At 38.6% G+C, this 120,572-nt stretch overlaps 9 protein-coding genes, 1 non-coding gene and 1 pseudogene across 17 annotated transcripts; 3 read left to right on the forward strand and 8 right to left on the reverse strand.

Moving 5' to 3' along the window:
• Positions 1–18,134: 18,134 nt before the first annotated feature.
• Positions 18,135–27,770, reverse strand: c11h8orf76 (chromosome 11 C8orf76 homolog). 2 transcript variants are annotated; one of them, XR_015777868.1, is made up of 9 exons: positions 27,532–27,770; positions 26,469–26,570; positions 25,968–26,111; positions 25,330–25,380; positions 25,063–25,207; positions 24,769–24,907; positions 22,658–22,790; positions 22,293–22,521; positions 18,135–19,392 (listed from the first exon to the last, which is right to left on the reverse strand). XR_015777868.1 is itself a non-coding variant. In XM_042490447.2 (8 exons), exons 1-8 carry the CDS (start codon positions 27,634–27,636, stop codon positions 22,345–22,347), a joined length of 996 nt encoding a protein of 331 aa, XP_042346381.2. In that variant the 5' UTR covers positions 27,637–27,770; the 3' UTR covers positions 21,797–22,344. The 2 variants fall into 2 exon arrangements, 1 of the variants encoding a protein (XP_042346381.2); XM_042490447.2 differs by lacking the exon at positions 18,135–19,392 and having other exon boundaries at positions 21,797–22,521.
• Positions 27,771–28,547: 777 nt separating this feature from the next.
• Positions 28,548–30,603, reverse strand: LOC148188206 (pentraxin fusion protein-like; annotated as a pseudogene). Its single transcript, XR_015778047.1, has 3 exons — positions 30,306–30,603; positions 30,035–30,180; positions 28,548–29,113 (listed from the first exon to the last, which is right to left on the reverse strand). The product of XR_015778047.1 is annotated as a pentraxin fusion protein-like (transcript).
• A 546-nt stretch (positions 30,604–31,149) lies between these two features.
• zhx1 (zinc fingers and homeoboxes 1) lies at positions 31,150–46,935 on the reverse strand. 3 transcript variants are annotated; one of them, XM_088083998.1, is made up of 8 exons: positions 45,437–46,935; positions 43,384–43,718; positions 42,815–43,278; positions 42,244–42,429; positions 41,835–42,050; positions 40,685–40,849; positions 39,260–40,474; positions 31,150–38,049 (listed from the first exon to the last, which is right to left on the reverse strand). In XM_088083998.1, the coding sequence occupies exons 2-8, from the start codon at positions 43,589–43,591 to the stop codon at positions 37,771–37,773; spliced, it is 2,733 nt and encodes a 910-aa protein (XP_087940124.1). In that variant the 5' UTR covers positions 43,592–43,718; positions 45,437–46,935; the 3' UTR covers positions 31,150–37,770. The 3 variants fall into 3 exon arrangements, with proteins under 3 accessions (XP_087940124.1, XP_042346506.1, XP_042346505.1); XM_042490572.2 differs by having other exon boundaries at positions 39,260–40,471; positions 42,244–42,447; XM_042490571.2 differs by having other exon boundaries at positions 42,244–42,447.
• Positions 46,936–46,970: 35 nt separating this feature from the next.
• Positions 46,971–63,200, reverse strand: atad2 (ATPase family AAA domain containing 2). The gene is made up of 30 exons (XM_042490569.2): positions 62,818–63,200; positions 61,487–61,641; positions 60,996–61,051; positions 60,684–60,849; positions 60,403–60,490; positions 60,203–60,284; positions 59,803–59,982; positions 58,975–59,095; positions 58,656–58,670; positions 57,856–57,957; positions 57,311–57,419; positions 56,844–56,959; positions 56,262–56,436; positions 55,872–55,960; positions 55,395–55,554; positions 54,994–55,084; positions 54,476–54,653; positions 54,232–54,368; positions 53,982–54,114; positions 53,462–53,648; positions 52,597–52,782; positions 52,342–52,477; positions 51,525–51,721; positions 51,161–51,320; positions 50,326–50,448; positions 49,840–50,010; positions 49,013–49,756; positions 48,684–48,820; positions 47,893–48,021; positions 46,971–47,180 (listed from the first exon to the last, which is right to left on the reverse strand). Exons 1-30 carry the CDS (start codon positions 63,013–63,015, stop codon positions 47,148–47,150), a joined length of 4,554 nt encoding a protein of 1,517 aa, XP_042346503.2. The 5' UTR covers positions 63,016–63,200; the 3' UTR covers positions 46,971–47,147.
• On the reverse strand, positions 53,176–53,310 carry LOC121946388 (small nucleolar RNA SNORA5). Its single transcript, XR_006106012.2, has one exon. It is a non-coding gene; the product is annotated as a small nucleolar RNA SNORA5 (small nucleolar RNA).
• Positions 63,201–63,584: 384 nt separating the features above from the next.
• Positions 63,585–68,611, reverse strand: psma2a (proteasome 20S subunit alpha 2a). The gene is made up of 8 exons (XM_042489835.2): positions 68,463–68,611; positions 67,823–67,899; positions 67,090–67,222; positions 66,011–66,133; positions 65,805–65,886; positions 65,352–65,425; positions 64,566–64,623; positions 63,585–64,477 (listed from the first exon to the last, which is right to left on the reverse strand). Exons 1-8 carry the CDS (start codon positions 68,501–68,503, stop codon positions 64,361–64,363), a joined length of 705 nt encoding a protein of 234 aa, XP_042345769.1. The 5' UTR covers positions 68,504–68,611; the 3' UTR covers positions 63,585–64,360.
• Positions 68,612–69,561: 950 nt separating this feature from the next.
• On the forward strand, positions 69,562–72,062 carry mrpl32 (mitochondrial ribosomal protein L32). Its single transcript, XM_042490476.2, has 3 exons — positions 69,562–69,775; positions 70,461–70,651; positions 71,394–72,062. The coding sequence occupies exons 1-3, from the start codon at positions 69,673–69,675 to the stop codon at positions 71,643–71,645; spliced, it is 546 nt and encodes a 181-aa protein (XP_042346410.1). The 5' UTR covers positions 69,562–69,672; the 3' UTR covers positions 71,646–72,062.
• A 1,955-nt stretch (positions 72,063–74,017) lies between these two features.
• LOC121945459 (uncharacterized) lies at positions 74,018–76,474 on the forward strand. Its single transcript, XM_042489640.2, has 2 exons — positions 74,018–74,312; positions 74,842–76,474. Exons 1-2 carry the CDS (start codon positions 74,179–74,181, stop codon positions 75,188–75,190), a joined length of 483 nt encoding a protein of 160 aa, XP_042345574.1. The 5' UTR covers positions 74,018–74,178; the 3' UTR covers positions 75,191–76,474.
• On the reverse strand, positions 75,842–81,248 carry ccdc127a (coiled-coil domain containing 127a). Of its 4 annotated transcripts, none has more exons than XM_042489639.2 (4): positions 81,093–81,248; positions 79,289–79,423; positions 77,606–77,850; positions 75,842–77,520 (listed from the first exon to the last, which is right to left on the reverse strand). In XM_042489639.2, the coding sequence occupies exons 2-4, from the start codon at positions 79,416–79,418 to the stop codon at positions 77,080–77,082; spliced, it is 816 nt and encodes a 271-aa protein (XP_042345573.2). In that variant the 5' UTR covers positions 79,419–79,423; positions 81,093–81,248; the 3' UTR covers positions 75,842–77,079. The 4 variants fall into 4 exon arrangements, with proteins under 4 accessions (XP_042345573.2, XP_087940126.1, XP_042345571.2 ...); XM_088084000.1 differs by having other exon boundaries at positions 79,289–79,392; positions 81,093–81,111; XM_042489637.2 differs by lacking the exon at positions 81,093–81,248 and adding an exon at positions 80,084–80,223.
• On the forward strand, positions 80,362–88,084 carry sdha (succinate dehydrogenase complex, subunit A, flavoprotein (Fp)). Its single transcript, XM_042489635.2, has 15 exons — positions 80,362–80,495; positions 81,182–81,265; positions 81,510–81,671; positions 81,892–82,035; positions 82,349–82,513; positions 82,629–82,777; positions 82,917–83,041; positions 84,501–84,669; positions 84,776–84,971; positions 85,078–85,249; positions 85,562–85,680; positions 85,894–86,005; positions 86,109–86,239; positions 86,565–86,678; positions 86,808–88,084. The coding sequence occupies exons 1-15, from the start codon at positions 80,433–80,435 to the stop codon at positions 86,892–86,894; spliced, it is 1,992 nt and encodes a 663-aa protein (XP_042345569.1). The 5' UTR covers positions 80,362–80,432; the 3' UTR covers positions 86,895–88,084.
• An 8,700-nt stretch (positions 88,085–96,784) lies between these two features.
• On the reverse strand, positions 96,785–118,079 carry LOC121945384 (proline rich transmembrane protein 1B-like). The gene is made up of 3 exons (XM_088084001.1): positions 117,782–118,079; positions 116,813–117,025; positions 96,785–97,950 (listed from the first exon to the last, which is right to left on the reverse strand). The coding sequence occupies exons 1-3, from the start codon at positions 117,917–117,919 to the stop codon at positions 97,798–97,800; spliced, it is 504 nt and encodes a 167-aa protein (XP_087940127.1). The 5' UTR covers positions 117,920–118,079; the 3' UTR covers positions 96,785–97,797.
• Positions 118,080–120,572: the final 2,493 nt, after the last annotated feature.

The following is a 120,572-nucleotide window of genomic DNA, read 5'->3' on the forward strand; positions in this document are numbered from 1 at the left end:
GTTTTTGGGACATGTCATTTTCAACATTTTTTGCCATACTATAGCCTTGCCTTTTCGGTCATTTTTTCAACATGCATAATTGTATTGTTTTATGCCGTTTTTATAACACTCTATGCTATGGCATGTCTTGGCACACTATTTTGTGATATTTTGAGGTGTTTTCAGCTGTTTTTGGGACATGTCATATTTTGATACTTTTTGCCATACTATAGCCTTGCCTTTTTTGGTCATTTTTTCAGCATGCATTATTATGATGTTTTGTGGCGTTTTTGCAACATCCTATGCTATGGCATGTCTTTGCACACTATTTTGTGCTATTTTGAGGTGTTTTCAGCAGTTTTTGGGACATGTCATATTTTGATATTTTTGGTCATTTTTTCAACATGCATAATTGTAGTGTTTTATGCCGTTTTTGCAACAGTCTATGCTATAGCATGTTTTGGCACGCTATTTTGTGCCGTTTTGAAGTGTTTTCAGCTGTTTTTGGGACATTGTCATTTTTGACAACTTTTGCCATACTATAGCCTTGTCTTTTTGGTCATTTTTTTCAACATGCATTATTATGGTGTTTTTGGCTGTTTTTGCAACATCCTATGCTATGGCGTATCTCTGCAAGTCATTTTATGCTGATTTGCGGTGTTTTAAGCTGTTTTTGGGACATGTCATTTTCAACATTTTTTGCCATACTATAGCCTTGCCTTTTCGGTCATTTTTTCAACATGCATAATTATAGTGTTTTATACCGTTTTTGCAACAGTCTATGCTATAGCATGTTTTGGCACGCTATTTTGTGCTGTTTTGAAGTGTTTTCAGTTGTTTTTGGGACATGTCATTTTTGACATTTTTAGCTATACTATAGCCTTGCCTTTTCGGTCATTTTTTCAACATGCATAATTGTAGTGTTTTATGCCGTTTTTGCAACATTCTATGCTATGGCGTGTTTTGGCTCGGTACTTTATGCTGTTTTAAGGTGTTTTCAGCTGTCTTTGGGACATGTCATTTTTGACAATTTTTGCCATACTATAGCCTTGCCTTTTCGGTCATTTTTTCAACATGCATTATTATGGTGTTTTTGGCTGTTTTTGCAACATCCTATGCTATGGCGTGTTTTGGCACGCTATTTTGTGCCGTTTTGAAGTGTTTTCAGCAGTTTTTGGGACATGTCATTTTCAACATTTTTAGCGATACTATAGCCTTGCCTTTTCAGTCATTTTTTCAATATGCATTATTATGGTGTTTTTGGATGTTTTTGCAACAGTCTATGCTATGGCATGTCTTTGCACACTATTTTGGGCTATTTTGAGGTGATTTATGCTTTTTTTGGGACATGTCATTTTTGACAATTTTTGCCATACTATAGCCTTGCCTTTTCGGTCATTTTTTCAACATGCATAATTGTAGTGTTTCATGCCGTTTTTGAAACATTCTATGCTATGGCGTGTTTTGGCGCGCTAGTTTATGCTGTTTTAAGGTGTTTTCAGCTGTTTTTGGGACATGTCATTTTTGACAATTTTTGCCATACTATAGCCTTGCCTTTTTTGGTCATTTTTTCAACATGCATTATTATGGTGTTATTGGCCGTTTTTTGCAACAGTCTGTGCTATGGCATGTCTTGGCACACTATTTTGTGCTATTTTGAGGTGTTTTCAGCTGTTTTTGGGACATGTCATTTTTGACAATTTTAGTTATACTATAGCCTTGCCTTTTCGGTCATTTTTTCAACATGCATTATTATGGTGTTATTGGCCGTTTTTTGCAACAGTCTGTGCTATGGCATGTCTTGGCACACTATTTTGTGCTATTTTGAGGTGTTTTAAGCTGTTTTGGGGACATGTCATTTTTGACATTTTTAGCAATACTATAGCCTTGCCTTTTCGGTCATTTTTTCAACATGCATAATTGTAGTGTTTTATGCCGTTTTTGCAACAGTCTGTGCTATGGCATGTCTTTGCACACTATTTTGTGCTATTTTGAGGTGTTTTGAGCTGTTTTTGGGACATGTCATTTTTGACAATTTTAGCTATACTATAGCCTTGCCTTTTCGGTCATTTTTTCAACATGCATAATTGTAGTGTTTTATGCCGTTTTTGCAACATTCTATGCTATGGCGTGTCTTGGCACACTATTTTGTGCTATTTTGAGGTGTTTTAAGCTGTTTTGGGGACATGTCATTTTTGACAATTTTAGTTATACTATAGCCTTGCCTTTTCGGTCATTTTTTCAACATGCATTATTATGGTGTTATTGGCCATTTTTGCAACAGTCTATGTTATGGCATGTCTTTGCACACTATTTTGTGCTATTTTGAAGTGTTTTAAGCTGTTTTTGGGACATGTCATTTTTGACAATTTTAGCTATACTATAGTCTTGCCTTTTCGGTCATTTTTTCAACATGCGTTATTATGGCTTTTTTGGCTGTTTTTGCAACATCCTATGCTATGACGTGTCTCTGCAAGTCATTTGATGCTGCTTTGTGATGTTTTCAGCAGTTTTTGTGACATGTCATTTTCAACATTTTTTTGCCATACTATAGCCTTGTCTTTTCGGTCATTTTTTCAACATGCATAATTATAGTGTTTTATGCCGTTTTTGCAACAGTCTATGCTATAGCATGTATTGGCTTGTCATTTTATGCTGTTTTGAGGTGTTTTGAGCTGTTTTTGGGACATGTCATTTTTGACAATTTTTGCCATACTATAGCCTTGCCTTTTCGGTCATTTTTTCAACATGCATAATTGTAGTGTTTTATGCCGTTTTTTCAACATTCTATGCTATGGCGTGTTTTGGCGTGCTAGTTTATGCTGTTTTAAGGTGTTTTCAGCTGTTTTTGGGACATATCATTTTCAACATTGTTTGCCATACTATAGCCTTGCCTTTTCGGTCATTTTTTCAACATGCATTATTATGTTTTTTTTGGCTGTTTTTGCAACATCCTATGCTATGGCGTGTCTCTGCAAGTCATTTTATGCTGCTTTGTGATGTTTTCAGCAGTTTTTGGGACATGTCATTTTCAACATTTTTTGCCATACTATAGCCTTGCCTTTTCGGTCATTTTTTCAACATGCATACTTATAGTGTTTTATGCCGTTTTTGCAACAGTCTATGCTATGGCATGTCTTTGCACACTATTTTGTGCTATTTTGAAGTGTTTTTAAGCTGTTTTGGGGACATGTCATTTTTGACAATTTAAGTTATACTATAGCCTTGCCTTTTCGGTCATTTTTTCAACATGCATAATTGTAGTGTTTTATGCCGTTTTTGCAACATTCTATGCTATGGCGTGTTTTGGTGTGCTAGTTTATGCTGTTTTAAGGTGTTTTCAGCTGTTTTTGGGACATATCATTTTCAACATTGTTTGCCATACTATAGCCTTGCCTTTTCGGTCATTTTTTCAACATGCATTATTATGGTGTTTTTGGCTGTTTTTGAAACATTCTATGCTATGGCGTGTTTTGGTGTGCTAGTTTATGCTGTTTTAAGGTGTTTTCAGCTGTTTTTGGGACATATCATTTTCAACATTGTTTGCCATACTATAGCCTTGCCTTTTCGGTCATTTTTTCAACATGCATTATTATGGTGTTTTTGGCTGTTTTTGAAACATCCAATGCTATGGCGTGTATTGGCTTGCTATTTTATGCTGTTTTGAGGTGTTTTCAGCAGTTTTTGGGACATGTCATTTTTGACATTTTTAGCTATACTATAGCCTTGCCTTTTCGGTCATTTTTTCAACATGCATAATTGTAGTGTTTTATGCCGTTTTTGCAACATTCTATGCTATGGCGTGTATTGGCTTGCTATTTTGTACTATTTTGAGGTGTTTTAAGCTGTTTTTGGGACATGTCATTCTTTACAATTTTTGCCATACTATAGCCTTGCCTTTTCGGTCATTTTTTCAACATGCATAATTATAGTGTTTTATGCCTTTTTTGCAACAGTCTATGCTATAGCATGTATTGGCTTGCTATTTTATGCTGTTTTGAGGTGTTTTCAGCTGTTTTTGGGACATGTCATTTTTGGCAATTTTAGCTATAGCATGCCTTCTTTTCGGTCATTTTTTCAACATGCATTATTATGGTGTTATTGGCCGTTTTTGCAACAGTTTATGCTATGGCATGTCTGGGCACACTATTTTGTGCTATTTTGAGGTGTTTTAAGCTGTTTTCGGGACATGTCATTTTTGACAATTTTAGCTATACTATTGAAGGAGTTTTTCTCTTGGTTGCTGCAAATAGAAAAAAAACTCTCACCCTCCCAGGGTGAGTGCTATGTTCAGAATTCTTAAAAGCAACTCAATAAACAGCAAATGAGTGAATGTCCACACAGAATTTAGAATTTTAAGTTCAAACCTTCAGTGAATCTTTTCAAGCAAGCAGTGAGCAGTTACAGAGCTCTGGATCAGAAATGCCTCCCCCTAGCCGATAACATCAGCGAGTCAGCCTGCATTCTGACAACCTGTCTTTCCCTGATCCAGTCTTTTATACTATTTAAAATGAGGAAATGTGAATGAAGGTAGAATCATCTTCTGGTTGGTTCCCCTCATTATCTGGCTCCCCTTTCAGCATGGCATCATCTTTGGATTGGTCAACTTCAAGGACAATCCCTTATTAGGAATTGTTTTTCTCTTCTGGGTGTCCTCTTGAACAAAATCATAGATACCACACATCCACGCCCTTTTGACCCACATCCATTCCGCACATCTCCTCCTCTTATCTCCACATATCAAGTTCTCTTCACGTCATGCTTTCACTCACACTACTGACCCCAAAGGTTAAATTGTCATACAGAACGTTAAACTGTCATCCAGAACATTGAGTTATTGCGACAATATATCCTGTCTTCTTGTAAGGAATAAACATGACCATATAAGGAATAAACAGGAAATAAGAAATGAACATGCATATGAACATTGCATCATAGACTTACATACTCCAACACTATAGCCTTGCCTTTTCTGTCATTTTTTCAACATGCAATTTTATGGTGTTTTTGGCCCCTCTTGCAACATTCTATGCTATAGCATGTATTGGCTTGCTATTTTATGCTGTTTTGAGGTGTTTTCAGCTGTTTTTGGGACATGTCATTTTTGACAATTTTTGCCATACTATAGCCTTGCCTTTTTGGTCATTTTTTCAACATGCATTATTATGGTGTTATTGGCCATTTTTGCAAAAGTCTATGCTATGGCATGTCTTTGCACACTATTTTGTGCTATTTTGAAATGTTTTAAGCTGTTTTTGGGACATGTCATTTTTGACAATTTTAGCTATACTATAGCCTTGCCTTTTCGGTCATTTTTTCAACATGCGTTATTATGGCTTTTTTGGCTGTTTTTCCAACATCCAATGCTATGGCGTGTTTTGGCTCGCTATTTTGTGCCGTTTTGAAGTGTTTTCAGCAGTTTTTGGGACATGTCATTTTTGACAATTTTTGCCATACTATAGCCTTGCCTTTTCGGTCATTTTTTCAACATGCATAATTATAGTGTTTTATGCCGTTTTTGCAAAAGTCTATGCTATGGCATGTCTTTGCACACTATTTTGTGCTATTTTGAAATGTTTTAAGCTGTTTTTGGGACATGTCATTTTTGACAATTTTAGCTATACTATAGCCTTGCCTTTTCGGTCATTTTTTCAACATGCATAATTGTAGTGTTTTATGCCGTTTTTGCAACATTCTATGCTATGGCGTGTTTTGGCGCGCTAGTTTATGCTGTTTGAAGGTGTTTTCAGCTGTTTTTGGGACATGTCACTTTTAAGATTTTTTGTCATACTATAGCCTTGCCTTTTCGGTCATTTTTTCAACATGCATTATTGTAGTGTTTTATGCCGTTTTTGCAACATTCTATGCTATGGCGTGTTTTGGCGCGCTAGTTTATGCTGGTTTAAGATGTTTTCAGCTGTTTTTGGGACATGTCATTTTTGACAATTTTTGCCATACTATAGCCTTGCCTTTTCGGTCATTTTTTCAACATGCATTATTATGGCCTTTTTTGCTGTTTTTGCAACATCCTATGCTATGGCATGTCTCTGCAAGTCATTTTATGCTGCTTTGTGATGTTTTCAGCAGTTTTTGGGACATGTCATTTTCAACATTTTTTGCCATACTATAGTCTTGCCTTTTCGGTCATTTTTTCAACATGCGTTATTATGGCTTTTTTGGCTGTTTTTCCAACATCCAATGCTATGGCGTGTTTTGGCTCGCTATTTTGTGCCGTTTTGAAGTGTTTTCAGCAGTTTTTGGGACATGTCACTTTTAAGATTTTTTGCCATACTATAGCCTTGCCTTTTCGGTCATTTTTTCAACATGCATTATTATGGTGTTTTTGGCTGTTTTTCCAACATCCAATGCTATGGCGTGTTTTGGCTCGCTATTTTGTGCCATTTTGAACTGTTTTCAGCAGTTTTTGGGACATGTCATTTTTGACATTTTTAGCGATACTATAGCCTTGCCTTTTCGGTCATTTTTTTCAACATGCATAATTGTAGTGTTTTATGCCGTTTTTGCAACATTCTATGCTATGGCGTGTTTTGGCGCGCTAGTTTATGCTGGTTTAAGATGTTTTCAGCTGTTTTTGGGACATGTCATTTTTGACAATTTATGCCATACTATAGCCTTGCCTTTTCGGTTATTTTTTCAACATGCATTATTATGGCTTTTTTGGCTGTTTTTGCAACATCCTATGCTATGGTATGTCTCTGCAAGTCATTTTATGCTGCTTTGCAATGTTTTCAGCACTTTTTGGGACATGTCATTTTCAACATTTTTTGCCATACTATAGCCTTGTCTTTTCGGTCATTTTTTCAACATGCATAATTATAGTGTTTTATGCCGTTTTTGCAACAGTCTATGCTATAGCATGTATTGGCACGCTATTTAATGCTGTTTTGAGGTGTTTTCAGCAGTTTTTGGGACATGTCATTTTTGACAATTTTTGCCATACTATAGCCTTGCCTTTTCGGTCATTTTTTCAACATGCATTATTATGGTGTTATTGGCCTTTTTTGCAACAGTCTATGCTATGGCATGTCTTTGCACACTATTTTGTGCTATTTTGAGGTGTTTTGAGCTGTTTTTGGGACATGTCATTTTTGACAATTTTTGCCATACTATAGCCTTGCCTTTTCGGTCATTTTGTCAACATGCATAATGACAGTGTTTTATGCTGTTTTTGCAACAGTCTATGCTATAGCATGTATTGGCTTGCTATTTTATGCTGTTTTGAGGTGTTTTCAGTAGTTTTTGGGACATGTCATTTTTGACAATTTTAGCTATACTATAGCCTTGCCTTTTCGGTCATTTGTTCAACATGCATAATTATAGTGTTTTTGGCCCCTCTTGCAACATTCTATGTTATGGCGTGTTTTGGCACACTAGTTTATGCTGTTTTAAGGTGTTTTCAGCTGTTTTTGGGACATGTCATTTTTGACAATTTTTGCCATACTATAGCCTTGCCTTTTCGGTCATTTTTTCAACATGCATAATTGTAGTGTTTTATGCTGTTTTTGCAACATTCTATGCTATGGCATGTATTGGCTCGCTATTTTATGCTGTTTTGAGGTGTTTTCAGCAGTTTTTGGGACATGTCATTTTTGAAAATTTTTGCCATACTATAGCCTTGCCTTTTCGGTCATTTTTTCAACATGCATTATTATGGTTTTTTTGGCTGTTTTTGCAACATCCTATACTATGGCGTGTCTCTGCAAGTCATTTTATGCTGCTTTGTGATGTTTTCAGCAGTTTTTGGGACATGTCATTTTCAACATTTTTTGCCATACTATAGCCTTGCCTTTTCTGTCATTTTTTCAACATGCATTATTATAGTGTTATTGGCCTTTTTTGCAACAGTCTATGCTATGGCATGTCTTTGCACACTATTTTGTGCTATTTTGAGGTGTTTTAAGCTGTTTTTGGGACATGTAATTTTTGACAATTTTTGCCATACTATAGCCTTGCATTTTCTGTCATTTTTTCAAACCTGCATTATTATAGTGTTATTGGCCTTTTTTGCAACAGTCTATGCTATGGCATGTCCTTGCACACTATTTTGTGCTATTTTGAAGTGTTTTAAGCTTTTTTTGGGACATGCCATTTTTGACAATTTTAGTTATACTATAGCCTTGCCTTTTTGGTCATTTTTTCAACATGCATAATTATAGTGTTTAATGCCGTTTTTGCAACAGTCTATGCTATAGCATGTATTGGCACGCTATTTTATGCTGTTTTGAGGTGTTTTCAGCAGTTTTTGGGACATGTCATTTTTGACAATTTTTGCCATACTATAGCCTTGCCTTTTCGGTCATTTTTTCAACATGCATTATTATGGTGTTATTGGCCTTTTTTGCAACAGTCTATGCTATGGCATGTCTTTGCACACTATTTTGTGCTATTTTGAGGTGTTTTGAGCTGTTTTTGGGACATGTCATTTTTGACAATTTTAGCTATACTATAGCCTTGCCTTTTCGGTCATTTGTTCAACATGCATAATTATAGTGTTTTATGCCGTTTTTGCAACAGTCTATGCTATAGCATGTTTTGGCTTGTTATTTTATGCTGTTTTGAGGTGTTTTGAGCTTTTTTTGGGACATGTCATTTTTGACAATTTTAGCTATACTATAGCCTTGCCTTTTCGGTCATTTTTTCAACATGCATTATTATAGTGTTATTGGCCATTTTTGCAACAGTCTATGCTATGGCACGTCTTTGCACACTATTTTGTGCTATTTTGAGGTGTTTTAAGCTGTTTTTGGGACATGTCATTTTTGTCAATTTTAGTTATACTATAGCCTTGCATTTTTGGTAATTTTTTCAACATGCATAATTGTAGTGTTTTATGCCGTTTTTGCAACATTCTATGCTATGGCGTGTTTTGGCACGCTATTTTGTGCCATTTTGAAGTGTTTTCAGCAGTTTTTGGGACATGTCATTTTCAACATTGTTTGCCATACTATAGCCTTGCCTTTTCGGTCATTTTTTCAACATGCATTATTATGGTGTTGTTGGCCATTTTTGCAACAGTCTATGCAATAGCATGTATTGGCTTGTTATTTTATGCTGTTTTGAGGTGTTTTCAGCAGTTTTTGGGACATGTCACTTTTAAGATTTTTTGTCATACTATAGCCTTGCCTTTTCGGTCATTTTTTCAACATGCATTATTATGATGTTTTTGGCTGTTTTTGCAACATCCTATGCTATGGCGTGTCTCTGCAAGTCATTTTATGCTGCTTTGTGATGTTTTCAGCAGTTTTTGGGACATGTCATTTTCACCATTTTTTGCCATACTATAGCCTTGCCTTTTCGGTCATTTTTTCAACATGCATAATTATAGTGTTTTATGCCGTTTTTGCAACAGTCTATGCTATAGCATGTATTGGCTCGCTATTTTATGCTGTTTTGAGGTGTTTTCAGCCGTTTTTGGGACATGTCATTTTTGACAATTTTTGCCATACTATAGCCTTGCCTTTTCGGTCATTTTTTCAACATGCATTATTATGGTGTTGTTGGCCATTTTTGCAACAGTCTATGCTATGGCATGTCTTAGCACACTATTTTGTGCTATTTTGAGGAATTTTAAGCTTTTTTTGGGACATGTCATTTTTGACAATTTTAGTTATACTATAGCCTTGCCTTTTCGGTCATTTTTTCAACATGCATTATTATGGTTTTTTTGGCTGTTTTTGCAACATCCTATACTTGGCGTGTCTCTGCAAGTCATTTTATGCTGCTTTGTGATGTTTTCAGCAGTTTTTGGGACATGTCATTTTCAACATTTTTTGCCATACTATAGCCTTGCCTTTTCGGTCATTTTTTCAACATGCATAATTATGGTGTTTTATGCTGTTTTTGCAACAGTCTATGCTATAGCATGTGTTGGCTTGCTATTTTACGCTGTTTTGAGGTGTTTTCAGCTGTTTTTGGGACATGTCATTTTTGACAATTTTAGCTATACTATAGCCTTGCATTTTCTGTCATTTTTTCAACATGCATAATTATAGTGTTTTTTGCCCCTCTTGTAACATTCTACGTTATGGCGTGTTTTGGCGCGCTAGTTTATGCTTTTTTTAGGTGTTTTCAGCTGTTTTTGGGACATGTCACTTTTAAGATTTTTTGTCATACTATAGCCTTGCCTTTTCGGTCATTTTTTCAACATGCATTATTATGGTGTTATTGGCCATTTTTGCAACAGTCTATGTTATGGCGTGTTTTGGCGCGCTAGTTTATGCTGCTTTGTGATGTTTTCAGCAGTTTTTGGGACATGTCATTTTCAACATTTTTTGCCATACTATAGCCTTGCCTTTTCGGTCATTTTTTCAACATGCATTATTATGGTGTTATTGGCCATTTTTGCAACAGTCTATGCTATGGCATGTCTTTGCACACTATTTTGTGCTATTTTGAGGTGTTTTAAGCTGTTTTTGGGACATGTCATTTTTGACAATTTTAGCTATACTATAGCCTTCCCTTTTCGGTCATTTTTTCAACATGCATAATTATAGTGTTTTTTGCCCCTCTTGTAACATTCTATGTTATGGCGTGTTTTAGTAGCTAGTTTATGCTTTTTTAAGGTGTTTTCAGCAGTTTTTGGGACATGTCACTTTTAAGATTTTTTGTCATACTATAGCCTTGCCTTTTCGGTCATTTTTTCAACATGCATTATTATGATGTTTTTGGCTGTTTTTTGCAACATCCGATGCTATGGCGTGTCTTTGTAAGTCATTTTATGCTGCTTTGTGATGTTTTCAGCAGTTTTTGGGACATGTCATTTTCAACATTTTTTGCCATACTATAGCCTTGCCTTTTCGGTCATTTTTTCAACATGCATAATTATAGTGTTTTATGCCGTTTTTGCAACAGTCTATGCTATAGCATGTATTGGCTTGCTATTTTATGCTGTTTTGAGGTGTTTTCAGCTGTTTTTGGGACATGCCATTTTTGACAATTTTTGCCATCCTATAGCCTTGCCTTTTCGGTCATTTTTTCAACATGCATTATTATGGTGTTGTTGGCCATTTTTGCAGCAGTCTATGCTATGGCATGTCTTAGCACACTATTTTGTGCTATTTTGAGGAATTTTAAGCTTTTTTTGGGACATGTCATTTTTGACAATTTTAGTTATACTATAGCCTTGCCTTTTCGGTCATTTTTTCAACATGCATTATTATAGTGTTATTGGCCATTTTTGCAACAGTCTATGTTATGGCGTGTTTTGGTGCGCTAGTTTATGCTGTTTCAAGGTGTTTTCAGCTGTTTTTGGGACATGTCATTTTTGACGATTTTTGCCATACTATAGCCTTGCCTTTTCGGTCATTTTTTCAACATGCATTATTATGGGTTTTTTTGGCTGTTTTTGCAACATCCTATACTATGGCGTGTCTCTGCAAGTCATTTTATGTTGCTTTGTGATGTTTTCAGCAGTTTTTGGGACATGTCATTTTCAACAATTTTTGCCATACTATAGCCTTGCCTTTTCGGTCATTTTTTCAACATGCATAATTATAGTGTTTTATGCCGTTTTTGCAACAGTCTATGCTATAGCATGTATTGGCTTGCTATTTCATGCTTTTTTGAGGTGTTCTGAGCTTTTTTTTGGGACATGTCATTTTTGACAATTTTAGCGATACTATAGCCTTGCCTTTTCGGTCATTTTTTCAACATGCATTATTATAGTGTTCTTGGCCATTTTTGCAACAGTCTATGTTATGGCGTGTTTCGGTGCGCTAGTTTATGCTGTTTTAAGGTGTTTTCAGCTGTTTTTGGGACATGTCACTTTCAAGATTTTTTGTCATACTATAGCCTTGCCTTTTCGGTCATTTTTTCAACATGCATTATTATGGCTTTTTTGACTGTTTTTGCAACATCCTATGCTATGGCGTGTCTTTGTAAGTCATTTTATGCTGCTTTGTGATGTTTTCAGCAGTTTTTGGGACATGTCATTTTCAACATTTTTTGCCATACTATAGCCTTGCCTTTTCGGTCATTTTTTCAACATGCATTATTATGGTGTTATTGGCCATTTTTGCAACAGTCTATGTTATGGCGTGTTTTGGCGCGCTAGTTTATGCTGTTTTAAGGTGTTTTCAGCTGTTTTTGGGACATATCATTTTGACAATTTTTGCCATACTATAGCCTTGCCTTTTCGGTCATTTTTTCAGCATGCATTATTATGGTTTTTTTGGCTGTTTTTGCAACATCCTATGCTATGGCGTGTCTCTGCAAGTCATTTTATGCTGCTTTGTGATGTTTTCAGCACTTTTTGGGACATGTCATTTTCAACATTTTTTGCCATACTATAGCCTTGCCTTTTCGGTCATTTTTTACAACATGCATAATTGTAGTGTTTTATGCCATTTTTGCAACAGTCTATGCTATAGCATGTATTGGCTCGCTATTTTATGCTGTTTTGAGGTGTTTCCAGATGTTTTTGGGACATGTCATTTTTTGACAATTTTAGCTATACTATAGCCTTGCCTTTTCGGTCATTTTTTCAACATGCATAATTGTAGTGTTTTATGCCGTTTTTGCAACATCCTATGCTATGGCGTGTTTTGGCGCGCTAGTTTATGCTGTTTTAAGGTGTTTTCAGCTGTTTTTGGGACATATCATTTTTGACAATTTTTGCCATACTATAGCCTTGCCTTTTCGGTCATTTTTTCAACATGCATTATTATGGTTTTTTTGGCTGTTTTTGCAACATCCTATGCTATGGCATGTCTTTGCACACTATTTTGTGCTATTTTGAAGTGTTTTAAGCTTTTTTTGGGACGTCATTTTTGTCAATTTTAGTTATACTATAGCCTTGCCTTTTCGGTCATTTTTTCAACATGCATAATTGTAGTGTTTTATGCCGTTTTTGCAACATTCTATGCTATGGCGTGTTTTGGCACGCTATTTTGTGCCATTTTGAAGTGTTTTCAGCAGTTTTTGGGACATGTCATTTTCAACATTTTTTGCCATACTATAGCCTTGCCTTTTCGGTCATTTTTTCAACATGCATAATTATGGTGTTTTATGCCGTTTTTGCAACAGTCTATGCTATAGCATGTATTGGCTCGCTATTTTATGCTGTTTTGAGATGTTTTCAGCAGTTTTTGGGACATGTCATTTTTGACAATTTTAGCTATACTATAGCCTTGCCTTTTCGGTCATTTTTTCAACATGCATTATTATAATGTTATTGGCCTTTTTCTCAACAGTCTATGCTATGGCATGTCTTTGCACACTATTTTGTGCTATTTCGAGGTGTTTTCAGCTGTTTTTGGGACATGTCATTTTTGACAATTTTAGCTATACTATAGCCTTGCCTTTTCGGTCATTTTTTCAACATGCATTATTATGGTTTTTTTGGCTGTTTTTGCAACATCCTATGCTATGGCGTGTCTCTGCAAGTCATTTTATGCTGCTTTGTGATGTTTTCAGCAGTTTTTGGGACATGTCATTTTCAACATTTTTTGCCATACTATAGCCTTGCCTTTTCGGTCATTTTTTCAACATGCATAATTATAGTGTTTTTTGCCCCTCTTGTAACATTCTATGTTATGGCGTGTTTTGGCGCGCTAGTTTATGCTTTTTTAAGGTGTTTTCAGCAGTTTTTGGGACATGTCACTTTTAAGATTTTTTGTCATACTATAGCCTTGCCTTTTCGGTCATTTTTTAAAATGCATTATTATGGTGTTATTGGCCATTTTTGCAACAGTCTATGTTATGGCGTGTTTTGGCGCGCTAGTTTATGCTGTTTTGAGGTGTTTTCAGCTGTTTTTGGGACATGCCATTTTTGACAATTTTTGCCATCCTATAGCCTTGCCTTTTCGGTCATTTTTTCAACATGCATTATTATGGTGTTGTTGGCCATTTTTGCAGCAGTCTATGCTATGGCATGTCTTAGCACACTATTTTGTGCTATTTTGAGGAATTTTAAGCTTTTTTTGGGACATGTCATTTTTGACAATTTTAGTTATACTATAGCCTTGCCTTTTCGGTCATTTTTTCAACATGCATTATTATAGTGTTATTGGCCATTTTTGCAACAGTCTATGTTATGGCGTGTTTTGGTGCGCTAGTTTATGCTGTTTCAAGGTGTTTTCAGCTGTTTTTGGGACATGTCATTTTTGACGATTTTTGCCATACTATAGCCTTGCCTTTTCGGTCATTTTTTCAACATGCATTATTATGGGTTTTTTTGGCTGTTTTTGCAACATCCTATACTATGGCGTGTCTCTGCAAGTCATTTTATGTTGCTTTGTGATGTTTTCAGCAGTTTTTGGGACATGTCATTTTCAACAATTTTTGCCATACTATAGCCTTGCCTTTTCGGTCATTTTTTCAACATGCATAATTATAGTGTTTTATGCCGTTTTTGCAACAGTCTATGCTATAGCATGTATTGGCTTGCTATTTCATGCTTTTTTGAGGTGTTCTGAGCTTTTTTTTGGGACATGTCATTTTTGACAATTTTAGCGATACTATAGCCTTGCCTTTTCGGTCATTTTTTCAACATGCATTATTATAGTGTTCTTGGCCATTTTTGCAACAGTCTATGTTATGGCGTGTTTCGGTGCGCTAGTTTATGCTGTTTTAAGGTGTTTTCAGCTGTTTTTGGGACATGTCACTTTCAAGATTTTTTGTCATACTATAGCCTTGCCTTTTCGGTCATTTTTTCAACATGCATTATTATGGCTTTTTTGACTGTTTTTGCAACATCCTATGCTATGGCGTGTCTTTGTAAGTCATTTTATGCTGCTTTGTGATGTTTTCAGCAGTTTTTGGGACATGTCATTTTCAACATTTTTTGCCATACTATAGCCTTGCCTTTTCGGTCATTTTTTCAACATGCATTATTATGGTGTTATTGGCCATTTTTGCAACAGTCTATGTTATGGCGTGTTTTGGCGCGCTAGTTTATGCTGTTTTAAGGTGTTTTCAGCTGTTTTTGGGACATATCATTTTTGACAATTTTTGCCATACTATAGCCTTGCCTTTTCGGTCATTTTTTCAGCATGCATTATTATGGTTTTTTTGGCTGTTTTTGCAACATCCTATGCTATGGCGTGTCTCTGCAAGTCATTTTATGCTGCTTTGTGATGTTTTCAGCACTTTTTGGGACATGTCATTTTCAACATTTTTTGCCATACTATAGCCTTGCCTTTTCGGTCATTTTTTACAACATGCATAATTGTAGTGTTTTATGCCATTTTTGCAACAGTCTATGCTATAGCATGTATTGGCTCGCTATTTTATGCTGTTTTGAGGTGTTTCCAGATGTTTTTGGGACATGTCATTTTTTGACAATTTTAGCTATACTATAGCCTTGCCTTTTCGGTCATTTTTTCAACATGCATAATTGTAGTGTTTTATGCCGTTTTTGCAACAGTCTATGCTATAGCATGTATTGGCTTGTTATTTTATGCTGTTTTGAGGTGTTTTCAGCAGTTTTTGGGACATGTCATTTTTGACAATTTTTGCCATACTATAGCCTTGCTTTTTCGGTCATTTTTTCAACATGCATTATTATGGTGTTATTGGCCATTTTTGCAACAGTCTATGCTATGGCATGTCTTTGCACACTATTTTGTGCTATTTTGAAGTGTTTTAAGCTTTTTTTGGGACGTCATTTTTGTCAATTTTAGTTATACTATAGCCTTGCCTTTTCGGTCATTTTTTCAACATGCATAATTGTAGTGTTTTATGCCGTTTTTGCAACATTCTATGCTATGGCGTGTTTTGGCACGCTATTTTGTGCCATTTTGAAGTGTTTTCAGCAGTTTTTGGGACATGTCATTTTCAACATTGTTTGCCATACTATAGCCTTGCCTTTTCGGTCATTTTTTCAACATGCATAATTGTAGTGTTTTATGCCGTTTTTATCAACATTCTATGCTATGGCGTATTTTGGCGCGCTAGTTTATGCTGTTTTAAGGTGTTTTCAGCTGTTTTTGGGACATGTCATTTTTGACAATTTTAGCTATACTATAGCCTTGCCTTTTCGGTCATTTTTTCAACATGCATTATTATAATGTTATTGGCCTTTTTCTCAACAGTCTATGCTATGGCATGTCTTTGCACACTATTTTGTGCTATTTTGAGGAATTTTAAGCAGTTTTTGGGACATGTCATTTTTGACAATTTTAGCTATACTATAGCCTTGCCTTTTCGGTCATTTTTTCAACATGCATTATTATAGTGTTATTGGCCATTTTTGCAACAGTCTATGTTATGGCATGTTTTGGTGCGCTAGTTTATGCTGTTTTAAAGTGTTTTCAGCTGTTTTTGGGACATGTCATTTTTGACGATTTTTGCCATACTATAGCCTTGCCTTTTCGGTCATTTTTTTCAACATGCATTATTATGGTTTTTTTTGGCTGTTTTTGCAACATCCTATACTATGGCGTGTCTCTGCAAGTCATTTTATGCTGCTTTGTGATGTTTTCAGCAGTTTTTGGGACATGTCATTTTCAACATTTTTTGCCATACTATAGCCTTGCCTTTTCGGTCATTTTTTCAACATGCATTATTGTGGTGTTATTGGCCATTTTTGCAACAGTCTATGCTATGGTGTTCTTGGCACACTATTTTGTGCTATTTTGAGGTGTTTTCAGCAGTTTTTGGGACACGTCATTTTTGACAATTTTAGCTATACTATAGCCTTGCCTTTTCAGTCATTTTTTCGACATGCATTATCATGGAGTTTTTGGCTGGTTTTGCAACATCCTATGCTATGGCGTGTCTCTGCAAGTCATTTTATGCTGCTTTGTGATGTTTTCAGCAGTTTTTGGGACATGTCATTTTCAACGTTTTTTGACATACTATAGCCTTGCCTTTTCGGTAATTTCTCAACATGCATTATCATGGTTTTTGGGCCGTTTTTGCAACATTCTATGCTATGGCAATGAACGAAGGGCAAGGCTATAGAATGGCAACAAATGTCAAAAATGACATGTCCCAAAAACAGCTGAAAACACCTCAAATCAGCATAAAATAGTGTGCCAAGACATGCCATAACATAGGATGTTGCAAAAACAGCCAAAAACACCATAATAATGCATGTCCCAAAAACAGCTGAAAACACCTCAAAAAAGCACAAAAAGGCTTGCAGATTTACGCCATGCCATAGAAAGTTGCCAAAATGCCGAAAAACACCATAATAATACATGTTGTAAAAATGACTGAAACGGCAAGGCAATGGCAAAAAGTGTCAAAATATGACATGTCCCAAAAACAGCTGAAAACACCTCAAAACAGCACAAAAAGGCTTGCAGAGACACGCCATGCCATAAAAAGTTGCAAAAACGACGAAAAACACCATAATAATACATGTTGAAAAAATGACCGAAAGGCAAGGCAAAAAATGTCATAAACGACATGTCCCAAAAACAGCTGAAAACACCTCAAACAAGCATACAATAACCGAAAAGGCAAGGCTATAGTATGGCAAAAATTGTCAAAAATGACATGTCCCAAAAACGGCTTAAAACACCTTAAAACAGCATAAACTAGCGCGCCAAAACACGCCATAGCATAGGATGTTGCAAAAACAGCCAAAAACACCATAATTATGCATGTTGAAAAAATGACCGAAAAGGCAAGGCTATAGTATGGCAAAAAATTTTAAAAGTGACATGTACCAAAAACAGCTTACAACACCTCAAAACAGCACAAAATAGCACGCCAAGACATGCCATAGCATAGACTGTTGCAAGAGCGTGCAAAAACACCATGAAATGGCATGCCGAAAAAAATGAACGAAGGGCAAGGCCATAGCATGGCAAAAATTTTCAAAAATGACATGTCCCAAAAACAGCTTAAAACACCTCAAAACAGCATAAAATGACTTGCAGAGACACGCCATAGCATAGAATGTTGCTAAAACAGCCAAAAACACCATAATAGTGCATGTTGAAAAAATGACCGAAAAGGCAAGGCTATAGTATGGCAAAAAATGTTGAAAATGACATGTCCCAAAAACAGTTTTTAACACCACGAAACAGCATAAAATAGTGTGTCCAGACACGCCATAGCATAGAATGTTGCAAGAATGGCCAGCAAAAACATAATAATGCATGTTGAAAAAATGATCAAAAGGTCAAGGCTATACCATGGCAAAAAATGTCAAAATATGACCATGTCCAAAAAACAGCTAATAACTGCATAAAATAGCATGTCAGTACATGCCATAGCATGAAAGTTGCAAAAACAGCCAAAAACACCATAATATATATATTAATATAGCATGTCAAAAAAACAGCACAAAATGCCATAATAAAGTACAGTATAGTGAAAATGGTCAAAATATGACATGTCCCAAAAACAGCTGAAACCCCCATAAAACCACATAAAATAGCGTGCTGAGACATGCCATAGCACAGGATGTTGCACACACGGCCAAGAACCCCATAAAATAACATGACAGTCTAAAAAATTACTGAAAATACTTAACTATAAGATGGCGAAAAACTTCAAATTTTGACAAGTTAAAAAAATAGCTTAAATCTTGTAGAGACAAGTCAAAGTATACAACTTCAACAAAAAAACAAAACAAAATGTTATAATTTAGCATGTTGAAAAAATGGTCAGTTGGACAGCTTTGGGGCGTAAAGTAATTTCAGGACAATAATAGGAACTTCAGGAGGTGGTGGTAATAAGTACATCCTATATAAAAAAAAATGGAAGAGGGAAACTCAGATGTTTTGTATGGAGAACATTTGGTGGAAGAATCTCTGTAGATTTCCATTAGCCATGCTCAAAAGCTGCACCACAAAACCAGCTAAATGTGGCTCCCACAAAGCCAACCTCTATCACATGTTTTGGGCCTATCCAAAAGTAGATGATATTGGCAAAAGATTTATACAGACTCAGGGAGTATATTTGGGACAACAATTATATTGAAGTTATATTTACTTTTAATATCTCCAAATATTGAAACAAAAAACCTATTTGGAATGTTGAGTTTGAACAGCTGAAGTGTCAGGAGGTTTAGCTCAGTGGGTTACATGGCTGGTTGGTGTCTCATACGTGATGGTGATGAGTCAGCTTACAGGGATGACATCCAGCAGCTGTCTGTGTGGTGCTTCGCCAACAACCCGACTCATAACACCACCAAATCCAAAGAACTTATCGTAGACTTTAGGAGACACAGAGCTGATATTGCCCCCCCTTTTCATAAACGGGGACAAGGTGGAGAGAGTCTCCATCTTCAAGTTCTTGGTGGTATTAATCTCCGAGGAGCCTCTCCTGGTCAGCTAACACCTCTGCAACAGTGAAGAAGGCCCAGCATTGACTACACTTCCTGAGAGTGCTCCAGAAGAAGCAGCTGCTGGTGTTCCTCTACCGCTCCACCGTCGAGAGTGTGCCACCATACTGCATCTCTGCGTGGTACGCTGTTCGTCCGCTGACAAAAAAGCTCTGCAGAGGGTGATAAAAACAGCAGAAAAGATCACTGGCTGTTCTCTGCCTCCTCAAGAGGTCAACCTCCCATTGCCTCTGCAGAGCTAACAAAATCACCAGACTCCACCCACCCTGGTCACAACTGTTCACTCTCCTGCCCTCTGGTAGGAGATACAGGAGTCTGAAATCGCACACTAACAGACTCAAACACAGTTTCTATCCGTGGGCCATCAGGCTGGTGAATCTGAACTCCACTAGCCCACCCTTAAGTGCAATTCAGTATCGATGTGCAATGTGTGATACAGTCTATTTTTTTAACAAATATGACAAATCTGTCTAAGTGTGTCTGCTGTTCAAATATTTGATAAGTGCTTTTATTCTAAATTTGCATGTCCTCTTACTGCACCTGATCAGACGTAGCACTCATGATTTCGTTGTACATTCTATGTACAATAACAATAAAGGCATTCTGTTCTATACTATTCTATTCTTTTATTTGAGGTTGTGGGATTGAACCTTATTCGGGACAGGTGACTTTTAAAGGTTGTTGTCCAAATGTGAAAGGTAAATGGAACGTCCAAAATAGTATAAGTAACTGATGCGTGGCTCAGGGGATAAGACGGCCGGTTGGAGTCTCCAAGGTTGGCAGTTTGAACCTCACAAGGGAAGAGGTTATGCTGCAGCAAGACCCATGGCTGAAATTTAACAGATAATGCCAGAATCTGTGAGAACGATACATATACAAGACAAGGAGACAACAAACAAACTAAATAGCATACACTTCAATTAATACATGTCAGTACTCTCTAATGAACAAAGTACATTATTACATCACAGTTTCTAAATTACCTCAGATTTTACTTTGATATTTTTTTCCGATATTCCTTGATTTCACCAGACGCATCTGCCAATACTGGTTTTAACTGTTTCGGGACTGCTTCACCTGATTTATCGGCCAAAACGATATATCACTCAACTTTACATGTCTTAATTTGTTCTGCAATATCACAATCAGTGTCTAAACTGTATGTATCTACAGCCAAATTATATTTTATGGCATTACTACAATATCGGCTGATATGGTCATATGGTGTTGAAACGGAAAATTCAGTATCTGCAGTGACGGCTGTCTAAACTCGACTGATATATGAGTCAGGCCGATAATCGTCCAAGCTCTTGGCGTGGAAAATTCAGTATGAGAAGAGACGTCTGTCAAAAAGCACGACCCAAAAGGTCAGGCCAATAAATGAGCCTATATTTTCTGGGAACAAATAAATCAATATTAGTAAAGACAACTGGCATTTTTCTGTTGAAGTTTCTTGCTTCTTATTGACAAAGTTCTATATATTTTATGTTTTTTCTCACTTTATTTTACAGTGAGAGCTACAAATTTCAACCTAATGGTGGCATCATTACGATTCATCCTGTGGGGCTCATGTACTGTATGTATATTAAAAAATGCCCCCACAGTCTGTATAGAGGATACTCATGTTTCAGTTGTGATCAAAGTGATGTACTGCATGTTCCACCAGAGACAGCTCTATATACACACACACACACACACACACACACACACATCTCCATCCCCACCCCCACCCCCTGTATGCAGCTCTATATCCAAGGGTGTGGACGAGGATGAGGATAAGGGGTGTATCAACAATGTCATAGTGTAGTATGTCATCAAAAACATGATAGAATGCTATGTCGTTCAAAAACAATAAAAAATGTCATAATATAGTATGGCGTATGAAAATGATCAAAAATGTCATAGTGTTGTATTTTGTTCAAAAATCATGTCATTAAAAATCCTGAAAAACGTTGTAGTAAAGAATGTCATCAAAAAAACATTAACAAACAACGCATTGTAGCATGTCAACAAAAACTATAAAAAAAACTCATAGAATAAACTATGTTGTCTAAATCAAGATAAGACATAATCATGAAAAAATGTCATGCTGTCGAAAGTCATGAAAATCATGAAAAAAACATCATAGTATGAGTCCCCAAAAATCAAAGTATAGTTTCGTAATCAAAAACCATGAAAAAATGTTATAGCGTAGTATGTGACCAAAAATAATGAACAAAACATCACAGTAGACTAAAAAAATCATTTAAAAAAACAGCACAGAATAGTATGTCAGCAAATACCATGAAATACATCATAGTATATGTAGTATGTCATTAAAAATCACACAAAAAAACACGTTGAAAGTCATGAAAATCATGAAATAAATGTCATAGTGTGTGTCCTAAAAAATCATGAAAAACATCATATAGTTTGTCATCCAAAACAATGATAAAAAGTCATAGTATGGTATGTCAACAAACCGCCCCAAAAAATGTCAAAGCATCCTATGTCATCAAAATATTAAAAAACGTCACAGTATGGTATGTCATCCTAAACAAAGGATGGCAAAAATGATATTGTACGTCATTTTATCAAAAATAATTTTAAACATAAAACCATGTTAAGGCATACAAGAAATTTTAGGTAGAACATTCAAAGAGTTTAAAATGTCTTAATATGTTTCCTGTGTCAATGCAGAGCAGCCTTACTGTCATGAATTACATTACACACAGTATGAAGGTTAAGACACATTAATAGGTTTGTCTGATGCCTGACGATTAACAACTACATTCACTGTGCACTCCCCCCTGTGCTTGAATTAAGTGAAGAGGCAAGCATAAGCCATTCTGTTACATTAAGAGAGTTATTTATACTTTTAAATGTTGTGCTTTTTGGTATTTTTGATATTGTCAGAATTCAGATTCAGCCTTTGACCTGTATTGTGTATTTCTACATGTATGGGGATTTGTAATATTATCAATAATGCCCAACTTTTAGGAGTTGGATCTGGCTTTCAGCTCTCTCAGTCTGTTTCAGTTGCTATTTGATGGATCTATACAGTGACAGAAACCTTAGTATGTTCTTCAGTCCCTCCTTTGCTTTAAACAGGCATCACTGGAGCATCAGGATTTTGTGTCCGTCTGCGTCAGATGTTGACGGCCATCAGTCTCCAGCACCCCAGTCAGTAAGATCTTGTTCCACCAGCGCTCCCTGAAGCTCTGCACACACACACTAGCCAGACTCTCTCCGTCTTGGTAGTCCTCCCTCATCTTCTCTGGGATCAGGTCCTCTGACATCACCTAAACGATCAAACAGAAAGTGTAAGTGTGTCACTGTGGTATGACTGTCCGCTGACTTAAACTCAGCTCCAAACTAAACTTAAACTGTCAGGCCTTGACATCACATGTGTACACAAAACCATGCACGTGTCTTGACCTCAGCGAGAGCCTGCAGGGTTGTTTCTTTGGGATTCAGACTTTGCAACAGCTCATCTGTTGTCTGCAGGGCGCGTTCAGTGCGCTGCAACACAAAGGAGGACTGCTGCTGGCGGAGGATTCTCAACAGGAGTCTGAGGAAGACAGAAAAGACAAAGACACAGTCATAGTCAGAAAAATATCTGGTTTGAGCACACATTTACCTGTAGCATCTCAGATTACACTGAGATGATATTTTGCAAATTATCTGCCTGAATTTCTGATGTGTGGAACAGCTGATTAAAGTTAGCCATTTTAATTAATTAAATAAGAAAAAATAATAATTTTAATAAATTTCAATAAATTAATGTAAATTCATTTAAAATTAATTTAATTTATTTTTTCTTTGATGAGTTTACACAACATCAGGGTCAGCTGTTCTTTTAAATGACATTAAAAAAATAACAGAATTAGAAAAAATCAAACACAGATGGTGGAGCAAAATTGTGGTTTATCACAATCACTCTAGAGTAAAGCAAACAGAATTACAAAATGGTAAAAAAAAAAAAATGTAGAAAATAGCTATAGGATAGTAGGCTATGAAAATCATTAAAATATAATCAGTGAAGTATTTTATCAAAAATAATGAAAAGAGGTCATGAAAGAGCATGTCACAAAAATACTGAAAAAAGGGTCACTGCAGAGTATATCATCAACGCTACTTGAAAGAATGCCATAGTATAGTATGAAAAAAAATCATTACAAAAATCAAAGTATGTATTCAAAAACCATGAAAAAATATCATAGTATAGCATATCTTCAAAAACCCTAATTAAAATGTCAGACAGTATGTCATGAAAAGACGTCATAGTATAGGATGTCATCAAAAATCATGAATAAAGGTCATATTATCGATTGCCATCAAAATGATGAAAAAAATGTATAGTATATCACGTTATCAAAAACCATGAAAAACATCAATGTATAGTCATAGTGACGTATTTCATCACAAATCCTTAAAAAACGCCATAGTATGGCATATCATCAAAAATCATGAAAAAACCCCATAGAACAGTATATCATTAAAAATCACAAAAAAAAAAACATCATAGTACAGGATGTCATCAAAAACCATGAAAACAACCATTAAAATATAATGTCATTGAAAATCATGAAAAGATGTCATAATATTGTATGTCATTAAAAATCCTGAAAAAATGTTGTAGTATAGAATACCATCAAAAAACATTAAAAACATAGTCTAGTGTGCCATGAAAAATCATGAATTAACGTCATATTACAGTATGTCAACTAAAACTATGAAAAGAACTCATAGTATAAACTATGACGTCTAAATCAAGATAAAACATCATAATACAGCATGCCATCAAAAATCATGAAAAAATGTCATGCTGTCGAAAGTCGTGAAAACCATGAAAAAATGTGATAGATGTATAGTATGTCATTAAAAAAATCACACACAAAAAAACATCAAAGTATAGTTTGCATCAAAAACAATTTAAAACATTCATATAGAATGTCATTATAAAACCATGAATAAACATCATAGTATAGTATGCTATCAAAAATCATGACAAAATTTCAAAGTATCGTCAATGTCATGAAAAATGTCATTGTATAGTATGCCATTAAAGATCATGAAAAAAACACTTCCTGTTCCCTGGTCTAAGATTTTTGTGTTCAATTTTAAATGTTATATTGAATAGGTGATTTCAGTCCTGGTAATTAGGAAGTCAATATCAGATTAAGTAAAAGTCGAGACATATTTGAATGATTAGTTCTCAATAGTAAAGAAGCATGAAAATAAGATATAAAAAATACAAATAAAATTGTGCGTCATGCGACATAACAATGTATGATTCTAGCATGTTAAGTTTCATAAATATAAAAATATGCAACATACTACAATGTTCAACACAATATATACACCAATAGAAATAGGAAACATTAACAGTATGCGTTATATGTTTCACATACATTTGAGAGTGGTGTTGGGGAGTATAAATACTGAACATTGCAGTTGAATTACTGCACAGAGGATTGCTGATGTTTTACGTGCTGTGTGTATGTGACAGTATATGAAGCACAGAGATCAGAATCACTAAGCAGTACCTTGTCCTGATGAAACAGGTGCACGCTTTTAGCCAGACTCTGTCCTCATCCAGGTCGGTGGCCTCCTCCTCCTGTTGTTCTTCTGTGTCTCCATCATTCTGCTCTTCTGCTGATTCACACCTCTGCGGGGAACACGGTCCTAATAAAGGCAAATACAGCAGATCATACCGTGAGAACGAGTCATTTAATTTTCATCAAACAGCACCTTAAAAAAAAACAGAGCAAGACTGTTTATTCATCAAAGCCATTTTCCTGGATAACTGACTGATAAGAAAGGGATCGACTCCATCCTACCCGTAGTTGTGTTGCTCTTCAGCAGCTGCACACACGTCTGTCCCAGGCTGTACCAGTGCCAGGGGTTGAAGGGCAGGAGGCTACACAGCTGCTGCAGACACGACATCTTTGATCCCATGTCTCCAAAATGCTGGTAGATGCTGACCTTCAGTAAACAATTTACATTTTAATTAAATAAAAATGTTATTATGTTTTCAAAAAAAAGTTTTGGAACCAACAAATAAAAAAAAATGTGTGTGTGTGTGCATGTGTGTCGCTAATGCGGACCTTGAGCAGCAGGAGGCAGGTCAGATGACAGGTGTTAGAAGCTTCTTTGCCCTGGAAAAAGATCATTTACACATTACAACTGAGTTCTGGCCATTTACTCAGCCAGTGCTTTGATACTGATGTCTTACTGACATTTTAGTAACTACAAAATTTAACTTGCTTCTTCCAAAATGTTATCCATCACAGAAAAACATTTTATCAACTAAAGCTTTATTTATCTTACTATTTGATAGTAGGAAAAAGTCTTCAGGGGTGGTGCATTTATGGGAAACTAACTCCACAGTTCCAGAGAAAACAACCCACACAGACTGCAAAAACCGACCTTACTCGGTGGACTACATAGTGTGTTGTAACAAACAATGCACATCCTATAAATATTTAGTTTAAAAAAATTACTCACCTACCATACACCTCCTACACCAGAAAAAATATCTGGAACTGTGAATTATTGTTTTTGTCTTTGATATTGGCATACATGTCAAGTTCATGGCAGTAAGAGCAAACAATAAACATTCATCAAATGAACAGAATAGCAATGTGATTATTTTGGATTTTTTTTCTTTAACATCCACAGTTTTCACATTAACAGCTGACTGTTCCAGTTACTTCTGCATGAAAAAAGCTCACAGAAGAATTACCAGTAAGTGGGCAAGTTCAAGTGCCCTGTCTCTCTGTCCCAGTTTGGTGCAGCATCGGGCCATTCCCTCCAGTACATCTCTTCTGATGGTCAGGTTGTTGTCAGCGATCCACTGCAGGCAGCTGCTGTATGCATCCAAGGCTTTCTGTAAAAGTTGAAATCCTATCAGATTACAGCTGTATTTGATATTTCAACAATTTAATCTAGATTTCTTTTCTTTTTTTTTGGTGTAATGGAGCTAAATGTGTTTTCAGAAGTCTTTTCCACGTTGTCAGGAAATGTTAAAAGAATGTATTTTGGTTATGCTCTGTTGCACTGAATATGTTAATGTTCACATTTCAGGTAATGTAACCAGTCCTGTGTGTTGTTTTTGCCGCTGCAGCTCTACAGAAACGTTTAGATACTGGCCCATGACAACAGTGCTGCATAATAGCTGACTGATAAAATGTGAAAGTACGTACTTGAAATCATAGATGACTGAATAAACTGATTGCTTAATTACCTGATGGTTCCCCTGTCTCACAGCCAAGTCACCTCGAAACTTGTAGACTTTCTGCTTCTCCAAAGGATCATCTGTGTCAAGAGCTGAACTCTCACAAAACCACTGCAGAGAGGAAAAAATGAAGAAAGATGACAAGTAAAAACACTTTATGCATGACACATTTACATACACACGACCATAAAAATAATGTGAAGCAATATTAATAAAGTTTACTGAAACATATCCACCAAATGTCCCGAACGATGTCATTTAATGTAAAAAGCATGACAGTTTTTCTCCATATGTAAAGGTCATAAACTTAGGGACTGTACTTTATTTATCAGAGTAGAGGGGTAGCTGTGATATGACGTCTTTTCATATCATGACACTCTCCAGAGGTTTTTTTCCTGCATGACACTCCCTCCACCTTAAATAACCATATTGTCCAGTGTCAGTAAGTGATTAATAGTGTGACTTTGGAGAATTTTTACGAAAAAACATACTTTTCAAACCCATGTGTGTGTTTTGGAGGTTCAGAGGGTAGTTCAAATAAATAAAAAAACATGACTATTTAAAGCTGAAAGTCCCTCCCGAGCCATATCACAAAACTTAACTCCCTCGCCTGTACTAAAAACAGATTTAACCTTCATCTCCATCTCCCTTTTAATAAATGACGAACAGTCTATTAAGAAAATATATCATTTTGGAGTTTTCATCCAGTCTTAAGTTGTATGCAGAAGCCTTCTTTTAGTGTTACATGTAATTTATATTTTGGTTAATATTTAATTCATCTTATTTATAGTATTTGTCTTGGCCTGTGGTTTTTGTTTGGGTTTTCTTCTTTACTTTTGTCATGTTATATGAACTTGTAGGCATGCGCGTTAATATTAAGTGTAACGTTATGTCGTTTCCGCGCGAGTCAAATCAATCTTAGCTTGCTAGCTAGCAGCTTTCCTTATCGATAGCTTTTCCCGTCATACAGCCTCTCAGACAGCGTCACTTCATCCATGTGCAGCATGTTCTCCACACATCAGTGCGGTGTGTGAAGACACCAGTGGAGCCGGTGTGAACCGGTGCCGCTCACCTCTGGTTCACACAGTTTGGCGTTATAATGCGACAGTGCCACGGACACTCGGTCTCGCGCCTCCGCAAACATCGAGTCATCGAACGTGCTTCCAAATATCTCCATCTGGACCCGAAAAATATGATTATTTCCCCGAAATTAATCCAGATCCGAAACCACAGCTAGCTGGAGCTCGTGTACTGTTTGTTTACAGCGCAGTCCTTCACTATAAAGTCCACGACTAAAACAAGGTCCAAGATTAATGGTTCCGGCAGAAAGGTTCCGATATATGATGAGACATCAACGTCACGGGAATCAATCACCCAAATACATCTGGGCTTTTATTGAATCTGATAATGACACCCTAAAAATCAGGTCCGCAATCACCTATTGAACATAACATTTAAGATTTAACACAAAATCTTAGATCAGGTGTTAGCAAAGTCTGAGGGACATTTTAGGGAGGTGGGACTGAGAATGGCTAAGGATTTTTCTATGACACACTAATGTACTGTGACTTTTTAGATTGGACTTTTTTGATTTTTGGGACATCTTACAGGTTTTAATGACATTAATATGACTTTTTATAAATACTATACTATGACTTTTCAAATTCATTTTTTATGACATTATACTATTAATTTATTAGAACTACAACCTAGCTAAAAACAAATTTTGTGAAACGCAAGTGCGCAGTCCGCAGCCTAAAAAAGGTTACCATAGGCTTACATTAATGTGAACAAACAGTTTCCATACAAAAATGAATCAACATAATATGGATGATCTATTCAAATGTCATGAAATAATTTTCATTAAAAGAATTTCAAAGAAAAAAAACTTTTCTCAATGTTTTAACATTACTTATTACTTTTTCTCTAAAACAATGGAAAACTCTTAAAACAGCAAAAAAATATTTAGCAACCATTTCATTGTTATACTACAGTACGATAAATAAAAAATGATATATTGACAAAACTTTACACATATTGCAAACATTTACACAATGAGTGCATCTATGACCTAAGATACTAAATAAACTACTGCAGTTACTAAAAAGCATGTAGTATTTGTTTTGTAGTGATCCATGTTTACACAGGTGAAAGGGGACATGCTCTCGGCTTCTTTTGTTCCATTGTAACATCACGTGTATGTGGAAAACTGCTGCACCTGGCCTCAACCGGTCACGTGCAACACATATCAGAGGATCAGATTTTTTTTTTTAAAAAGAGCTGACAAGAACAAAACACTGATTTCCTTCAATTTGCACATATGAAGTTAAACTTGCCGTAGTCATGTTTGCTGGACCAGCGATGGTCCCCCTCTGTCTCCATGGCTCTGCTCATGTCACACTCTTCTATCTTACTCTCTGGAGCCCAGTGATCGAGTTTCACATACTGATCATCGACTCAGAACCAGAAGTCCAGGGTGCAGGTGTAGCGAAGGCCCAGCCACACAAAGGCAGTTTGGGCTTTCTCTGTCTCCAGCTCAGCCCCGGCCTGGGTCTCTTCATCAACAATGGAAGCCAGATTCATGTCTCTGTTTCTGCAGTGATACAGGGCATCTTCCCACGTCTTGCTCTCTGTGATCAGCTCAAAGGGCGACTCTAGAAATAATCAAAAGTATAAAAGTTTTTAAGTGAAAGGAAACTAAATAAGTAAAGATATGTGAGCATTTTTTAGCAGGATTAGGGTGAACATGCAATGAGGATTTTAAAACTTTTAAACAAATAGCTTCTGATAATAATTGCTTCATCCTTGAGATAAAGATGACTCTTTCAACTCCCATTCACTGCGATGGTTACTCTTCTTAAATTTCAGAATATAAACAAGGATAGACAGGATATATAGGATAGAGTATGACATGGGAAGATTTACCAGAAAATCTGACAGAACAAAAGAATGGTGCAACACAAATTTAGCTCTTATGATGTGATTTATGAAGCATGGCCTGTCAGTTTTCAGGCAGAATCCTGTGACCCTAGGACTGAAATAATTAAATATTTCAAATGATTTTGTCATCCTCTTTTATGGTGTGAAATTTGGGAGAATAGATAGTCATCATGGGTGGATTACTGAACAAGCTGACAAGCCTGGCCTTAAGTTGCAAAATGTTGATGTCAAATTAACACATACCGAGCAGACTCAAAATGAGCACAAAGAGACACAACAGTGCCTAAAAGAGAAGCAGAACAACCAAGGAGTCTGTGAGTCTTTCTCCTGGGTAGAAGAGCTGGTGGGGCTCTTTGCATATCTCTGCCCTGAAATCCGTTGTCTCATAATAGCCCATGTGCATCACATACATCAGGATGTAATTACTCACACATCAAACCTTCAGCCATGCAAATCTGTAAGCTATTAACACATTTCACTGTGATGGGTTTTTTGCTGTTTGTCATAATACTATCTGTTCTTGAATTAATTTGCATTTGTCCATATTTGACTGTAATGAATACATTTCAGTTAAGCATTAGCTTATTTCTAAGTTATAGGCTGAAAATATGTTAGAATAAGAGGACATATTGTACCTCTTTTTGTGCCGTAGATCTTCACTTCACACAGAATGAAATTCTTTCTATCTGGTGAGAACACAGTGATGTAGCGCCCCGACATCTCTGCAGTACATTTAACCTGAAACCAAATGTCCAGTGTCAAGTCTGTGATGTTTTTACATCTGGAAGAGAGTAATGAACATACAGTAAGATAACATTATGTGCAGAACCTATCTAAAACATGTGTTTGACATGTCAAAGCCTGAAACTGCAAGATAAAGCAATGCAAAGTAATATAAGGTATTACATGCGGTTGGCGGACCCGTTGTTCTCACGAGAGTTCCCAATGTAGATCTTGAACCGTTTAAAACAGCAACAGTTTAAGTTGTAGATACTGATGCAAGATATTCTGCAGAGCAGTCAATTCTGAACCAGGTGTCGTGTAGTTCCAAGATGTGAGCACATTTCATCAGATTTCCATCAACAGCTCTATCAGAAGTATATTTGACACCATCAACACTGTATTCTGATGACTGGGATGTTTTCCTCTCCAATGCTAAGTTTTGTGTTTTGCAGGGAGCTGCAGTCCAAAACAGGAAAACATAAAGAATTCACATCAAATTATTTCCCCTTATATATTTAGCATAGAAATACTATTATACTTTCTTGCATGACCTGAGAGAAATGAAACTGAGTGTCAAGAAAAATGAGTGTTTAAAAAAACAAAAAAAAAAACATTTAGTCCTACCCATTTTATGGCTGTGTAAGTATGCACAACCTGGAAAATGCCAGAGAATTTTATAAAAAATCCTGTTTCAATTTAAAGGTTTCGATTTTAATGATGTAAAGTCATTGGCAGCTATAATATAAATGCTTGGCAATACAGTAGTAAACACAGACTACATATCCTGCAATAAATAAATACTTGGAGTGCAGTTACATGTACATAATTAACCAGCTTCATGAGGCTGATCCCAGTTATGATAATATTCAGGATATGAAAAAAATACTCTGATCATAAACGTGTTATTCATAGCCCATTCAGCCTGTATGGACATTTAAGACAAGTTTCTTACTAATGCATGTGCATTTAGTCCAGACTGCTTGATTTCACATTTATTCAAAGCAAAAATGTTGCTCAGGAGCGCATATCTTTTGATGAAAATTTATTGGGTTTTGTCCTCAAACAAGTATAAAATATAAATCTTTTCTAAATAAAGCTAGAAATTAAGCCAGAGCCTCAATAACAGCTAGGATTTTAAATTAACATTGCACAAATTGTCTGCCTCACAGCTGGTAAGGTACAAGCGGATGACTGCAGGGACCACAAAAAGGACTTGTTAGCTTTCTAAAGCAAGCCTGCGGAGGCGAACGCACATACAGGTACATACCACGTTTAATCAAAGGTTATGAAACATACTTATTCCAGATGCTCAAGCAATAACTTAGAGTAGATGGAAATGTCAGCACCATAGACACAAAGTAACAGAGTTTTAGGTCATCATCATCAATGACATCATCTTTGTCTTTAACGCCTGCAAAAAGTCAAATCTCAGGTGTGTCAGTTTCATTCCCAGAATCCCCTCTAATCATCAATCAGGGTTACTGTGTAAACCTGATCTTTTTTCTTTTTTTTTAAACATGGGTCTAGGGGACCAAATGGAACAGCCAATATGTGTTGCCTCTAAAGTAACACTTACCTATTTATAAAAATAGAGCAGACAGTTAGATCATTGTATTCTTTGCACAGTATCTGTGTCTATGGAACTGATTAGAACTTAATACCGTAGCTGAAAGGTCGCTGTCATCCTTCAGTAAAACAGATGTAGAAGTGTAAGTTGTATTGAAGCAGGGAACGAAGAAAACTGTTCACTTTACGGTTCAATGAAAAGCACGCTTGTTAGAAGCAATAACTTGGGGTAAAAAACATTGACGGAAAAAGAATAGATCAGAAAAACCAGGAGGTGAAAATTCCACTGTAAATGGATTTAAAAAAACATTTATACATATAGTATATTACAGTTCTGACAAGGTGTATTTTTTGTTGCCAAAAAAAGCTGGCTGCTGTATAGTGAAAACATTTGAATCTCTGATTGCTGTAAGAAACATTCAACCAACTACCTGTCTAAATACAGAAAACGAGTGAAGACTATAGCAGAAGTATAGCGAAGGATACAGACATGACGTGTGCACAATAGGACATCAGGTAAACTACTCAGATCACAAGGTTAGCTCTTAGCTCTACTGCACAAGGTTAACTGGGATACATGATGACTGCTGGATATAAAATCACAACTCAGGGAGAAGACATGGCACCTTAGCAACCTGGGAAATCTATCTAAATACATGATGTTTAAAACTGAGGGTTTTTTGGACAGTTGTAGACAGAAATTCATTAACGGGGTACTCAAGATATTTAGTGCTAATATTCTATGTCGGGGGACAGAATAAAAAAACAATGGTCTAAATACGTGCAACTGAGGCTGAAAAATCCTGACTTTAAGTCTCATTAGGTCAAGCCACAAAAAATGCCCACTTTAGTTAAACCGCACAACACCTGTGTATAGTGCAGGTTGACAGTTATGATTTTTTAAAGCTCTAGTGTGTAGGATTTGGTGCCATCTATTGGTGAGGTTGTGGACTGCAACCAACTGAATACCTCTTCCATCACCCCTTCCTTTCCAAGCATGAGCGAGAACCTACGGTGGCCTTCACTTCAATGTAAGAATGCAAAAAGCTTTCTCTACAGTCTGTGTTTGGTTTGTCCATTCTGGGCTACTGTAGAAACATGGTGGACCTGCTCCCTATGTAGCAGGAGCGTAAGTTTCATTTCAACATTGAGGGGAACCCAAGTAAAATTTGGGTTTTGGGGGTGTTCCGCCAGAAAATTTTGAGTATCAAACACTTTGCTTTCTTGTGAATTTCTTTATCACCAATTTGCACAATTTCTGCATCAATTTATGGTGTACATTTCTTTAACTTTGTCAAAATAAAAGCCCTGTCTAAATACTGAGGACTACATGTCCCCTGCGTTCCTCCCAAAATCTACTTCAATGCTATGTACTGTAGATATAAATGGCTTGTTCTATTTGTGCAAGGTGATTATACACTGATAAAGGCGTAATTATGAATATTATATTAGTTTCTGCCAATAGATCCTCCTCCATCCTACCCACTAGACCTTTAAGACTGAGATAACCCTGATGGCATTACTACAACATAATCAGGGTTATTTTTTAATTTTAGAAAGCTCCCTCCAGAGCCACATAAGAAACTACAAAGCTGTGTTTTCATAGGCTTAGTTGTACTCCTCATAACAAGTAAATTTCATGTTTGCCGTGCCCCTTTAAACAACTGCATTAATTTTTAATATTTTTTTCTGTTGCACTTAATTTACCATTTTTAAATCAACTTCGTTGTAGAGCCTCAATTCTGGAGACATCATTATTAATAAAAAAAAAATCAATTTCCCAGTGCGACCAAGGCATTATTTTTAGTAACACCTTCAACTATGTGCATGTCTTTTCTATTGAGTTCTGACTTTATAATTTTTGCAACAAAGTACCAAAAAGCCACTTGGGCAACACCGGCCGCACTCTAAAAGTGATTCTATTTCAAAAAACACTACTGTATTGTACATATTTTATGAGTCGATCTTGTCAACAAGCAATCCACTGATGTCTGGAAAGAAGTTGTAAAGACAGTTTTCATAGATAGAAACATATAAAACCATTCAAAACAGACTGACTATAGTAAAGACAGAGCACACTGTAAAAGACTGTGGGCTGGATACCCAGGGGGCAGGAATAAGCCTAACCTGTGGACTCAAACAAGCTAACTGCAGACAGCCAGTTTGTAGAACGTGTAGTACCAGGGTTTAACAAACGGCCACAAAATGTTTGCTGTACAATGACTGCAATGGTGATAAAATAGTCCAGAGTAACTGAAGCTGTGTCCATGAATTGAAAAACAGTTTTTAAAAGAAAACAGAAACATGGCTGCAGTCAACTTAGTAATAGAAAGAAACTGGTATTATTAAAGCTACACAAAGAACTTATCCCAGATTAGGCTTCTACTGTACCAAGTATACCAACCCAAAATATTGTATGTACAAAATGAGCAGTTGTTCGTCTTAATTATTGCATGCAGTATTAGACAAAACTTATACCTTAACATTATGAATTTGTTATTTTTCATGACCAAGCACTTGTCACACACGTGTCCTTCAGTTACTATAAACAAGCCATAGCAGCTATCTTTCAGCTAGAAGACAACATTGCTTTCAAGGTTACTCATTAAATTGCTTTTTAGACAGCTTAAGGTGCCAACATGTAGTGTGAAAAGTGCCTGGTGAAAAAGATACATTACAATTCGGAACAGCAAGGTATCCGTTTAAGGACTTAATGTCAACTTCAGAGTTTCTAGGCATCTTTTAGCGTCGGCAGAAAGCAGAGCTCGGTCATGCATCACAACTTAGTTTGAACAAGCCTTCTTTACGAATCACCCAACAGTGGGGAATTTCAAATTCTCTCTCATCTTCTGTCAAGAGTCGGTGAAATTCTGTTCAAACAAGCGTACGAGCCATGTAGGCACATAGGTTTATCTGCAAAGCTTCATCAGAGTCTCTCCTCTATTTGTGAAGAACCGTAGTCAGGACAGTTTTCAGGCTATTGTCCAGTCAATTCATTGTGGTAAAGCATGGGGGAAAACTGTTAGAAAGAGGAGCATTATTTGGTAGACTTTCACCACAGAGGGAATGCTGTGCTGCTTCTTCACAATGAGAGAAAGTAAAATTTTAAAGACGTTTCTGACAGTTTCATTCTTTTGAAGATGTCCCTATAGCCCTGTCTGTCCGTAGTCTGATGTTGTAGACAATTTAAGGAGACGGAACCAACAGGACACTGCTATCATTAATAGAAACATGTCTTGGGAAGTGCACATCATAAGTCTAAGCATTCATTTTACAAAAGTAGATTGGAGGAGAGGGGTGAGAGGTCCAAGACAACTCCCATGGTTTAAAGCAACAATACAAAACATGACAACAAATATCACAGCTGTGCATTTTCAAAAGGAGAAAAGCTTAAAAATGGGGCTCGAATTGTGCAATATAGCAAAAAAAGACATGGGTGATTGTTATACAGGTTTTTTGAGCCTTACAAACATCCAACTAAGAAACAACAAATCATTTTAGAAAAAAAGGATAAACTGATTCCTCCTCTTGAAAACACACAGATGATAAAAAAAGGCAAAATACTGGTTCAGTTTTAAGTCATACAAAACAGATTTGGTCTCTCAGAGCCATTTTATGGTATAATAAGAGATTAAGGTGCCAAATCAGGATTTAGTCCACTATGTATACAAGTGGACAAAGTGCATTTTTTAAAGTTTAGTTTAGGTGCTTCATGTTTGTCTCTTCAGTGCAGACTGGAATCAAATTATTATTTGAAATAGTGTTTAAAGCGGAAATAGACAAGTTTTTTGCTTTAACTTATCACTAAGAAGTAAATGCTGATTGCACAATGTACTGGTTATAGAATAATACACCATCTGCGTTCAGACTGGTTCCCTGTAAGCCCCTCTTTCACTAAGCAATTCTGTCTGCCACCAGGTACAATCTCAGGAAAATGAAAACTTGTAAGTCGCAAAGTAAGTGCATCAACCATTGTGCAACCAAAACAGGAGGAGGATAGCTCTTACATTTTTTCCCAGTGGCTGCAGATATCTCAAGTTATCCAAGATTATCAGTTTAAATTCCTTGCAGTTTTTTTCCCCAGTAGAAGAAATGGGCAGACAGTGGAACCGTTATGACAAAATACAGTGTGTCCTGTGTTTTTGGTAGTTAGGCTCTCAGGAAAATGGAAAGCAATCTGGTTGTCTTTGCAGGTCATGGTGAGAAGGTAACCCTAGATTTTCAAAACGAGCCGCTTCAAAATATTCTTGTCTCGCTGTTTTATGGTGTGACAAAGTTTTGGTTAGGCTTAGGCACAAAAAGCTGTTGGTTAGGGTTTGGAAAGATAATGGTTTGGGTTAAAATGATAGAATCACAAAAGATGAAATCTTGCGGGAGATTTTCGTGAATCTGGGGTTACCATCTGGACACGACAGTCTTTGCAACAGCAGTGCCAACGATAACACCACTTGGAAATGCTAGGAGGGTAAAAGTTGTCTGTTTCCACTTTAACTGTGTTTCTTGAAAGAAAGGCTCAACACCCAAAAAGATTCATAGGCCTTTTGTTTGACATGAGCAAATGAGCCCAAACCTAAAGGCAAGGTGTTGGTGATCTGGTGGTGATTGCAGTATAGGTGAGAACTTGTGGATTGACATACTCTAAATTTACACTGGAGCTGCAGTAGGTGCTTACATTTACATGGCTTGGGGAAAACTTTGCTATGCTGCCTCCCCAAATTCAGACCATCCATTCAACCCATTAGAATCCCACAAACAGTTATTTCTAAATGAAACACTCCAGCATTCATTTTGTTTCTATTATTATTTCTGTGGACCCAGATATCTGCCTCGCGGTGGCTATTATTTTGTTCACATATGGTGCTTTGTAAACTACAGCTCACTGCTCAGGAGACCACACATTCAACTTTGGAACAACAGCCTACTGTCTGAATCACCCTTAGCACAGGATGTGTTCTATCAAAAGGTGAAAAATGACTTTAAAAACATTACTAGCAGTGCATTCTAACCACACACTGTGGCATTTCCCCATCAGATCTGTATGTGTCCAGTTAAAAAATCTATAATACTATTAATAATAATAATGAAACAACAAGCTATAAAGGGAAGACTTGAGTAGACATCCTGCGTTTAAAAGCATCATGGCATTGGCATTCATTCAGCAGTAAGGTGCTTTGTCTCATATCGTTTTAGGAATTTTACCTCTGAGAGATAAAACGCCCGACTTTCAGTGTCATAATCAATCAGCTCAAACAACCTGCTGATTCATATCTGTTCCTTGCAATGATGTGACAGGTGCTAGAAAAAAAAGATACTGTAACATGTAAAATCAAGCAGTTCCACAAATAGATGTATGCTTGTTTCACTGGGACATTGCTCAGCAGTGACATCTAGCTGTGATACGTTTTTAAGCACCTTTGTAAACACACAACAAAGTCTTTTTGTGTGTGTATGTTTGTTTGTGTGCGCGCGCACTTTTGTTTGGGACAAGGGGTAACACATTCATAACATTGGAGTTTGAAGTTTGAATTTAGGCCTGCTGTGTTCAGAACAGGCTCCAAGGAAATGCAGCATAATTGTGTAAGTGAATCTCCCTTACTTGCTTCTTTTGAGAAAGCAAGGAGTGCAAATTCAACAGGGGGGCAAGGTCGACATTAAAACCTCAGTCAGTATTCATCAGGTGCGATCAAATGCCATCTTTTTGGGTAATTATTACATCTCAACAGGTTAGATCTTCAGCTTGAAGACTGCACTTCATGGTGTTCCTTTTTAAGCTTTATCAAAGTTTGGTGCGCCAGGGTTTGCTAAAAAAATTCCTTCTTTAGCATGATTCTTTTTGAAATTGTTACACGTTACTTACAGTGGATAAGTATTGAGAAAGTGAGCTAAAGCTAATAGTCCATGTGTTAGTCTCATGTAGACATGATGTCAGAAATAGTTAATTACGGTGAATTCATGTTGCGAATGAGCACATATGCAAATCAGTGGCAAAAGGACTTGGTTTAACTAGCTGTCTTCCAGCATTAATCATGCCACCGTTTCTCTTTTAACATTCTGTAATGTTTCACTGTGCTCTCCACAATCATTAGTCTTCAGAGACCGACAAGGATTTCCTGACGCTACGTGACGGCTCCCAAACCTCACTGTCGTCCGTATCATCGCCGTCATCCTCCTCCTCTCCTTCATCATCATCCTCGTCCTCGTCTCCCGCCCCTGCACCGCCCTGCTCCTCAGTGGCTGCTGACGCCTCTCCCTGCGTCTCCCCTCCCTCTCCATCTCCGTCTGTCCTTCCTGCAGCCGCCTCCTGGAAGGGATCTAACCCCATGTCCAAGCGTCGCTGGACCTCGGCGAACCACTCCCTCACCTTTTGACAGAGAGAGAAACACGGTGATGACAGTGATGACAGCAGGGCTGTTGCTACCACTGAGGAAAACAGGGTCATCATGTCATTTGTTGTATTTCTAGGAATTCATATAAATTTTAACTGGTGAAGGAATGGGGACAGAAATGTTGAAAAAGCAAGTGCAAGTGATCAACATTATGCAGGATTTTGTTTTTGGTTCTTTTGCTCACAGTTTTGATTTTCATCTCTCAGTGTTAACCTCTGAGTTTTAATGACATGAAAATAAGTTTGCTTTTCACAACTGGACGCATGTTACTTTATAGATCTTTAGGGCCAACTCTGATCTTTTTTTGAGACTTAATATTTGTCTGCTTTAAGCAACAAATAAAATCGAATAAAATAAATCAGTAAAAAGGATTTAATAATACATTTTATTTATAGAGCGCTTTTCAGGGAACTCAGACGCTTATTTAGTACTCTTCACCAGAATTACATAGCTGGCATAGCTTAAAGTTTTTAAAAGTTTTGTTGATCAAACATTTCATGGAGGGTAGGTGGTCAGAGCTCTACTAAGGGAATTTGCATTCATGGCCTCAGTATTCCTAAAATATTAGCAATGGGCTATGTCTCCTGATTACTGCCAATTTTAGATATCAAGTGTTTTCTGAGAGTGTTTTTACTTTTTTCATTCAGTTCTTACATTTACGTTTCCCTATGCCTGACAGTATGCACATGCAAACAGGAGCTCCTTTATGTCTGCAACATTAATTTATATGTTAGAATATATTATACATGTAATAAAACATAAATCCCAGCAGCTTAATTTGCGGTACATCAGTCAATAGTTTACGGTGATGCCTCTAACAAAGTAAGCTTTGTCTGATTCAGAAGCTGTAGCTTAACACTTTAACACACAGTAAACAGAAAATCAAGCTGTAAAGATTTTACGTTTTATGCCCACCGGTATGTATGCCATGTATTAAGACTGTCATTCTGTCATTGTTTCTCTATTAAAACTACTGTATAATATAAAACCCTTTAGGCCAAATATGTGATTTAGGGTTTTATAAATAAAATTGACTTGATGTGATGATGCAGTGTAAACAACTGGAAAACAAAATACACCACAAATGAAAAGTAGAGAGAACACACGGACACACTGGTATGATACAAACCACAATGACACATACCTAAGTCTCCTCAAATCCCATGCTAAAAAACATGTCATTACCTGTTCGTAGCTCATGTTGGTCTTAGTGACAAGCTCATCCAGGTCCTGCTCATTCAGAAAACGGTACTTCAGGTAGTACTCCTTCAGAATCTCCCTCCCGCTCTTTGATTTCCTTGGCAAAGGAGCTCTATCCAAATCTGCACTGGAGGAGGCAGACCTTCTTGGCTGCTTTCTGGTTCTGGACCGCCCCCAGCCACGACTTCGGCCACGTCTTTTTCGACCAGTGCCTCCCATTTTATTGCTTCCTCCACCATTTGGCCCTTCCACATTGCCACTTTGGTACTGGAAGAACCATTTCAGGTTACTGTTCTTCCATGAGTACCGAGAGTCCCCAAACCAGCTGACGATGTAAGACCGAGGGAGGCCGCTCTCTTCTGACAGCTGGTCGTACTCCTCTGGTGTGGGCCACTGGGTTCGCACAAAGGCACTTTTCAGAATATGGAGTTGCTCCGGAGTCTTTTTACTCTTATCTTTCATGTCTTTGTTGCTGCTGCCGGGCAGCTGCTTACTGCGACTGCCAGGAGGAGTTAGACTACCTTTACGAGATGAGGAGGCAGTAGGAGAAGAAGAACTGGCTCCTGCTCCTCCTTCTCCCGCTTTTGCTCCCTCTGCCTCTATCTTTCCACCCTCTGAAGAATCTGGGGAGCAAGTACTGGCAGGTGGCATTTTTCTTCTCTCTGTGAACCAGGCATCAATCTCCCTCCGCGTCAGTTTAGTCTCTGTCCTCAGGCGGCTCAGTTCTTCATCTGATGGGGTGCTGCTCTTCTCAAAACTTTCCTCCAGCACCACCAACTGCTCCGGAGTCTTCTCCTTAAACTTCTGCAGGGTAAAATCTGGGAAAGGATTCCAAGTTTTGGGCCGTGTCTCCTTCTCCTTCACAGGAGGAGTGCGTGGAGGATGGGGAGATGTGGGGGTCTCATCGCTTGAGTCAATAACTATGGCGGTGCTAGTGCTGCTACCACAGCTGCCCCCTCCTCTGCCTCCATCATGGAAAACAATGACATGGCTGTTCTTGGAGTTGCGCTGGTTGTACCTGGTGTCACTGAACCATTTCTTGATCTCTCCTTTTGTGAGGTTGGTGAGCTTCATCAGCCGGGCGATTTCTGCATCAGTGACAAAGTGGTTTTTCAGGTAGCTGGCTTTCAGTTCTGCTAGCTGCTCTTTGGACTTCTTAGGTCGCAAACTGAATGTGTCAGCGCTGAGGGCGGAGTTCTCCTTAGAAAGAGAAGGGGAGATTCATATAATAAATAAGGGTTTCTACAGTGCCAGTCAGTTGTACCAAATACCTGCTAGGGGAAAGAGACAAAGGCTACAAATGAGATGTGTGCGACTTTTTGGGGGTCAGACAAATATTACATACAACTAATGGAGACACTATGTCATAATTTTGAGCACTGACTGAGGTAAAATAAAGCAGGTCCCCACCTGTGGAGAAAGAGAAGGGGGCTGGACAGTGGTAGCCCGTTTCAGCTCACTGTTTGTTGGGGTGGGCTGGCAGGAAACTCTGCTGGAGCTCTGGGACTGGCTGGGCAGCCCCGCCACTGTCAGAGTGATGGGACTGGTCACTGGAAGGTGCCCCCCTGGGCCGACCTAAACAAATTTAGAAAATAATGACACACAGAATATGAGCATGAGACATAACACCAGAGAGGAATGTAGTTTATTTGGGAGTTTGTAGTTTTAAGTGACTACAGCCATTATTTACAGCACTTCACTTTAAGGAAAGAGCTCTAAAACTGCTTTTCAGGTGTGGAACTGCTATAACCTATCCATGTATTTGTGTAACTGGACTTACATTTCTTCTAATTTGTAAAATATGAGTCTCAGCTGGCTTTATAAAGTATGTTATTTCTACGGGACAGTCGTACTGTGAGATCTTAAATATATATATATTATCAGTATCACAAAATGCCAGATCTAGATCTGCTAACAGTAAACCAATTTTGCATTTTGCTACCTGGTAAAAAAACAAAACAAAACAGCAAATAACATGTAGTGATATAGTTCTGAAATGGTTGCAAAAGGACAAATATTTAGACCATATTCATTAAACATCATTTAAGCAAATACAAAGTAACCAAAGGATATGTTTACTTTCACAGCTCATGGAACACACCTGCTTTAATACTGCTGATTGCAGGAAACAGTAGTTTCCTCCATACATGATCTTTAATGGCTTCACTCTGAAGGCATTACTGCCTGTTTAAACTGTATTAATATAGTAATGGCAGGGTGATAGAGATGCAGCAAGCAGATAAGTCAAAGTCATCTCAATGTCCAATTAAAATTTGTTAAATACAATCAAAGTCAACGCAATTGTTTCATGTCAAATTAAGTTAAAACAATCAAGTTGAATTAAATTAAATTGAAGCTATGCCAAGCTGACTTAAGTTAAGTCATGCCAAATAAGACCAGCTAATACAAAGTTTTTTCAAACTAAAGCAGGCGATCCAAGTCAGTTTCATTCAAACTAAAGCATGTCAAGAGTCACACCAGTTTTAACTGACTGGGTTAAAGGCGAGGACAGTCAAAGCAGAGTCCTGTTAGATATGGTGTATTTTCTTTCCTTACCTACCTGTGTGAACACCAGGCCGGGCTGGCCCACTATCTGGCAGGTCTGAAGAATGGATTGCAGGCCGTTAGCAGCTGCTGAGAGCTGGTGAGCAGGTATGACAGTGATGGTCTGAGGAACAGTGTGCACCGTGCCATTAAACTGTTTCCTCCTGGCCTCCTCTACTTCCTCTGGAGTCCAGCTCACACCGTGCTTCAGTCGCTGGGCTGAGAACCACACCTGAGTGTAGATCAAGTACATTTGACTCCATCATTTACAAAAAGGCAATATTCAGTAAACTTCAGGCTTAAATTCTGATTAAGATTAAGGTTGCTTTTTACTTAAAATACACCGAGTAAAGAGCTTCTGTTTGTAGAGTTTTGATGTGTCATATGCTGTAATCTACCCAAAACATCAACCAACTTTCATATACCTTGATCTGCTCCTCTGTGAACTGTGTCTGTGCTGCCAGGCTGCTGATCTCAGCCATGGAAGGGTAAGGAAACTTCTTGTATGTGTTGCCTAGCAGGGCATTGGTATCCATAGCTGCACTGTAGGAGGGGATGCTGCTGAGGGGAATCAGCAGCTGAGGCTGAGCTGCTGCTGCACTCTGCTGTGCCTGAAAAGCAGACAGCACCTGAAGTAAAGAGACGGAGGAGATGAGAAAGGTCTTGATTGATAATGCTACATAGTGGCAATGGTGAGACATTGCTCAAGCTCTGTTTGGCAAGTTGCTGTCCTGCAAAAAGTGTCTCTGCACTGACAATGAATACCTGCGAGGCTGCTATTCTGTGGCTGAAGTAGACATCTAACCTCTCTGTTGAGGATATATAACATCATGGCCACTCATTTTCCAAAGCATCATAGCCAATTTTAGGTGTTCATGCTTCTGTTGAAATTGAAAACATGCAATAATCTTTCACAAATAGGGGTAAATAGAGTGTTTTTGCATGCACGCTGCTGTTGTGAGCTTACTTAACCTTTGTAAAATGGAGACTTTGTACCTGTGCCAGTCCAGCAGGCAGAACTGTGGGGTTTATAGAGGATGATTTCCTCTGCTGCTCTGAAGATGGACTGACCAGCAAGCCGCTTCCACCGAGCTTCATGGAATCATGCAGCAGCATCTCCACAGGCGTCATTGGTCCAAGAGGAGCTTCGATAGGTTCCTGCTCTCCGCCCACTTCTCCCTCACCACCAGCTCCAAAACCCTCCACCGCCTCGTCTGCTGACTTTAGGGACACTGCGATCCTTTTGGGTTCAGATTTGGTCTTCATCCTCATAATGGGCGTCTTGCTGAGGGAAATGGCAGCAACCGTGGCAGGGTCTGCTCCTCCCTCCTCGGATGTATCACACTGTTGTTCCTGGGTGGGCTGGTCGCTGCTCGATTCATCTGGAGGGTTTGTGGCGCTGCGTTTCAGTGAGGGAGCGGGTACTTCACTGTCTTCTACAGCAGAGACACTGGGCTCATCTAAGATGATAATAATGTATTTATTAACAAAGTTTGACTACATTTCAGGCTAGCAATATGCCATTGTCATGTGAACATGGGAAAATGGGCCAAAAAGAATCTCACCTGTATTTGGTGGGGCGGGGACAACCACTATTGCCTGACCCAGCTCCTCTGCAGTCGACCCCTCCTCTGCTCCCTCCTTTACCTTCCCCTCCTCTTCCTCCGCCTCTTCCTCCTTTGCCCTTTCTGTTTTCTGCTCCACCTCTTCCTGCTCCACCACATCAGAGGGAAGCACCATGCAAGGTGTGGTCGATTTCCGGCGGCTCGACATTGTCAAAGCAAACTCTGTTTACTTCTACTCTGAGTAAAGACGATCTGGGACAGAAGGGTCGAGGCTCACATGACTTTGGTCAGGTGGTTCTGTTCACATGCGACGTGAGTCCTTGAATTATTGACTTCTGGTGGAGGAAACATAACAAATATGCAAATACCATAAGGGATTTGTCAAAAAAAAGTGTAAATCGTAGAAAATGTTTCCATGTTTTTCTTCTCAAGTTCTTCTTACTTCTTTTGAGAATCGGCCGTACACAGCTAATTCAGTCTTATAAGTCATACAAAAAGCAGCTTCACAACTGTGAGGACTGCTTTGTCTTTTCTGCTTCCTATCAAGAGAAACTAAATACCTTGAGGAATTATTACTGACATAAAAAATGAAGCAGTTTTAAATCCCTCTGCTATATGACATTGCAATGTTTATTTTCTAACTTTTAGTGGGCTAAAAAATAACTTTTTCTACTAAATAACCAATATATTTATCTTTAGTTAGCTGAAACCCTACTCATAATTAAGACAACAGTGCATATGCATACGTATGCAATCGTTTCTGGAATTGAGTCAGAGTGAACATTTTCAGTTCACAGAGAATTTACCTTAAACCCAACAAAGACATGATACTTCACAGTTAAACTGTATGTAAAGTCTGGTGTTTATGTAGCCAAACACACATTTGAACACTGACATCTGATTGCATGAAGTACTCAGGGGGTGGAAATACTTTTTTCAGCATGATGACTAATGGCATGATTCAAGTGGGCCTGTAAACAGATCTAGCAAGTGCAGTTTAATATGAGATTTGCATTTATCACCAACAACGGTAATACATACAAATAAATTCAGAAGACTGCAAGGCATGGTCACATTAACGGGCAATACAATGACATCAATTGTCTGCATAAAAATCATATAAAATCATTTAATTACTTTTGTAAGCAACTGTTTTTTGGCTGTCATTTGCTGCTTTTTCTGTTTTATTACTATATTGCACTTTGAATACAACTGACTGACACAAGATGAAAAATGTGTCCATAGACTCCAGGAAATGATTATGGGCATTTTTACCATTTACATTGTATATGCTTATTAATGAATCAAGAACAAATAATCAATGGCTGCAGCCCTATTTAAAGCCATTAATTGTGACAACTAATTTTTGTAAAATCCTTACACAACATGATTTCACATAAAAGACATTAACTTCAGTACTGAACTCACACCCAATCCTTCATGTATTCATTGTCTTATTCCAGTTGATGTACAATACGTTGGAGTGTATTGCAGGGTACACCCACCTTTAGGCTGGTTATTGGTCTAGCAGTAGCAGGGCCCAAATTAAATAATCAGGATTTTTAAGCAACACCAAGATATCATTTATATTTTCTGACGGCATGTCATAAATTAACTTGATGGTTGCCGCCTCATTAACACCTCTATCACAATGAACAGTGAGCCCAGTGAATTCTGCATTCATTGTGATAGAGGTGTTGCAAATGTGTGATTAAAATTTCCACTTCAGAGACAACACAGCAATCTGACTGGGGTTTATTGTTGCTGATTAAGTCCGTTAAACAGATTGAACAATGTTCACAATAACGTTACTGTGTACAGTATGCTATTCTGCACTGCCACCACGAGATCATTTGCATTAATAGTTAGCACATCAGAAACAATTTGGAGGTGTGAGCTAGCTAATTCGTCAAAGTAACGTTGAAGCAATAAATTAATATAAGAGGACTTTTAAATGAGCTCTACAGCATCTAGCATGTATATGAGGTTAGCCACCTAGCCGGTGTTAGCCGGGGCAGTCATTATTATTGATCATGTCTGGCGGTAAACTTACTGGAACTACTGAAATGTGCACTGTGTTGCTACCAGGCGGTCGAGACGAGGCGACGAGTATTTTCCTGGGTCTCGGTAGAGCAGCTTTCTGGTTCTGTCTGGTGGTGTCTCTCCTTCTCCCGGCTAATAATTCAGTTACAGCCTGGCCGGGACTACAGCAGCTAGCGTTATTTGGGTTTGCGGGTCTCCAAAACCCAGCGGAGAAAGGCAGACAGACAGACGGACCGGTCTAACGGCTACGGCTCCCGTCTGCAGATGCTGGGAACACCGGACATCGCTCTCCTCGTTGGGGCAGGTTATTTTACACCCAGGTCGCACCTTTGAGAGAATTATAGAAGCTAAAACACGGTAGTTACACTCATATTGTGGTCGTTAGTCCTGTGTTAATGTGCTGACCTAATTCTCTGATATTTTTTAACGGCTGATTTTTTTTAATGATCAAACGGCGTCATCATTCAATGTGTTACGTGCTGACGTCATTCCTCGGCGACTCTCGCTGCTTTAACGTTTTCGTTCTTAAAATTAGCTAAATTATATATTATCTCACCACTGAATTATACTCTTTATGAGTTAAATTGAGCTTACGCGCTGCCCAGAAATAAAAGTGTGGTTGAAAAACGTTAAAACGGGCCCTAAATTCATTCGTTTCCCAAGCCGGCTGGCTGCCAACCTGTCCTTACATGACCTGTCGGGGCAGTAGAAGCTACTTGAGGACAACACTGACACTGCAAAGTCTGCTTTCAGAGCACCTGATCTCGTCCTGTTTTGCAGTTTACGTGTTGATTATCATTTAATCTATTTGCACTATTTTCAACTCGGCTACGCTGTAATGCGCGTTACATCTTGCTTGTGATAATGCTTCGTAAACGCCCCATTATTTATTTATACTTGTGCGAAAATAAAATGTAGCTGAATTTGTAGGTAATTTGACACTAACATCTTTATCATCCTGCTTCCATTGGTTGGAAAATAAATAAAAACAATAACTAGGGTGTAAGTTAAACTGGCCAGCGGCTGTAATATATTAATACATCCCAAATACACAAAATTTACAGTAACCTGGAATAACACCGTATGGTTTTCACACTACTGCAAACCTGTTGTTTTTTAAAAAAAATCCTAGTAGCTATGTTATTCACAACGATTTTGAACATTTTTGTATTGTATTTAAATAAGCTGAGGCTGTTAGACACAGATTGAATGAAAATGTCACAGAGATATGTCTCTTAATGACTATAAATTGGGTAAGACTCCAAAAATCCTGGATCCTACACTTACCATAATGCAATTCAACAGTACCTTTGTTTACTAGGTAAATACCACATTCCCAATTTGTAACAAAGGCTGTTAAATGTTTGGTCTCTGTGCATACAAAAAAATGACTCAAGTGATGATTCCAAGAGACAGTCATGATACTTTCTAACTCAAGTCCCCTAAACACAGTAGGGGCCACATGAATCATTGTTTGCTTATGACATTAAAGTTGACACCACCAACTATTACCTGACAAGCCCATAAAAGGGTACACAAAAACATTTACAGGAAAGTTATTTAATTAAATATAAACAAAAGCAGTAATACAAAGATTTAGCTAATGCACAAAAACGGGTGCCTGTAGATTTCTATGAAAATAGCACCAATGTATATTCACATATCTCAAAGGATGAGTATGATAATTTAACTTAAAAAATCATATTCTTCCAGTAGAAAAGTCAACAGAAGTCTTCAATCTCTTGCTCCAACTCCTAATCAAACGAGAACAGGAAATGACAATACATTAGAAACATTAAAGTGCTTTACGTAAAAAATAACCATCCATTGTATGTTCATAATAGCAAATAATTGTATTAATGTTGAATAACACATTGTAGCTGGTCACTTCTGTTGGGCTCAAAGGCAACGCTTTTTTTTTTTTTACCAGCTTAGCCTTTGTTAAGGTTTTCAGTTTCACCTTTGCTTTTATTGCTATGACAAGTCAGAATATCTCTAGTAAAGAAGACAACATCATCAGTAGTCAGGAGCAGACTGGCAACAAAAAGCAGCCCGGGCCCCAGTTCGATAAACCAAATGCAAAATAATTAAACATATTTTTGGTTCAACCAATCATTCATAAAGAAACGTAATCTGTTAATTTGTACTGTTGGTGTGAGACTAATAGGTAAAACATTAAAACTAGTAATAAATTATTTAACAGATCATTTTTATTGCTGGAATGGCTATCAAATATTATAAGCCTTATCAGAGGTAGCCAACACTGTGCCCATGAGCACCTGGTCACCCACAGGGAGAGCTAACAAAGGACTTGCTGAACTAAGCAGAAGTATAAACATGTGACTGCAAATGGTTATCAAAAGAAGGTGTTAACAAGGGTATATGATGCTGGGAAGACCGGCTAACCAGGAACATTTCTGAACTGCACAGTGACCAGTCTGCGCCTGAGTGCAGGCCGATACTAACCTGTATTAGTGACGTTTTGTTGTAGTCTCGTCTGTGTCTATAGATGCTCTGGCAGAGCAGAGCATAGAGTTTCTCCAGCTTATAGACCTCGTAGCCTTCAGTCTTGGTCACTACTCTTTCCAGCAGCTCCTGAAGAAATGGGGAAGAAAGGAAAGAGAATGAGGAATAATAAGCAAATTTAAAATTTTAGTTATCAAGCCAAATGACGTCCTGTGGAGAAAAATCCCAAGAGTACAGGGGAAGGGGAGGGCAACACAAAGGAGTAGGGGCGCATGATAAAATCAGCACGTCACAGGTATTGGCAGATATTGGCTTTGAAAATTAAATATCAGAATCCGCCAACATGCCGATTTCTGCCAATATCACAAATCGATTTCGTTTTTAATTGACAAAGTGAAAATGTGCAAAACATCAACCCTAAGGGAAGTATTTTTCTTATTTTGCATAATCAGTGAATATTACATACATTGAAAAGCATTGTATTTTATGTCTCCATCTGCTGGTGGGCCATCATGATAAGAGTATGTATAACATGATGTTTATTCCACTATAGAAGAGACTTGATGATCACTAAAGTTATGTGAAAAAAGTGGATATATTGATATCGCTATCGGCGAAATGAGCTGTTATATATCGGCATGTTGAATAGTGGCAAAACATCCAATATCATGCATCCTTACAAAGTAGTTTTGTCATCTGTGTATTAGGGCTTCCATGATTGAAGTCAAGATGCAGAAAACCCATCCGAGCAGTAACTATAAAAAGACCGAACACCACAGTATCCCACAAACCTTTAATTTGTCTCTGTCCACCACCAGTAGAGGAGTTTCCTGCTCCAGGATCTGTAGAGCTTTGTCCACATCGACCATCTGCTGCTGCTGCTGCACAGCGTTCTTTAGAGCCCGAGTTATACGCCTCACGCTCCGCTCTAAAACAAAGAAATGTGCCCAAAGTGTTTGGATGCCTATAATTCATGACAGTCTGCTGACATACTGACGTCTCTTAAAAACACTACACTTTTTTTTTCACTAGGGATTTTGTGAATTAAAAGTCTGCATTTGTTATGTTGTCTCTACACTTTTTCACTTAAAGCTCTTAGTGTAAGGCAGTGTTAATATACCTGCACCAGTGTCCTCCTCTCCTCTGACAGCTGCAGAGACATCTGTGGTTGAAGTGTCTGTTGCTTCCACCTCCATGGGTTCAGCAGGGCTGCTCTGTTCTGCCTCCTTTACTACTACCTTGTTGTTCATGTCATCTGCCTGAGTTACAGTTTGACATTTTTCAGTCTTAGTTTCTGTCCGCTTTTGGCAATTAGTTTCACCACTCTCTGCTGTGTTGGACTGCCCCTGGGTGTCTCCTTCTGTCTCAGTGTGACTGTCCTTGTTAGTGTTCACTGAAATGGTTTCACTGTTCTCATTTTCTGCCTTTGTCAACTTTGTGTTTTCCTCTAACGGTTCTGGTTGATCTGTGACAGCTTTATCCACCATTTCTTTTTCGTTTTGTGTCTGCTCATTATTTTCTGGTTTCTCTGTCTCACACAGGATATCCTCATCTTTAGCAGCTTCACTCTTCTCTCCTCCTTCCTGACCGTCATGCTCCTCTGCAGTGGGCTCAATACTACCTTCCTGAACTGGTGCAGGCACTGACTCAACATCAAACATCACCTGATCCTCCTCTCCCCCAGTCCCCTCATCACACTCTGCTCCTCCTGCCCTCACAACCTCCTCCTCATCGTCCCCATCTTCCTCCTCCTCATCAGACCCCAAATGTGTGTCATCTCTGGACGTGTGAGGAGAGGAGGATGGCTTTTTCTTTGCATACAAGCCAGAGGCCCAGCGACTCTTCCGCTTTTTCTTCTTCTGGGCTGGAGAAACAAAAGATAATTTTATTGTTAAAGTGTTTTTAGGTATATCGTTTCATTATTTTGTTATCTATAGTAGTCTTTACCTGTGTTTTTAGGTGTAACAGCAGTGGCACTGGTATTGGGAGTGACTATGGCAGTGGGTCCAGCTGGCTCTCTTTGTGGGATCATATCAGTGATCTTGGCCTCAGCAGGCGATTTGGACTGTTTGGGAAGGACGTGGTAGAAAGACGGAGCAAACCGGGCAGTGGAGCAATCTGAGGTAGTCAAAACAAAAAAAAAAAAAGACACAATGTTTTTTTTGTCATTCTACTACTTTGTGAAACCCTATTCATTCTGAAACTGAAGGTCTGGTTTAAGTGGATGCAAATATTTCTGTGAGAAGTGGAGTAACTTTGTTAACAAAACAGGGCATCTGGAATAAATATAGTAATATCAAATTAAAAGCATAAACCTGGTGCAGGCTACTTCATATAAAGTTTTCAAAATTAACCACTAATTAGTCTCTAGAGTAAAGTCAGCCCTCAGGCCTTCTAGCTATATGTATGTACACAAATACACACAGTACTCACCTCTTCTGCTGCGTGATGCTTTGATCTCCACACAAATCTTCTCAAAATCTTCATCCAGTTCATCTCTGATGATAGCATGGACAGTGTCCTTCAGTGCACACGCTCTGTGGCGGATCTGACGGTCTGGAGAAAACGCACAAACTTGATGAGTTAAAATGCAACTTATATGTCTAACTGTTGCATTACAATAATGGGTTACTGTAAGTATTAAAGGAATAATTAACCCACAAAATGCCAATTTGTAAATTAATTAGTCATGATGTGTTACCTTGAATTTATTATTATTATTTTTTAAAAACAATTTCTTGCATGCCACCAATTGAAATGGTAAACTAATATTTTGATTTTTGACTGGGGTCCACAGTTAATATCAGCAAAATTATATCAAAACAAGTCTCATTTATCCAGTCGTATGCTCAGTACTTCCCAAACACAATCATTTTTCATTTAAACATTACTGTTTGTAACTTAACTGAAATATTAAAAAAAAGTCAGACTCAAATACTGAGTTTTTTTTGGTGAAAATGCATGTTTGGAGAAGCGCTGAACATTCAACTGAATAAATGAAACTTGGTTTACACAGCACAAGTTGTGTGAGATGATGCTTTCATCTAGTTTTGGTGTTGTTAACCGGGTCCCCCTTTAATAAACCAATATGTTCGCTGTTTTCTGTAGAGTAATGCAAGAAAAACAAGTTTTCTTCACAATTTCAAGGTAACATCGCACGGCTAACTGATACATAAATGGTAATTTTGTGGGTGAAGTATTCCCTTAATACGGTATATGGTTTTCTTCGAGGATGGCAAGTATGTTTTATACTGATCACTGTATATACCTGATGGGTCCCTGTCTGGGTTGTATTCCAGAGCATTCTGCCAGATGAGATCTACGTCTTGGAGAAACTCTTTAACCGTCGCATACTTATGGAGGTCAATCTTTGAGAGAACGGTTGACAAGTCCATAGGCTTCTTGATCACCTCAGCATAATCTGGCACCTTAGACACAGAGACAAAGAGGCTGCTGTAATTACAACAGTGGTGAGAAGGGATCAAAGTAAACGCTGAAAAGAATGATGAATAATGGAGAACAGTGCAACAATAACCCTGTTAGAGTACAGATATTTTTCTCAGTTAAGCCAACAGAGTCAGCTTCAAGTATGGCTATATGAGGGAATATGAGATATATAAAGGAACAGCTACCTCTTCTAAATCCACAGGTTTTGTAAAAGCCTTGAAGCGTTTATCTTGGGACAGACGGTTGGTAACATCACGCAGGAAAAGGCGGAGCTCCCTGAGGGTATCTTCCTCCTGCTCCTCTAATCTTTGGATCTCCTCTTCTGTCAGTTGACGTGGGGGAGGTGGGGGGGCGACAGGAAGCACCTCCAATGCATTGAGCACTTAAGAGAGAAAAAAAGTGGAAGGTTGATAGAAGGAAGCATACAGTGAGAAGTGAATTTAACTAACATCACTACACAACATTAATATCAGATTGACTTTTAGTGTGCAGACATCCTTTTGATAAGTTACCCACACCAATTGCTTCACCATAACAGGTATAATGGGTGCACTGCATTTCAATTAAATGTCACACCTACTCAGCTGTGTTTCCAAACCAAGTGCTATGTGACGTAGACGATCATTAAAGTGATGCAGATGATCTTCAAATCAATAAAGTAAATACTTGGGATCTTGGGAAACTGGCTCTTACATACTACACTCCACACAAGTGAAACCATCTGCAGAAGCTTTAAAAATTAGATAAGCCAACGCCTCTACATCAATTTAAGTCCCTTTTGACTGTCATAGAGCAGTTTGAATGCATGTTTGCTTTGAATCGATGTTGTCCCTTATGTTGATGTCTTGTTTGTTGCATAATTTGTTAACATGTAGTGTAATTTTCGTGTGCTTCTTTTGTTTTATATACACTTTAAACCCTGAACAATGTTATGCTAGCCCTGAGTTTAAGCGGGACCAAGCTTACATCTGTATATTGTAACCGCACATATCTATTTCTCACCAGCTTTCTTTTTTGAAGCAGGGGCCTTGGCAGCCTGATTGAGAATTAGATCCTCAAAGAAGTGCCTTCTTTCTCTGCTGGTAGGGACCTGAATGTGGAAAACCTCTCCATACTCGATCCGGAACAACTCCTGCACCTGAGAACGTGAGTAACGTGAGAGGTGGAGAACACTTGATGATAAGGTTTTTGCCTGTCAGAGAATCATTTTATATACAACAAAAACAAGTCAACAGGGCGTCGCTCCTCTCTCCCTACCTCCATACTGAGTTGGTCATACTGCAGGTTGCAGGTAGCCAGAAGCAGTATAGGGGAGAAGGCAGGGATGGAGCTGAGCAGGCTGAGGAATGTGGCTCTCAAGGCTGGACCCACTGTTTCCCACCACTGTCCAATATGAGGAATGTAGAGGATACTGGGAGAGGTCCGCTTTGCTTCAACAAAGATCTGCAAAACATATGACATAAAACCATAATAAATGGTATGGATATTATCAAAAACTTGATGTAAATGTACAGATACAGCTGATGAATATCAATATGACAGGATGATGAAGGTTAAATGCATAAATCAAAGGTATGATGGGAACATTAGAAAGTTAAGGAAACTGTACAGTTGCATTAAGCTAATGTGGAAACAGTTAGTCGACTGGTGTGAATAACCATTTTGATAATTAATTATGATTAAAGTCAGAAAGTAAAAAAGAAAAAAAAAACCATTCAATTAACTGCATTTTACATCAATGTAAATTCAATAATTTTTTGTGTTTTGACTGCTGTTCATAAAAAACAGGCAAATTCCAGATATCACTTTTGGTAACGCAGTGGCTCATTCATGAATATTTGTCTGTAGTACATATTTATCCCCACTGCCCATGATGTAAGGAGGTGGGGCCCATGAACTACAGTCACTTTAGCAGCCATTTTGGCCAGTGAAGTCCACTTTAAAGAACACACTGAATTTGACAAAGCTGCAGGAGTAAAGACCATCTTTAGATCTCTAGAGTCTGTTGAAATGTGAAGGACCCAACCAGAAGACATCTCAAAAAGTGTTAAATGTTACTAAATATGTGCACAAATAATAAAAAATTACCAGTGTTTCATTTTGCGTACTGGTGTCTATTTACCTGAGCACAAGTCTCTTCGGGTGCAGTTGCACTGGCTCCAAACAGCACAGCCATGTCCAGTGTGTACACAGTGAATTTCTCCAGAGCGTGGAGGACAGCGGGAGCCAGGTGGGAGCTCTGACCCGAACCTGGTCTACCCTCTAACAGCAGCCTGGGACGGTAGGAGGTCGGGTGGCTCAGCACACTCCTACACACAGATAGATGACAGAGACACTGAGATGGGTGAAGTGGTAGGAAAGGGCTCATTAATTTGCAGAGAAGATTTTCATTAAGGATATGGGCCATCAGGACACCCCACAGCTTACAGCACTTCTGAAGTAAAGCAAAGGGAACAAAAGACAAACTGAAAGTCTTAAGACTACATGATGGAAAAGTAAAACTAAAATACATCAGCAGTGTTTCCCACATATAGAACTACAAACATTTTGGTTGATAAAGTATGCTAACCAACACTAAGGCAGTCATAATCTGACAGAATGAGGAGACCAATTACATTCCTTTTTGATAAGGGCTAACTGACCTGCTGAGGTTGAGGAGTCCTGTTACAGCAGGTGGTCTGAGTTGGGAGTGAGAGGTCTGTCCACTGGAGCAGACTTCGGAGTCCTCATCCTCACTGAATATCAGATCATCTTCAGACAAACCACAGGCCGCATCTAGAAGTAACACACAAACACACATTTTAGCAGTTACTCCAGATGCCCCGAGGGGTTGGCAAACAAACAATTAATCTAGGTGTGGTCTTCTGTAATTCTTCGGAAGCAAGACCGCACCTTGTTCTCTCTTCCTCTTTAAGCCCTGTTCAGCATGTGGGAACAATCTGCTGACTGTGTGGAGGATGTTCTGCAGGGTGGCGCTCAGCAGAGGACGAATGGCAGGTATCAGGGCTTTCGCTGGTGACACTATTGCCCTAAGAATCACAATCAACATCATATTTACTTCAGAGCTATGACAACTTTACACTTGAAAAAGACAGCACTTGAAAAAAAAACTATGACAAAGTCACTTTGGTAATACCTCTGAGCAGCAGGAACCATCTTTGACATGGCTGACATAAAGTCTTTGTTTGTGATAGCGATGGAGTTGACATCAAGCACAAGTTTCTGTGATGAGGAGTAGATTTGTGGGTAGCGACGCCGCAGCGCACACAAGGCAGCCTCTGAACACACTGCCTTGATATCTGCTCCACAATAACCTGAAGAGAAGAAGACAGATTGTAGACAATCAATGTAAAATCTGTAATTGTAGGTGTGCAAACTCTGTGCTGTTTCTTCTGTGTAAATTGTCTAACCGGAGATAAACAATAGTTTTTGTTCTGTGATAAAAGTTTTTTTTCCAGGGCTCAAACCAGTATCATCTTCAGTAGATGGTGCACTTGTACAAAAATTGCTTTCTCTGATATTGTAAAACACGTTATACAGTATTGACAATTTTCATCTAATGCAATAGTACGTATTTGTACTGAGGAATTGTCTACTGTGTATTTTTCAAACTGTTGGATCAATATGTTTTTGCACCATCATACACAAACATACCGACACATTTATCTGCCAATTCTTCCAGAAAAGTGTCAGATGGAGGTGGAGTCCACTGTCTGGTGTGGATTTTCAGAATGTCCTTTCTTGCCTGCAATATAAAAGAAGATCACAGCATTTCAGTTAACATCAAATATTTGTAAAATGTTTATTTTGTTAAGATGATTTTTTTGGCTTTTGCCTTTATTTTAGATAGGACAGGTTAAGTATGAACGGGAGAGAGAGAGAGGGGATGACATGCAACAGAGGGCTGCAGGTCAGAGTCAGATGTGCGGCCGCTGGAGCAAGGATTCAGCCTCTACATGGGGCGCCTGTTTGTTCATTTCACATGTCCAGTTTCTCCCGCTCTTTTTTACTTTTGAATCTCTGTTAGGCATTAGACTACATCTACAGTGTCTCACCTCTCTGTCTGGCAGGCCGAAGAGGAACTCTCTGTCGAAGCGCCCTGGTCTTCTCAGTGCTGGGTCGATGGAGTCCAGTCTGTTTGTAGCCCCTATCACAACGACCTCTCCTCTACCATCTAATCCGTCCATAAGAGCCAACAGGGTCGACACAATGGAACTATGGAGACAGAAAAAAGATTACGTTTTCTAACTGGTCAACATTATTTTTCCAGCAAGAGAATATAACTGCAGTGCTCTAAGGCAAATTAGTTATGCTGGACTGCAGTGACTGCAATATCAGAGTCACACATTTAGTCAACACTGTTTTAGGTTTTCACCATGGTATCGTTTTAGTATCTGTATCAAGATATTTAGTTGTTTATTGTATCAAAGTCTTAGTTTTGGTATTGTGACAACACTTGTACATTACAGACTCACCAATCTCAGTATAATCATCACACGTTTTGTATAACATCAGAACAGGGTGCTGCTCACCTATGGATCTGGTCCTGACGGCTGGACCTGACTGGAGCCAAACCATCGATCTCATCGAAGAAAATGATGGATGGGCGCATCTGGTATGCCTGAAATAAATTCAATGAGAATTCAGTTGCAGATTGTATTATGTTTAAGCCTGATATTTGACAGTGTGCATGAATTTACTTAGATACTGCTTATCTCCAGGTTAATGTGTTAAAATAGTGAGTGAGTTAGCTTTTAAACAGATGTTTTCTTATATTCTTTTTTGATGGATTTGTCTTTTTCTGACAACAGGAACCAATCATCCTTGCATTAATAAAAACAAAAAAAAAAAAAATCCTCTCTCTGACAAATCTCCATCCATCTCAAAAAGTATGCTGTGCATTGATGAGGAGTTTGGTTTACCTGGTCAAAAAGCAGTCTTAGCTGTCTCTCAGATTCTCCAACCCACTTACTGAGGCAGTCAGCTCCTTTCCTCATAAAGAAAGACACCTTTCTTTCGCCCTGACTGCACTCATTGGCTAGCGCTCTGGCTACCAGGGTTTTCCCTGTGCCCGGAGGACCGTAAAATAGACAGCCCCTAGAGACAGGAAAAAGTATGACAAAAGACCATTAATAGAGATTTTATTAGAGTTTGATTACAATTATAATTCAGCCAAAGCAGTGGTAGAAGAAAAACTGAAGGGACGAGGAGTTAAGAAAAAGAAACCATGTAAAACAGAGAAAGGTCTGAAAGGTTTTGACCAAGGTGTTGGTGTGACCCAGATATGATGACAAAGCTCTCTCCACTAATACAACAGAAAACCACAACTTTCGTCACATTTTTTTTTACATCTTTGTCGAGCAAAAGACGACAGCATGAGCTTGTTCTTTGTGGGTTTTTCTTAACATAACACTTGCAGTAAATTACATATTGAGTCACAGACTGTAAAATGAATGCTAAACCACATCATCACATTTTATCATCGCAACAAACACACTGTTTACCTGGGAGGTTGTATCTTGAACCTCTCAAAGACCTCTGGGTAGAGGAGAGGGAAGACCACCATCTCCTTGAGCGCTGAGATGTGTCTGCTCAAACCACCGATGCTTTCAAAGCGCACCTGGACGACAAATAGGGTTATGTTTTAATTGTTTGGTCACAATACTATTACTGCCTTATCAATGTTTCATCCGTCTCTGACCTGCACACTGTCCAGTGTTTCATTCATCAGTGATGTATTAGCAGGAATACAGGATTTTGTTATTCTCCTCAGTAAGTCGACTGTATTTTTATTTGAATGGGATCATTCATTTCAAATATGCAAAATATATTATACCTGCTAACCTTGTTATTTTTTAAGAAGAACCTTACAGTGCTGCATTCGAGCCAATACAATAATTTTTATCATCATGTCAACACATTATTTATCAGACTATTTCGGGCATCTCTGTGTTTGCATCTATTATCTTACCGTTCTGTCAATCTGCATAGGGTCCACGTCAGCGAGGCTGGCTCCAATCTTCATCCTGTCCTTGTGGATCCCCAGCAGGTCTTCTTTCACAAGATTCATAGGCAGGCATCTACGTATTAAAAAAAAACAATAATAAAAACACTTTGCTACAATATGAAAGATTTTTTTATTTTATTATTTTTTTACAGCAAAACAGATACTGTATTAAACACATTAAGGCAATAGTCCTACTCTATTCATATAAATTATTATACAAATTCATCACTAAATGGCAAGGTGATGGGTAGTGGAAATGTATGAAATCCCATTACTAAGTGACCCCAGAGGTCACAGATTAATCAAGTATGATTTATTCCCCATGCTTCCCACCTTAAATTAATAAAAAGTGACAGTTAATCCTTTTGGTTGAAAACTGTAAATTTGTTAATGTAATTAGTAGTAGTATTACAGACATTCTTTATCGTTCCATCACCCACCTTTGTGTTCCACTTAGTTTGAAGAGCACTGCTGTACCTGCACTATGTGACAGCTGCTGATGCTCTCACCTGTTGACTGGTCTGCTCCTGTTCTTACTTCTCCGTCTCTGGAATTTCTCATCATCTGAAGATGACGAAGTGGAGTCACTACTGTGGATGGCGTGCCTCCTTCTGCAAAACCACAAAAAGCAAGAACATGATCTCTCTTCCTATCTGTATCATTATCAGATTATATCTACATCAAATAACCCCAACCACTTTAAGCTGTTTATTTTTATTTTGATTTTTATTTTAAACTACTGCCCTCAGCAAAAAAAGAATAAAAGCTGGTGACTGAAGATGTTAGTGTTAAAAACTAACTTTAACAAAGACCAACACAAACAAACATATACCTTTACCACCCAATAATTAGCAATACAGTTTTTCATAAGAGGATGGAAGGCTGTATTTGATTGTGCATTATGTGCAACAACTACAAACACTTCACATGTCACCATCACTGTGCAGGAAAACTGACTGACACACAGCCTTAACAACACACAAAGAGGGCTTGACTTATAGAATTTGCCTTAAAGGCTCAGGGTGATAATTACACATAATACTCAAATAAGTAAAATACACAAAATACTGGCTAATAGAAACTAAGATTTCATACAACACATCCTTCTTTATTGCAAAGTTAAACGATGCTAAAACAATAATGAGGTTCTGGTGAATTTGGTTTACTATCTCATAACTATAGTGTCACCCAAATGTGCCACACTGACCAACAACCACAGTGCTAGCAAAGACAGACACCACTCCAAAAACAAACTACAGTCTAACGATAAACACCAACACAGTTTACAGACAAGTAGTGAGGGTCTTACCTCTCAGAACTACTCCTGAGGGTGGGATGAAGAGAATCACAAAAAAGAGGAAAAAGAGGAATTTTGGGATTGATTTCACATGCAATGATAATACTAATGGCTATCAGAGACAGCTTTATGACCCACAAGGATGTGGTTCTGTTTTGGTCCTCCACTCTAATAGTCAGATGACTTTTTCTGACTGATGAGTAACTTCTGACAGTATTTCAAGAGGTGTTATTCAGAACATAAAGTGTTATTAAGGAAACAGATCCCTTGACAGCAGACGTTTTATCTTTCAATGGCAGATGGTGGCTGGTGTCTGAGCCGTCATACTAACCTGCTGGTTCTTCTCCTGTTGTAGGGGCTCCTCGGGGCCGTGGAGCTGAATCTAAACCTGCGTCTGGTAGGAGACGAGTGGTCCTTGAAGTAAATGCTGCGTTTCCTGGGCTCTCTGGGTTCTAGGAATACAATAACATACCTCATCATTCTGTCGATTGTAATAATGCTAACAGTCTGTTTTAAAAATTCAACAGAATCATCCTGTTTCTGTGTGGGTGTGTATAAAAGAGTATTCCCACCTGCCAAATAGGAGTATTTCAAAGGGTTAGTTCAGATTTAAACACAATAAAACAAACTAACTGATCAAGGGAGTGGTAGACCAGCAACTCCTGTGTTATGTGAGGTAAAACTACTGTTTTTGTCAATGGAGTCTGGTCACTTTGAAGACAGCAATAGATAACGGCTTCAGTTCCCTGCAGAAAGGCCTGTTTGGTGGCAAGGTAAAGCTAAATATAGCATACATTTAAACTTATATTGATTATTTTAGTTGACTAAATTAAGTTTTGTTGCTGCCTCTGTCCACAGCAGTAAATTGCTCAGCTTCCATTGCAGTACTCCTGCCTGCTTCTCAAAATGAGGGCATTCTGACCATACAACTCCACTTTAAAAAAAATCCAAACTATCCCTTAGGGCCTTCAGTAAAGTAATTGAAACTGTTGTAATACTGGCAAACACTACAAGACTAACTAAAAGAAGGCCCTGGTGCAAATTTATTACATTTTCATTGAGTCACCTACTGGTATTTTGAAGTGTTTCAGGTTTTTCATATATACGGGCATTTTATCTGCCATTTAAACAATATGATCAAGCTGAACAAACGCTGTACCATCCTGCGGGGCCTGGTAGCGAACCACAGTTTTTCGTTGTCGGAAGTCATAACGCCTCTGATTATCTTCTTCCTCATCCTCGCCGTCCTCATCATCATCATCTTCATCGTCATCATCTTCCTCCTCCTCTTCTTCTTCATCCTCCTCCTCCTCTTCGTCAGCATCACCCTCATCCCCTCCTGTGAATTAGGGGGAAAACAGTTTCCAGAACAGTTCAGTTTCCAGAGCTTAAAGATGAAGAAATTACTGTGCAGGTGTTTCTCCTGTGTTTGTAGTAACACGAGGCCGTCGGGTGTATAAAACTCAGAAATCCAGATAGGAATGGACCCAGACCAGTTTGCTTAATACAGCATTTCCCTACTATGTACCTGTAGTGTTATTACATCTATTCCATCTCACCTTGGTTTTCCTCCTCAGTGTCTTTACTCTCCACATCTGCCCTCAGAGACCTTGTCATCCTGCCCCTTGTGTACACACCGAGCTGCTCAGAGAAAAACAGGTCACACATTATAACACTGCAAAATCACCTGATGTCAACATAAACACTAGCAATGGGGAACTTGCGACGAAAAAGTAACATTTCCTGTGTGGGTTATTACCTCTGGTTCATTGTCCCTATCTCTGCTCCTCTGTCTACGTCTCATCTTCTGCATATCGTCCATCTTCTGGAGAACAGCTTCAGCAGTGCTGAGGGACAATGAGAGAAAGATCACATTTTTTAAAAATGTATCTCTACTCTAATTACTTATTAGGCAAACATCTGCACCTACTGTGTATGCCATTAGTTAGATACTACTTCAGGTAATAGATCAGCTTAATTTTGAACTCAAGCAGTGAGGCAGGAGCCAAAAGAAGCTGGAGCGAATGCTGGTGAACTCACTTGGTGATGAGGCGGTCATAGAGCACTGACTGGTTACGGGAATCCAGTTTGTATCTGGTGATTCGGGAACTACGTCGCACTGAACGATCCTCCTCCTCCTCTCGGCTTCGTAGATTGAAGCTGCTTCTCTTGGGGGTAGATGAACCCTCCACCTCATCTGGAACATCTGTGACAACAGAAACAGCTTTTGTTAGCCTGCTAACAGCACAGACCCCTCTGAAAACTAAATGCAGCCAAACATACTTTGTGTGCTATATAATTTAAGCACCCCAGTGCTCTCTGTAAAAAAAAAGACACAGTAGTGTACTGAACCTGCTTGCTGCTTGCCACTGGATGCCTTTCCTTCTCTCTGCAGCCTGGAGGATTTCCTGAACAGAGGGAGGACGCATAAAATCAGAAATGAATTCCTGATGTATATACTCATTATCTGAGTGTTAAAACTGTGCATAGTTTTAAATTGTGCATAGTTTTAACACACAAATTTTGCAAAAATACTAAATACCCCTAACCTGATTTGATGCGCAAATCATTTCTTGCTTGCCATATCAATCTTCTAACAATGCCTCTGTATAAAATATAGGCCATGCGGCTATCAGCCAAAGTACAAAATCAAAAATGTTCTCAACCATAAATTGTTTTTACACACATTTTGTCACACTGGGTAAAAAACCTGTGATTTGCTCGCAAAGGTAGGTTGAGCGCACTGAATTTAAAAGAGTGACAATACAAAAACTACTCATACACATTAAAGAGTAGCTTGTTAAAATGTACCAATAATATCAAAGAAAGTGTGCCACTATTACCTGAGGCATCCTCCTGTAGAGTTGTCTTCGGTCACAGGGGAGCTGGTCTTTGGTTCCATGTCAGCAAACGAGACCTCTAGTTTCACTCTCTTTCCCCGGGTCCTTGGAGAGTGTAGGGGACCATCTCCCTCATCCTGCTTCATATCAGCATGTCCCTGGTACAGTCAGAATACAAGTTTAACATTTACAGCATATATGACAGGAATAAGTGTCTGCTTGATTTAATAAGGAATTAAAATTCATCATAGTCTGGGATGAAGATTATTTAATGAACTTTACATGAATGTTTCTTTATAGAATATATGTAGATTATTCCTTTAAAATGATTTTTTCTTCTATGAAAAAATAAGAATTTGTTATGACTTTCAAGAACAGTCTGCTGGGTTGCAGAGACTGTCTTACAATTAGAAAACTAGGCTTGCTTCCCATAGCAGCAGAAGTGACAATATCTTGGTGGTCTTCAGTCACTTAACCACTGTCTGCTCTATGGGTGCTGCTGCTGACCACTGTCTCTGCAGGCATTTTATTGAAATGCTTATTATGTTCCTCAAAGGGTGTCTTGTTTATGGATTAGATATTAGATCATAAAGGCAAGACCAGTTCACTCTCAGGACTTCACAGACATGTCAAGCATGCATGTATTGACTAGAAGCTTTTAAACTGAGGTTAATCTCACAGACGGCAGACCTTCAGTTTTGTAAAATAGTGCCTTTGTGAACATTTAGGTTAACTTACCTAAACTTACTTAGTATAAAGCAAATCTGATGATTTGGTTTCTGTTATGAAGTTAATGTTAGTCTACGATAACTCTGAGATAAAATTTAATGAATGACTGCGATAATGAAACAATGAATGAACAGAGACCCCACCCCCTCTATGCAATGAACCAATGAACATCAGAAAACATACATACATACAAAAACACAACACTTTGCTAGACAGTTAATATGTGACAGCTGGGACGTATATACTTGACAACTTGGTCTAGTAACATTCAGTATCGTCATATAGCCATGACACTTGCACAAAAGCAAAACATTACCATTGAAATGCAACCATATAATTTTAACTGTAGTGTGTAAACGGCAGTTACATACAGATCGACTAATGTCCACTAGACATGCGAGTTTCGGTAAAATGTTATGATGGACATCGAGTCCCTCTTCAGATAATTTGACAGCACTGTTAGCTTAGTGACAAGCTGCTTCAGTGGCTAGTTAGCTTAGCACGCTAGCGAAACTAGCACAGCAAAGTTGTGTTCATAGATAATTTATACACCAAATAAAAGGTTATCTTGTTATCTATTCAGCTGTCTGGGTGTATACACTCACATTCACTATGTTGTTTTCAGAGCTGCTGAAGCTGTCATCCAGGGCCCGGGAGGACCGAGTCTGCCGGGCGGACTTTTTCTGCGACGCGGGAAGCAGCGACAGAAACTCGGAGCTTGTTTCCAACTCCATTGACCTCCTCTTCGGAGTTGTTGCCATCGGCTCCGCGCCGGCACCGCTGCTGCTGCGTAGTATCACCATTTTGATTCCAAGCCGACCATATACTAGCACGAAACGACGAGTAAACGGCCGGTATTCTGCCTTAAAATGCTAACGTTAACGTTGCCGCCAACATAGCACAGATAACGGTATATATCCACCAGCTGACAAACACAACCTCACTAAACCCTTGATTTCTGGCGCCATAAACGTCATCAGAGGTGATGAGGGAAGTGCCTAAGAACGACCGCTCGGAAAAATAGATCTCTTGACAAAACTGTAAATGAAGTCGAATTATAAAAAAATCTTACACTTAAGCCATTTTTTCACATCGACGACACAGCCCATTATAATACTCACTGTTATAGTCATTACATCGGTCGTGGTATTTAATTAAAGATAATATTGGCGGAGGGATACGTAAAAATACGGAAAGAAGTACCGGTTGATGTTAGAGCGCGCTCTCCTCCAAACAGTGTAGTAGCGCGCGCTCATTATGTACACAAGCCATGTATTGAGAGCATATTCGCATTTGACACATTTAATAAAGTTGCATCAAATTGGAATTTCCGGGGGAAAAAGCCGTTTAATTCAAAACACCAGAGTCGAGATCATCTCATCATCTTTTATTTGAATAAGTGACAGATACCAGAAGAGAAAATACAAACTCTAGAATTGTTTCTAGCCTGAAAAAAAGTACATTGTGTAAAACTGCTGTACAGGCAACCAGAACCTAACCGTAAAATATCAAAACTCCCATTGCATCCTCCCTTTTGCTGATCCTCATTCCTAGTGTTTGATGGGTACGAATGAATGAAGTGCAGTCAGAAGAATATAGAGGAAACTTTTTTTTCCAGGATGAATGACCAAATCTCTTTCTTGCGTTTCATACCTCATCACGTAATTAGCTTTTTTTTCCTTTTGTTCAACCAGAGGCCATTTGTGACTATGACATTCTGAGTAAAAGCATAAAAGCAACTGTGCCTAATTTGCTAACCGATAGCACTGCATTTGCAAATTATGAGAAACAAGGATATTGAAGGATTCAATGGAAGACTTGAGATTTCACTCATCAGAACCCACATTCCTTTTCATATGCACAGCAGCCAAATGCCACATTACACAGAACCAGGGGATGTGTTTCACAACAAAGCCAATTCGTTGATGGAAGTTTTGAATGGCAGCCACATCAGCTGCACACACACAGGCTGTCGCTTTCAGTAAATAGGTCCGGGCATAATTTCCAAACAGGCTGTCTGATCCTGATGGCTCACATTAATGATCTCGAATAACTGTGGTTTACAATAATGTGTCATGAGGCTGTTGGCTACTGTGCTGTTATGTCTTGAAATGTGGCCAGAGAGCCCTGTCATCAGGGAGGGTGTGTTCACGCAATGGCTGCCAGGTAGTCTTTCACCTCCGCTGGGGTGAGTCTTTTGAAGCCGGCCTCATTGCAGATCCCAACCTCAATGTTCTCCTCTGTCATCTGACCCTCAAAACTCTCCTGAAACACAAAGACAGAAGAGAGTAAATATCTGATAATAAAAGAGATAGACAGCAAAGCTGAGGAGGTTTTTTAAGAAACATCATACCTTCAATGTCAAGATGGCTGTGTGGATGGCATCTTCCAACTCCAGATCATTGTTATACCTAGAGAACAAAAAACAAAGTGGTCATCTAGCAATCTGTGAAGTGTGCAGAGTAGTTAAAGCCCACCGTATGAAATACCGCATCTGTGCATATTCATGCTGTATTGTATAATTTCTGTTCTTGAAAAATGTTCCAGAGCTTACGTTTGCCATGTTTAATTACAAGTCATTTGTGCTAATATGGTCAAATGAGCCATAATGATACCAGATTTACTCCATTTAGGTCAGTTAATGGGAATAGGAATCATGGGCATCAGGATCTACACCCTGGGCCTCATGCAAAACTCACTCAAATTATTCATGCTTTCCCATAATTTTAGTCTAACAAATAGCATCCTGGCTCACGTTTCCTGTGTGCCAACCACAAATAACTTCAATTAGTAGTAAAACAGGCTTGTTTATAGATCAAACTCAGGCTTCAATTCTAGCTGCACCAACAACGTTTTTGTTTTCTTAATTGTTTTAAAAGTAATAAAAGATTGTCATTTGCACCCATTTCTGACTTTGCTAAAAAATAAAACCTTCACTTATTTAAAGGCATCATTGTCTACAAACTATACCACAACAAACACTCTTACTCATTGGTTAATGAGATAGACATCATAAGCATAAGAGTCATAAGAGCCAAACACAACTACCAAAACCAACCCACATCTATACTTCTGCTGTCCGTAACACTTTTATTCTGCTCATTAAACAAAAAAAATGCTTTTAATTGTGAAGTGTTACCTTTTTTCAAGGAATGTTTTTCCATTAACGTAGTTCTTTCCCATGGCTGTGGCTTTCCATGCGAAATATGCACCCTGCCAGAGAGAGACAGAAGAATAAAGATCCTGAAAGAAGTTATGCTTCTGACAAAGCATAAAACAAAATCTGTAAAGTGGAACCACTGTAGACTGAGAGAGACCTGTGCTGACAACACTCGAGACAGACAAGATGTGCAACAAAGTCCAACACTTTAAGAAAGCGTATCACTGTAACAGATGTTTGATAAGATCAAGAGCGTTTCACCCTGACTCTCAGAAAATTATCAGAAAGTTTGTGTCAGGGAATTAATGAGTGGTACTGTTATTACAGCAAAGCAAGGTTTGTCCGAAAATAATATCTAATCTTCAAGCTGAACGAGCACAATAAGACAAATATTTTTCATTAATAAATATGAAAGTTATTAATACAACATACAGAGGGGTCTGACTGGAACAGGTAGGGGTGGTCTTCATCCCATCCAGCTATCAGCAATGACACGCCAAACGGACGCACTCCACTGGAGGAAAAAACACAACACATTAAATCCTGAAACTCCCACTGAACAAATCTTATCTCTGAAGTATAAAGGCAACATGTCTGTAAGAAGTGTTTGTGTATTACTGCATATTGTTTATACCCACCCAGACTGTGTGTACTCCTGCATTACAGAGGCCACTCTCTGGACGAGCTGGCCTGTGGGGATTGGCTCCTGGTAAACCAGGAAGTACTGTTGCGCCAATTTCCGGGCTCGTCGCACTAAAACCCTGCAAAGACGAAACATCTCATTAATTCATCTGTGCAAATGAGGTTCAGTAATGATGTCTTTTGGAAACTAAGTCCTGAATGATGCCTTTTATTCTTGTGCACTCTAGATATAGACAAAGAATTGGCAATATACCAATATTGTGACATGAGACAAGATATTTTCTTTAGATTTTGGATACTGTAATACCGTATGTGTTGTCTTTTCCCAGCTTTAAAAGCTGCATTACAGTAAAATTATATTTTTTTTCAGAACTTCTTACATTGTTGTAGCTGTTATATTATTTGCCTTTAACCACTTATCTATTATATCCACATTGCTGATGGTTATTTATCAAGAATGTCTCAGTGTAAATATTTTGCCAAAGCACCAAGAGTCAACCCCACAATGTTGTTGCATAACAGATACTGAGGTATTTAGCAAAAAATATTGTGGTATGGGATTTTCTCAGCGTAACCCAGCCCAAATATAGGTGTGCTCCCTACTCACAAATTAAAGAGAGAAACTCACAAACATCTTGTGTTTGTACGTGTACAAGACATAGCACTACCGTTACTCTTAACTCACCAACACTGAGGATGAAAAAAATCACCCAAGACAAATCCCATAAGAAACACTTCAGGCTCTCATTAGCACAAACTAGCCTCCATCAAGATATTTACTCCATTATATCTATATTACATTTTCCTCAGGTGATTCTAACATCTCCTGATAACAGCTTGTCAATCTAATAACTTTGTGGTATGCTGTTAAAAAATAAAAACACACAAAATCTTTCAAAAATTACACTGGCTTTTGTTTTAGCTGCTTATCTAAATGCACACCCATCGCTACATTTGTCATCCTGTATTACATTTAAAAGCTGTTGGACATCACACAGAAAGATACTTGTATAATGTTGGTTAAGAAATCGAAGCTGCTGATATTCTGTTTTTCTAACAAACAAAGAATCTCCACCTGTAGTCAGGCCCCATGCCGCTGTAGACCATGCCTATGTGTTTGGTGATGGGCTCCACTTTGTGGACGCTCTGCTCATCATACAGGATGGACTTTTGTTTCTTCTCTGTTGCCAGGACAACTCCATTGGAAGCTGAAAATGAAAGACAAATATCACAATTTGCATCTAAACAAACCATAAATGAATATTATTTTTTTCTAACCAGCTTCAGATCCATGAGGTAATTTTGCTTTTTTTATCTGCAGTATTTTACCTAATAGCATGATGTGCTATTTGTAACCTAAGCAACCTAACAGACATCAGCATCCTTCGAGAGTATGTGCAATATAACATATTTGATTTTTAGTGCTGTATCATATTTACACAGTCATTTTTTTGTTTAGTTTGAGAATCCTAATTGAGCTCCACTGCAACATTTAACCTTAAGTCACACTGCCCTCTGCACGTGCAGTTTTTCCACATGAGAGTCTGGAGACAACACCGTGAGTGAGAAGAAATCCGTACTTTTTTTTTATTCCTGTTACTTTACCCTTCAGCACTGAATGCCATTTAGCACTGTGCACCTTTCCAAGGAGAGAGTCTTGTTGCATCTTCTGATAATAATCAGACACACTCTGGTTCACTTTTTCCCAAAGCTTTTGAATTCAAAACATCTCATTCAACTTTGATTGATAATACAATAATGTTAAAAAGCCCATGTTAAAAATGCTTCACACATTTCGGACTCCATACCTTTGATGCCAACTGAGGGTGCTCCGGCTGCTACAGCTGCCAGCGCATATTCAATCTGGACCAGTTTACCCGACGGGCTGCAGGAAAACACACATGATGCTGCTTTACTATGCTGTTAGGTGGAGGAGAGTCAACTACATTGCACACAACAACCACTATAGTTTTATTACTAGTTTACTTTTAACTGCAATCTTCTTTAGAGTGTTTAGTGTATCGCGATTAACAAAGACGAAAGTGAAAGGAAAAGCTAAAACAACCGACTCATCTGAGCTAATTTGGCTAGCTAAGCTAGTTTCTACAAGGTTATAGTTAGCATTAAAAACTTACTTGCTTGGGACTATTTAGCAAAACGCCCACAAACAAAACTACGCGGCGAGGTTTTAGTTATGACATCGGAAGAAATGTGCCACTTGTCTGTTTCAGTTTAAAACACGTTAGCCGGCATGCTAACTGCTAGCCGATTCATTACAGTACCCGGCGATGACAGTGCAGCAACTACAGCGACCCCCAAAACCTTCTTTTCATTTTAAAATTAAACACCGAGCATACACTTGATCAAACTGTTGCTCGACAAAAACGTTTACAACCTGAAAGTTTACATGCTGTTTTATTAATTCATGGCAATTTTGACAAAGTTTACCTGAATGTGGTGAGGGAAAAACTGTAGCCTCGTTCCGCCATCTTGTTCTTCTTCTTCTACTCTGTGTTGACCGGAGAGCTGCACATCAACCTGTCAGGTGTGTACCGCCACCTACTGACTGCGATTACACATGAACTCTGCTGTACAGACAATCTTACAGCCTGTCTACTAAATACACCGACGGCCCAAACTCGAAATAAATCAGCAAAAAAGTAAAACCTCTCTCGTTTCTGTCTTTTGAAACTGAAATTACACAGAATCTTTTCTTAAAGAACATAATAAAATAGTTAAACGCCACACACAGAGGGGAATATTTTTTAACTCTTAGGGATAAATGAGTCCACATAACAGTTATATTGAACCAATGTAAGAGAATGACATTAATCTGGTGGCACATTAAGACAGGAATTAATAATTATTGTGGGTGTTTTTTATGTCTCCTATCAACTTTATCATCTTATGAAATGAAAGAATACAAAAAATTAAATAGCCTCCCTACCAAAACATGGATTTATTAAAATACTATCTCCTGCATCCAAAAAAGTAAAATCTAAATTAAATAATTATGAGTTCAATATATTCCAGATGAATGCCACAGTATTATATGCAATATATTTTAAATACTAGCCTTGGAACTGTAACTAATAAGAGACGATGACGAAGAGATGTATGAGAGCTCATAAAGAAGAGACTCAGCTTAGTCACAGTTTTGTTGAATTACTTTCAACCATGAGTCTTGACCCCTAGTTAGAGTTAATGCAGAGGGGCAACCAAATCAATGTTTGATTTATTTATTTATTTTTTTAATGGAAATAGATCACACGTTAACACGTTAATCATATTATTAGCAAAGATAAATAGGCCTGTTCCTAAAAGAAAAACCAAAGCAAACATTTCATTGTCAATACACAGCATTGGTGATGCCCATGAATCCACGATGTATAAATGTATGAATCTGTCAAAAGTTATTATTTTATTAGCTTAGTATTGTATGCATCATGTTAAGGCGTGTTTACACACGCTACTTTAGGCCCTACACATTATTTTTGGCCGCCAGATGGCAGTAAGACAGCTTCTTTCATCCCGCCTGCCGGAAATTAAACAGAAGAAGAAGTATCGTGAGCTGTCGCTGTGTGATGACGTGCTAAACCTCGGTGACCGTGAGCTTCTTTGACATGTTGGTTGAAAAAGAAACGTGCTGACAACAAACATGATGAATTTAGCGGCTTTAGTGCAGAGCCTCAGATGCTCGCTGTTACACATTGAGAGGAGACTCCTGCAGGCGGCCGGACTGACGATAGACAGACAGCTGGGTGAGTTTACTGACGGCAGCTAACAGGCGGCTAACCCCTGCTAACACACACACACACACACACACACACACACACACACACACACACACACACGCACACATTGTATTTCTCTGTTTTTCTTTTATATAATTTGAATTAATCTAATCTTTAAACTTGCTAACTTGGACCACCACATCTCTACATTGTGGTTAAGCTGAACTGATTGACTCAGGTTGCAGTATATTAATATTTAAAGTTATGTCATCATTGACTGCATATTGTCACATATACTACATGCTATTCTATATTTTATTTGTCTTAACTTGTATAAGATTCGGCTACATTAATGACACATTTTAGGTTGACTGGAACAGGTTGTGTTACCCTGGCTGCATCCTGGATCAAGGACATTTTAAGTTCTGTTTATCAAACAAACATGCATTAATGGTACCCCGATCAGATGATTTTAGAGATTTATTAAAAATCAGGAAAGGTGGATGCAGTGTCTGTTTTGACTGGTGTATGAAAAAAGTCCGGCCCCTACAGAAGTCATATCAATAGCTGTCCAATGTTGAATGCTTCAGTTGCTTTGCAAACCAACTCAGGTCTTTGGATCTTTATATTTCTGTGGATGAGACCTCTGAGAAGTTTTATTTTGAGTTAAAAAATGCACTACACCAGGTTCTATAACAGTGTTTGTGTGCAGGTCCAGCTCTGGCAGTAAATGGCCCCAGCCTCTTGCCTCAGCTCCGCAGGGAGGAGGAGCAGCAGCAGAGCCCCGAGCAGCCTGCTGGCCTCCTGGACAGCATCCTGTGGATGGCAGCACCCAAGAAGAGGCGCACCATAGAGATCAACCGCACCAGGAGGAGAGCTGAAAACAAACTCCTGAGAGTGAAGGTACTCTTTGGATCTTTAATTCAGTGTAATTTTTTTTGCGGTCATTTCACCCCAAAATCCAATAGTTACAAAACATTGTCTTATTTCCCTCCCGTCTGTACTGAACTCAGCTGTAACTCTCCGCTGTACATTTGAGATCAACAGCATTTGATTTGTGACAATAGATAAATAGAAAAATTACAGTCACCAAATTTAACAGGATTCCCTGTTATTTAGTGTGACTGTTGCAAACCTCAGTGTTATTCAGTTCATATGCAATACAGGGAATGATTAATTTAATATTGCACATTATTAACTTAATGAGTACATATCACCACTCAGATCAATAGTAAAATGGTTTCAGTATATATGTAATCAGTCACAATCAGCACACAAGAAGTGTGTGTCAGCATTCAGGGAAATAACTGTTCATAACCAGAGGCACAAACCTCTTAAAATCTCTGAAGAGACTGCACATTTTAAATTCTGTAAAACTGATTCTTTATTTCTCAGTGCACCAGCCTGATTAATGTCATTTTATATCAATATCTGACCTGTCATTTTAAGTTCTTGCAACAAAACCAAGATGTTAATGTGAACATCTCCAGTAGAGGTGTGCAGATATTATCGGTTGATCCGCTCATTATAAGTTGATCACACATACATTTGCAGTGTACGTTGTGTAACACATAATGCCAAAGATATATCAGAAATAATTAAGTTTGACTCACAGTTTCTCCATCTGTGTGTCTCTCTCTCTCAGAACAACATCGAGCCGTGTCTAGAGTGTGGCCACTTGAAGCAGAAACACATCATGTGTGGCTTCTGTTACGCCAAGGTGGCCAAGGAGACGGCTCGGATTCGTAGTCAGATACAAGCGATGGAAGGCGGCCCGCTGAGGGCCCCGACTGTGGAGACTGTCATCCTGTATGAGGGTGAGACACCGAGTGAGCAGGACAAAGACAAGAGGATTGTGGAGCGTCCCCGGAAGAGGCCGGCCTGGTTCAGTCAGTGATGCTGAGATATTAATGCAGAGTGTGGTACACACTTTGAGTTTAACACCGGTCAGACGCACACTGATGCTTCATATGATGCAGTAAACAGCATATTTTGTTCAGTCTGTTATTCAGTAAAAGCAGGTGGCTGATTGATCAGTTTTGTTTTCATAACTAACTTCCATAAAGTGATTGTTTGATCAGCAGTGACACCAGGAGACGTGATAAATGCCGGCACATCGGCCACAGTCACTTACAGCTGTGAACATACTGAACTGTATCAGCAATGTGTGTGTTTAGGGCCACAAAGTCATTCAAGTTTTGGGTATCAGATATAATTTTTTGTCATTGTTTCAACTGTTGTCATACGTTTGACAGACATACACTTACTGTATATTTGAATTTTTGAGAATAAATTTATCATTTGAAAAAAAAAATCTGATGAAAGTACCTTTTTCATTACAAAATAAATGAAGCCATGCAGTGTACATTTGCTTAGTTAAATAAGCAAAGAAAGAAACCACAAGATCATTTATATGAAATGTGGACATAATAAATGGTGTTGAAGAGTGTCCTCTATAACCTGAAATCAAGGTTTAGGTGATAACAAACAAAGTTACTAATACTACAGTCCATACTGCAGATAGTTGCCCCTAAAGCCTACTCACTGGACCTTTAAAATGAATGAAAAATGGCCACTAACCTGTTTCTAAGTGACACGTGGTTTTGTCTTTGTCAAATATGGAGAAACCACATGGAATCTCATAAGATGTCAAATCTGTGCAGTTCATACGTAACAAATGATGACTGTATTTTGTGTCGCAACAATATTCCTGCTCTTATTTAATATTATCATTCTTCATTAAATGAAGGATTGCCTACTCATGATGGAAAACTAATTGCCACCTCTGAACTTGAATAGATGCCTGGTTTTGTTTATGGTTGTACCTTCATGTTGCCACAGCAACGTCTATTAGTCAGGATTCAGCATCAAACTGAGATCACGTAATACTGGCTCTTGTGTTGCAGGAACAGACTGTTTTTGCTGGGATGAGTCCAGCATACCTTCCAGTGCCTCAGTCACACCATCATACACTGATTCAGTTTCACCGTTACGCTTTGATTAAAGTGGAGAGTGCCAGTAATCAGGGTTCAAAGTGATATCTGTCATCGCTGTCACAATCATTTAATATTCACATCTTCAAGGAGCTTTAGAGCGGTGAACTAACAAAAACAAGGTCAGAACTGTACTGTAGAATCACATCACACTGTAAGTGGTTACACATACACGAGTCCAGCAAAGACTTTCACCTGCATCAAAAAAATAATCACATCCACCCATTATAACTGAAATAAAAATATGCTGGCAACACATCTGTTGAAATCTTGCTGTCCAGCAGTCTATCCTATTATCACACCTTCACAAAGAGTGTGGAATAATGAGATACAGAAGAGAGATCAGGAGATCTGCACACTGCATTAAAAGCTACCAGCTCATGAGAATAAACCATTCACACATCAGCTGCACAGTGTTGATGGTGCCAGAGAACTTTCTAAAAAATCGGTCAGTTACAAACATTCATTTTTGCAGTTTGTGATATGATTTTGGAACTGGCCTAGTTTTGGATTAATGAGTTGGATTATGACTGTCAAGTGAGTGATCTTATTGCTCTCAGCTGTCTCCTTCCTGTGACATGTGGTCTATGTGAGAGACATCTGAGGAGTTGGTGGATATTTTATTTGACCTGATTGGATGATCCCTGGATCCACGTCATTCAAGCGGACGAGTCATTTCTAGTGATTTTTTTTTTAATGGCACTGATCAAATCTCAGTGTGTTTTTATATTGCCTATGTATGAATAATCACAGAGAGCAACAAAACCAGTCAAATTCCTTATTGGTGCACACAAACTTGACCGATTCTGAGTTCTGTCAACACACACACACACACACACACACACACACACACACACACACACACACACACACACACACACACACACACACACACGTTCCTATAGCATGAATTTAAAGACATTTCTCCAAACCTTTACTCACATGTACATAATCAAACCAGCACTGTAATACAAAGTATTTAAAGATACACTGGGGTAAATTGTACATGTTCAGACTGTATCATTTCAGATGACTTCTCATACTACAAACCAGTTCAAATAAATGAAAAAGGGGAGATTTCATTTTGGTTCACATGGTCGACTTGTGTCATGGAAAGATTTAACTCTCATTTTCACATGAAAACCAACCTTCAGGATGCCTGGAGTGAGGACATTCACGACATTCACCACGAAGTGATGCAGATGAGTAAAAATAGAAACAAGAGTGGATATTTAAGACATTGCCAAACACACACACATCTCAGACTACTTGGTACACACACAGACACACACATGGATGATGGCACAAGATATGATTGCTTGTTGTTGTCTTCCTTGAGTTTTAATTAAGTCAGACAGGCAGAGGACGTTTGTATCGACAAGTGCTCGCTTTTTACACAGAAGTCGCGGACATTCACACGCTCAACACAATCTCACCATGAACTGTGTGAGCAGAGGAGGCTGCTACCTGGTGAACTCCTACTGTGAGCTTCAGGAGGAAAACCAGTGGAGGAAGGAGAGCTACGAGGCATACTGGCTCAGCGTGGTCCTTGAGACCAGACCACAATACAAGTAAGTCCTTCTCACTAAAAATGATGATTTATTCTACATTAAGTATATAGCAAATGTTGAGTTTTCTGCTGTTTTTTTCTCTGTTATTTTAATATGAACTTTGTTGGATATGTAGCGCTGTGCAGCGTTCGGTATGTCGTAACAAGCAGCAAGGTCAAGGGTCAAGGACAACAGAGCAGACTGCGCACTTTTTATGTTTTTACTGTAAACACATGACATGAACACTGTACATACTGATTCACATACACAAAAAACTGCTGCTGTGCTGCATTGTTTGGGTTGCACTTCATGACCTCGTCCTGATGAGTGATGTCACCACAGGTATGTGACTCGTGACTGCTAAAGGAGAACACCTTTAATGTGTAATGTGGAGGCCAAAAATGTAAACAGCTTTAAAGTTTCACTAAACCACGAGCAGTGAACTTGCAGTCTTCTTTTTGAGAAGAAATGATCACAGCACTACTGCACTTGGATGCATTACAGAGAGAGCCTTTAAAATAATCTATCTTGTGTTTGTAATGTGTTCCAGGCTGACGCTGTCGGAAACAGACAACATTCGTAAAGAGAGTTACAAGCAGCAACAGGTGACCCACTTCACGGTTGAGAGGAGTCCCAGCCAGATACTGCGGCTGGGCAGCAACAGCACAGGCATGACAGAGCACCGGCTACCCTTGTTCAACATCGGCAAGGACCTACGTCGTGCCACCACCACCTTTGGGCGCACAGGACGGCCAGTCCCGGAGGATAATAGAGTGGTTAAACGGGAAATGACCGTCATAACTCGGGACAGTAGCAAGCCGGTCAGAGTGAACTTCAGAGCCTCGAGTCTGATGTCTTCACCAAGAGAAACGTCTCATCGGGTGAAAAGGAGGGAATGAAGAGTGGAGGGTATTTCTAATTGCAGTCCAGGAAATCTATCAGTCTTAGATTTTTGTAATATAAACACAATATTAGTATTTGTAAATGAAAGTTTGCTTCTAAATTGTATAAACTATCTTAGCTGTGACTTTTGAAAGAAAAAAACATTGTTTTTATGAATGGGAAACTTGTGGATATCTGATCTGCTAGGCAAATAGATAGTTTTAATATCCAAACTTAAAACTTTAGTGAAAAAAACTTAAAACTTATTGTTCTTGTAAGAAGTGTTTTAGGAGACATACGCTGGACTGGATTTTCTCCTAATTAAATTACCAGAATATTATCCTGAAAAGCTGGAATAAAGGTGAACTGATGATGAATTAATAAATCACAGGAAAAATTCATGAAACAGTGTCACACCCTCATGTAATTATGTAACTGAGCAGTTATTCGCATGTATTCTTGATGGATACCTTTTTTCTTTAATGTTTATACATATATGTATAATGAGCCTCCACATAAAGTAGCTCTCAGCGATCGCTCTTTAGGACACGCACACAGTGGCAGCGCTCCCCAGCTTTATGATTGTCCCCTATCATAGAGCTGATATTGTACTTTGGTAAATGTATCAATATTTTGGAGATTCTAAGGAAAATCAAGAATTCTGGAAATTAAGTTCTCAAACCAGGAATTTATTAGGAGGATTTCACAGCACGGTTAGAGTCGGTACATTTGAATTTATGGCATCACATCCAGCACTTAATCACCAAGTTATTGTCCAAAGAAAAACATAACGGCATAGAGAGTCTTGGCAACCTTTTACAAATGCTACAGCTTTAGTTCATCCATTCAATACTGGGATGACGTGTGAAGTAAAAAGGTGCTAGTTGACTATTTTTACTGAAGTATTGCGGTAAGGTGTTGAAGTCCAGAGCACTATTTTGCACTTTAACCCCTTTATTTAGATTCACATGCACCTTCAGTGTCCCGTCTCCCTGATAGCTAAAAAGCTCCCACAAACCTGCATTGAGGACTGGAAAGTTAAAACCAGTAATCAGACACACTATTCTACTGGATTTTGGCCATGTATCATAAATGGCAACACACATCAGAGTGTAAGGAGAGATGTCATACATGGAAGGACAGAAGTGCTGGTAAAAAAAAAAAAATGAAGTCCCACGTTTATCATGATAAATATCTCCACCAATAGTCCATAAACTTGTTAATGAACGGTAACACACCTCACAGGGACTTCGATGTCTTTTCCATAACATCGTGTCATAAATAAAATATCCTTATCAATGTGTCGATTCCTGGCTGTTTTGTTTTATTGTGATTGTTTTTCCCCCAACGACATTTATAGCAACAAAGAGATGTGTAGTCAGTTAATGGGACACAAAATTCATAACCTAGGTGGAGGAAAAAAATTTCCAGACATACAATGTACACACCAGCAGTAATTCATGGCACTCGGAGAATGTGAGTTAAATTGACACAAATGTTCTGAAATATTTTCCAAGAAGAAAAGGGGGAAAAATACATCTCTTTGTATTTAACATCAGTGGTGTATCCAATATGGATATCACCTGACTGATCCTAGTGCATTTTTATCAATATGTTTCCCATATTTGTAAGTAGTTCATTTAAAGCTAATAAGTCTAGATTGGGGAAGTTATGGTGGTATTGTATTTCAGCATGCTCAAAACCTGACAAAATATCTCTTCTTTTTCCAAACCTCTGAGATCACTGGATGGTGTATTTCACACGTTGAACATGATCTTGTTGTGTTTCCATAACATCCCTGTCAAGTAAAGATAATGAAAGAGTGAAAAATACATGCGTTTTCCACCCCTGATCCACATACTTTCAACATTCTTCAGAGTCAAATGAAAACACCAACTGGTGTTTGTCACTTTGTATTAGACTTCCCTCCTAATATCGCTTCTTCAGCCCTCTTGTGTTTCTGGACAGTGACCTGCAGCTGCCAGTACTTGAGGTACACCCACATGAGACTGCCATTCTTCCTCTTGTCCATGTTTAGCAGGTCTGCACAGTGCTTATCTCTCTTAAAAATATCCTTCAGATCGGACTCTAGGTTCAGTTCCGCCCCTATGGGGTTTTTGACGACCTTAAGCAGCATATTCTTCTCCATCTCCAGCCGCTGATCCCGAGGTTGGATGAGGGAGCAGTAGGCATTCTGGCGCTCCACGAGCTGAGCCTCCAGCTCCTTCAGAGTGGCGGTGGCTCGCTGGTACCAGTTGTTCTCTCGCTCCAGGGCTTGATGCAGCATAGCCCCTGCAGCGCCAGACTTAACCAGCCTTTGCTTCTCTTCCTCCAAGGCCTCACGCTCCTTGTGAGGGGGAAGACAATGTTTCGGTTTGGGCAGGTTTGAAAGGAAACATGCACAATAGCAGAAATGGAGAACAAGATTTTACCTGATGTAACTGTTTCCGTTCTTCCATCAGCTGATGGCTCTGTGAGACCAGGGCCTGCTTGTAGCCTTTGACCCTTTGTCTCTCCTTCTCCAGCTCCAGCTCTAGTGTGGCTGCTGCCCTACGCCTCTCTGTCAGTGTCTCTCGGTAGCGTGCTTCCATTTCGTTTTTTATTGCGGAAACATCCTTGTCATACTGGGCTTTGACCTGCTGGATCTCCCTCTGAGACTCCCTGGTCCAGATCCAACCTGAAGGTATGTTGGGAGTTGAGACATTTTCAAGATAATTAAGATATACCACTATCATCTTAAATTCATGCCCATGAATTTCCTGTAGCGCAAAATGATTGCATCAGTCCTGTAACACCTGCTCGTGTCCCAAGTTTGAGAAAGTAAGTGCAGTTAACATGGTGAAAGCATTACGTCGAAATAAAAATGACAAAGCATTCAAACGACAGGAACAGGAGCATAACATCTAATATCTAACAGGAATCAAACCAGTCATGTCCAAAGTCCAGCCCAGGAGCCAATTGTAGCCTGCAGACTAGGTTTTTAACAGCTCGTCTTTCAAAATATACTATATGGTTATTTTCTGCTAGGTAGAAGACATGACCACGGCAAAGAAGTGTACAGTCAAGAGCGAGGGCCGTGTTGAAAAGATGATTACATTTTCACATAAAGATGAAACAGTTGCGTTTGTGTCATTTGTATGTTGTTTTTTTAAATAGTCCACATGATGCAAGAAGCAGCTAGCCCTAGGTGTTTTCACGTTATCTAATCTGGACCCTTTTCAAATAAGTATGGACACTTCAGTATTAAACTGTCTTTGGTAACAAGTTAAATGTCTAGATATACGAAATTCTTATGTTACAGCAGCAGGTTATTCGGGCATTGCACAGGAGCAGTGAAAACACAGTAAGATATATATCACACTAGAAAAGAGAATTACATTTACGTACAAAAAATGTATCTACTGAATAGAATATATATAGAACATACAGTATAAATAATATTCTATAATACACTATAAATATACTAACACACAAATACTAAACTATATCCATACGATAACTTAATACTGTTAAACGTGTGTTGATGTTTTAGTTTTAAAAATGCGGTGAGGTAGAGTAAGTAAATAAATGTGCAAATTGACCATGTGGACGGTTACTAGAGAGCAAATCAGAGTAGAGTTTGGTTGGGATAGAAAACTATTAAGCTTGTGTCAATTGTGTCAGATAGAGGTTAGGTGTTGAGATATTGTTTGGGCAGGAAAGATTTCCTGTATTGGGCCTTGTGACAGCAAAGTTGAAGTCTGTTTGAGAAAAGGCTCAGCAGTCTGATTATCCACAATACCTAACAGTTTGTCTTCCTCTCCATCACAACTTCATGACTACTTGTGTTATTTGACAGTCCAATAAGAAAAGAAAGAGTCAGTCCCAGTGAAGATGTATATTGTGCATATACTCTTGAGCTATGCACTTCTGAGCTGAGTGTGACAAATGAAAGCAAAGCCACACACACACACACACACACACACACACACACACACACACACACACACACACACACACACACACACACACACACACACTTAATATGAACTCACCCAGCTTTGCATGAACACATTTGATACCTACAAACTCAATGGCTCGACTGTTGTTCGCCCATATACATCTGTGCAACTTACGAAATGCAGCCAGTCCCAGCATGGGGACCAGCAGGGCGTAGTTCCATTGGTTGCCATCATCGGCCCCCGCCCCCCGTCCTCTGGGGTCTGGTTGGATGTTCCATCTGGGGGGGTCATTTAAGTTATTCATGGAGGCTGCACACACAGGAAAGACCAAAACATCAGTAATAATAGAGCACTTTGAAATTACATTGTAATAAATGTTTATATTTTGCAACTCAGTAAGCGTGGAAGTCACCGTGCTTGTTTAATCTCACAGTCATTGCAGTGCTCACGTCTTTATTACTTGCAGGTGCCAGTGGATAAATGCAACACTGAGAATCTACCATTAGCTGATTTCGCTTTAAACATAACCACATGATAATGAAGTCAAATGCGAAGTATCGTGTTTCAAAACACAGGGAAGGTCCGAGGGTCCATTAATGCTTTAGGCTCACAATTAAGCTAAATAAAACATTGACATGACTGGACAGTGTGTGTGGCACTGCTGATAGGATGTTGGAAATAAACACTTCATCTTAAAGTTCGATAGCAGTTAGCCCATCAGCATTTATCAAAAACACTGCGACAGGCAACAACAACAACAACAATACCAGTCTGACATAACTTGGAAGTTTGACAGCCCAGCTAACCACAAACAAGGCTAACTATGAGCTAACATGCTAGCTAACATTTAGCTTGCTGGCTCATGCTCGCTTGTGTATCTAATTCAAACATAACACGGGACATAATGGTTTTGCAAGTCCGACTACATGTCGGTGTGTGTTTTGTTGAGTATATGGTGCTGTGTCTCACCTTGAATGGAAAGTCTAGGTCACTTATACATTTGTTCCTGCACACCCCAGTTATACAATTTTACGCTGTAGCAGTCCATTAATATCGACGAGGGGGATTTCATGGGAAGCCACTTGTATAAAAATCACATTATGTTAAACGTAAAATCTTTATGTGTTTATATGAATACATTACAGTACAACAACTACTGGTTTTTTTTGCAGTTTAATCACATTAAAATATGTTATGACGAAAAAGCAATTAGGTGTAACATAAGTGATACCCCCATTTTCGCAAAGTGGTTCGGTCCATTGCTACGGAATATCTTATCCCTCCGCTGTGACTCTGAATCGGTCCTTCAACTGACAACATGGCGAGTGTTCGTGCTGCCTCTCGTCTCCTCTCCAAGAGGGTTTTATCCAAAACAAAAGCAGTAAGTAGTCACAGCTGGATACTTAGTATTCAAGTCATCTATGTGTTCTCTGTTTTAGCGCATCGATCGTCTTTTTCTTTACGCTGAAAGGGAGATTTTTTGCTTCACTTTGAGCTTTCGTAAGCGGCAGATTCCGGCTTGCGTAAGCTGTGTTATGTAGCTTAGGGTGTTTCAATGTGACACCTCAAAGAAAAGCTATTGTACGAGTCTAGCAAAATGCTATCTGTTTCATCTCTGTTCATTTCACATTATACATATAGATGAATGTTTCCTGCAAACTGTCAAAATTACTGAGGTATTCCAACATGATTATAAGAGTAACGTCAGTTGCCCTTGTGGAAAACAGTTTTAGCCACTTTGTGTTAGCTAGCCTGATGTTAATAGGATACAAAGCGAATATCCGTTAAGGCAACTGTAGACTACGTTATTCTTACCATGACACAATTGTTAGTTTTTAACGATCAACAGATTGCGTTAAAAAAAATTTTAGAGTAATAATTACATGAATGCTTTATTACAGATTGTTATGAGAGTGATATCAGCATTATACCAATGTTTTTAATAGGTGATAAATATAAACTTATTAGAAGACAATACCTGTAAGCAAGAAGCCTTCAGAATGGTCAGTGATCCAATTTTTCTGCTTTTGTTGAATATATCCGTTGATATATATTTTATCCTGCCAGGTCCCTGCTGCTGCAGTTCAGGGATCAAGGAACTTCCACTTCTCCATCTATGGCAAGAAGAAAAGTGCCAAAGTATCAGATGATGTAAGTTACATTTACACTGTGATGGAGATCGACATTCAATCTGGTTATTAGTGTGGATGCATGATGGGATACAGCATTGTATATAGGTAGAAATTATACTTAAATCATATATAATAACGGCTTCAAACTGGTTTTGCATACTCACAACACTCCCTTGCTATAGTGATAGATTCAGTTTCCAGCATTTGTTAAGCTGCTCTTTATTACATGTTTAACAATAACATGTCTCTTTTGTTGTTTTCAGATCTCTACTCAGTACCCAGTAGTGGATCATGAGTTTGATGCTGTGGTGGTGGGAGCTGGAGGAGCAGGACTCAGAGCTGCTTTTGGACTGTCTGAGGCTGGCTTCAACACTGCCTGCGTCACCAAGCTCTTCCCCACCAGGTCTCACACTGTCGCTGCACAGGTACGATAACACATTTTATGTCTTCATTGAGGAAATAGATCATTTTGAATGTTTTTCTGCAGAATTTCATCAGGGTCCTTCAGCATTCATTATTCTGGGATTTAACAAAGTCACAATACAGATAAGAGATTTATTATGCAACGCTTTTATCAACATAATCAAAAGTAGTGCGCCTTCCTTTTCATGGTATTGAATTGCTGAATATTTGCCTGGTTCACAGGGTGGAATCAATGCAGCTCTGGGGAACATGGAGGATGATGACTGGAGGTGGCATTTCTACGACACAGTAAAGGGATCTGATTGGCTGGGAGACCAGGATGCTATACACTACATGACGGAGCAGGCTCCTGCAGCTGTAGTGGAGGTAAGGACACACATACATGCACATCAGTGGTTATGTTAGCTGCATTAATTAATTTCTGCATTGTGGCACTAGAGCAGGACATTTATAAGATGTAAATCACTGAATTAGAATATGCAAAGTAACATTCAGGGAATAGTGTTGCTCCATTTATATCTATTTAGTTTACGCCTCAAAACCTTACTTTTTTTGTCAGCTGATCAGATCTTATATTATACAACTTTTTTTCAGTGCTTCACATCATCATGGCTCTTTCCTCATACTGAAATGACACAACAGCAAATCATAACCTCATGTTGTTGGGCCTCTTTTGCAGCTGGAGAACTTTGGCATGCCGTTCAGCCGCACAGAAGACGGGAAGATCTACCAGCGAGCCTTTGGAGGTCAGAGTCTCAAGTATGGAAAAGGAGGCCAGGCCCACCGCTGCTGCTGTGTAGCAGACAGGACAGGACACTCGCTACTGCATACACTTTATGGACGGGTAAGTCCACACACTTGTTCTCCATCTTTTCTCCAAACTCAGTCCATACATGAAGCACCACGATATACCATATAACCACGTCATATATCTGTCGGCCCTGCTGTTTTCTTTTCAGTCGCTTCGTTATGACACCAGTTACTTTGTGGAGTACTTTGCCCTGGACCTGCTAATGGAAAATGGAGAGTGCAAAGGAGTGATTGCTCTGTGCATGGAGGACGGATCTATTCACCGCTTCAGAGCACAGAATACTGTTATTGCTACCGGGTAAGTATCACACTCACTGTTGGCAAAAACAGAAAAAGTCAACACTTTATCTTCATTCATAATTCTAGTTAACTACCATAGTTTGAGAGTTGATAGGAGACATATGAAGTTTATATATGAGTTCAATCTTTCCTTCCAGGGGTTATGGAAGAACCTATTTCAGCTGCACATCTGCCCACACCAGCACAGGAGATGGAAATGCAATGGTGACCAGAGCAGGTCTGCCCTGCCAGGATTTGGAGTTTGTACAGTTCCATCCCACTGGTGAGAAAACTGAAACTTATTAACTTATTAAACCTAAGTCATAGATAGTTCTCCTGTTAAGGCATGAAAGCAGCAGAGATAAAGCAGGATCTTATTTTCAAAGACAGTCGCTCAACAGCAGCTACATGCATACTTAAAAGACATATCTCGATTATTTATAGTGGTTTCAGCAAGCAAAGGTATTCTATCAATGGCTGGTTAAAGTCCATTATTTTATCGTTTAGTTATAAAGGTGTGATAAGACACTGTTTGATTCAGCTGTGTTTTATTCTCAGTCTGCTTGTCCTTTTGTGTAGTGGTTGTAGCCATTCTCTATTCCTCTCGAAGTTGTAATTGCACAGACAAATGAGATTCTGAGAGATATGAGTATATGAGTCCGTTAATATGTGTTATTTCAGTGCTCTCGTTCTTAGCTGATGCTGTTCAGACCTCGCTGTTTACATTGAGCTCCAAACAGACCTCAGTTGCATAAAGACAAGTGGTCATCTTTATTTTTGTTCCTGCTGGATATTTGACACCAGACTCCTCAGTTATATATGTGGCCTGCAGGAGGTCACCAAAGGCTCAGTGACTGCAGAGTTATCTCACCTTTTACATATGACGCACCTTCTTTGCGAGTCGTCAAAGTGTGTTGTTGGATAAATACCAAGCCTTGGACTGTAAAGACTGGCATGAACAACCAAAGTAATTATAGTTTATGATAAGCTAGATGATAAGATCGGGTTCTTAAGCTGCAGTTGACAAAAGTGATCAATGGCCTATGAGTGCACAAAACTGTCCTACAAAATGTTTTTTATTGTAGAACATAAAAGAACAATAAAAACAGTAGCTTAACAGGGCTGAAAGGATTGTGTCAAATTGCTGTCAGCATGTCGAGGTTTATTTTAGAAAGAACTTAACTGATGACTGATTCTATTCCTTTTTCTAATACAATGAATTAATATTAGCACTTAGAGCCAACACAGTGTCAAAACTAACTAATTTTTGGTGCTCCAGAGGAGTAAAATTATAGTGTAAAAGCTAAAGTAAATATACTTATCACTGTTCAGCCAATGAAGCATACTATTACAGTTTTTATTGAGACTATATTGTGTCATAACAATAAAGCTGATCTTATGCTTCATTGATGGGAATGTGTTATGGATCTATCACATCCATTATACTGAGGAATCCTATCAGGGTTTTTTTTCACTTCAAAGATAATTTATTTAAAGCTATATTTGGTCCCTTAAAAAATAACTTTAAAAACATTTTTTTTTTGCTTAAACTGCCACTATATTCACTTTGCAGTAGATAATAATAAACTGTGAAAAATATAAATCCTATTCTGGCTTTACCAAGAAGAAAAAAACAGGATTTGATGTCAGTGTTTGCAATGTGTGAATTCATATAGAATAACTGAACTGCGTCTCTTATTTCATCAAAATGTGAGTCCCTTTAAACGTGTGAATCTTCACAGGAATCTACGGAGCTGGTTGCCTGATCACAGAGGGTTGCCGTGGTGAGGGAGGCATCCTGATCAACAGTGAGGGAGAGCGCTTCATGGAGCGTTACGCACCAAACGCCAAAGACCTGGCCTCCAGAGACGTGGTGTCTCGCTCCATGACCATAGAGATCAGAGAGGGCAGGTATGGACAAATTATGTGTGTGTATCAAGTAACTGCACATGCAAAAATGTAATATTTCAAGCATATAAAAGTTATATTTGATTCATGTTTTGCTTTTTTCCTTTAGGGGTGTTGGTCCAGAGAAGGACCATGTGTACCTGCAGCTTCACCACCTGCCTCCCCAGCAGCTGGCCACAAGGCTGCCCGGTATCTCAGAGACGGCCATGATCTTTGCTGGAGTCGACGTCACCAAAGAGCCCATCCCCGTCCTGCCGACCGTTCACTACAATATGGGTGGAGTACCCACAAACTACAAGGGACAGGTATGTACTGTAAGCACAGTCATGTGCATCCACATACGTTCCCTCCACACTGTCTATTAAGTTGTTGACAGACAAAGGGACACACGTTTCATTTTTCTCTCGTAAGGTGATCACTCATACCGACGGAAGCGACAAGGTGGTTCCTGGACTGTATGCCTGCGGTGAGGCGGCATGCGCTAGTGTCCACGGTGCTAACCGGCTGGGCGCTAACTCTCTGCTGGACCTGGTGGTGTTCGGCAGAGCCTGCGCCCTCACCATCGCCGAGGAGCACAAACCAGGTGAGGACCTCTGTCATGATATTTATTTATTTATTTTTTTTCCCCCAGATTTATCGTCTTTAATTTTTTTTTTTTTTCCAAATTTGACACTAGAGCATTATGATGAAAAAAACGGATTTATTTTTCACTACGGCTGTAAAATATGTCATATTAACATGGCTTATTTAGAGGAAAGAAAAATATGGCGGCATCGTTTGAGAAAAATCAATTCACCTTTTGTCTTGATATCAAATAACACCTCTCCCACTGCCATCATCGCTCCTGTACACATCGCCTGCATGCTTCACTGCGGACGTTTTGTTTTCTCTCCAGGAGAGAAACTGTCCCCTCTGGCGCCCAGTGCAGGAGAGGAGTCTGTCGCCAACCTGGACAAGCTGAGGTTTGCCAACGGAAGCCTGAGGACCTCTGAGATCAGGCTCAACATGCAGAAGGTACGCACACAAACACACAAGGTCATTAGGGTTATCTATTCGAAAAATTGTTTGGAACTGTGTCTGACGAAGTATAGGTACAGGAAGTTACACCTCATAAGAGAATATGTGAAGTCACTGTACATTAAATGCCTTATTGTACCGGTGTTTTTCCACAGAGAACTCTAGAAACTAATGTTAATCATGAGTCTCTCTTCCTGCCTGTTCGCTCAGACCATGCAGGCCCACGCTGCAGTGTTCCGCACCGGCGCCGTGCTGAAGGAGGGATGCGACAAGATGGACGCCGTCTACCAGACCCTGGATGACATCAAGACCTTTGACAGAGGTACTGCACCACTTTGTGCGCCTGTTCCTGTCTGTTTACATATTCTTCCCCCTCTTTCTGCAAAAAGTGACACACTGTAAGTCATGAAATACCTCTCCTCCAGGCATTGTGTGGAACACAGACTTGGTGGAAAGTTTGGAGCTGCAGAATCTGATGCTGAACGCTGTCCAGACCATCCACTCTGCCGAGCAGAGGAAGGAGAGCAGGGGAGCGCACGCCAGAGAGGACTTCAAGGTCAGTTTCATCATACTTTGTCTGTGTGTATGTGTGTCTTTATCTATTGTTCTTGCTGTACTTTTCCTCCGCCTCCCCTGTTGGTCTCTACATGTTTGTGTCAGTGCCACTGTTTTCCTTTTCTTTGTTATTCTCTGGCTACTTCACATCGGTTAAGATCAATCTCCCACTCTCTGCTCCTGACTTTAATTCCCTTTCTTGATCTGTTCGACTCTAAACTGACTTTATTTATATTTGTTTCTGTGAATAATGAGCAAAAATAAATTCCCAGTTCATATTTCAGCCAGTCTCTCTTCTGACGTTGTGTTTCATCACTACATTCCAGGACCGTATCGATGAGTATGACTACTCAAAGCCTCTGCAAGGTCAGGAGAAGAAGCCCTTCGATCAGCACTGGAGGAAACACACTATGTCCTATGTAGACCCCAAGACTGGGAAGGTACAGTCCCCTCTCACTGTGTGTTGTCGTGCTTACAGCAGGAAATTAAGCTACTCTAGTTGTCATTATTAACTTTAAAGGCCAGCCGAGTCACTCAATTGAATAAATCTTTGTTTCCTTTAATCACAGGTGACCCTGGAGTACCGCCCTGTTATTGACAACTCCCTGGACGAGCAGGACTGTGCCCACGTCCCCCCTGCCATCCGCTCCTACTAAGAACATATGCTCCCCCTCTCCCCCCTCTCACATTCAGTTCACTCATTTGTCTGCTATTTATGAAGAAACATTTCCTGCAATAGAACTGACATTCTGGGACAAACAATGCTCACATTTACACGCGTATATCCCTTTTGTTAAATGGTTACACACAAAACTGTCTTCTTCATAAACTTCCCTTTTGTCTCACCTGCCTGTTCCTCTGTGTGCTTTGCCTTCATCTAATCGGCGTGCAGTTGATAAGATATTCCAACATGGGTCTTGTGACTTGTGTATATATGATGAGAAGCTTAAGACAAGTGGGTGATTATTCAGCCTCTATCTAAAGAACTGACGTTGCAAGCTTAGTTTTCTGTGATGACGCCACACTCTTGTTTCCAAGTCTTGCATTTGGGTTTCAAACATAACTTCTCTCCTTTGGCTTTCTGAAGTGAAGAGGTGGTGGGAATGATTGCAAATTTGAAATGCAAATGTCGCAGACAAGCCACAGAGGGAAGTTATGAGTATGTAAATATTGCATAAATGTACAATAAACATGACGAGTTATACTGTATGTACGTGTTGAAGTGTGAGGTAGTGTCTTCTCACTCATTATGGCCTTCAATTTCAGATACTTTGATGTGAAACTTAATGTGTGTGTGATCCAAATGACAAAGTACATAATCTATCTCATGCTCAGTAGATAATCAGCTGATAGACTTAATTGAACCAAATTAAACAGCTTAATGCATGTAGGTATGTACTGTATATGGTGTCACATGTGCTGGAACAAAGGCTTCGATACATTTTGGTGTTGCTGTTGCCTTCTCTAATTACAAAATAACTTTTTAGTAAAGGGTCAGTTGCAAACACAAAGCTATTTGAGTTATTACGCTTTTATGTTGCTGACATGTGGTCTTCCAGAGGTCATTATTCTGTGCAAATACTGTTGCAAGCTCTTAGTGCTACAGGGATGAGAGCGGTTTCTGCTCAAACAAAGCGCGTGTGATGTAGAATTGATGGGAAATCCCCACGTATTGCACAAACTTGCCACAATTTCTGCAGCTCCATAAATGACTTTGAAGGATGTATTTCTTGGCTTAATTTATTTGCTTGTTTTTAAAATGGTCTGAGTTAATTTTCTTCAGGTTTTGCCATTTGTACTTATTTTCATATGTTCAATAAAGTGTAGACTATGCATAGAAACAAGAGCTTTTGGTTGTCTTCGTCCTGTGGGCAGGGAGTGGACACAACAGCACTAACACCTGCAACAGCAAAGGTTTCGTGTCAAAATTCAGGGGTGGGGGGGACATATAAAACCAGGTTTTCCGCGGTCATGGCAAATCTGGAAAAGTCATGGAAATTTCTCAATCTCATTTTCCAGGCCTGGAAAATTATTGGACTAGTAAAAATCATTGAAAGTTTTGAAGAAGTTATGGAACTGTTGTGATTGAATTGTTACAGTAATTTCCTGTCGATAACCTTCCACGTCCAGTTGTAAGGCCTATAAAGGGTTATGGGGTTAACTCTAAGTGTATGCTTAACATTCTTAAGTTATTGTTTTCCAGACTTGCAATCAGGAATAACTTTATGATCAAATGCATTAAGAATACACTGATAGTATAGTAAATTTGTTTTTTTTCTAATTGCTTGAAAGCCAGTGCCAGACTGATATACTGTAGGTGCTTGTATGTATGTGCACGTAGTTTTAAGTATTAGAAGTGATTATGAACTTAACCAACTATTAGGGACTGGACAAAGGTTCCTTGTTCATTTTCATACAATAATAAAATTGAGTAAATTGTACTTTACAGTTCTGTTTATGTTATACATTGTGAATGTTCTCAGAAATGTTATAATGGGTCCTTATAGTCATGGAAAAGTTTTGTAAAACGTCCTGTGCTACTTTCAAGTTTTTACTTGGGGGATTGAGAAAGGGTAGTTATATGCACATAACATAGGTGCAAGGCTTTCAAAAAACAGCATACATGAGGAAAAAAGTCATGCCTGCAAATGGAAAAAGTGAAGCCTGCACACTTACTCCATGCCACACCTGTGCTAAATATCAAGGGGGACCTGCCACCCGAATCCCCCCCGATATGGACCCCTGCATATTCCAGCACTATGAAGTTAAAGAGCTCTATTTTAAATCCTGCATGTACTTCACAAAGTTTAATTGTAGACATATACAATCTCTGGTCTTTTCTGAGTCATATCGACTCGCAGCCTTATTGTGTCCAATGTGTGTTTATGGCCACTAGGTGGCAGCAAACAACACACTGAAAACAAATCTCTTGCAGCAGGATGACAAGGTTAAAGAATGGTGTGTGTTCTCCATGGCTGCTCTCATATAATATTAGTTATCTTCCCACAGCAGTGACACTGTTTAACTTTATTCTGATAAAGGGCTGTAATATGTTGAGTGGTGCAGTTCTTGTATAGTAGTGCTGTTGTAAGCACTGTTTTTACCTTACAAGAATATCTGCAGTAGGAAGTCAATAACCACGAAACAAAATACTGAAGAAACCCAAGCCTATTTAATATCCTGGCCAGCTGTAACAGCCAAACCCAGAGAGGTCAGAGCTGAAAGGGATGTGGATGGATTTGGCTTTCTTCGTATTCACACAAACAACAATACTGTTGTGTGTAAAGAGAGGAAAAAAAATACTCAGTTTACCTTTAAGCCGCTCCCTGTGTTGAATCAGCCGTGAGCCACTAACTGCACCTGTATGGGACCGTTTCTGACACATGGTCACCATATGTCATCAAACTATGATCTTACACCATTACATTTTTTTACAACACCACAGAGTAAAGTACTCACTAGATACAGGAAGAGCAAATATTAGAGTTGGCACACATTACTGCCTGCCGTGTGACACTGACGTCCACCAGAGCGAATGTAGGCACAGATAAGGACAATTGCAGAGAAATGCTCATGTTAGAGCAGCTACAAAGAGATTTTGACTGGTTATAAAACAGTCTTAATTTTCATAATGATGCCTCTATATTTAGATAAAGTAATATTGTTTTAAGAAAGAAGTCTGAAGCAGATTTTTATGTACCAATGCTACTGATTGACAACATGGCACAATGTTGTGGCCCAAGGTCTATGCGTTTGACACGTATGCTTAAACGGGTGTTTACAGCTTACAAAGGCTGAGACAGGATCAGTTAAGTGTATTAAATTCACATACATATTCTAAGTAAGTATTATTAAGTCAACTTACCATAGGCTCGTACATGCCATGTAACCCTCTGTGACTTTTAGCAAGTGACAAGTATGATTTTCACAACAGTGATTTTCAAATGAAAATTACTGTCATTCCTCTCCTTTTTAATATTAAACTAACTACAAACAACACATTGTATCAGACATTTCTGGGAGGTATTGTGTCAAGGTCAGTGTTGCTGCAACAGTGTGTTTCTTCACTACATGTGGTTCTTCTCAAAACACGAGTGGTGAGGAAACCTCAAGACTGAAGAGTGCAGCCGTTATAAGAAAGGTACAAGCCACTTGATAAAATCTGAGCGGCCTATTTCCAGGGTAGATGGATTCCGGTAATCTCATATTATTAATGTGTCAATACTGTGCAATTGCAAAACTTTGTCCTCTTTGTAAATCAGACACATTACGAGAAGCGGGGCATGCTCAGTCTGCCTGTGCTGGATCAGTAAAGGTTAAACACGGATATTGGCTGTTATTTATGGCATCCAGGGCAGATGATCCAGGCCTGCAGAGAATTATTAACTACAGACAACTGCAGTTTCACCAAAGCTCTGAGCTGGAAAAAGACAAAATCACGTCCATATATAGCCAAAGATCATTTGCAATGCTTTTACCTAGTCGGGCTTTAAAATGTAAACATATAGAGAGAGCAAAATAATACATGAGCAGCTATGCAAACACAATTTAGATAGAAAAGACCAATGATGATGAATTGTAATGAGTCCACAATTAAAGCTGGGGTAGACAGATATCTGAGAAAAACAAACCATATACAAACATACACATTCGCACACACAATCAAGCATATATATATACACTGTACCAACCATGTGTTGGATTTTACAGGGGGAATATGCTAACTAGGCTATTGTTTTTGCAGAGTGTAGCTGTCAAAGAGAAAGTGATGAGAAGCATGGATAGTGCTGTCAGAGTCAAAGTCCACTTTTTCAGGCATTTTTAGAACAGCAACCTCACCACAACTGCACTGCTGGACATAAATGCAAGAGATTATGGTAAATAAGAGAAAAGAGAGCTGCATTACAAAAAAAACAACACCGTGTCCAGCTACAGCAGCACGCACACGTTTTACCCACAAACGTATAAAACAAGTGCATGGCGGCGGAATAACAACTTTTGAAACAGGGGCACGGCGGCCCAACAGATACTCCAAATCCCCTTGAAAAACCACTTGTACTCACCTAGTTGAATGTTTCTGTTTCTGAGTGGTTAGGCCTGCAACGGAAAACATGTAAATATAAAGGTTATCTAGTGCTAGGAATAGCTAGCATCTACTAAGCTATTAGTTAGCTTTTCATAATAATTCATAGGCTTCTATCCACCTAGTTGAGACAATAAGATATTGGCAGCATTCAACTTAGCCCACATTATACATGTATATTTTGTCTTAAAATGTACATCTAACACAATAATCAAACGTTACGATTATTTAGACCAACGTCATCTAGCCTGCTGCTTACTTTAGCCTACCTGGATACCTTAGCGTATCAGCATTAGTGATGTTAAAGTTACCGATGTACGTCAGCAGCTCTTGCCACTAAATTGCCACAAAGTCAGCTCAAAACACACACACCCAAACCAATAAAACATGTTAAACCATACCACACCTCGTTTACAGCCCAGCCCGGCTTATTTTAGCAAGAAACAGTAAGAAACGTCCGTACAAACATTTCGGTGTTTGTATTCGTGTTTCCCTCCATTTTCCTATGACGTTTGTGCCGTAATGATCCGTTTCCGCCCAGACGGCTTCAAAATAAAAGTCCCGAACGACGAAACATGAAATGGGACTTTCAAAATTAAGAGGTGACAGTAAGTGATTTCAACTTTAGTTTTACCCAATTTAAGGAAACGCTTTACCTTTGAATGGCCATTTACACCCCTGTCTTTTTTGGATTTTGCATTATTGCAGAAAACAAGCTCTGTGGTAAACACACGTTTATACGCTTACACATTTTGCTTGGCAAGATAATCTTCACAATTGAACGCCACTTTAATATATTTTTTTAAGCCTAAATGCAATTACCACAAATGAAACGCCATTACCAGGCTAAAACAGACTACACTACAGTTGCATCACCACCGCTATGAGACTGTAAAGCCGTGTTTGGCGCAGCTTGCTGAGATGACTCCTTAGTCTGATTTAGCCACGTGATAGCGACTGTCTTTTTTACGACGCATAAGGGCTTCAAAGTTTGCAAGTGGGGTTTTTACTGTCGTATTTTAGATTGTGGAAAAAAAACGTCTCTTCAGATAGCATTAATCACAGACCTTATTTAAGGCTTCTAAAGAAAAACCCAATCTCAAAACCCACTGACTTTCAGGGTTTTAGGACTTATTACTGGGGTTTTCTATTGATCCGTGTTTCATTGTGTTTATTAGACTGTCTGAGGTCTGCCTCTCCCTTTTTGGGTGACTTTGCAGTGTAGGCAGATGTTGCCAATGCTGAAATCGCAACTTCTTCTGCAGGATTCTTCATTGAATCAGGCTTTTACCAAAAGGATGTGCACATGCATCAGCATTTGTAAAACAGCCAAGAAAAAAGACCTCAACTACTTGAATTACAATCTGCTCACAGTTCATAATGGGATTTTTGCAGAGTGACGTCAAAACGTAACTGTCTACCTGAGCTTTAAAATCAAAAGGAAAGCCATATGATGAACACATACCAGGTGAGGCTTCAAAAACATTATGATCTATTTTAAATTCTGTGTTTAAGAAGTTCCCTTGAACAGTGTTAACTCCATCAACAAGTTCCTAGTATGTTAAAAAAAGAAACAGTCCAGTGGCATCATATCACCAGATCAATCAACAGCAGACAGATGGAGAAAATTAAACATGTTTAAAATAGATAAGACATTTGTGCCATGTGTTTATTAACTTGAAATGATCACATACAGGACAAACATGCAGTGACCTGTGAGTCCTTGAGATGCTTTGTTTAGTTTCTTTGACCCTATACCAACTGAACCATGCACTATTTTTTTATGACATTTTGTTCATTGGTAGTGTTGGAATATGGATCTAAAGGAGTACTTTACATGCTAAATGAAAAAAAAGGCAAAGATTATCAGCCTTTATGCTGGTCACAAACAAAAAGATTTCATCATGTTTCTGGTGACTGTAAAAAATGTACAGAAAAGATAAATCTGAAAGCATATTAAGCCCAGTTAGACATCTGGTGTTCAACAGCAGTAAAATGATGATGTCATTAAAATCAATAGGAACACATTCAAACAGATACCACTTATTAATGGGGAGCCAGCGTGCCACAGTAATAAAGGTGGCCTCTGTTTAGAGCTCAGTGTTGTCAGTGTAATAGTGGTGGCCATGGTGATGGATGGCTACAGAGAAGCATGTTGGGAATGAAGAGGAAACGCCACTGTGGCTGATCTCGACTGTAGTATGTTCTTGTGGATTGTGGATTCTTTCTTCCAAATTCTTGCAGTGTCCAGGAAATGATTAAGTTAAAAAGAGGAAGTGAGGGAGGGGCTTTGAGGCGGGTGAGGGGCAGGATGCTGAGGGAGAACAATTCTGTGTTGACACTAAATAGACTGAAGCAGTTAAAACTCTGCCATTTAAACAACAAAGGGTGCTATAGCTTCAGGCTGGACTGCCATGTTGACAGACTGAAGAAATCTCCCTCCTTAACAGGGTTTCTGCAGGATTCACCAAGTTACATTTAAGACCTTTTAAAGCCACAAAGAAATGCTATTTAAAGGCGACCTGATGTGCTTTCCCATATTTTGTGACTTTTCTAGTGCTATAATGAAAGATCTTCATATTAAATGTGGACAAAGTTTCAAATAATAAAGTAAACATATATAGAACTAATACTTTACGCAGATTCTGATTCAGGTTCTGCATACTTTTTTCTAATCTGGCCTCTGTATAATGTCATAGTAAGCAGAATTTCTTTAAATTTATGTTACATTTAGGACCTAAAAAAGCCAGGTAGAATGCTGGTTAACAGACTTGAGTGACCTTTACAGGACATGCGGTTGTAAAAGGTCAGAAATCTAGGTTGGAGCAAGCCCATTTTATGATTAATAGACAACAAATAAAATCCTAAAATCAATCCTAAAACATTCAGTGAGACATTGAGGTAAAGCCAATACAGTTCCTGTTAAAGGACATGATGCATCACTCTGGAACAACTGCAAGTGTGAAAGGGAAGCCTGTATAACAACTACAAAAAGGGCATTACAGTAGTCAAGTTTGGTCAAAAGTATGTATAATCCTTTCAAAACTCACAAAATGCAAAAAAGAGGACTTGATCTTACATAAAAGCATCATCTAGAAAAAGCTAGATTTGGTCATTGAGTTGATCTGTTTGTCCAATTCAAGATCATTATCCATTATAACACCCAGATTTTTTACAGTGGGTTTTACATATGGTTTCAAAGGTGAGGGGCATCATGGGTACCACTGGGACCCCATTTTTACTCTCTTGAGAATAATCTTTTTAAAAAATGTTTTAAAGAGATTGCATCTTTGCATTTCAAAAGCAGGTAAATCTGCTTGTTATCTGCATAATAGTGGAACAAGATGCCATAAGAGTGGGCTCAAGGGGAGCAAATAAATGGCAAAAAGGGACCATACCAGCCAAAGTATTAAAGCACGATGAGGAAACAGTAGAGAAGAGGATATGGCCTTGAATTAGGGGTTGGAATTGAGAACAGGTTCCAGTTGAGAACTGGTTTCAAATGGTCTGATTCATTGGCATTGTACGCTTCCAGGCAGTGGCGTGCACAGACTTTTTGAAGGGCAGGGGTGAAAAGGAAAAAAAGGGCACATATGGCGTGTCCTCGCCACTGAAGAGGGCACTTTAGACATGTTTTGGCTCCCAAGAGGGCACTTTAATGCGCGTTTTGGCTCCCAGGGGGCACTTTAGCACGCATTTTGGCTTCCAAGAGGGCACTTTAGCACACGTTTCGGCCCCCCCCCCCGTGCACGCCACTGCTTCAAGGCTTATTAGTTCCTTATATCAGTGCTGTCATATTTTTCCTGATAGTTGCAAATTGCAAACCAGTGATGTAAAACTTCTAAATCTACCTGGATGTATTATAGGGAAGTCTATGCTGCTGGAAACTTGCAACGAGAAGGAGTCATGGTGGGGAGGAAGAAACGGTCAAAAGTGTGGCTTCATTTCATGAAGTACAATTACTGCAGAGCAGCTTGTATTGTCTCTTTAATGATAATGTCAAGTGAGGGTGGAAACTCCAGCAGTATTCTGAAACATCTGTCTATGCAACATAGGCTTAATTTCTAGAGATGCCATGTATTTGACCCATGCAGGAGTGCCACTGCTTCCCAACCGAGCAGCACTTTTATTACCGAGGGCAAATATCATTTGTTAAAAGTTAGAGCTTTTAACAAATGATATTTCAAGTTAGATATGAGTGAGGTTAAAAAATAAAACGGGATTTCTCTTAATGTAACTCTTTGCATATATATACATACACACACACACACACACATATATATATATATATATTTTACATAAGACAGGATTTTACTGTGTACTGCATTGGTCTGGGTAATTGTACACATAAGTGTGACTGCCACTATCGGGACAGTTGGCAGTTTACAGCAGTTAACGGTTGTAAACAAATATATTAACCATGTGGTTTACTGAACTTACACTTGCATTTTTTTAACTGAAAAGTTTATAGTATGTGTATTTTAAGAGTTATGCTTGACAAGATATTTTTTCAGTGAATATGTCCTCATGGTCGCTCACTGTGCTGTGTGCGCTGAAAAAAAAGAGTTCATAAACAGCTCTGTAAAAGGGAAACCACAACGTGGCTTAGACTGAGACAGGCAATACTTTTGTCCTCACATTTAAATAATGCAGTATTGGCTGAAAAAAACCCATCAGGTTTCATAGTTTTTAAAGTAAAGCTTGAACAAGCACAACAAATATTTCAGTGGCAAATTTCCTCTCCAGCATGATGGAGTGTGAGTGTTGGCACGCAAAGAGAAAAACCTTATCTGATAAGACACAGGAAGAATCCCTGTTTTTAGCTTTGTGGGATCGCATGACTTAGACCATGTCCACAAAAGTACGGTGTAGACATATATTAACATTGTTAATGTTAGCAGGTTTTTTCTTTGACTGACTAAATGAAAATGAATTCTGTACAAATATTCTCTAATTTCATCCACACAGGAAATTGATCAGGATTCAATATGGGAATTAATTTAGAACAGACAGATAAGCAGAATCAATACTGGCACTTTTATCAATAAAATCTTGTCTATTCCATTCCCTACCTTGAATTATTTATTACTGCATCACATTGTTTCAGTACGTTCCTGAAACCCGAGCCCCAACTGAAACTGGCCACTTTTTCCCTAATCTAACCTGAAAAACACTGATTACAGAGGTAAACATACCTTTTTTTGAAACAATGAAATATTTCAGTTGAATACAGAAGCAACATTCCATGTGATTACAACTTGAGGTGCCAGTATTTAAATACAAGGGATGATCAAAAAGTGTGCAGTTTTCATCAGGTACACTGCGTTAGACAAGCTTATGGTGCCGTCACATATCTGATAGATGCACATTAAGTAGCAGAGTGCCACTCAGCTTTGCAGAGACCTGGACCGAGCCATAGCACTGCTCAGGTATAAATCATCTGAATGGACCAGACAGCACAAGTTGTCTCTCAATATACTATAACTTTATTTATAAAGAAATTTCGTATACAGTGAATTCTTCCTTTTTCAGCTTTGGTTAGGAAAAGAACATACAGACATTACATGAAAAACAACACCCAGGCCATGCACAACACGCTACGCTTTTGAAACAGAGACAGAGCCACCGATGGAGCACCTGGCGCTGTCGGCCATATTGGCTCCACTGTTTCTAAGTTTCTGTTGATTATGTGTGACGCTGTATATTCCTGGTCTGATGGAATAAAGAGGAGGTGTGATTAAAAAAATGACTGGAAAAAGAGAAGTAGATCAGCATGTAGCGTGCACACATACACAAACAGGCTCAATCTTCCTCCTTTTACTTGTTTAGCATGAGCTTAACAAAGCCAAACATGTCCTGAAAAAGTATCCTTTTTTAGTTTTTTAAAATGTTATACTATGTTAGCATACTTTTAAGAGGGTTAGACGGTGTTAGTGCATATTTACAGCCAACAATTCTGTCGAAAGGGCAGCAATATTTCGCCCATCCTACAGACAAATCTCTTTCAATCAGCTGAACAACACTGAACTCAAAATAAATTCTGACAAGCTACAAACTATGTATTGATAATCATTTCATATTTGAAGACAAAATGTAAAAACTCTGTTGGAATAATACTTGAAGTCTAAATGTGCAATGGAGAAGCACTGAGTTAAGGCTGAACTCTTAAGGCATCAGATTTGAATGCATGTTTACGGAAAGCAAATCACAGACAAAAAAGGCAGAAGAAATATGAATCTTTGGAAGGCTGTAGAGGCTACTCTCTACAGTGTTGGAGATTAATGGATTACATGGCCATCTACTGCTGAATAATATAGCAACTTTTCAAAGGTCTTTTAGCCAATCAGGTGATTTTAGGGCTACAAATTGCTGACCCAAACTCTTCCTGATGACCAGTAATGTTCCTGATGTGGTCCCATTACCTGATGTAGAATGAGAATGGGGACTAGAAACGTGAGAAAGATGTTGTAACAGATTTACTGAAGCACACTCGACATCACCACTACATAGACAATGGAGAGGATCATGAATCCAATGCCAATCCCCAGGCCCACGTGGTTCAGTGTCCTGGCCATCCTGCTGCTCCGCTCCGCACCCATCTGGTCCCCCATGTGGTTGGCTTCACGGGCCTGGAGGGGAGCAAAAATATTTCAAGTTAGATATGAGTGAGGTTAAAAAATAAAATGGGATTTCTCTTAATGTAACTCTTTGCATATATATACATACACACACACACACACACACACACACATATATATATATTTTACATAAGACAGGATTTTACTGTGTACTGCATTGGTCTGGGTAATTGTACACATAAATGTGACTGCCACTATCGGGACAGTTGGCAGTTTACAGCAGTTAACGGTTGTAAACAAATATATTAACCATGTGGTTTACTGAACTTACACTTGCATTTTTTTAACTGAAAAGTTTATAGTATGTGTATTTTAAGAGTTGTGCTTGACAAGATATTTTTTCAGTGAATATGTCCTCATGGTCGCTCACTGTGCTGTGTGCGCTGAAAAAAAAGAGTTCATAAACAGCTCTGTAAAAGGGAAACCACAACGTGGCTTAGACTGAGACAGGCAATACTTTTGTCCTCACATTTAAATAATGCAGTATTGGCTGAAAAAAACCCATCAGGTTTCATAGTTTTTAAAGTAAAGCTTGAACAAGCACAACAAACATTTCAGTGGCAAATTTCCTCTCCAGCATGATGGAGTGTGAGTGTTGGCACGCAAAGAGAAAAACCTTATCTGATAAGACACAGGAAGAATCCCTGTTTTTAGCTTTGTGGGATCGCATGACTTAGACCATGTCCACAAAAGTACGGTGTAGACATATATTAACATTGTTAATGATGTAATAGTAATATAGATACAACAAGAAATGCATCCTTCTCTCTTAACTACTGTATGTCCTTCCATCTCTACAAAGTCTGTGTTTTTCACTTTGAAAACAGAGCTCTCCACTTAAATATGAAACAGTCAAACTTTAAAAAAAGAAAGAAAAAGATATTACTTTTTTTCAAAAACACTCTGGAAGACATAATCATGGATTAAAAACCACCTGTGGATGTGACACAAACAGTTCTGCTGTTTGCTGACCGCTGAGAAGAACCTGAAGGAATTCATTACTGGTCCTCTGCGTGAACTGTAATCTGTCAGCTTCACAAAGCAGCTTTTGCTTGGAAGATTTGGTACAGCTCATACAGTTCAGTCAAGATCTCTCATTTATTTCCACTATTCAAACAAAATTTAGTGTGTAAATATAGGAGGGAGAAGAAGAGGAAGGAGGAAGATCAGCTATTTTTAAGATGAACTAACACATATTGTGTGACAGTGCACATAAATAGTGGTACATACTCCATAAAAGGACATATTTAGAATGGTTTCTTAAGAAGGAAAATGGTTTCACTGGCATCAATTACATTAAAACATGTGAAAGACTTATCTGAGTAGAGGGAGGCCTGTGCCTTTAACAAGAGAGCGGCCCAGAGTTTTAATCAAATCAAACTCCCACTCTCACTCCCACACACATATTGTGTATACAACTAAATATATGTGTGTGTGTGTGTGTGTGTGTGTGTGTGTGTGTGTTTTGTAGGTGTCGTGAGAAGGCCATGTCTGCTATTGTAAAGCTGCTTGTGATTAGCAGCAGCTGTCTGGCTCTCTGTTCTGTTACAAAAACTGTGGCTCTGACCTCACAGCCTCGCATGATTTATATACAGGATGATTTCCCAATCCAAAAGTGTTCTTTACCATTCAAAGGCAGCTCAGGATCTACTCCTCTCTCTTTTGATCTGCAGTTATTAAGAGTAACAAAGTTTAACAAAGCTTTGCTTCCGAACATATAAGCAACATTGGCATCACATTAAGTATTGAAGAAATGCTCCCATCCCCGTCCAGTATACATATAACGTTACAGCGAGGAGATTGTTCGCTTTACAATAAAATAGCAGCAGGGGAAAACAGCTAGCGCGGCTTGATCCAAGATAACAAGTTCAGTTCAGGTAAACCCCTTTCCCACTACGTAAACAAAACACTAAAAACCAGCTAACATCTAGCTTTTGTATTTAATTGGAAAGGTAGGAGTAGTCACTGGAATTTATCGGTCCAGTTCTTTTTTTCCCACTTTCCGGCATGATGTAAATACGACCCCACAACAAAATAAGCACAACTCAAAGATTGTTCAAAATTCGTTGGTGCTGAGTTTGAAAGGGAGACTGAAAAAGTAACAGATACTCTGGGCTCCATTCTGCTTTCTACTGTTTACTAACCCAGCATGGTTGTGACGCAGAAAGTGTCACACCAGTAAAATTAACAGAAAGGAGTCTCTTGTCTAGTTTTAGCAGGTTTTCCTGCATTTAAAAACCCACATATACACGCTAATTTTGGTGGAGAGTTGGACGCAGCAGCTTTGAGGACTACCAGGCTGATGAACCTGTTTTTTCTCTCTCGATGCTGCACACAAGGCTCCCCCTCCGGTCCCGTCCCAACGCCCCTCCTTCCTTTTACTGCCATAAATAACTCCAGACAAGAACTCTGAATCATGTTTGCACGTGCTGCCTATGTTTATATTAATTTATTTATCTGTTCCTTTTGTGCCCTTTAGAGCAACAGACTGTAGTTTGAATGACCTCGTGTGATTTATACTTTTATATTTTATCTGTTTATACCTACCTAGAAAGGGGCCAGTTTTACATGTAGCCAATCACAAGAAATGCGTTCACTTTTGCAGCATTGCACTGCAGACTGTTTCACAAGTGTTGGTCCTTTTTTTTCATGTTGCAGTACAGTTTAATACCGGTAAAATCTGAGATTTCTCTCAAGTTTTAAGCTAAAACTATTTCGTCTAACTGTGTAAATAAGGACTGACTATCCTCTTAAAAGTCATTTTAAGCTTTTCAATTCTTTCCCGTTTTTATTACCACTGTTATCTTGTGCTCTGCACAGTGTGGCTAAAGGAAATGCTTTGCTGTTTTATAGTTTCTGTGCAATGACGATAAAAATGTGTTATTGTCTCCCAAAAGTAAAGCTAATAATTTAACTCACAAAATTCAACAAACACAAACACCTATTTTATGTTCTAACTCTAATCTAATTTTCTCTTCATTATGAATAAATTCAAGTGAATAGTGTGTTTCAAACAGACAAATCACACTATGTTACTGTTTTTGCCAGTGACGTTTCTTATTATTTATTAAAAGTGCTAAATGCTAATTGTCATTATTTTATTCTCTAATCCATCTTTTGTGTACATACTATTCTATTACTTAATTATTATTATGTGTACATACCTTATTTCCTCTATGTAAATACTTATTTTATTACTTATTTATTGTTATTGTTATTGTTATTTTCTTTGTTACATTTCACTTTTCTTTTTTCATGCTGCTGTAACATTTGGAATTTCCCCCAATGGGGGATCAATAAAGGAATATTCTATTCTATATTCTATTCTATTAGGAACAGGGGCACCTCTGAAGGCTGTAACATGGCAAAGGGCAATTATATAACATCCTGGAAACGTAAGGAAGCTGTCATGAACACTGTGTTCTTGGACTACCAGTTGCTTTTAGTTAATAAGAAGTCTACACATAATTTATGATTTCAACAAGATGAGACAGCTTAATCAATTTAAGCACATAACAGCACCTCTGTCCCAAAGTCTGAATCAATGAAAGATGCTGTCTGGATTTGTGCCCGGTGGGTGCGGCACTATCACATAACTGCCAGGTTTACAGTCGTGGCTTATTCTTTCAATATTGTGATGTGTTAAGGAAATTAGCTAATAAATAAAAAAAATTTGATGTTCTATGTATACTGTGGTCAATTTACCGTTCAACACCTGCATTCAGCCCCAAAACATGATTAACTATTAACAATGATTATATGTTTAAAAAAAACAACCTAAAAAAACATTATCTATAATCATATAACATCTACCTCTAATGTGGATCAATTATATGCAATTTCCACTTTTAATCCGACATTTAGATTTTATTTCTGCATGGTTTCAGTATTATAACACTGAGTCAGTGATAATAAGTTACTGTAATGAAATAACATTTGTAAATTCAGCCATAAATATAAAACTGAATTACAGTAAGTGTGTTAGCTTGATTGGATTATTGGCCAAATGGTCCAAAATGTGATGCAGGAAAACATCCATATTTCTTCAGGAAGTCCAAGAGAGAAGTTTGTGGGCGTGTCTCTGACCCTTCCCCCCACTACACAAAGCACTCAGCTCAGCTGCTGGGCAGCAGCCGACGCTGGTATTCAGAGCCTCAATAAGGGTCTTTTCAACAAGGCAAGTACTTATAGTTAGGGGTCAACAGGTCAACATGTTTGTTGTATGTCACTGTTATGTAAAGTATGGATTCATACGAAGAAGTTGTGGAAATCCTCCAACTTATTTCTCCTTACTCACAACACCCTTAGCTTCACATTCCTCCATTCATGATGCAGGGGAAGGACTTAAATGTCATAGGCACATATTTACTAATATCAAGCAGGAAAAGGGAAGAAACATTTCAGAGGAGAACTCTGTTTTTACTTGTATTGAACTATATTGCAACAGAGAAAAGTAAAAAAAACCACTTGCGAAACAGACAGTGGGGATTTCCTTTTCACACTCTCAATAATATACCTGTAATTGTTTTGCAGCTGGATTAAAAAAGGTCAGAAATAACAGGACACACGGTGCAAACAGTGTTTGTGTTCAGTAATCTGCGGTGTTATACTTTAAAAAAATGCAAACTGTATTTGTGCATCAGAAAAAAGGACTTTTGATTACAATAAAATCCCTTAGCATGTGGAGAAATACCCTTTGAGCTAAAATAGCCACTAAAAACTTGCAGTATTGATTTTAGGAGTATACTGATATAAAACTATTATCATGCTGCAAACGAGAAAGCATTTCTTGTAACTGGATATATATGAAACTGGCTCTTTAAAAGGTACAAATCACAACAGGTCATTCAAACAACATCCGTTACAAGAAAAACCACAAAACCAACTGAAAAGATTTACTACCGCTGGGAAACGTGTAAGCGGTACACATATTTCTAAATCAGAGAAGTGAAAGTAAATTAACCATGCTCGATCAACTCCCCGACTCAGTTCCACCGAGTGACTTCTCCCCTAACAGCTCTTATCGTGACCAAGTAGTATGTGTGTTTAATTTCTTCTCTACAAAGTAGCTGATTACTGGTATCAGTCAGAAACACTCAGAGCTCTGCTTGTAGCTCTTAGATTTAAAAATAAAATGCACGTCACATTTTATCAAGGAAATACTGCACTTAATGCGGGCTAACGCTCTTCATAAGTTTATCGTCAAACTACAAAATGGGAGGCACGACAGGTCACAGATTCAACAAGCCTTTTAAACATTTCACCTGTCAAGTCAGTTGTGCTTCAACTACAACAAAAAAGGTAACGCTGTGTATATATGGTTCATAATTTCCTAATCATTTTCTTGAGATTTCTAAGAAGGTGTTCTTAGATATTCTTTTAGGCGTTCTCGAGATATCAAGAGAATGAGACAGACAAACGGACAACACAAAAACATAATGCCTCTGACCTAAAGGCATAGAAAAGCTACAGAGATTAGCGCCAAATTACCCAAGGTTTTCCAGGAAATCTTCTCCATTTATTAGGAACAATTAAGTTTTACCGAAATAAAAGTTGAGAAACCAAGAAGGGTTCCATCCTCTATTTGCATCCTTGGTTACAAAGATGTAAAAGGTTTTACATCATAGGCTATTTTATAAAAATAGATTAATAAATAAAAGCAGTTTAATCATGGGAATGCAAAGGCTCTCAAAGTGAGTGGAATTGCTGCTTGGATGCATCTTCGTATCCTCAAATCATATTACACAGACTGATGCACTAGTGCTTAAATTGTGTTTGAGGCTTTTTACAGATTGGCTGCCTGTCCATCTTCATGTCTCGCCTGTCCTATTTGTCCTACAGTACTGTGTGTCTACTGTGTGAGGGGGCCTGTCTAGTTTTCAGTGCCCGTCTGTGGTTTACTGCTAACGTGAGCAGTCTTTGAGGAAGGATGTCGACGTGAGAGCAGGAGGTGGATGTTCGTGAGAAAATCACAGAAAGCAGAACTAAATATAACTGATGAAAGCAAAAGTGAACTGACCTGCAGAGCATCATCACACACACAGAGGCAGAAAACAAACAGCCACAGGAAAAGCCAGCTTATCAAGATGTTGATAACATTTCTGAAATGCAATAATGGGCTTTTGTATCCTCCACCTATGACACACTGATGCGCGTGTGTCATAGGTGCGCTGCAGCACTTAAACAGCATTTCACCCAACAGCGTCATATTTATGTTACTTGAATGGTGAAACACCACAGACATAAGCATGTAAGTCGGGTTTTCATTCTTCCATTTGTTACTACTATTGTAGCAATGCAAGGTAATGGAAGTAAAATCATTTATTTATTCTAATAACGGATCATTACAAATTTGGGAATATGTTTTAAAAGTAGCAGGTAGTCACACAATAAGAAAATAAACTGAATAGAAATAAAAAAACAAACAAACAAAATATCAAACTAATTGACAAAAATCCTTAGAATTGGATTCTTCAATAATAGTGAGTGGCCTTTATATTCCCACCCCTACTAAACAGCCCCTACCTCCAACCTCCATTCACACAGTTTGACCCCCCATTAAGCCCTAAGCCTTCATCTGATTGGCTGATGGCGAGGTCAATAGGGGAAATGTATCCTGCTCACTGCTCTCTGTGCCTCTGGTCGACACACGTGCAACTCTTTTCGTACTAAACGCAGTTACATAGAGATGTAGGGACATAGGCTCTGTGTTCTGCAGGTAACCAGGGCTCATGTGGCTGCTGTTGCTTCTGAAGGCTAAACAGGCGAAGCCACAGGCCATGGCCTATTTCAGAGACGCCTGCCTCCTCAAAGTGAGCTCTGTGGTTTTTTTTTTACTTCAAACATTCACTAGGTCAGTCTTTAAAATCCCCCGTCTGGGATATATTATAGTGTGGCTCTCTAGGTTGAGCCCCACATGGGCACAAGCATGTAACTGACACTACATGTCGTTATCAGGGTGACGCACTGGATATATTTAAACATTAGCCATGACAGGCTAAACGTCACTCATGGTAGCCTGGATGAGTGGATTACTTACTTCAATTTAAAGCTGCACTAATCAATATTCTTTATACCTGCAGTGGATCAAACCTCCATGTGTTGTGTACAAGGCGTCACTCAGACTGAGAATTATCACCCGACTCTGCAGTCCCCCTCAGCTCCACGGAGAATTTCACCATCTTTCAGCTTATTGTTTTGGTTTTCTGGCTTGCATCCCAGATCTCATATCCCTTAATTCTAGAGGCAGCACTGCTGTCTTCAGTAGAAGAGCTTGGATAAACCAACTGAACACTATGTACCCGACCGCATCACACAGTCGAATTCAGCAATGACAGTGGAGCATTTAGCAGCAAAGACATACTTTTTTTCTCTAGAAGTTGGTGAAGACTATAACAGAGCTAAATGGAGAGTGAATATTAGACTTAAATTCATCAGGAACTGGGCGGAATCGCACAGTTCAGAGCAGCTTAAGCTAAAGTTAGCTCACCAGTGGAGAAAAATTAAGTGAAAGTGGCATCCCTAATCAAGTCCACAAGTAATTTAACATCTCCAAAAGGACTGATATTGGTGTGTGTGTGTGTGTGTATAAACTGTTTGCCATAAAATTTTTATAAAGTGATACGTCAACATTGTGTGAACAGCTTGTTGCTCTGCCCTACCAAAAATAGACAAATAAATACATTAGAGTTAATTAAAATAAGTTTGATAAATAGGAATGTAAATAGCTGGTATGCATTAAAAATTATATCAGCAGTAATAAATGATCAAATAGGTATGAAAACTGAGAATTTAATGAAATGAGCAGTTGTTTTTTGTTAACTTTAATAATGTGTTAACAGAAATTGCACACTACCATTATCTCTTAACTTCCAGTTAAGAGATATGATTAAGGCTTTTTGCTGTGTATTTATTACAGGAAGTCAGTCTGAAGCTACATTTGGAAACAATTTCAGGTAAGTTTTTCCCTCAGCACATTACTAAGATGAAGAGTTGTGGGTGATTTGACCTCCAACACATGTAATCGAGTTCAGCAATGTCATCCTGTTGCAGTTAGGTTGTTAGATATATCGGGCAAGGAAAAACCCTGCTGAACAAATATTTACATGAACTGTGGACGCAGCTGTGTGTTTATTCAGTGCTTCAATGTGCATTCGACTGTATCACAGAATTCAAACATTTCTATTTGAAAAATAAGTTGGAGAAATGGTAAATATTATTTGTCGGGAACTTAAATTGAATTTTCTCCAGTGTCTATTATGGTTAAGAGACTTTTCTTTTTGCGAACATTTTATCATAGGTCTGTTGTGTTGTATGTTTTTTTCAGTTTACATCCCCTACTGCGTAGTACTTAAGTACTTGAGTACTTAATGAGCCATCCTGACTGGTAGGCAACAGGTGTGAGCCTGCAGTGGGACGACTATGCAGCAGAGTTTGACACTTTGACTGCAGTTTATGAGCCGTGAATGAAATGATTGACAGGTGCCTTAAAGACTTCTCTTCGCCAAAAACATGACGGTTTTTCACAGATTATCTGTGTCATTCAGGGCTATGTAAAAAGACATATTCATCATATATGACAAAGAGTTAATTAAAGTTAGAATTTCTTTAAAACAAAAGTTACCAACTGCAGCTTTAATGCAATATAACTGGAATAACACGAGGTGGGTAAACAGTTAGCATGTTTTAGCGGGAAACTGAGACCATCAAGGTTCACCACAGAACGCCACAGGAGGTCCGTGGTCGGTACAACGGTACAACTCCGCCCCCTTTTGCAGGAAGGACAGCTGAAACATACGACACTAATAATTAACACCATACTTTTAAATATTGTGAAATTTTACTTTGTTTCTTTTTTGAATATCAATGCAATTACTACTTTTCTGTTCTACTTTAGTTAATTTATTTTTACTCCATTTTCCTTACTTTTATTGTTATTCTATTAGGCACTTGTGTTAGCTTTACTCCTTATACACTTGACTTTTAGTACTCTGTTGTTTAAAATTCTTATGTTGTAATTTATGTTGTAATTTATAATAAGCAATCTCTGACGCAAGACTTTGCGGATTGTTTAGTTCTATAAAAATCTAAATGGTAAGTAATGTGCTCGGCAGATTTATCAGATTTTTAAAAAAATCAGATATGTAGTTTGACGTGTTTTATTTAATGTGATATTTAATTATGTGATATGCTATTTTCCTAAATTTGATGATTGCACTATTGTTGCTGCAGTTGGGTTCTGCAGGACAGGAAGTACAGATCATGGCCTTCCACTGTAAGTTCCCCTGCAAGTTACTGTCTGGATGTTCATCCACTGTCAGTAAGAGCTAAGCTGTGAGGAAAAGCTCGTGTTTTGGGAAACAAAGGACCGTTTGATGGCGCTGTCAGAAGCGAGGAGTGGCTTGGCGCAAAAACACACAAAGCACTGATGTCTGCTCCTGACAAAAGCATCTCTTGTGTGGATACTCCAGTATCTGCTGTGTTAAAAGTGTTCAACTCTCAAGTCTCATCCTGAGTGTAGCAGGAAGTTATTCTCATTTTCTTCACATTGTCAAAGTCCTCCAAAGAGAGAGCCGGCTTACAGAGGAGCAACTGATTTTTGTTCCACCATCCAAGTGTTGTTTTCTGCACGCAAAAAGAAAAACTTTGCCCTACTATTCATCGAGGTTGAAATGGCAGAGAGATAATGTTAAGTGAGACAGATTCCAGCAGCCGTTTCATATCTCCCTACCACTCCCCTTTTTCAAGTCTGTTATTTCCTATCTGGTTTCCGTCTCTGCCTTCTGTTTAGCCGTCCAGCTATAAAATTTGATACCGTTTGATACACAAAAAAATGACTGTCTCCCTTTGTGTCTTTTTTCTCTGCTCCCAATCCCAAAGTCCAAAATACTTTCTTCAGGTTTTCTTTATTCTTTTACCTTTATCTTTCTCCTGCATCTCTCTGGGCTCTATCTCCTCTCCCAGTTTATCCAGCTCCCTTATTGTGTAGACACATAGGAGAATAATGGGGACACACTGAGCTACACACTAACAAGCACTGTTTCCTCCCCTCCCCTGTGCTGTTTTCACTTTTCAAGGAAAACCGGGGAAGGGCCCCCTCACTGCCGCACTGATTAGGTCCTCATGACCATGTGACGACCAACACACATGCTGCTTTAAATGCTTTTTACAGATGCAGGCATCTCAGAAAAGTCAGTGTTTGTGAGTAGAGCTGCAAACTGCGGCTCGTGTGCTGTAACATTGCACATATTACATTTTGAAACCCCATTTTCCTGAGCAATAACAAACACGGAAAACATTTGGTGACAACAAACTGGGTAAGTGTGCCTCTTCCTTCCTGTCTGTCAGATATTTTCATCTTAACCTCCTGGACTCAACAACCAACACACGCTAAGTAACTTTGTTGCTATTTGATGAAGAGTCATTCTAACACTCAGGTTGCAGCAGGTTGGTGTTGGGCTCTTATGGTGTCCCCTCACACTTCTTGGCTTTGGCCTCTATATGTGTTTTGGGTGGGAGTGGGCTTATTCAGATCCGAGAATGTGAGTGGGAGTCTGTTTGCCAGATGCTTTTCTGAGACAAGACGGAGCAGAGAGAGAGAGGGGGGGGAAGGAACAGAGAGACAGAAGTCAACAGTAGTTCAAGTCTGACGTCCAGGAAACACTACAGGATATAAAGTCACTCATGAGGCTGCACTGAAGATACACAGATGATTTTTAACTGTTCAACAAATCTAACTTCATTCTACTGATTGCAGTGTTAACCCATTGAATAAACTGAGAATATTTAATTTCTCAAGGATAAATGTCAAAATATTCTCCTTTTTCCCCACAAAAATTGTTGGTGCGAACCCACTATTGTTAGCATGCATGTGTTTTTTTGTCTGTGCATCCGTGTGTCCGCATACGGATGACAATCTTTCAAACTGGAACAAAGACACCTTCTCCAAACAGCACTAATGCTACCACAAACTGCTGTACTTAAATAACAAAGCTCCACCTTGAAATGCTATTATAATAGCAAAATACGTGGATCCACTTTGTTCCAATGGCAGCGTACAGTCGGGCTGTGCAGGTGCGGACACATGTTTTTAGAGTAAGTGAAATTAATGAAGCATAGTGCAAAAGCTATAACGGAATGTTATAACGCTACAACCAGCGACGGTGTGATCAGTTTTCAATGTAGTGAGTCTTAGGGACCCACAGGTGGTCATCTGAGTGGATTCCCAATTAAATTTGTCTGTTTTTGACAAATTGTAGTGTTGAACTCGTGTTTGATTTTATATGGTTCTAATTACATTCATGAATGTTGAAAATGTATCAAATTAAACATATAAAATCGTGAATTTTAAAACTTAAAATCATAGACTGTATCTCTATAAACAGTCTATTTACGAAACATTATACAAAGTTTTCATCTTGAGCTGAGTATGAAGAGCACCAAAATCATCTACCAACTATCAAATAAATCAAATGTGATAAATGATGCTGATATTATGTGATAATCCATAAAAAAATGATTGAGATACAGTAAAAAAAAAAAATGTAACAGATCAACATTTTTGAGATATATGCTTATTCTCTTTCTTTCTGAAAATAGTTATATGGCATAGATACGGAAAATGGCAGTCATTTTTTTTTACACAGCGCGTCCAACTGGTCATTTGCATCATAAGTCAGTACTGTACTGATCAGTGGCTCAGTGGCTGAATCACATTATCACAATGAAGCATTATTAGGGAAAAAATGTAGCATTTCCTCTAAATTGTAAAGCAACCTTGACATAAGTGAATACAGCAAGCATCTACTGTCACAGCAGGCATTTGTAAATAATTACAAGAATACAAGAATGTCTGGAGTAATATCATACATATTAACAATTTTGGTTACATTTCAAGAACTTAAAAATATACAGCTACTGTCTACTGGCGGTCCCTGGCGACCTCTGTGCCGTGCTGCCAACACCGCCACTTTGTCTCACAGAGCTTCAGAGAGCCGTGGATGACAGCGGGCAGGTCGCGGTCACATCTGTGCAGAGCACCTGAACAAAAACACTGACACATCACTGACAGGAGCATAAGAGCATCCAGATTCCAGTGGTTTCTGTGACAATGACATTACTCTCAAAATACGTTTCTATGATTTGATTATGGATTTGGTGTTATGATATGTACCTAGCAACACTCCTGGTTACAACTAACAGTCAGAGAACTATGCTGCTCTAACTTTCTGAATAACACATCATGTCTGTGAATCTAATTTTGGTGATCACATCACCAAAATAGCAAGATCAATGACTTCAGTTGCACTTTGTTTACATGCAATGTAGGTACCGTGAGTATGCTAATAGACTAAAATAAAATAGTATAAATATTCATTTTAATTAATATTGTTACTAGAGCATGTTAGCATACTAACGTTATCTTTACAAAGCAGCTAGCACCGCTGTAAACTCTCACCACGTCAAAGGTTATGTAATGTTTAACAAACTTATTTCTCTATAGACAACAAAAAATACCAACACCACACATTACAGTGAACGCCATTTTATCAGTTCTGTGTTTCTAAGTTAATAAATGTTTCAACTTCTGTTTTTAATAAAAGCATTTTTATTGTCAGACACACACTCCGCCATGACAACTGCTTGACGACCAAAAGCTAAATTGAAATTTTTAAATCTAATTTTACAGTAATAGTCTTATCTACCCAAAGCCAGTACGAGGCCTGTAAATGCATCATGGAAACTGAAATCTGTCACAGCTGTGTACATAACAGCCAAGTTCTTGCAGTATGTACACAGCTTTGTATTGTTTCTGTTCTCGTCCCTGACTGCCAACTGATACTCTGATGTAGTAACTGATGCACTGTACATTAAATGAGTGGACCCATGTGTACTGTAAGCAGCTATTTTTAACTGTGATATAATTGAACTGTCAAAACACACTTTTGGTTACCTTAGTTACAAATATTTAACCTACCAGGGATGTACTCTATGCATTCACTTATTAATTTCAACGTTTTACTGTTATTTTTAGTGAGTGTATCAGAGGAGGTGACTCTTAAACTCCTAAATGTTCTGTTTCAACACTGCTCTGCTATTCATTTTTGCAGCTGCAGTCTTACAAAAAGCAGCTCCCTTAAGAAAGAATAATTTAATTTGGGAAATGTGTCAATGTGTTTTAGTCTATTGCTCCAATATTTGACTCTACAAGGCGATGTTATAAAAGAGGAAGTGCTGTCATAACCTGTATTTCTATTGGACCCCCCTAAATTCATATGTTTTAAATGTCCTCCTAAGGTCTGTAATGGATAGGTAATGGATGATAAGTGTGATATATCAGAGGAACTGTTGACAGGATATTTTCAGGGCTGTCTGAAATGAGGGTGGAATGTTGTTTTGATTGAAAGTGTGGTAGAAAGATAATCTGTGGAAAGATAAAGATTTTACAAGCACAGTAGACCAACAGGTGGATTTGCCTTATAGGAAGGCATGAATGATTGTGAAATATGTTGTAAATGCTGTTATTGTTTATTCTTAAAGCATGTACTGAGAGACGAGAAAGACTGGGAAAGTACGGTATCAAGACTTTATGGAAATACAGCAACTAATGCACTCATATCATACCTGGGGTTTTCCACAAGGTTTTATGAGTTAAAGTTTAGGTTTTTCCCTTTCAGATTCATGCTCACCACGCTTAGTCAACATCTGTGATGCAATGGCCTTTTTTTACACGGAGAGCTCGCTACAGGGCCACTACAAACTCCCGTCTTTATGCAACGGTAGCATCATAATTGATTTGAGACAGCGTGCTGGCATCACAGAAACAAAAAGAGAAGTGACATCTCAGACATAAAATCCTTTACAACAAAGGTCAAGTGCTGGCTAAAGGCAAACCAAAGCTGTACACGCTCTTAGCTGATTGCGCTGAAAATTTCCAGGGGGTATTAGTGTATCGATGCATTGTGGTAATATGTGTATTACGGTATATGTTATGATGTATGTATTGTGGTATGTGTATTGTAGTATGGGTATTTTATTGTGTTTTCCATGTTTATAGTGTAATATGAATTTTGAAACTCATTATTTTAACACTGCACTAGAAGGGCGGATCTTGTTGGGAGCCATAAAGACACAAGACTCTGGTGCAAAGTCAAAAATACGCACTGCAGGAATTGAATGATGCCACCAGCAGCAACATGCCCAAGCAACCGGATGGATTCTTCATAATAGCCGCTAATTGTAATCAACTCATCCTTCAACTCCAAAGATGTAGCAGGATCAAGAACAAATGTTATTTCGTTTTTTTTAAACTTTGTTTTAAAAATGACTAATAAATCAACCTTCTACCTTCTACTGTAAGTCTGTATGTAAAAACTCAACGAGGGACAAGAGTTGAAAATTAGCAATCACTATACACTCTTTGTGCAATACGTGAATCTCATACTGTATTGTAACATTGTTGACATGCATCGACCCCATCAAATAAATAAATTCCAAGTCAAGTTAAACACAACAGTTTCTGCCTCTAGTGCAGCATTTAAAGTATGTGCTTTCTACACAATAACAATCGCATAACAGGGCAATAACAATCATTTACCATCCCCGTTACATGGTGGCTAATCTCGTCCTCTGCTTAGAGGTTAAGGAGCCCCCGAACCTCATTGTTTTCCTAATTTGCACACATTTTCTGCTGATGTTCTTCTTTGAGATAGCTGCTAATTGTTGCTTTTATAATTCCCGTGGTGGGTCGCACACATAACACAACATCAAAACCTCAAACCTCAATTTCCTACCTTCGCTGCCAGCCTGAAGGGGAGACAACTCAAATGGTGGCGGTGATCCAGTAGTCTGACGTTAAACTACTACAGAGCAGGTTAGCTGTTCACCATAAGTTACCACATAATTTATCCAGGTAGAAAGTGAACCAGCTTTGAATTACCGAAAACCCAGAGTTAATCCTGAAATTACCTTGTTAATCACAAATCCTGTTCTGTAGCACAGGCCTTTTAAAGATTCATGCACTAAACTTATTCATCCAAAGTCAGTATCAACTAATACCTTTTAAAATATTTGATTTTAAGAATTATAAATGTTTTTCTACAGAAAAATGTCCCACGTGTAAATACTGTCTTGACACAAGGAGTTGACAAGATCTCAACATTTTTATGACCCAACTGAACAAAAATGCATTGAACCTGTGTATATACTTCTGAAATCTGCCAAATCTTTTCAGTGATGGTGTTATCTCCTCTGTCCTTTCAGGATGAATGCTTATAAATCTCTTAAGATATCACATAAACAACCTTACAACTTCAGCTCCTGCCTAATAATTAGCAAATTCAGATTTTTCCCCCAATGTAATCAGGTAACTGTTGTCTGTACGCCCATGGTAACAGTGCAAACAGAAAGTGCAAGCGGTTAACAGATTTGCAAAAATGTAAACAACTTTTGGCTAACAACAATAAGACTTAGCCGGTTTTTGGCTTGTACCAGCACTGGTTTATGTTGATTTACAAGAAGCAAAAACTTGTACAGAAATGACCAACTGCGCAACATAAACATACTGAATGAAGTTTGTTGATGAGCTGACATAACCCTAAAGTTCATGTTTTGCTCCCATATAAAGCTGCAAAAGCTGCCTCACACAGGTTAACAGTTTCTGAAAAATATAATATACATCAGTTGATGTGTTCCGTCTGTACAGATGTAGATGTACCAGTAACGATGCAGACACCTTTTTCAAAGCTTTGCATTAAACATATATAAACAGTTGCATTTGTAGGCACAAATCCCCTTTTCCATTTGATGCAATGGTAGAGCCATGAAAAAGGATGCCTTGATTTTGAATATTTCATTGCAGTACTGATGTATCAGCTGAATGACTGCTTCACGTTACATTCACAGTATCCTGTCTCTGAAGATGCAGACAGGCACCAGTCAAACCATCTACTGACCATAAATGAACTTTATTGGACTTTGCTCTGCACATATCAACCATAGATCAATAAAGAGCAGGAGAGGACTGTGCTATAATATACTGCTGGAACAACAGTGACTCTTATTCCTGATGGGAGGACAGAGACATAGAAACAATAGCCATGTATACAGTCTATAAGTAGGACTCCTATTCTTTGTGTTGCTTTCAAACAGCAAGGTAAATACTAGATGCTAAATGTGGACTGAGACTAAAAATAGAGTTCAACAACTGCTACTATAGAAGGTATGCTACAGTTACATGTTTGCCGCCAGCACGCTCCCTGACACACACACACACACACACACACACACACACACACAGAGAGTTAACTGACTTAGAGGCTAGCAAAGAAAAAGCAACACTGAATGAGTCTTGTTAATATTTAAAAAAGTCACCCACATTTTGTGAAAACAAGCAAAACCACATGAGAAATCGACCAAATTAAAAGATATTGCATTGCAAGTTAAAGGCTTTAAAAAACTTTCCCTACACAAGTAGGACTCTGTGAATGTACTTAAATGTTTCAGGGCCAAATAAATGTTATATTTAGTTTATAATTCCTTTAAGAAACATGTAGGAGGTCACACAAGCATTTTTTCCCCTCTGGGGAATAAACACCGACCACATGGAAACAATCAACTGACGTTTCCTCATAAAGAAGTGTCTGCTTTCCTCATGTCATACCACTTCAATGAGACACAGTGTAAAAACAAACTCATTAGCTTTTTGAGGTACCTCACAACCGAAGTACACGCCCTCCTGTAAACTGAAGAATCAATCCTACAGGGAGGTGATGTTTAACTTTTTGCTAACCTTCTCTTAAAACTTGATTACATTGATGGATGGCTCATAGTTGGCTTAACTTTGGATTTCACAATAACAGATTTTTTTTAAATTACATAATCAATTTCCCTCACTTAGAAGTGGTGGAAACTTTATGATGTTGATGGCAGGATGTCAAAGAGCCAGGATAAGCAGAAGTCCGTGCAATACATATACATAGAAGTTGCAACCTCCAGGGCTGAAGATGAAGGTAACGTGGAAGTGCCACAAGCTGCAGTTCCTTGAATGGCTCACATTTTACCGGAGAATTAAGTGGATAAATGATTTTGAGCGTACACCCCCCAGTTTCACCATCAAAATTTGATCTATTCCATCCAATAACATTTCTAAATGCTATTGGTAGGGATGTACGATGCTGGATTTTTTTTGGCGATATCCAATATATCAGTAAAAAAAAAAATCATTTGGTCAATAACAAATCTACTTTTTTACCACCTTATTTTAGTGATCAAGTGTCTTCGGTAGAGAAATTATCATCACATTATTCACACTCGTATCGTGACGAGCAGATGGAGACAAAACACAACGCTTTTCAGTGTGTGTAATATTCATTCATTGTGCAAAATAAAAATAAATACTTCAGTTTAGGATTGATGTTTTGTACATGTTCATTTTGTCAATAAAAAAACAAAAACACATCAGTTTGTGATGAAATCAGCATGTTGGCCGATATCAATATTTCATTTTTAAGCCAACATCTGCTGATACCGATGATGTGCCAACTCTATCATGCATCCCTGGTTATTGGAGGTGGAGCTGCACAGTTTCATTCCAGTTAGTGGAGGGCTGAACCGGAAATTAGCCGCATGGCTGTTGAAACATTGAAACCAAACTTTTTTGGCTTCATGTGCCACTAAGCAACTTTCATAGGAATGATCAGGGCCCTGCCTCCAACACTAGCTCTCTTTATAAATCCATGAAGTCATTCCCCATACACACTCGTGTTAAGATACCCTGCCTTGCAGCAGAAATAAACTTTACAGCCTGGTACAAAAAAAAAAAAAAGATTTCCCTGTTCATAACAGCTGTATATGGGGTTAAATTTGGTATAACTCACCCGTCTAAAATGTATTACAGTTTAAAGTTATCTATCAAATAGGGCATGGCTGTCTGCAAGGCTTCACCACAGTCTATCAGTCGGATCCACTTCTCACTCCTCCTCAGCTCCACCCTCTTGTCCAAATATGGTCACATCTGGCTCCAAAAAAACCCCAAAACAGTATTGGCCAAGATGCCAAACTCTAGGCTTCAAAACTGGAGTCCACAAACAAATGGATGACATCACAGGAGCTACATCCATTATTTTTCTACAGTCTATGTATATAACGCAGGTCAGGGTACCTCTCATCTTACACAACATTCAAGATCATAAAACATCCTTTCCTGTTTATTGTAGCCACCCTCCTCCCTGCTCCCGCTCACAAACCTCCACCCCTTCCAGTAATCACTTCCCCAAACTTGGCACTCTTGCCTGCGCACACACTTACCCACACACACATTCACCCGCACACACACTCACACACACAATTGAGTTGTGCTGTGTCCTCAATCAATTATTTACCAGTGATGGAAAATGAACTGAACACTGGTTTCATTATACCAAAGTTCATTTCAGAGGCCGAAATAACGATGTACTTTACCTTTGACAAGATAAATATTTACAACACAAGAATTGACCTTTTTTACCCCATCACCTGGTCTGCAGGGTGCGCTTCACTTTACATTTTTAGAACAACGTAATTTCCCCGTGACGCATGTACATTAATCACTGCTACTGCAGTATGAGTGCTAATGGAATTATTAGACATCCTTCCATCTCTGCAGCATTTCATTAAGCGAAGGTTTCTACCCCTTTAATTTAAAAGTCACCTACAATCATCCTTCAAGGTATTTTGAACCATCCAGCCGCACCTTGAACTTTGTATTGGCACATATACAAAACTAAATTACTTGGATTTGGGCTGGGGGACATTTTGTTCTGTGTGTCTGTACGGCAGTCCACAGAGAGTATAAATACAAGTGAATCAAACTCACTGAGATGGAGTAGATCAGGGCAGCAATTCCAAGTGGCAGGCAGCAGCACAGCATGGTGAAGATGGAATAGCACAGATAGTCGTTGACGGGGTTAGCCAGTGGGCCTTGAGACACAAACACTGTGGGCTGGACAGTGACAGTGGCTTGCTGTCCCACTGGGTATGGCTGTTGTCCATATGCTGGACCTCCATACTGCGGCGGGGATGCAAAGCCCTGCAGGCCACACACAGAGAATACAATTCAAATTCATTTTCAGATATGAAAACAAGTTCGGGAGACCTTGTTAAGAACAGAAAACTGGGAGGCTTCACACGAAACGCAGCTACATTTCAACCACAGGGCCAAATGATGAAATACTCACATGATGTTTGACTAAAACAGATCTGAACTGAAAATGAGTGGAAAAAATATGAGATTTCAAGTTGATTCAACCTGGATATTTAGATAATATATGAAAACACAAACTGGTATAATCATTGGCTTAGTTCTTATTCGTCATGTTACAGTCAAAGTTCACGTGTAATTAATAATTTAACAACGTCATAAATGTATTCACAGTATTGCCTTATCAGCCAAAAGCAATGATTTATAATATAAACGAACTAAAGGAAAAAAACCCGAATCGTCGAAAGAATAACGTAAAATCCATGATGCTGCACTATAGGACAGAAAAATAGTTCTTTAAAGTCCCACCAAGGACTGTTATGCAATAATTGTAACAATGAATTAATGTGACGCTGTTCAAACTGCTTTGCGAAATATCATGATTTTCTATCTTATATTATCCTTGAAAATTAGGGGGAAAAAACTATTTTGTATAAATTCGCATTAAAATAAATTGTCATTAGCTAGCTAGCAGTGCAGTGGAGGAAAAAAAAACAACTCAAAAAAGATGAGAAACATTCCGTTATCTGCCATGAAACTTATTCCACTTGTTTTAATAACGAGACATGGTGCTGAGCTACTCACTGGCTGTGGCGGGTATCCGGGCTGAGGGTACCCCGGGTACGGCTGGTCCTGGTAGGGCGGAGGGGGCGCGTGGGCCATGGAGGACTTTTCATCAGTCCATTCTTGTGGAGGAGCGGTGGCAGACTTACTGGGGTCCATAATGCAACAGCTTAGGGCTGTGGGCTTTCAAAGTAACCTTTTTTCCGTCGGTCAAAAGTCTTTTCTTGAAGAATTTAACGATAAATTTCTACCGCCACCGGATTTTCTTTGATACACCCCCGCAGCTACAAGGTGAATTGTCCGAGTGCAGAAGTTTGATGAAATATTTCTCATTAGTGTCAAGTCACGCAGAGTGACCAAGGAAATTCCGGTCATTACTTTCAAATTAAAAGCACCGTCGAACCTGGCTTTTTAAAGTGGTATTATTGAGCGAAAGGGACGCCACGGTGTGTCGTAAAATGAGATGAACTGAGATAAACATTACCGTTTGGTGCGGGATTTAGTATGGCAAAAGTAAAATAAAACGAAATAAAATATCTTATGAAAATAGAATACAAGCAATTTAATAAGGGATTGTACAATAATTACTAGAGTAGGACTGACTTTGGTGTGACTTCATTTCTTTTTTTTCTTTTTTTTTTTTTAATTTTCTTTCTTTTTCTTATCACAACCCTCCCCAGAGAAACAGATATTTTTCCTTGAGCCTTCCCGAGTTACTGGGAGTAAGTACATGAACCCCCCACCCCCCATAACCAATCATATTTCAGAATTTCTGAGATTTTTGGGCTCTGATAATAATAAAATAAATACAAAACACGACAATTTAAAGTTAATTGTCCCTCCTCAACGGTAAATCATAAAAACACAAGTCCCTCCTTTGTAATTACAAAATCATTTGAAGAGCCTCCCCTGTTTGGCACCACCCCTCCCCCCCTCATAAATAACATACAGTCCCTACACTGATTTAAGATTAGGGAAAATATTTAACAGCAGAGCATAGATTTTGCCTAAACTGCCACAATAATTACAGTGAAATTGTTTATAAATGAGTATACTTAAAAATGCAAAATAATTAAGAACTATATTTATTTGTACTAGGAAAACTATCAGGAAGTGGTCACAAACACTTAAAGTCACTCTAGGTTTACTTAAGAGGGGAAACTGTTTAGTTACTTGGCCCTTTCAGAGCTCTGGACAATGTCTGCCTAACATCACTGTCTATGTCCATTCCACACTATGTTTATGTGTGCATATCTGCACTGTTCCCGGAAACTTTCCATACAGGGACATGGAGTGTGTCACAGGATTTGTTGCAGGGATAAACTCCTTGAGATAAACTCCTTGAGATCAACTATCTAGTTTCCTTGGAGGTCTTCGAAACACATTAACAGACATTAAAATGATATGAACACAATCAAAAGCTCTTCATCCTCAGACTCACACATAAAACTTCACCATAAACCAATTGTTAAACAAACATAAAATATACTAGACTTCAAGGGAATAAACTTGTGGGGAAAAACAACTTGTAATTTGTAAATCTATACATTTAAAGTAGCTTCAACACATTTCATACACAAATTATTCGGAAATAGTTTAGGCTTTTATTTTTTATGCGACTCCCTCTAATTTCCGGTGCTATTATGGCTCGCGATGGCTAGCTTATTCTGCAGTCTCCCTCATTACAGTCAGCCAATAAATGAAGAGGGAGGGACCAAGAGAGGCGAGGCTGGGCCTCACTACATTCTTTCACTACAACCTTCGAGAAAAACAGAACAAACACAAAAAAAACACCTGAGGTTAATCTGGTTAAATCTGGTTTACAATTGAGCTAAGAAATAGAGGAAATAACCCCCCCGAGTCAACCTAAGCACGATTTACAATTTATACTCATCAAACCATTCAATGAGCCCTCGTGCACTATGGATGGGGACATTGCTTGGATGTATTAGCTGTATTGTCAAAAGAGACCACTCCCAACAGGATGTAGTTACTCAGAACATCTGTATTAATTTGCAGTGACCACTTCCGCTAAAGAAGCAATTGTTCCCAAACGTAAGATATCACTTAAGTCATTGTTCCAATTGAAACACTTTACAGTTGAACAGTCTTTGTACCCAAAGCTCTCGACCCAACCATGAACTCTTTTTCAGAGTCCATTAAATCTTCTACTCTTGCCATCTTGATATAAAATCAGAATGAATTGAGCCTATTCAGCATTTTTATACATGCCACAGAGCATGATGGTATACTAACTGATTAATTATTCCATGCAGTGCACCTGTGTGAAGGCATCTGCAGTCGTAGAAGAATAGAGTCAAATGATGGAGGGCCAAATGAATGACTGGTTTGAGGAATATGAAAATCAGAATGGAAAAGAGACACGCATATCAATGTCCACTAGAGGGAACTAGAGCTTTTCAAGACACATCAAGGGCTCAGAAGCAGGCAGACGCTTGAACATGTATCAACTTAAAACCCACAGGTGTAACTCAAGCGTAATAATCACACCTGTGCTTTTCTTGTTGTGACAAGTAAACTGTATATACCGGTAGTTTATATGCCATGGTTGGTTGTGTTGATTGTTGTTGGATTTAAAAAAAAAACATACGCAATGTTTAATGTTTGTTTGTTTGTTTATGCTTACTGTTTTATCTTACGATTTTTCACTTTATATTACGAAATTTAATAAATTTTTTTTATTGTATTTATAGCTGAAAAGACAAAAAAGTGCCATTAAAGGGGCAGTTCACCTCAAAATCTAAAAAAACCCCACTTTTTTTACTTTTACATTTAGTGATATTTATCAATA

The sequence above is a fragment of the Plectropomus leopardus genome, chromosome 11 (genome assembly GCF_026936395.1).
Source record: "Plectropomus leopardus strain MGB_pleo_1.0 chromosome 11, ASM2693639v1, whole genome shotgun sequence".
Taxonomy (NCBI): domain Eukaryota; kingdom Metazoa; phylum Chordata; class Actinopteri; order Perciformes; family Serranidae; genus Plectropomus; species Plectropomus leopardus.

Excerpts from the sequence above, each read along its gene's own strand:
- mrpl32 (XM_042490476.2), top strand. The coding sequence starts at position 69,673 with ATGATGAATTTAGCGGCTTTAGTGCAGAGCCTCAGATGCTCGCTGTTA. Across the intron at positions 69,776-70,460 it reads GACGATAGACAGACAGCTGG|GTCCAGCTCTGGCAGTAAAT; the intron begins GTGAGTTTACTG and ends GTTTGTGTGCAG. Across the intron at positions 70,652-71,393 it reads ACAAACTCCTGAGAGTGAAG|AACAACATCGAGCCGTGTCT; the intron begins GTACTCTTTGGA and ends TCTCTCTCTCAG.
- zhx1 (XM_042490571.2), bottom strand. The coding sequence starts at position 43,591 with ATGTCGAGCCGCCGGAAATCGACCACACCTTGCATGGTGCTTCCCTCT. Across the intron at positions 43,279-43,383 it reads CCCCGCCCCACCAAATACAG|ATGAGCCCAGTGTCTCTGCT; the intron begins GTGAGATTCTTT and ends TTATCATCTTAG. Across the intron at positions 40,850-41,834 it reads CCGGCCTGGTGTTCACACAG|GTCGGCCCAGGGGGGCACCT; the intron begins GTAGGTAAGGAA and ends AAATTTGTTTAG.
- atad2 (XM_042490569.2), bottom strand. The coding sequence starts at position 63,015 with ATGGTGATACTACGCAGCAGCAGCGGTGCCGGCGCGGAGCCGATGGCA. Across the intron at positions 60,491-60,683 it reads TATGACCGCCTCATCACCAA|CACTGCTGAAGCTGTTCTCC; the intron begins GTGAGTTCACCA and ends ATTGTCCCTCAG. Across the intron at positions 51,321-51,524 it reads AACCTGTGGATTTAGAAGAG|GTGCCAGATTATGCTGAGGT; the intron begins GTAGCTGTTCCT and ends TCTGTGTCTAAG.
- LOC121945384 (XM_088084001.1), bottom strand. The coding sequence starts at position 117,919 with ATGGACCCCAGTAAGTCTGCCACCGCTCCTCCACAAGAATGGACTGAT. Across the intron at positions 117,026-117,781 it reads CCGGATACCCGCCACAGCCA|GGCTTTGCATCCCCGCCGCA; the intron begins GTGAGTAGCTCA and ends TGTGGCCTGCAG. Across the intron at positions 97,951-116,812 it reads CCCTGATCTACTCCATCTCA|GCCCGTGAAGCCAACCACAT; the intron begins GTGAGTTTGATT and ends GCTCCCCTCCAG.
- sdha (XM_042489635.2), top strand. The coding sequence starts at position 80,433 with ATGGCGAGTGTTCGTGCTGCCTCTCGTCTCCTCTCCAAGAGGGTTTTA. Across the intron at positions 82,036-82,348 it reads CTCCTGCAGCTGTAGTGGAG|CTGGAGAACTTTGGCATGCC; the intron begins GTAAGGACACAC and ends CCTCTTTTGCAG. Across the intron at positions 84,972-85,077 it reads CCACAAACTACAAGGGACAG|GTGATCACTCATACCGACGG; the intron begins GTATGTACTGTA and ends TTCTCTCGTAAG.
- LOC121945459 (XM_042489640.2), top strand. The coding sequence starts at position 74,179 with ATGAACTGTGTGAGCAGAGGAGGCTGCTACCTGGTGAACTCCTACTGT. Across the intron at positions 74,313-74,841 it reads GAGACCAGACCACAATACAA|GCTGACGCTGTCGGAAACAG; the intron begins GTAAGTCCTTCT and ends AATGTGTTCCAG.
- c11h8orf76 (XM_042490447.2), bottom strand. The coding sequence starts at position 27,636 with ATGGAGATATTTGGAAGCACGTTCGATGACTCGATGTTTGCGGAGGCG. Across the intron at positions 26,571-27,531 it reads CCAAACTGTGTGAACCAGAG|TGGTTTTGTGAGAGTTCAGC; the intron begins GTGAGCGGCACC and ends TCCTCTCTGCAG. Across the intron at positions 22,522-22,657 it reads CCCTGCAGGCTCTCGCTGAG|GTGATGTCAGAGGACCTGAT; the intron begins GTCAAGACACGT and ends TTGATCGTTTAG.
- psma2a (XM_042489835.2), bottom strand. The coding sequence starts at position 68,503 with ATGGCGGAACGAGGCTACAGTTTTTCCCTCACCACATTCAG. Across the intron at positions 67,223-67,822 it reads ACCCTCAGTTGGCATCAAAG|CTTCCAATGGAGTTGTCCTG; the intron begins GTATGGAGTCCG and ends TTTCATTTTCAG. Across the intron at positions 66,134-67,089 it reads GGCATGGGGCCTGACTACAG|GGTTTTAGTGCGACGAGCCC; the intron begins GTGGAGATTCTT and ends TCGTCTTTGCAG.
- ccdc127a (XM_042489639.2), bottom strand. The coding sequence starts at position 79,418 with ATGAATAACTTAAATGACCCCCCCAGATGGAACATCCAACCAGACCCC. Across the intron at positions 77,851-79,288 it reads GCTGGGACTGGCTGCATTTC|GTTGGATCTGGACCAGGGAG; the intron begins GTAAGTTGCACA and ends ACATACCTTCAG. Across the intron at positions 77,521-77,605 it reads AACGGAAACAGTTACATCAG|GAGCGTGAGGCCTTGGAGGA; the intron begins GTAAAATCTTGT and ends CCCCCTCACAAG.